The sequence below is a fragment of the Prunus avium genome, chromosome 2 (assembly GCF_965620075.1).
Source record: "Prunus avium chromosome 2, drPruAviu1.hap1.1, whole genome shotgun sequence".
Classification (NCBI taxonomy): Eukaryota; Viridiplantae; Streptophyta; class Magnoliopsida; order Rosales; family Rosaceae; genus Prunus; species Prunus avium.
The window spans coordinates 33,612,049-33,735,900 of NC_142285.1; the positions used below are offsets into that span (position 1 = coordinate 33,612,049).

The 123,852-nt window shown below is 39.5% G+C and overlaps 12 protein-coding genes, 4 long non-coding RNA genes and 1 pseudogene across 33 annotated transcripts; 10 read left to right on the plus strand and 7 right to left on the minus strand.

Moving 5' to 3' along the window:
* The first annotated feature begins 3,131 nt into the window (after nucleotides 1-3,131).
* Nucleotides 3,132-6,868, plus strand: CPFTSY (signal recognition particle receptor protein, chloroplast (FTSY)). Its single transcript, XM_021961393.2, has 12 exons — nucleotides 3,132-3,552; nucleotides 3,630-3,734; nucleotides 3,989-4,062; nucleotides 4,148-4,206; nucleotides 4,454-4,491; nucleotides 4,635-4,755; nucleotides 4,886-4,954; nucleotides 5,046-5,128; nucleotides 5,672-5,740; nucleotides 5,886-5,948; nucleotides 6,104-6,229; nucleotides 6,310-6,868. The coding sequence occupies exons 1-11, from the start codon at nucleotides 3,250-3,252 to the stop codon at nucleotides 6,215-6,217; spliced, it is 1,098 nt and encodes a 365-aa protein (XP_021817085.1). The 5' UTR covers nucleotides 3,132-3,249; the 3' UTR covers nucleotides 6,218-6,229; nucleotides 6,310-6,868.
* A 4,794-nt stretch (nucleotides 6,869-11,662) lies between these two features.
* LOC110759295 (uncharacterized) lies at nucleotides 11,663-40,442 on the plus strand. Of its 11 annotated transcripts, XM_088249605.1 has the most exons (11): nucleotides 11,663-12,187; nucleotides 13,088-13,151; nucleotides 14,077-14,141; nucleotides 14,566-19,251; nucleotides 20,152-20,215; nucleotides 21,360-21,424; nucleotides 24,023-25,936; nucleotides 26,045-26,394; nucleotides 26,474-26,542; nucleotides 26,689-27,709; nucleotides 27,812-28,078. In XM_088249605.1, the coding sequence occupies exon 7, from the start codon at nucleotides 24,049-24,051 to the stop codon at nucleotides 25,831-25,833; it is 1,785 nt and encodes a 594-aa protein (XP_088105731.1). In that variant the 5' UTR covers nucleotides 11,663-12,187; nucleotides 13,088-13,151; nucleotides 14,077-14,141; nucleotides 14,566-19,251; nucleotides 20,152-20,215; nucleotides 21,360-21,424; nucleotides 24,023-24,048; the 3' UTR covers nucleotides 25,834-25,936; nucleotides 26,045-26,394; nucleotides 26,474-26,542; nucleotides 26,689-27,709; nucleotides 27,812-28,078. The 11 variants fall into 10 exon arrangements, 9 of the variants coding, with proteins under 9 accessions (XP_088105731.1, XP_088105730.1, XP_088105732.1 ...); XM_088249604.1 differs by having other exon boundaries at nucleotides 26,689-28,078; XM_088249606.1 differs by lacking the exon at nucleotides 21,360-21,424 and having other exon boundaries at nucleotides 26,689-28,078.
* LOC110759296 (uncharacterized) lies at nucleotides 36,874-39,239 on the minus strand. Its single transcript, XM_021961351.2, has 3 exons — nucleotides 38,827-39,239; nucleotides 38,127-38,273; nucleotides 36,874-37,199 (listed from the first exon to the last, which is right to left on the minus strand). Exons 1-3 carry the CDS (start codon nucleotides 39,193-39,195, stop codon nucleotides 37,056-37,058), a joined length of 660 nt encoding a protein of 219 aa, XP_021817043.1. The 5' UTR covers nucleotides 39,196-39,239; the 3' UTR covers nucleotides 36,874-37,055.
* Nucleotides 40,443-40,662: 220 nt separating the features above from the next.
* Nucleotides 40,663-42,962, minus strand: LOC110759297 (uncharacterized). The gene is made up of 3 exons (XM_021961352.2): nucleotides 42,625-42,962; nucleotides 41,961-42,107; nucleotides 40,663-40,996 (listed from the first exon to the last, which is right to left on the minus strand). The coding sequence occupies exons 1-3, from the start codon at nucleotides 42,871-42,873 to the stop codon at nucleotides 40,853-40,855; spliced, it is 540 nt and encodes a 179-aa protein (XP_021817044.1). The 5' UTR covers nucleotides 42,874-42,962; the 3' UTR covers nucleotides 40,663-40,852.
* A 1,971-nt stretch (nucleotides 42,963-44,933) lies between these two features.
* LOC110759336 (uncharacterized) lies at nucleotides 44,934-49,152 on the minus strand (annotated as a pseudogene). Its single transcript, XR_015833933.1, has 8 exons — nucleotides 48,495-49,152; nucleotides 48,041-48,095; nucleotides 47,624-47,681; nucleotides 47,237-47,331; nucleotides 47,047-47,150; nucleotides 46,601-46,729; nucleotides 45,387-46,057; nucleotides 44,934-45,305 (listed from the first exon to the last, which is right to left on the minus strand). The product of XR_015833933.1 is annotated as an uncharacterized LOC110759336 (transcript).
* Nucleotides 49,153-50,866: 1,714 nt separating this feature from the next.
* Nucleotides 50,867-52,931, plus strand: LOC110759337 (elicitor-responsive protein 3). The gene is made up of 5 exons (XM_021961391.2): nucleotides 50,867-51,069; nucleotides 51,946-52,011; nucleotides 52,100-52,226; nucleotides 52,368-52,491; nucleotides 52,681-52,931. The coding sequence occupies exons 1-5, from the start codon at nucleotides 51,003-51,005 to the stop codon at nucleotides 52,750-52,752; spliced, it is 456 nt and encodes a 151-aa protein (XP_021817083.1). The 5' UTR covers nucleotides 50,867-51,002; the 3' UTR covers nucleotides 52,753-52,931.
* A 1,052-nt stretch (nucleotides 52,932-53,983) lies between these two features.
* On the plus strand, nucleotides 53,984-56,795 carry LOC110759323 (uncharacterized). Its single transcript, XM_021961370.2, has 5 exons — nucleotides 53,984-54,163; nucleotides 55,099-55,164; nucleotides 55,295-55,421; nucleotides 55,763-55,880; nucleotides 55,999-56,795. Exons 1-5 carry the CDS (start codon nucleotides 54,097-54,099, stop codon nucleotides 56,596-56,598), a joined length of 978 nt encoding a protein of 325 aa, XP_021817062.2. The 5' UTR covers nucleotides 53,984-54,096; the 3' UTR covers nucleotides 56,599-56,795.
* Nucleotides 56,796-57,598: 803 nt separating this feature from the next.
* On the plus strand, nucleotides 57,599-59,409 carry LOC110759329 (elicitor-responsive protein 3-like). Its single transcript, XM_021961379.2, has 5 exons — nucleotides 57,599-57,759; nucleotides 58,332-58,397; nucleotides 58,541-58,667; nucleotides 58,825-58,948; nucleotides 59,102-59,409. The coding sequence occupies exons 1-5, from the start codon at nucleotides 57,693-57,695 to the stop codon at nucleotides 59,183-59,185; spliced, it is 468 nt and encodes a 155-aa protein (XP_021817071.1). The 5' UTR covers nucleotides 57,599-57,692; the 3' UTR covers nucleotides 59,186-59,409.
* An 813-nt stretch (nucleotides 59,410-60,222) lies between these two features.
* On the plus strand, nucleotides 60,223-62,084 carry LOC110759328 (elicitor-responsive protein 3). Its single transcript, XM_021961378.2, has 5 exons — nucleotides 60,223-60,391; nucleotides 60,992-61,057; nucleotides 61,193-61,319; nucleotides 61,492-61,615; nucleotides 61,735-62,084. Exons 1-5 carry the CDS (start codon nucleotides 60,325-60,327, stop codon nucleotides 61,876-61,878), a joined length of 528 nt encoding a protein of 175 aa, XP_021817070.1. The 5' UTR covers nucleotides 60,223-60,324; the 3' UTR covers nucleotides 61,879-62,084.
* Nucleotides 62,085-62,435: 351 nt separating this feature from the next.
* LOC110759284 (uncharacterized) lies at nucleotides 62,436-66,662 on the minus strand. Its single transcript, XM_021961338.2, has 5 exons — nucleotides 66,455-66,662; nucleotides 64,821-65,102; nucleotides 63,547-63,648; nucleotides 63,114-63,234; nucleotides 62,436-62,723 (listed from the first exon to the last, which is right to left on the minus strand). Exons 2-5 carry the CDS (start codon nucleotides 64,902-64,904, stop codon nucleotides 62,596-62,598), a joined length of 435 nt encoding a protein of 144 aa, XP_021817030.2. The 5' UTR covers nucleotides 64,905-65,102; nucleotides 66,455-66,662; the 3' UTR covers nucleotides 62,436-62,595.
* A 3,152-nt stretch (nucleotides 66,663-69,814) lies between these two features.
* Nucleotides 69,815-72,924, plus strand: LOC110759288 (uncharacterized). The gene is made up of 4 exons (XR_002527084.2): nucleotides 69,815-70,047; nucleotides 70,517-70,691; nucleotides 71,327-71,563; nucleotides 71,708-72,924. It is a non-coding gene; the product is annotated as an uncharacterized LOC110759288 (long non-coding RNA).
* Nucleotides 72,925-75,760: 2,836 nt separating this feature from the next.
* Nucleotides 75,761-78,550, plus strand: LOC110759322 (protein FAR1-RELATED SEQUENCE 5-like). Its single transcript, XM_021961369.2, has 2 exons — nucleotides 75,761-77,890; nucleotides 77,981-78,550. The coding sequence occupies exons 1-2, from the start codon at nucleotides 75,777-75,779 to the stop codon at nucleotides 78,126-78,128; spliced, it is 2,262 nt and encodes a 753-aa protein (XP_021817061.2). The 5' UTR covers nucleotides 75,761-75,776; the 3' UTR covers nucleotides 78,129-78,550.
* A 574-nt stretch (nucleotides 78,551-79,124) lies between these two features.
* On the minus strand, nucleotides 79,125-81,035 carry LOC148296897 (uncharacterized). The gene is made up of 3 exons (XR_015833628.1): nucleotides 80,740-81,035; nucleotides 80,064-80,092; nucleotides 79,125-79,260 (listed from the first exon to the last, which is right to left on the minus strand). It is a non-coding gene; the product is annotated as an uncharacterized LOC148296897 (long non-coding RNA).
* Nucleotides 81,036-82,903: 1,868 nt separating this feature from the next.
* LOC148296898 (uncharacterized) lies at nucleotides 82,904-85,433 on the minus strand. The gene is made up of 3 exons (XR_015833993.1): nucleotides 84,945-85,433; nucleotides 83,363-83,493; nucleotides 82,904-83,232 (listed from the first exon to the last, which is right to left on the minus strand). It is a non-coding gene; the product is annotated as an uncharacterized LOC148296898 (long non-coding RNA).
* Nucleotides 85,434-87,478: 2,045 nt separating this feature from the next.
* Nucleotides 87,479-90,483, minus strand: LOC110759321 (receptor-like protein EIX2). Of its 6 annotated transcripts, none has more exons than XM_088249423.1 (2): nucleotides 89,569-90,483; nucleotides 87,479-89,496 (listed from the first exon to the last, which is right to left on the minus strand). In XM_088249423.1, exons 1-2 carry the CDS (start codon nucleotides 90,413-90,415, stop codon nucleotides 87,485-87,487), a joined length of 2,859 nt encoding a protein of 952 aa, XP_088105549.1. In that variant the 5' UTR covers nucleotides 90,416-90,483; the 3' UTR covers nucleotides 87,479-87,484. The 6 variants fall into 6 exon arrangements, with proteins under 6 accessions (XP_088105549.1, XP_088105552.1, XP_088105551.1 ...); XM_088249426.1 differs by having other exon boundaries at nucleotides 87,479-89,128; nucleotides 89,501-90,483; XM_088249425.1 differs by having other exon boundaries at nucleotides 87,479-89,210; nucleotides 89,334-90,483.
* A 10,500-nt stretch (nucleotides 90,484-100,983) lies between these two features.
* Nucleotides 100,984-102,198, plus strand: LOC110759318 (uncharacterized). Its single transcript, XM_021961367.1, has one exon. It carries the CDS (start codon nucleotides 100,984-100,986, stop codon nucleotides 102,196-102,198), a length of 1,215 nt encoding a protein of 404 aa, XP_021817059.1.
* Nucleotides 102,199-110,857: 8,659 nt separating this feature from the next.
* On the plus strand, nucleotides 110,858-112,013 carry LOC110759348 (uncharacterized). 2 transcript variants are annotated; one of them, XR_015833605.1, is made up of 3 exons: nucleotides 110,858-111,031; nucleotides 111,095-111,200; nucleotides 111,843-112,013. It is a non-coding gene; the product is annotated as an uncharacterized LOC110759348 (long non-coding RNA). The 2 variants fall into 2 exon arrangements; XR_002527087.2 differs by having other exon boundaries at nucleotides 110,859-111,031; nucleotides 111,111-111,200.
* The last annotated feature ends 11,839 nt before the right edge of the window (nucleotides 112,014-123,852 follow it).

A 123,852-nucleotide genomic window follows, 5' to 3' on the forward strand; every position in this document is an offset into this window, starting at 1 on the left:
ATGAAATTTTGGAAAAATGAAAGAAAAAATCATCATCAACAACGGCAAGCATTAGAAATAATTGTTTGGCTTAAAGTCTTAATCATGGCTGCACAAATGTTAAAAACAAAATCGAAGAGGCAGCGCTCATATGTGGTTAGTATTTGCTTATGTTAACTTCTTAGGTATATCACAAGTAAACTGAATTACTAGAGATAAATATAAACACAATGTAGAAACCATGACGTGAAACAGGCATGGACCCTTGCCTCTCTAATGGGGTTTTCTCAATATGTAATCCCTATTAGATTGGAAGTGAAACCATGACCTGCAAACCCAGCTTCAAACCTCTCGAGAATACATAAATAGCTGAAGAATGCCTGAACGTTTCAAATGCTAGATTCAAATTCGAGACATCCCATCTTTGAATCCCGGGTGAAAAATCAAAAATCAAAAATCAAAAATAAAAAATTTGACCCAAAAAAAGAAGATAAATTGAAGGGAATGAGGAAAGGGAAGCACCTTGTGGGCATAAGAGTGACGTGTTCCCGAAAGTTTCGATACAAGACTTGTGGAGAGTGGTTGGAGGAGAAAGAGGGACCATTTTGTCCTTTCCCTTTTTGCTGAGTTTGCCAATAAATAAATGGGCCTTTGTTGCGGTTGCCTCTTAAATTGTGCCTTTAGGAAATATTCACTCTGTAAAATTGTAAGTTTCTTGAGATTAACTATAGTTTATAATTCTTCAAAAACAAAACTATAGTCTATAATGACAATACCAAGAAACAAATAAATCATTCGACCACAAGAAAAAGAAAGTAACAAAGGAAAAACAAAATACCCTTTTTTTCTTTGTTGAGACAGAGACGAACTTTCATTAGATAAATATGGGGCATTTACAGAAAAATTGCACAGGAAAGACACCGATAAATAACTACAGGGAACTACAGGTTAATTTTTCTTCTTAAAATAAATTATAATATTCTAGTCATCCTGACACCGTCTATCCTACTTTTGCTGCTTAGAGTGGTAATAGTGTTGTTGGCCTCCTCACGCGGCGGCGGTGCCGGCGGCGAAACAGAGAAAGGAGTTGAGGCACAGGAGCCTCCAGTTTGGGGGCGAAAACCAGCAGGGTGAGCAGCAAGAAGCACAAAAGGAGAGGCAGCCAGGGCCAGGAGGAGGGTGGAGACAAGAGAAGGCTCAAGAGTGAAGCGAGTAAGAGCGAGCCAGACGCAATGGACCAATTGCGAGGCACTACGTAAGCAAGGGAAGTGACCCTGGGGAGCAGCTCGAGGCTGAAGGCCAAGGAATAAGCAATGACGCTGCACAACATAAGTAGCATGAGTATAGGGTTAGTTTGGAAGAGAAGTTGGCCTGGAAATAGCACCTGGACCAGCGAAATGGCTGTGGGAATGGTGAAGCCAAAAATGCAATGGTGGATCATAGGGTTGGTTTGTTGTGCTGGAAAGTAGTTGATCAACAACTGCTGATGATTCACGAACTGAAAATTAATCATCCTCACATAAGAAAAATGATTCATTGCCATGTTTAGCTTGGAGTGGGGCGGAGAAAGTTTTCTGGGCTGTATTTATAATAAAAAAAACAGCGACACGTTTTAGGACACGCTTTTAATATGAGTCCGGTTTTCCTATTGCCAATACAAAATTACGATTTTAACCAATGTCGCCAGCGGCCAATTTCGCCAATAGAAAGTTAACACAAATTGTCGCCGACGTTAACACAAAACATTCCTTCGACGAAAAAACCCATGTCGCCAGCGGCCAATGCCGCCAAAGTAGCCAATTCAAAATTACGATGTTAACTCATGTAATTCCTTTGACCAAAAAACCCATGTCACCAGCGGCCAATGTCGCCAAAGTCGCCAAAGTCGCCAATACAAAATTACGATGTTAACCCATGTCATTCCTTTGACCAAAAAACCCATGTCACCAGCGGCCAATGTCGCCAAAGTCGCCAATACAAAATTACGATGCTAACCCATGTCATTCCTCCGACCAAAAAACCCATGTCGCCAGCGCCAAAGTAGCCAATACAAAATTACGATGTTAACCCATGTCGCCAACGGCCAATGTTGCCAAAGTCGCCAATATAAAATTACGATGTTAACCCATGTATCTAACGCCAATGTCGCCAATACAAAATTACGATGTTAACACATGTAGTCAGCTCCAATGTCGCCAACGCACCGCAAATACAAAATTACATAGCAACATTGGTAGCATTTGAACCTTAGTTTTTATTTTAATTTTTAATTTTATGATTTTAGGCTCCAAAAATTACCCAACTTTGCCCCATATTACATAGTCAGGTAAATAAAACAAACTTGAGTGGAGGGTCCTGAATTTTTAAAAATTATATCGTCTACCACCATCACTATAACCTCCACCTTCATCACCACCGCCACCACTATCACCACCTCCATATTCATAATCACCACCACCACCACATGATTAGCGTACGTAACACTTTCAATAATATATCTATTTTAGTCATTATTCACAGTTACAACAATTTTATATTAAAATTTACTAAACGGTTTTGAAACTACGTTTATACTAACAACACTTGTTTACCAAACATGAAACTGCTTGATTTTACAATTGATTATTTTCAAAATACAGTAAAAGCTACTTTTTTTAAAAATAACATCAATCCCAAATTGGCCCTTAATACCCTATGCTTTGGTCAAACCAATATGAAGGCCTTTTTCCCACTAGTTTTGGCACCCAAGTCTTTTACTTTGTACTTGTACATGAAGGCTTGGAAGTTGGACAGCAACTTCGGCTTTGGTTTCACTAAAAAAAATGATCGGACCTCAGCTGCACGAGTTGACCGGAGGAAGTCCTGATATATCATGAGCGAAGCATTGCCCACAAGTTGAGTTGGGTTTTTGTGTTTTTTGGTAGAATTCACTGATCGTGATGGCTCGTAATGTGGTAGTTGGATTACAAGTCACAAGTGAGTATTTCAAATGGGTCAAAAATAAAAACGGGTGGGTATTTCAAACAGGTCTAATTTGTTAAAGATTTTGAGTTGTTGGATTTATCCTACGGCTGAGGTGAAGTTGGTCTTTACAGGTCCTCATCTTTGGTCTTTGGGTGAACGACACTATTTAATAAGAATGCCAAACATGCTGTAACTTTGTTTATGGTGAACTGAGAGTTGAATACGACGTCGTCGTCTAAGGCGCCAAGCCAACACACAAGAAGACCCGCTGCAAACCTTTCCGCATTATCTGATATCTGAAAAGGAATGGCTTCGCCTTTGCCTTCGTCTCTCCATCGGCTCTCACTCCTCTCCAAACCTTCACCACCTCAAAACCACCGCCTCCTTGTAACCCCGACCCGACCCGAACTTTCCCGGTTCGAATGCCGGGCGGGCCAGACCGGGTTCTTCACCCGGCTCGGAAGGCTTATCAAGGAGAAGGCCAAGAGCGACGTAGAGAAGCTCTTCTCGGGATTCTCCAAGACTCGCGATAATCTCGCTGTCATCGATGAGCTCTTGCTCTACTGGAATCTCGCTGACACTGATCGAGTCCTCGACGAACTCGAAGAGGTTTTTCTTCTCTCCCTGTTTGTTTCTCGAGAAAAAAGAAATGCTTTCGTGATTATTTCTGTTGTTTTCGGTTTCAGGCTCTGCTGGTATCGGATTTTGGTCCAAAAATCACAATTAAGATTGTGGAAAGTTTGAGGGAGGACATAGTTGCTGGGAAGCTGAAATCTGGAAGCGAAATAAAGGTAATGTTAACAATTGAAAAGCCTCTTATGTTCATAGCAACATTGGCAACATTTAAACCTTAGTTTTTTTTTAAAATTTTTATGATTTTAGGCTCCAAAATTACCCAACTTTGCCCCATATTACATAATTAGGTAAATAAAACAAACTTGAGTGGAGGGTCCTGAATTTTCTGATAAATCAAATTGAGTGCTCGTTAGTTGATTTGTATGTGCATGAAATTTAATGTGGCGGTACTGAATTGGGTTGTTTGTAGGAAGCATTGAAGAAGAGTGTGCTGGACTTGTTAACTACAAAAGGGAGCAAAACTGAACTTCAACTTGGTTACAGGTACCGATCTTTTCCGAGTTTTAGAATTGTTGTCAATTTCTTTTTGATATTATGTTCAATGTTGGAGTTTTTGTTGTGTTATCAGGAAACCAGCTGTGGTTATGATTGTTGGCGTTAATGGAGGTGGGAAGACAACATCTCTTGGTAAGAGACCTTTTGATATCCAACCCATTTAATCTGACAGCATGCATTCTTGGGGGAATTTTACTGGAAATGAACTCAACTTTAAGTTTAAGGCAATTTTAAGCAAAATTCATAGTGACGTTTCCATTATATAAATCCAGCATTACAGTATTTTCTTTTAATATACTTTTTAACTATTGTCATGCTGCGGTATAATGGTTAAGGACCCGTAAATCTGATGATGATCTGATAAACTATCCTCATGCAGGAAAGCTGGCTTACAGATTGAAGAAGGAAGGGGCCAAGGTGAGAATTTGTCATCTGTTCATTGTCAGTGCAGCACTGGATTGGTTTGAAGCATATGAGAAGGACTGGTTAGATCCAAGAAAAGCGTACCTATTTCATGGCTTTTCTGGTCTAAATTGCATTGTGGTTTGAAATTGTGCCAGGTGTTGATGGCAGCAGGGGATACATTTCGAGCAGCTGCCTGTGACCAGCTGGAGATATGGGCTGAGAGGACGGGGTGTGAGATTGTTGTGGCTGAAAAAGAGAAGGCTAAAGCAGCATCAGGTAGAGAACTTAAATGGAAGAGATGGATGAACTCATATTTGCTTTCCTTTTCTAGTTTTGTTTTGTCTATAAGAATTTAATTGACATGGTATAACTACTGACATATAGTCTTAAAGTGCTTTCTGAATAGTTATTTCTCAGGCTGTGAAGAGAGGGAAAGAACAAGGTTATGATATTGTCTTATGTGACACCTCTGGACGTAAGTTTGTTGGCAAACCTTCCAGGCTTAGCTGTTAACATTGTGAGCTTAGCTGATTAATTGCAGTTGGACCTTTTGTTTATAATTTTAGGTCTGCACACTAACTACAGCTTGATGGAAGAGTTGATTGCATGTAAGAAAGCTGTGAGCAAAGTCATTCCAGGCGCTCCTAATGTAAGCTGTTGGACACTTTTTGTGATCTTTCTATTATCAAATTCAACAATCTTGGCATGGGAATGCACACTTCCCATTGAACAGAATAATTCTGAGTAGACTATGTTCTCTAATAATGTCACGCTCTCAAGCCTTTTGGTTGGTGGTGATACTTGACTGTATACTTTATGAAAGGATCATATCTTTAGAGAGCATAAAGTTGGGAACTTATGTGCCTGGTACATGCCACATGCTTCACTGTTATCTTCTCATATATCTTCATTACTTCTATGCATTAAATCTAGACTTCCATATTTCAAATACTCCATTTTATGTTATTCGTGACATGATATATTTGTAAATCAGTCTATTCATGCCTGCCACTACCATATATTCATATTATCATTGAAGATTGCAAAGAGGAGCTTAAAATCTTTAGGTCTCTCTCTCTCTCTTTGATCATGTTAGTTGAGATATTTAGTAACTCTTCCAAATTCTTACATTTTGTCTTGTGAGACCATGTTTTGTATATGTGCCTAATATTTTTCTTTTAAAAATATGCAGGAGATCCTACAAGTTCTGGATGGGACAACGGGTTTAAACATGCTTCCGCAAGCAAGAGAATTCAATGAGGTAATGTTCTTATCCTTCACCTCCTGGATTATTCTACTTTTGTCAGAACATAGATTATTGATTGATTCTATTTCTTTGTGCAATTTGTTTCTCCACAATAAATTTGTTAGTGTGTTGATTCTTTACATTATAAATATTGTGACAGATTGTTGGGATAACTGGTTTGATATTGACAAAACTTGATGGCTCTGCTAGAGGTGGCTGCGTGGTAGGTTCAAGTCTTCTGTCCCATATAATTTTCAATTTATTCATGAATTGATATATTGGCATAGCTTCTGCTATTCCAAGACTTGATTCTCAAACCTTCTTCTTTTCTTTTCAAATAATTAACTAATCCTAAGATTGTATCTTATTTTATTTTAGGTCAGTGTGGTAAATGAACTTGGCATCCCTGTAAAGTTTGTGGGTGTTGGTGAAGGTGTAGAAGACCTCCAACCCTTTGATGCAGAGGCCTTTGTTAATGCCATATTTTCGTAACCCTAAAGGATGGTGAGTGTCACATCAATTGACTGTGTTCTTCTGATCCCAGATGTTAGTGGTTTTTATCAGATGCTTTTCTCTCCCTGCAGAGAATTACATAATCCCCTAAATCTGTGTATGCTGGCGGCGGGTCCTTGTCCAGCCATATAAGCAACTATTTAATTTGATTGGGGAAAATGAGGTCAGGATGAAACTTCACACGTCGAACCACACGTTTAGTCTTCAGATGATCGGGATATTACTGGCATACTGCTCATATCGCAATTTTACTTTCTGGTATCATATTGCTGTTGTTAGATGAAACTCGACTAGAATTTATGCAAAGTTATGAAGCCTTAAGCTGCAGGGCAGTTGCTGCTGTATAGGATTGAAGCTTGGTTCTAACCCTTCATACGGCACTGATAGAGAGACAATTTCAACTCCAATTGATTAATTGAACGGATTCTTCTTGTCCTCTTAATTTTTTTTCAGGGAAAAACTTATCGAAGTCTCCAACACATGCATTTGAGTGTAATATCCCTGTATCTTTGCTTCTCTCCAATGGCTTGATTTAGTGTAAGTTATTTCGCTGGCAACAAGTTTAGGGTTTCTACTTGGGTACCTCATTTCCTATATTCAATAATAATTGTGTTATAGAATAGTTCTTAATCTCCAGATTCATACTTTGGCAACGGGCATGTGATAGAAGGTTAGCACAAGCAGTGTAAGCCAACTTCCCAGTTTTCGTGAGTTTGAATTTGAACTCAATTGTTATCGCAGTGAGATTGCAAAGACGAGAAAAATAAAATAAAAAGATAAATAATGTGGCCAATTGTAATGTAAACTATATACAATAAAGTTTGTAAACCAAGCAGTAACAGAAATTATTCAGAATTTACAACCCAAACTTTTAAGGGCCAACAACATCCATCCTCTCAACTCTCTCCGCCTTAGTCTCGCTCATATCCTCTTCTCACTCTCAGATGATCAGATCTCACCGGGCTTTCATCAAAGGTAAGAAATCTATGATTGAATTGATGGCTTGCTCTGCACTTGAATTAAAAGTGTATCAACATTTCTCTCGTCTCATAGAGAACACAATGGAAATCATGTCACCACCGACAAGCGTGTGATATGTCGTTTCCCTTGCTAAATGCATGTTTGAGCAATGAGTTTGAAGTTGCCAGCCACAATTACTCCTCCATTATTTATTTTCATTAAAATTCCTACATTTATACTTAATTTGTTATGTTATGCTTTGTTTGTTGTCTAGATGTTAAAAAGGTCAAGGAACTTTTCTCTGATGACATGACGATGATGTTGTGGAAGTTGATGAGACGGGGATAGATGGGCCATGGCCTGAAAACAATGAGGTTTCGAAAGGCAACCGATCAACAACAATATTACCCAAAACTAGTTCGCAAACTATGATAAGCGAACTTCAAACTAGGACTGGTTTTGACTCATGCTAGTGGAGCGGGTTGGAATCCAACTTTAGGAACTATTACACTAGAAGATGATGCATGGAAAAGCCTTTCTAAGGTATGAATAACTTTACATTTTATATTGAAATACTCAAATTTTGATATATAATTTTAATTTTTTTATATTTGTTGTAATTTGTCCTAAAAGATTCAAAAAGAAAGGTTGCCCCCACTATCAGAAGTTGATTAAAATCTTTGGGGATACAACAACAACTGGAAAACATGCTCATCCCTCAACCAAACCTTCCTCAGATTCAGCAACTGGAAAACATGCGTTGTCTTCTATGATTCAAGTGTTTTCTGAGACATCAAAGAAGAGGAATGAAATACTTGAGAAAAGATTTGTTGGCTCTTCTAAATCGCATGGTAATGATGAGGTTCAATCAACTGTAAGGGATGCTGCGAAAAAAGAATTGATGGAATGTTTGGAAATTTTGAATAACATGGAGGATATTGATGGTGAAAGTGTTACTTGGAGAAGCATGTTTTTGCGTATGCCTGATAGGAGAAAGAAAGAGTTTATCTATAGCCTTTGATTTGGATGTTATTTTGTGCTTGCTTTGTTATTAGTAACATATTACAAAAATGCTATTTTTCGTAATATTTATATTTATCTTATTTCATAGCAGATGTTGTTATGGACTATCCTTTCTTGCCTTTTAAATTGTTCTTATGTTAAAAAATACAAAAATAACAACAAAAAAGCGAAAATGAAATAAAGAAAACTGAAGTCATTTACCAAACAACTTGAGTTCAATTTTTAGTATTCCAAAAAAGTTAAGTTTTCAGTTTTTAAAAAAATGAAAAATGGAAAATGAAAACTGAAATGGTTATCGAGCCTTTAAACTTTTCAAACCGCCGTCAATATGGAATGGAAGTAAAGCTCATCACCAATTAAGGGTATCCAACTATTCCATTTGAATGTATTACATATTCGTACGTGCAATTATTTTCTAATTAAGTCCCCAGTTTTCTTGAGCTTGAACTCTAGTGCTATCACACTCAGATTTCTTCCACTTCGCACAACAGATGCATCAACTATCACCTCTGCCTGTAAGCAAGTCCCATTGCAAAGTCAAAAAAACAATAAATGAATAATGTGAACCAAGCAAATTATATACAATCCAGGGTGTAAACTATGTACTACTCCAAATCATTCGGATTAAAACACTGGGAAAAGTATATATATTTCTTTTCTGATGTCATGGTCGATGCCGAATTGCCATTTAGCTTATCCCACCTTAATATGAAACTTCAGCCTGGACACTACATGAAAAATTCCTAACCGATATTTAATGACAAATTGAATATCTGTTTAATTTCTGGACATATTTGTCAAAGTCTGAAAGCATTGTAAAAAAGAGCTTTTGGGGTTCAAAACTACTACCAGCCTAATTCACTCGAGGATTATAAGGCTTCCAAAATATACTGCAACGTTCAGAAACTAAGCTCAGCCTGTATGTTACATATTTTGGCCAATTTCAGTTTGTATCAAATTCTGTGGTAAAGCAATTCCATACTGGCATCTTAAGAAAATGGTTTCAAAGAAAAGCGAACAATCTCTTTTTTGATTAGTAATAAAGTTTATTAACAAGAAGAGGAAATGACCCAAGTACATGAAGTATACATCTTGTGTGCAAGAGGCAAGAAAAGCAGACCTTTGCGCACAGAGAGGTACAAATCCCTCATAAGTGCCATCACCTAAAGCGGAAGATACAATCAGAGTCCACAAATTACAAATTTTAAGTGCCAACAAAATCCTAAATCCTAAGTTTTTTCTTTAGTCATTCAATATCGTTCAGAATGCCTTAGAATACTATTCAATGTCCAAAGAAGACATCTAAACAATCTTTAGTACAGTTTATGGGGATTGATATCATTTTATTCAATATATTTGTTTTCATTTGCATCAAACTTGATAAAACAACAATTAAAGGAGACAAGTCTAATTCTGAAGGACTCACATTCTTTTTTGCGCTGGCGAGGTAAGAGATGCTAGTTCCCCTAGAAAAATCTCCTTATCCTTAGCCGCGACTGTTCTAGCACAAGCTAGATTCAAATTCGAGACATCCCATCTTTGAATCCCTAAAGAAAAAATCAAAAATTTGACCCAAAAAAAGAAGATAAATTGAAGGGAATGAGGAAAGGGAAGCACCTTGTGGGCATAAGAGTGACCAGATTAGGTGACATGTTCCTGAAAGTTTTGATACAAGACTTGAGGAAAGTGGTTGGAGGAGAGAGAGGGACCATTTTGTCCTTTTCCTATTTGCTGAGTTTGACAATAAATTAATGGGCCTTTGTTGCGGCTACCGCCTCTAAATATTGATAGGTCGTTTGGGCTTGTTTAGGAGACAAAAACGAACTTTCATTACATAAATATAGGGAAATAGAAAATTGCCCAGGAAATACATTAACAATAAACGGTCTATCTTCTTTTTGTTCTCTATTTTTTTAATATATAGCGGGACCCACGATTGCTGCTTAGACTGGTACGCGGCGGTCGTGGAGGCGGCGAAACAGAGAAGGGAGTTGAGTCACAAGAGCCAACAGTTTGGGGGCGAAAACCAGCAGGGTGAGCAGCAAGAAGCACAAAAGGAGAGGCAGCCAGGTCCAGGAGGAGGGTGGAGACAAGACAAGGCTCAAGAGTGAAGCGAGTGAGAGTGAGCCAGACGCAATGGACCAATTGCGAGGGCGCAGTACGTCAGCATGGGGAGTGCCCCTGAGGAGCAGCTCGAGGCTGAAAGCCAAGGAATAGGTAATGACACTAGACAGCATGAGCAGCATGAGTATAGGGTTTGTCTGGAAGAGATCTTGGTCTGGAAATCGCACCTGTACCAGCGTCATGGCTGTGGGAATGGTGAAGCCAAAAATGCAATGGTGGATCATAGGGTTGGTTTGTTGTGCTGGAAAAATGGTATAAGAAAAATGGTATGTTGCCATGTTGAAGCGGAGAAATTTTCTTTGGGTGGGTGTGTCAAGATTCAAAGCAAAGGGCGCTATTTAATGGCTGATGTTGTGGACTTTTGCAGGGATGTGGGGCCGTGGACCAACGATTAGTGCAATGCAAAAGGAACGCTAGGAGACAAAGAACAAGAACGAAAGGAGACAGAGTACGCAATGCAACTTAGGAGGACAAGGTACATGGCTCTTAGGATGATGACATGGCTTTAGGAGGAGGTACTTTGATGACATGGCTCTTTGATGACATGGCTCCAAGCTCCATGGATTTACTTCGACACCGAGGCTTTCCATGCTTACTTTTGCTGTATCTGGTGAAGTCACTATTTAATTATGTGATTAAACTATTTAAGCATTGCAAATACGCTCGTCCCTCAACCAAACCACCCTCAGATTCAGCAACTGGAAAACATGTGTTGTCTTCTATGATTCAAGTGTTTTCTAAGACATCAAAGAAGAGGAATGAAATAGTTGAGAAAAGATTTGTTGGCTCTTCTAAATCGCATGGTAATGATGAGGTTCAATCAACTGTAAGGGATGTTGCGAAAGAAGAACTGTTGGAATGTTTTGAAATTTTGAATAACATGGAGGATATTGATGGTGAAAGTGTTACTTGGAGAAGCATGTTTTTGCGTATGCCTGATAGGAGAAAGAAAGAGTTTATCTGTAGCCTTTGATTTGGATGTTATTTTGTGCTTGCTTTGTTATTAGTAACATATTACAAAAATGCTATTTTTCGTAATATTTATATTTATCTTATTTCATAGCAGATGTTGTTATGGACTATCCTTTCTTGCCTTTTAGATTGTGTGGGGGTCCATTTGTTCCAGCAACCTAACGAATGGGCTTGGGCCGCTGGGAGAAGAAAGCGAACAAAAGATCCTCTCTAAAGCCTGAGTTCAAGAACCAGACTCCCGAAAGAATTTTTTAAAAGACTTACTGAAGCCTTTAGAAAAATACGTTCGGGTTCTTTTCACCAACACCCAAAGGAACGCATGAAATTTGTAACAACCCAAACCTTAATTATTATTTAACTATTAATTTAATGAAGGAAAAGACTAAACTACCCTCGGAATAATTTATTAGGTTTTAAGTTGACTTTTTGATCGAGAAAGAATTTGGAAAATCCACTTGTACCATTGCATAGAGCACGACAAAACGAGTCCGTAGACACGTAATGGGCTCAATTCCGAGTCGTATTGAAGATAATACGATCAAAATACGAAAAAGGGCAAAATTGAAATTTTGGAAAAAAAATCAGATTTTAAAATCAGACCCTCCCTTTCTCTCTCCTCACTCTCTCTTCTTCCTCGCGACATCTTCCCCCCTCTGGTTTTCCAGCCGACATCACCCCTCCTCCCAGCCACCACCAGCGACGCCGGCCAGCCCAGATCAGACTGGCGACTCCCCAGCCTCCTTGCTCGACGTCCTCCCCCGCCGCCTGCCGCCACGAATCGCTGGAGAGAACCAGAAAATCGCGGCAGATTTTCTCCGATTTTCAAATCCCTCAAACTCCCTCCTCCGGCCACCAAATCGGACGAATTAGGTATGGTTTTTCGACTGATTCTCATGCTCTAGCTGATGGTTGGGTAGGATTGGAGAGATTTTGAGGATTAAGAGGTTAATTTTCAAGTTAAGTTTCTGCCGAGCTTAGGATGCCGGAATCAGTCACTTCCGGTCACTTTTTGGCCTTAGTCCAAGAACAAAAGTGGTTGCAAATTTGGTGTTTTACCTAGACTAGGAGTTTGGGCCGGCGGTTTAGAGATTTTCCGGTCGCCGGAAATTGTTAGGCACACCCACGCGCGGCCGGCGCGAGGGCGGCGCGTGGGCCAGGTATCAGGGCCCATTCTTGGTCCCAGAACGATCCTCGTGTCCTCACGAGCGCGCAGGTTTTCGCGGATCTCAATTCGGATAACGTTTGAACCCCGAACGGATCTCGCATAGTGTGCGTTTTTCGGGTTCAATACGTTCGGACCGTTGGATCATAGCCAAACTGGAGGATGTTGATCTAGGTATTTTAATGATCGTGTAGGATTCGACGGATCGTCAATCGGAGTCCCGGATACTCCGAAAAAGCCAACCCTAGGACTAGGTTTACGGAAAATCATTCATTAGTCCGATCGTACAATTGTGAGCAATCCGACCATCCGATCGAGACCAAACTCTTGGGACATGTGTCCTAGGCCTATTGGAACCTCTAGGAACGATCGGATCGGAATTCTGAGGTCGTGGACCCCACGGGGTCCCGAGTTGACTTTTGGGGATTTTATCGCTTTTGAGTCCCTAGGTACTTTTAAATCGTGTCCACTGAGAGGAAAGTGAGTGTGGACATAGGAATGACCTTTAAAGTGATGCACGCATTTTTAGGAGCCGGGGGTCAGGGTTTTTAATTTAATATTATATTACTGAGCAGAGTTTTTAATAAAATATTATGATGGTTATACAGGCACCCGGGCACCAGGTGACCCGCAGGAGGGACCTTCAAAGGGTCCAGCTAGCTCAGAGTATCTGTGAGTGGACTGTTTGTTTTATAAACGTTTTATGCATTTTAATTTCATTATTTGATCTTGAATAAGTTTTACTGAATACAGCTTTCCTAGCATGACTTGATAGATTTAAATATTTCTGTTTATTTATGTGCTGCCTAGTGGAACATTTAAAAAGGGATTTGGAAAGTTAGAACTGAGGTATTATCAGATTAAATGGCAGCAGGATTTAAGGAATAGTTTTATAAGTAGTTTTATCAACTTTAATCTTTTTCAAGAATTATATATATATATATACATTTATTTTAAGCCACCATAGGTACCCAAGGTTGCCTTCAGTATAATAAATGTTGCCTCGGAAATAAAGTTGCCTTCGGAATAAAATTATGTTGCCTTTGGTTATATTGATGTCGACGGACATCCAGTTGCCTTCGGGTAAGTCAGCATGCTAGACACCGCCCCACGATTTTCGGGGACGCCCAAACCGTGGGTGTGAGGAATGCGGATCAGGCCGACCAAGTGTCCCCTGAATTCTGCTAGGATTGCGGATCAGGCCGACTAAGTGTCCCCTGAATTCTGCTAGGATTGCGGATCAGGTCGACCAAGTGTCCCCTGAATTCTGCTAGGATTGCGGCTTGGGTTGACTTTGTGTTTCCCGAGGTCTGCTAGGACGTGTCACTCCGGTGGCACGAGAAAGGAATTGACGGATTATATATATATACACGCTTGCATTGATTTCTGTACGTATATTTATATAAGACTTAATGTTTGATTAAGTGTATGATTGGCTCTTAGATATAAATAGAAATGCATTGATTTTAGTACGAGTATAAATAAGAAAATGATATAGTTTTATAACTGTTTTTACAGAGGGGTTAGTATGTTCTAATACTATTTTCTAACGCTTTGTTTTTGGTCCACTCACCCTTTTAATGTTTTGCGCCCCCAGGCAGTAAGCGTGCACAATGAGCCACCATCGGGCCGAGTTCATCTTCCGCCAGCTTCCTTGACAAAGTAGGGTTTTGTTTAATTATTTTATACTTGTAACCTAATCTGTGTAGAGCTCTGATATTGCCCTAGAACACTTGTCTAACTGTTAGTATGTAAATTTTTGTATGCTGGCAGTTGGTGTATATTATTTTATATGCATGTCTGATAGGTGTAAGTTTGGGATTGGTCTAATTGCAGGGGAGACTCTGCTAATTTTTCGGCAGAAGTCAAACCCCAGTTTTATGTTGAAAGTTGACTGGAAAGGGCAATTAGGTCACTTGTGCCCGGCACTTGCCAGGTGTCGGACACAAACAGGGTCCGGCTCGGATTCCAACGTGGAATTTGGGTCGGGTCCTGTCAACTTGGTATCAGAGCATTAGGTTAACTTCCTGTAGACTCCGTACTATAGGTGCATCTCGGTTTTAAGGAATGTCACTTCTTTTGACAGGATTATGGGCCCTAAGCGTGGTGGCACTAGGACAGGGGCTAGACAATTGTCCCGACTTCAGGAATAGAATCCCTCGCCCGAGCTAGAGGAATTTTCTATTTTTGCACCGGTACTCGAACCGGTAGAACAGTCATTTGTTGGAGTCGTTGACTCAGGCCCTATCCAGAACTGGGCCATCCGGAGATTCTTCTCCGAGCTACGTAAATCAAGTTAAAAGGTTAGGGGTCACTGATTTTGAGGGCGATGGTGACCCACCAGTAGCTGAGGAGTGGATATAGTGGATAGAGTGGATTATGGAGGTGTTGGCCGTTCCACAGGATCACAGGGTGACCCTGGCCACTTTCTTTTTGGCCAGAAATGTTAGATATTTGTGAGAATCAATCAGGAGGAGATATCTGAACCCAACAACCATTAAATGGTTGGATTTCAGAGCAGAGTTTGTTGTGTAGTTCTATCCACTCGCATATCAGAGTATGCAGATGGAAGAGTTTCTGCAGCTAAAACAGAGTGGGATGACGGTAATGGAGTACGAACAGAAGTTTCACGAGTTATCTAAGTATTGTACTCCATTGGTAGATATTGAAAGGAAGAAGTGTCAACTGTTTACAAAAAGGTTGAAGGCTTCCATTCGAGACATTAAGATTAACCAGTGGCTGACCAATTTTGGAGATTTGGTCTTGTCTGCCTCACTGATTGGAAGCAGCCAGATGATGGTCCGAGCACGGGGTGATTTCCGTAGGCGATAGTTTGAGATGGGTGGTCCCTGTCAGGGGTCATCCAAGGGGGGGCAGTTTTAGTTCTGGATCATCTAGTGGCCGCAGTTATGAAGGTTTTCGACCTGGAGTTGTTCTAATGGAGTATCAAACCAGAGTGGTAGTTCTGGGAACCGCTCTGGAAGTGGTGCAGCTAGAGGTGCTGAGAAACGTATTCCTGGAGGCAAATCTAATTTTCCCTGGAGATAGTGGACTTAGATGTCATTTTGGGGATGGATTGGTTAGCCAAACACTATGCCTCTGTAGGTTGTTTTCGGAAAGAGATCATGTTCCGTAGTCCCGGAAGACCTGAGGGGACGTTTAGGTGAACACTGAGTCCTTTCATCTTGCCTCATTTCAGCTATGATGGCAAGACAGTTGCTCAGGAAAGGATGTTCAGGATACTTGGTGCACATTATCGATACCCGGGATAATGGATTGAGGTTGGAGGATATTCCAGTGGTACAGGAATTGCCAGATGTGCTTTCAGAGGATCTCAAGGTTTACCACCTCACAGGGAGATTAAGTTCACTATTGAGCTCGTTCCGGGTACGAATCCCATTTCTCAGGCGCCGTACAGAATGGCACCAGCAGAGGAAAGGGAGTTAAAGACTTAGTTACAGGAGCTGGTGGATAAGGGTTTCATCCAACCCAGTTTCTCTCCATGGGGTGCTCCAGTTTTAGTGTTGGGTAGAAGGATGGCACCATGAGATTGTGTAGTGACTACAGGCAGTTGAATAAGGTCACAGTAAAGAATTGGTATCCGTTACCATGAATAGATGATTTGTTTGATCAGCTGAAGGGTGCCAAGGTAATTGCTAAGATTGATCTGATATCTAAATATCATTAGTTACCGATCAGAGAGGAAGTTGTGCCTAAGATAGCTTTTCGGACAAGGTTTGGGCACTATGAGTTCCTGGTGATGCTATTTGGATTTACCAAAGCGCTAGCTGCGTTTATGGATCTCATGAACAGAGTGTTCCGACGTTGCTTGGATCACTTTGTGATTGTGTTCATAGACCATATCTTGGTATACTCCACAAGTCAAAAAGCGCACATATAGCACTTGGAAGGTGTGGTGAAGACTTTGAGGCAGAAATAGTTGTGTGCCAAGTTCAGCAAGTGTCAGTTTTGGTTGGACAGAGTGAGCTTCTTGGGGCACGTGTTTTCTGCAGAAGGTATTTTTGTGGATCTCTAGAAAGTTGAGGCAGTAGTGTATTGGCCACGACCAACCAATGTTACTGAGATACGGAGTTTCCTGGGGTTAACAGGTTACTTTCGTCGCTTTGTGGAGGGTTTCTCTACTATAGCGACAACTCTCACTCGTTTGACAAGAAAATGCGTCAATTGGAATGGTCAGATGAGTGTGAAGAGAGTTTTAACGAACTCAAGAACAGGTTGACCACCGCTCCGGTATTAACACTTCCGGACGAGACAGGAAACTTCGTAAAATACAGTAACGTATCCCGACAAGGATTAAGTTGTGTGCTGATACAGCATGGTAGGGTAATCGCTTATGCTTCTAGGCAATTTAAGAAGCATGAGTTGAACTATCCTACTCCTGATTTGGAACTTGCCGCGGTAGTGTTTGCTCTGAAGTTTTGACGACACTATCTTTATGGGGAAACGTGCTAGACATTTAAGGATCTTAAGAGTTGAAGTATCTGTTCACCCAGAGGGAACTGAACTTGAGGCAAAGGAGATGGCTAGAGTTATGAAAGACTATGAGGGAATTATCGAGCATCACCCAGGGAGAGTAAATATGGTAGCTGATATCCTCAGCAGGAAGTTCTCGGGATCGGTACCTCATTTTCGAGGGAGGTGTCTGCCATAGTTGGTGGAAAGGAGGAAATTGAGAGTTGGGCTAGGTATGGATGATCAAGGAGCACTGTTAGCTACTCTCAATGTGAAACCAGTGCTAGTGGAGCGATTAAGTAAAGCTCAGTCTCAAGATCCACTAGTTCGTATACTGAGATTAGAGGTTGAGAATGGCACCAGGACATATTACTCAGTAAGGAATGATAGGACTTTGATGGTAGGAACAAGATTGTATGTTCCTGAGGATGAGACCTTAAAAAGGGAAATTCTTGAGAAGGCCCATTGCTCGGCCTTTGCCATGTACCTTGGCCACACCAAGATGTATCGTACTCTGAGAGCATTATTGGTGGCCTTTCTGGAAGAAACAGATTGCAGAGTACGTCGGTAGGTGTTTAATTTGTCGGCCAGTCAAGGCAGAGTGGCAGAAACCATTCGGATTGTTGCAACCACTTTCGATTCCCGAGTGGAAATGGGAGCACATTACTATGAATTTTGTGTTCAAACTTCCTCGGACAAAGGACAAGGATGATGGAATATGAGTAATTGTGGATCGACTCACTAAGTCAGCTCACTTTCTGCCGATGAGAGCAAACTATACCTTGAATAAGTTGGCCAAGATTTTTATTGATGAGATAGTGAGACTCCATGGAGCATCAGTATCCATTATTTCCGATAGAGGTCCTCGGTTCACGTCCCGTTTTTGGATGAAGTTACAGGAGGCATTTGAGACCCAGCTGCAGTTCGGAACTGCGTTCCACCCCCAGACAGATGGTCAGTCTAAAAGGATGATTCAGACTTTAGAAAATATGTTGAGAGCTTGTGCATTGCAGTTTCGGGGTAACTGGGATGAGAAATTGCCACTCATGGAGTTTGTCTATAATAACAGTTTTCAGGAGAGTATAGGAATGTCACCATTTGATGCCTTGTACGGGAAACATTGTAGAACGCCTTTGTATTGGGATGAAGTGGGCGAGCACAAGTTACGGGTATCTGGGGATGTTGAAAGGACAATGAAACATGTAGAAACAATTAGAGAAATGCTCAAGGTGGCCCAAGAAAGACAAAAGAGTCATGCAAATAACAGGAGGAAAGATCTTCAGTTTGAGGTTGGTGACTGGGTATTTTTTTGAAATTGTCGCCTTGGAAAGGCATAGTGAGATTTGGGAAACGAGGAAAACTAAGCCATCACTATGTTGGGCTATATGAGAATGTTTAGCGTGTGGGCCCAGTAGCTTACAGACTGGACTTCCAGCAGATCTTTCCCGTCTACATGACGTATTTCACGTATCCATGCTCCGAAAGTATATTTCAGACCCATCCCATGTCTTGGAAGAACAACCCATAAAGTGGAAGGATGATTTAAGTTATGTGGAGCAGCCTGTTCAGATTATGGATCGGAAGATGCAACTGCTTCGATCTAGAGAGATTCCACTAGTGAAGGTCTTGTGGAGGAGTCACGATGTGGAAGAGGCCACTTGGGGACCTGAAGAACAGGTGCTGGCTCAGTATACTTACCTCTTCGAGTGACAGGTACGTAAATTTCGAGGACGAAATTTTCATAAGGGGGGTAGATTGTAACAACCCAAACCTTAATTATTATTTAACTATTAATTTAATGAAGGAAAAGACTAAACTACCCTCGGAATAATTTATTAGGTTTTAAGTTGACTTTTTGATCGAGAAAGAATTTGGAAAATCCACTTGTACCATTGCATAGAGCACGACAAAACGAGTCCGTAGACACGTAATGGGCTCAATTCCGAGTCGTATTGAAGATAATACGATCAAAATACGAAAAAGGGCAAAATTGAAATTTTGGAAAAAAAATCAGATTTTAAAATCAGACCCTCCCTTTCTCTCTCCTCACTCTCTCTTCTTCCTCGCGACATCTTCCCCCCTCTGGTTTTCCAGCCGACATCACCCCTCCTCCCAGCCACCACCAGCGACGCCGGCCAGCCCAGATCAGACTGGCGACTCCCCAGCCTCCTTGCTCGACATCCTCCCCCGCCGCCTGCCGCCACGAATCGCTGGAGAGAACCAGAAAATCGCGGCAGATTTTCTCCGATTTTCAAATCCCTCAAACTCCCTCCTCCGGCCACCAAATCGGACGAATTAGGTATGGTTTTTCGACTGATTCTCATGCTCTAGCTGATGGTTGGGTAGGATTGGAGAGATTTTGAGGATTAAGAGGTTAATTTTCAAGTTAAGTTTCTGCCGAGCTTAGGATGCCGGAATCAGTCACTTCCGGTCACTTTTTGGCCTTAGTCCAAGAACAAAAGTGGTTGCAAATTTGGTGTTTTACCTAGACTAGGAGTTTGGGCCGGCGGTTTAGAGATTTTCCGGTCGCCGGAAATTGTTAGGCACACCCACGCGCGGCCGGCGCGAGGGCGGCGCGTGGGCCAGGTATCAGGGCCCATTCTTGGTCCCAGAACGATCCTCGTGTCCTCACGAGCGCGCAGGTTTTCGCGGATCTCAATTCGGATAACGTTTGAACCCCGAACGGATCTCGCATAGTGTGCATTTTTCGGGTTCAATACGTTCGGACCGTTGGATCATAGCCAAACTGGAGGATATTGATCTAGGTATTTTAATGATCGTGTAGGATTCGACGGATCGTCAATCGGAGTCCCGGATACTCCGAAAAAGCCAACCCTAGGACTAGGTTTACGGAAAATCATTCATTAGTCCGATCGTACAATTGTGAGCAATCCGACCATCCGATCGAGACCAAACTCTTGGGACATGTGTCCTAGGCCTATTGGAACCTCTAGGAACGATCGGATCGGAATTCTGAGGTCGTGGACCCCACGGGGTCCCGAGTTGACTTTTGGGGATTTTATCGCTTTTGAGTCCCTAGGTACTTTTAAATCGTGTCCACTGAGAGGAAAGTGAGTGTGGACATAGGAATGACCTTTAAAGTGATGCACGCATTTTTAGGAGCCGGGGGTCAGGGTTTTTAATTTAATATTATATTACTGAGCAGAGTTTTTAATAAAATATTATGATGGTTATACAGGCACCCGGGCACCAGGTGACCCGCAGGAGGGACCTTCAAAGGGTCCAGCTAGCTCAGAGTATCTGTGAGTGGACTGTTTGTTTTATAAACGTTTTATGCATTTTAATTTCATTATTTGATCTTGAATAAGTTTTACTGAATACAGCTTTCCTAGCATGACTTGATAGATTTAAATATTTCTGTTTATTTATGTGCTGCCTAGTGGAACATTTAAAAAGGGATTTGGAAAGTTAGAACTGAGGTATTATCAGATTAAATGGCAGCAGGATTTAAGGAATAGTTTTATAAGTAGTTTTATCAACTTTAATCTTTTTCAAGAATTATATATATATATATACATTTATTTTAAGCCACCATAGGTACCCAAGGTTGCCTTCAGTATAATAAATGTTGCCTCGGAAATAAAGTTGCCTTCGGAATAAAATTATGTTGCCTTCGGTTATATTGATGTCGACGGACATCCAGTTGCCTTCGGGTAAGTCAGCATGCTAGACACCGCCCCACGATTTTCGGGGACGCCCAAACCGTGGGTGTGAGGAATGCGGATCAGGCCGACCAAGTGTCCCCTGAATTCTGCTAGGATTGCGGATCAGGCCGACCAAGTGTCCCCTGAATTCTGCTAGGATTGCGGATCAGGCCGACTAAGTGTCCCCTGAATTCTGCTAGGATTGCGGATCAGGCCGACCAAGTGTCCCCTGAATTCTGCTAGGATTGCGGCTTGGGTTGACTTTGTGTTTCCCGAGGTCTGCTAGGACGTGTCACTCCGGTGGCACGAGAATGGAATTGACGGATTATAAAGGAATTGACGGAAATTAAAGGAATTGACGGATTACTAAATGGGTACACCTAGGTGGTAGATTTAAAAGTTGATTTCAATGCTTTCAAGGATTTAACGTTTTAATCAAGTGTGTGATTGTTTATATATATATATATATATATATATATATATATATATATATATATATATATATATATATATACACGCTTGCATTGATTTCTGTACGTATATTTATATAAGACTTAATGTTTGATTAAGTGTATGATTGGCTCTTAGATATAAATAGAAATGCATTGATTTTAGTACGAGTATAAATAAGAAAATGATATAGTTTTATAACTGTTTTTACAGAGGGGTTAGTATGTTTTAATACTATTTTCTAACGCTTTGTTTTTGGTCCACTCACCCTTTTAATGTTTTGCGCCCCCAGGCAGTAAGCGTGCACAATGAGCCACCATCGGGCCGAGTTCATCTTCCGCCAGCTTCCTTGACAAAGTAGGGTTTTGTTTAATTATTTTATACTTGTAACCTAATCTGTGTAGAGCTCTGATATTGCCCTAGAACACTTGTCTAACTGTTAGTATGTAAATTTTTGTATGCTGGCAGTTGGTGTATATTATTTTATATGCATGTCTGATAGGTGTAAGTTTGGGATTGGTCTAATTGCAGGGGAGACTCTGCTAATTTTTCGGCAGAAGTCAAACCCCAGTTTTATGTTGAAAGTTGATTGGAAAGGGCAATTAGGTCACTTGTGCCCGGCACTTGCCAGGTGTCGGACACAAACAGGGTCCGGCTCGGATTCCAACGTGGAATTTGGGTCGGGTCCTGTCAAAATTTGTTAATGACTTGGCATGAGGAGCATGTGGCATGGGAGCTGAACTTTCACAGGTTTAGTAATTTGAGAGAGGGAGAGAGAGAGAGAGAGAGAGAGAGAGAGAGAGAGAGAGAGCATGAATTTCTTGGAGAGAAACAGGTTTTAGAGTGGGAGAGGGGAGAATTAGGATGGCTTCTATCTTAGAACAGAGAGAAACATTGGGAGTAGAAGATGGAAAATTCCAGTTCGCTTGACAAAGCTTGATCTTGCTCTGGAATGGTGTGTGTTGCTGGGTAGAAGAAGCTCTGTTTTATAGGCGTTTGGAATCCTAATTTCGTCGATCATCCATTCCTACTTTTTCTTTCCCTTTCTCCAATTACTCCCTTTCTTGTGCAAAATCATTGACCAGAGCGCCTGAATCAATGGCTTCTTGTGGTTCCAAGGCTTCGTGCGGCTGAGCCTTTCCATGGGGGTAAGGCGCCACTTGCTTTCTCCCTTGGTTTTCAAATCAGAGCTTACAAAGGAAAACTGAGAACAGAGGAAGTTGTTTGTCCACTGGGTATTTCTCCTACACTTATGGATTTCCTATGGTCCTTGCTGTGATTTTGGGTTGACCACATGGGAGCTCTGGTATGGGTGGAGCTCGATGTTTGGATTTTCTAAGAGAGGCTGGGCTGGGCTTCGAGTACAGTTTTGAGGTTATTGGTATTTTCCCTTCCAGCGGCCCGCACGCTTTCGTCCAGCTGCTGGAAGTGGTTTTGCTCGTTCTTGGGCATTCTAACTATCATGGACTTCCCTAAATGCTACAGCAGCACATGGGATGTTCTCCTAAGGCTTTGGACCCCATTCTTCTCTCTCATGCTAACCCATGTATTTGGGCCCGAGGAATGGGCCTGAGCTTTAGTGCTCCCAAGTAGCCTAAAGCTTTCATCCCTCGTCCCCTCAATGGGCCCTGTGAGTGCCCGTACCCATCCATGCCACAACCTTCTCAGCAAGCCCCGGGTGATTACGTGGCTTGGGCCCACTTGAGCTTGTAGCATGGCGTGATGGCATTGCATGTTTATCCGTTGTGCTTGTGCTTGAGTTTAATTGTGCTATAATAAGCCGAGCTCAAATTAAATAACACCGGATAGATTCATGAGCGTGAACTTATATAGCCGTTGCGTTTTTGGCATGCTTGCTTGGCGTGATGTGTGACCCGTGGCTCGCGTAGGCGTCCTACAATTCCCTATTATGCCCCGATCGAGTTTCTTTTGTAATTAATTATTTGCACCGGGCTGACAATAAGCTTGGGCCTAACCCCCTGGATTTTTGGGCCTCAACATTAGCCCCCTTGATTATTGGGGCCATGAGCGGATCTTGAGATGGGCCTAATAATCAAACCCGGCCCAAAAGTCAAATCGATGTCAGACGATATGACCTTCTTGTTTCCCGCGTGAGTGTGCTGTTGTCATGATGGTCTTCCAGCAGCCTTTTACGTTTCCCAGGTACGCTTCGTTTAAGTCTGTTTTATTCCACCCGCCTTTTACTTCTTCTTCTTCCTCTCCCCTTTTCGTCTTCGGTTTCTCCTCTCCGTGCGTGCGCATCCCAACTCTTCACTCTCATTTCTGGATTTTGCTGGTTCTTCCTCAAACCCAGGCTTGGAGACTTTCTGGGACAGGAAATTGCTAAGGGGCGTCCTTCATAACCGCCAGTTGGTTAAGCGCAGAGAAACCGTTCGCAACTGCTGGGAGGGGCCACCGTTCCCTTTTAAAAACCCTAACCTTTCGATTTTCTTCTCCAATCCGCCGAAGGCTAGGCTCAGCGCGGTTATTTCTCAGAGCAAGAAGCGATTTGGAGAGAAAATTGCAAGGCACTTCCCCCTTCTTCTTCGTCTCCGTCAAGCCGCTGGAACAAACACCATAGAGGGCAGGGGTAAGTCTCACTCCTTTATTTCTTTCTTCAGTCGCTGTTGCTGTTTGCTTGCTCGATTCCCCTTCCCCTTTTTCTTAACCCAAGTCTGGATCTTGGGATATGCATCACCAATTAGCAAATTCAAGTGTCAATTTGTCTTCTATTTTTTTTTTTCTTTTCGAATAGCCCCCTTTTTGGGTGAAATCGTATAAACGCGTTGGCCTGATCCTTCTACAAGCGTGATATTGGCATGAAATTGTAGAAACAATGGAGCTGTGCATATGCGTGCTTGTGTTTCTTTTCTGTTCCCCTGTTTTGGCATAGTGAGAGTTTGGGTCTTCAGGCTTTTCGTGAAGGTGCTGGAACTTACGCTTTTTTTTTTGCAGATACCAGTGACTTAGTGGCCCTCGTCATGGCATCCACCGATCTTCCGCCAATCATGATGGACCACCTATATTCGATGGATGATGGTCTCAAAGCGGGAGGGCCGCTCTTGCCGCTTGAAAAAGCTTGTGAGAATCCTGTTGTTGGCGATGAGCCACTGCCTGAGACCGTCTCCGTGGTCGAGCCTGCTTCCGTATCTAGGTGCTGCATTGAGAAAGGCCTATTTCCAGCCGTCCCCTTATTCTTTCAGCATCCTTGCAGCATCAGTAAAAGCTGGTCAGAGTGGGTTGACCGTGAGCTGCTGGACCCATCTACTTGCGATATTTTACGCCGGGCGCAAGTTCTTGACGCCATCTTCCTATCCAAGCTGTGGGATATCCATATCGAAGCAAGGATGCTCCGTCATGTGGTCCGGAGGTGGAGCAAAGCTACTCACACCTTTGTATGCTCGTGGGGAGAGTTTACTCCGACTCTTGAAGACGTAGCAAACATATCTCGCCTCCCTGTATGCGGTGATCGGAGCCCTTTTGATATTGCTCTTACCCCGGCAGAGATAGACACCCTTGCAGTCCTGCGAAAGGGCGCTCCTACCTCTCCCAGCACTTCGCTTCGCTTCAGCAACTGGATACAGTACTTTGGTGATGTGGATAGGCGGGGATCTTGGCGGCTAGCTGCGTTTATATCACTGTGGCTCGGGCGATTCATGCTCTGTGACTTTTCCCAGGATTGCCTTCATGAGCGTGTATTTCCTTTGGCCTTGGCTATCGCCCGAGGTGACTCAATTCCTTTAGCCCCCGTGTTCCTAGGGCATTTATACAGGCTTCTTGATCAGTGTCAGATTTTGGAGAAGAATGCGGCGGGAACCATGGGCGTAGAGACCCTTCTAAATTCTGGCTTCTTGCAGGTATTTTTGTGGGAACACCTCAAGGGGCTGGACGTGTGCCCACTCCCCTATTCGTATGCTCTGCAGTCCGCTGATACGGGCAATGGTTCTTTCATGCCGGACAGCCTCCCTCTCGTCTGCAGGTGGTTTAAGCGAATGCAGAGAAAAGGCCAAAATGTTTTAAGGCTGCTGGATGATATTGAGCACTTCGTCTTTCGCCCGTACGGCACTTCAGCGGAAACCTTCACTTTTGTGCCCTTTTATGCTGACGTTGACGATATTGTTGAGGTTCCGGCAGTGATGCCTCAGGGCTGCAGTTTCAGAAGATACGCCTTGTTGAATGCCGCATGCCTCCCACTGCCCACTTTAGGCGACAACCGCTCGGAGGTCTCCGCGACTTACTCACCCCACCGGGTCAGACGGCAGCTTGGACTTGACCAGGGCGTGCCAAACGATCCTAGCCATGGTGACCCCTTCCTACTTCACAGGGCCTTCTGGAGCAACCGCAACATACCGGACAGCGTTAGGCCCCCTTTCCTAGCCGGCAGGAGAAGAATTGGTGGTTTCTCACTTGGATATCAAGCCTACTGGAACCGCTGCCTTGCTTCCATGCGCGAGTTCCAATCCTCCCCTTGTGACAGATTGCCTCCGACTACCGCTCGCCTTGCTGGTCTAGTATCGGAAGAGAAAGCAATCCCCTTAAGCGTGAAGCGCAACCTGCCATTTATTTCTAAAAGTGGTGACATAGTCGGGGAGTTCTCCAAGCCAAAGCAAAAACCGGGAGCACAGAGCCCCTGCAGTTCTGGAAAAAGGGCAACGCTGGCGTCAGGTAAACAGAAACGGGAGGAGAAGCCAAGCGCGAAGAAGGAGCAGACCGCAAGTAAACCTAAAAGGTTCATTCCAAAGGTGGCATCGAGCGGCCCCTCCTGAACTAAAGAAGTAACTCCCCCAGCACGTTCACAGCCTTCAAAGTCTGCTGCATCTGAGAGCCAGGGCCGCACTGACAAGGCGCCGGAGACCACCCCTCTTCGCAGTAAGTGCTGACCACTTTCTTTTGCATGCTCTGCCTTCTTTTTTTTATCTATTCATCTAACCTTCCCCTTTTTTTTTTTTCTTTTTTCTTTTTTTTTCTTTTTCCTAGAAAAAATGGGCACCACCCCGAAGAGGAAGAGAAGCGGTGCATCTCCTGTGGCTCCGAAACGTCGTAGCATGCGTATTCTGCAAACAAGGTTCAGTGGGGCTCGCACAAGTAACAGCGGAGCTTCTGGAGTTGGTACTGTTGTGTCTATTGATGATGATAGCGACGACAAGGATGCCGCTGAGACCGAGGCTAGTGTCCCAGAGCAAGAGGATACTTGCGAGGATCCTGGTGAGGGTGATTACCATGATCATGCTGAAGATGCATTTGTGCTTCCCAGCGGCTACCCGGAAGAGCAGGGCGGCTCAGATGCTTTCACAAACAGCAATGCACGTCGCATCAACATTGAATCGGTATCCATCTCATGCCCTGTTTTGCTTTTGTTTCTTCGTTCCATGAGCCGCTTATTTACCTTTTGCCTTCACTTTGCAGATTGTCGATGTTACTGATGACCAAAAACTTGCTGCTGCTGTTGCTGATTCTGTACAGAGTACCCAAGAGGTATCCATCGTTCGCTTTGCTTACATATTCTTTTCCTATTTTCCATTCTTCTTTAGTCGGGCAATCCTTCTCTTGCCTTCTAATGACGTAGCTCGCCAAACGCCTCATTCTTATCTTGCATACTCTCTCCCTTTTTCTTTTTTTAGGTTGGGCATGTTGCTCATGGTATGGCAATCGTGCCCTTGCCGAATCTTCTTCGACCATAGTACCAGCAAGCTCTCCAGACAAAGCATCCATGTCTCAGGTCGCGAGTCCATTGTCGCCCATCATCCGGCACTTCCTTCGAAGGGACCTGAAGCCCGACCTTTCACCCACTCTTCCAGCAGCTTTCCGGAGTAAGACCCTTACTTTTCATGGTACACTGCCCGCTTCATCCCACATTCAACCGCTCCTCCGGATACCAGGCTCGAGTTCCCCAGCGCCACCTCCATTGATTCCATCTGATAATGTCGTTACCAATGAGGAGGCCTCGGCTAATGATATTGTTACGGAGGTCATTCCCGCAAGGCACCCATCCCACACATCTTGGCTGGAGTGGGAACGGTCCTTTATTGCATTTAGGGCCTTCTTTGATAGTGGAGTCCAGGTCCTTCGATCCGCAGATGAGCTCCTGCCACTTTGTCACCGATTTAATGGCTACGCGATGTTTCGTGGAGCTCTTGTTTATCCCGAGACAGTTGCGGCTTTGGAGAAATTTATAGACAAATACGGAGACTTCATGGATAGTACTAGCATCACCTCTTCCTTCTCGCGGTGTGCTGCCTTCCGGACCCTTGGCCTAGTGCTCCATGGAATGGATACCGTGCAATTGCTGGATATTACGGACCACAGACTTCTTTGCTGGCGGGATGCGGTTTGCGAGGCCATGACCTTGAACTTTCGGGTAGATTTTCTTCTGAACTTGGTGCGAGATTTGGCACGTGCTGTCTTTGGGGCACGAGCTGTTCATAGCATGGAGTTGTCTTCCAGTCATGACAAAATAAGAGCAGCGGCGGAGGCCCTGAGTCTTAAGCAACGTGAGCTGGAAAATCAGCATGAGGAACTGCGCGCCCTTCTTCTCACCCAAGGTGTTTCCGCCGATGGTGCTGGCTGCGTGGCAGAGGCAATAACCAGCTCCTCCTGCAAGGCTTCTGCTATCCTTTTTTAGCTGTATCTGATGGTTTCGAGGTGCGTGGCCTTCCTACTCATGCTCCTTCCTTGTTTTTTTTTTATACAGTAATTTTCTAGCACCTGCCTATTTTCTTCTGACATTCACGCTTGCCTTGCAAGTTGCTCTTTTGCTTTACATGAAATTGACCAGCCCAACATGTTGAAGAACACATTAGCTCCAGCTTGTGTAACTTAGTTGTGTTTAGGCCGTATTTTCTTTTGATGTTCCAACACCTGTACTGTGAAATCCTTGTATTGTAACGCTGTTGTGATCAAGCTGCTAGAACCTACGTTTTATTTTCTTTTGGATGCTGGAGACACATTGTAACCTCTGCTTGGTATATATATATATATATATGTGCTGCCTGGTTGGTGGAATTTGTGCTTGCGAATTGCTTGAGGTCCTTTGAGATTTTCTGACGGGTTGGATATCTTTAAAAGCAGAGCATATGCTGTCAAAAATTTTTTTTTTTTTGGTAGCATTCCCAAACTTTATTTGCATGGCTTGCCTAACTACTAAGCTCGAAAAATACCTTCTCATCATGCTTTGAAGGGACCAGACACGATTTTCCCCGTGATCTTTATAAAATTCACAGATACTTCGCATATCCCGACTGCTTCCCAAAAGAGAATCATGATTTTGTCGTCCCAGCATTCCAAGAATGAATGCCTTAATAGCTTGGCCTCGCATACTGATGTTATTTTGCTTGGGCTTAATAGTTCGGGATCCCATCCACGTGGCTTTGCTTGGCATGTTTTACTGCTAAGTAGCATGTGTTTATCATTTTTTTTTTCGCGTACATATATATAGTGTTTGGTGCAAAGTAAGTTTGGGGTACGTAAAGTAATATTTCAGAGGCAAGTTTTCTTTTTCAAAATACTCCTTCATTTTCATTGCAAAGTTCATGCTACCATAGTGGTGCATCGTACAATAATTTTCCAAAATACCAAGTGAGATCATAGAAGGAGTTCATATTTGAAATGAAAAGAAATGCCATAACGAAAGTGCAGAATATAAAACTAACTTAGTAGTAGTACGGTTTGAGCCACTTCCCGTTGATGGGATCCGTTAGCATGCCTTCTTTGAGAGAGATCAAGCGATAATAGCCGCTGCTGTAAACTTCTTTGACTGCGAATGGCCCTTCCCATTGCGGAGCAAATTTGGAAGGCCCCGATACTTGTCTCCTCACATGCTCGACGACCTTTAGCACGAGGTCCCCTTGCTTGAAGGCTTGCAGCTTGACTGTTCTGTTGTAAGCTTGTGCAATGGTTTTGTGGTAAAGCGATGTTCTTCTTTCGGCTTCAGCTCTTTTTTCATCGACAGCTTCGAGGTCCAATAGGCGCCAATCTGAGCATGACTTCATATCCCATTCGAGATCATTGACAGCCGATACTCTGGCCGTGGGGATGGTGATTTCTACGGGTGAAATGGCATCAGACCCGTACACAAGAGAATAAGGCGAAAAACCTGTAGCGCTTCTTGGAGAGGTGCGGTAAGCCCACAGGGCATCCGGCAGGTGGACGCTCCAACCTCCTTCGTACTCGTGCACCATTTTGCTCAAAATCCTCAATATGGTCTTGTTTGTAGCCTCAGCTTGACCATTCCCCTGCGGGTAATAAGGCGTGGAGCGGCGATGCTTGATACCATAGCCGCTAAGCGTCGAGCTCACTTGTTTGTTGACAAAAGGGGTGCCATTGTCAGTGACCATTTTGTATGGAATTCCAAACCTACACACGATATATTCTCGAATAAAATTTGAAATAGCAGCTCCCGTGGCCTTTCGAAGAGGGATCGCTTCAACCCACTTTGTGAAATATTCTGTGGCAGTGAGAATCCATATGTAACCGTCGGAAGGAGGATGGATCGTTCCAATTAAATCGAGCCCCCAAGTATGAAAAGGCCAAGGAGTGCGCATGTCCTGTAGCAATGTGGGAGGCTTGTGACTTACGTTGGCATGAATTTGGCATGTGTGGCATCTTTTGACGAAGTCGTGCGCATCTTTCTTCATGGTAGGCCAATAATACCCAACACTCAGCAGCTGCCGGTGAAGCCTCTTCATTCCCTGGTGCTCTCCACACTCTCCAGCATGTATTTCTTGCATGACCTGACGTGCCTCTGACTCTCCTAAACATCTCAATGGTTCGCCATTAAACCCCTTACGGTAAAGTGTCGACCCGTCTATGAAATACCTTTTTACTGTCTTCTTGAGCTTGTAGGCAAGCTTGGGATTGGTTGGTAGAGTCCCTTCGACGAAAAATGCTAAGTAAGGAGCTCTCCAATCCTCTGCAAGTGAAATAGTGAAAGATTCTTCGGTGGAGGGTATTGTAGAACACCTGGGGCAATTAGATTGGATTTCAGCCGCTTGCTTCTTCATCTCCGGCCAGTAGTAGCCCTTGCGTTGCAGGCGCCTATACAAACTGACCACTGGCTCCAAGCTGCAGGTGGCGTCGTGAACTTCTTGCAACCTTCTTCGTGCTTCTGTTATTCCTATACACCGAGTCAAAATACCCCCCGGGAGGCGCCTGTATAGCTCTCCAAAGATGATCGTGTAATCTTTTAATTCTTTGATGTCGCTTCCCTTGCTCATCTTCTCCTTCACAGCTTTCCTCCAATCACCTTCTGCTTCCGGCAGCTCCCCCTGGGACATTGCTCCGACTACAGACACATCTTTCTTTATTACAGTGATGTTAGGTTGTTCCTTGACAAATGAGAGCTTCGATCCCAATGTAGCCAGTGCATCAGCATATCTATTGGTGACTCCGGGAATGTGCTCCATCACGACTTGCTTGAAAGAATTAATGATTTTTTCGGCCGTTGTACGATATGGTGTCAATGTCGCCTCCTTCACAGCAAAATTCCCTTGTAATTGACTTAACACCAGGTTTGAATCCCCAATAACCTTGATTTTTTCTACACCCATCTCTCTTGCTGTAGACATTCCCATAATAAAAGCTTCATATTCTGCCGTGTTGTTTGTGCATGGAAAATTTAGCTTGAACGAGAGGGCTGTAGCTTGTCCCTCCGGATTAATGAGCACCACACCTGCTCCTCCACCTTTTGACGTAGAAGACCCATCAAAGTAAAGGGTCCATGGCTCCTCTTCTGTAACTGCAGCAACTACTTCCGGCAGCTCCCCCAGAACCTCCTCAGAAAGGGTCGATTCTTCTACTTCAGGAAATAGAGCCAGCATGTCAATTACAGCCTGCCCCTTAATGGCCTTGGGAGCTGCGCATGTGATATCGAACTCGGATAGTTGTAGCAACCAGCGTGCAAGACGTCCAGATAGCACCGGCCTCGTGAGCAAGTATCTTACAGGGTCAGATTTCACCATGAGCTGCAGCTTGTGAGCAAGGAAGTAATGTCGCAGGCGTTGCGCAGCATAGACAAGGGCAAGGCACAAGAGCTCGGTTTTTGGGTATCTTGTTTCAGCACCTCTCAATTGTCTACTCACATAATAAATGGGACTTTCTTCGCCCTCATGATCATCCTGGGCAAGTAAGGCCCCTACCGCTGTGTTTGTTGCAGCTAGATAAAGCTTTAGGGGAAGTCCCGGAATAGGCGCTCTCATGGTGGGCAGCTTGGCGATTATTCGTTGTACCTTCAAGTAGGCTTCCTGGCACTCCTCGCCCCATACATACGGCTTTCCTTTCTTGAGCAAAGGAGTGAAGGTGCTCATTGTGGCAGCGAGGCCGGGGATGAAGCGTCGAATGTATGACAGTCTTCCCATGAAACTCTTTAATTCCTTTGGGCCTTTAGGCGGTGCGAGAGAGTTTATAGCTCTGGTCTTCTCGGGATCCACGTCTATGCCGCGTTGGTGCACCTGGAACCCTAAGAATTTCCCGGATGATACCCCAAACGCGCACTTCTTCGGATTCATCTTCAATCCGTAGAGTCGACACCTTTCCAGCACCTTCCTCAAAACTTCCCGATGGCCCTCTCTGGTTTTTGACTTTACCACGAGGTCATCCACATAATCTTCCACCTCCTTTCCCATCATGTCGTGAAACACAGCTGTCATGGCTCTTTGGTAAGTGGCCCCGGCATTTTTAAGACCAAATGGCATGACTGTGTAGTAGAAATTCCCATATGGTGTTCGAAAGGCTGTCTTCTCAGCATCTTTGGGTGACATTTTAATCTGATTGTAGCCGCTAAACCCATCCATGAATGACAGCAAACCTTGATCCGAAGTTGAATCAATTAGGATATCCATGTTGGGCAGCGGGAATTCATCCTTTGGGCAGGCTCGGTTGAGATCTCGGTAGTCCGTGCATACCCTGATTACACCAGTCTTCTTTTTCACGGGGACAATGTTTGCTAGCCATGTTGGATGCTTGATGGGTTTGATGAACCCAGCGGCCAGCAGCTTCTCGATCTCTACCTTGATTTGCATTTCAATTTCAGGATGAAAATTCCTTCTTGGCTGCACGACAGGCTTCGTACCAAGCTCGATATTCAGAGTGTGGCTGACCAGGTTTGGGTCTAGGCCGGGCATTTCCTCGTAGCTCCAAGCGAACACATCTCGGAATTCTTTTAATAACAACACCAAAGCTTCCTTTTCCTCTTCTGTCAAGCGAACACTGATGGAGATGGCCCTCTGGACAGAGGGATCATCACTTAAATTAATGGTTTCCAGCTGCTCAGCTACCGCAGTCGAGCCATCTTGCATATGCCTAGGTGCCATCATAGGTTCCTGAAAGGCACGAGGCGCGGGTACCTTGTCCTTATGGTCACTCGTCTGCCTCACTTCTTCTCCATACTCGGGGCTTTCCCACAAGACATGGTTAAGCCCCCAATCCCGTCATAAGCGATACACAGTACGCCCATCTGGCAGCGTCACTTTCGAGCATTGAGGACGGTCGTAAGCGTGGGTGTTGACTTCCGAGTGCCTCTTTCTTTCTCGATCAACGATGGTGATGAGTTCCTCATTGCTCAAATCACGAATTTCGGTCCATGATGGTAGGTAGGTCCCGAAATCCCTAGATGGGCCGCTTCCAGCACCTGTGCATTCCGTGTAAAATTCTGCCTCGGAGTAGTGAGCCTCATCTTTGTTGAACGGCGCTTGATTCCCGGGTATGCGAAGCGGTCTTAGCCCAATTCTTCCTTTCACGCATTGATGGTAAGTGGAGACTACGAGCTTATGCTTGTTGAGCCACGGCCTTCCGAGTAAAGCATGGTAAGCCACATCCACATCCACCACATAGAACTTGGTAAGTGACCTGATCGGCCCCACCTTCAGGTTTACTTGCATGTACCCGACTGTAACTTCACTCTTATTTCCGAAGCCGCTGATGCTCGTCTGGGATTGCACGATTTTAGATAACGGAATACCAGCTGCCGTAAGCACAGACAGAGGTAATATGTTGACAGAGGAGCCCGTGTCCACCAAAGCCCTTCTTATAAACACATCATTGATCTGTCCCTCCAAATAAAGTGGTCTTCTATGATCCGGATATGGAACTTCCATGTCTTCGTCTGTGAAAACGATAGCGTTGTCATTTCCCAAGAATGACCTTTGTGGTTGAGCAGCGAAACAATAAGGATCCGACTCCGCAGAGATGTTCATGAGAGCTACAGCAGCTGCTTCTCTTGCTTGAGGCCCAAAGCCAAGTTGGTCAAAGAGTGACTTGAATTTCGGATTCCTTTGGAGGACTTGTGAGGCTGTGGGTCCCTGCTTCAGACCTAGATAGCGCTCCATTACGCTCGCTTCGGCCTCCGTAAGATTGTGAAAGGTCACGGCGGCCGTTTCCTGCTGCGAAGCCCCCAAGTAGCATTCTTCCGGCACGTCCATCGGAAATACTTCATCACCTGTGCTATCATCCCATCCACCAGCGAGGGGCCATGGGGTATTATAGCTTGAAGGCCTCGAATATTTGCACCAATAAGCTTTCTCCATATTCCCGCCAGGCTCCCAAACAGCTTCAGGTGGCTTCGGGTCATTCCTCCATGGGTGGCATGCCTCATCATCGTCGAGCAAGTCGCCGGAACATGTGATAACAGCGGCTATTTCTTTTCCCCTTCGTTTTGGCAAGGGGTCTTCGTCAATAGTTTGCTTCCTAGAGGGAAGCTCGAGAACTCCCTCATGTATTTTGGCATGTAAGATCCTCCTTAGACTCTGACAAGCCGTGGTTGGGTGCCCCACAAATTGGTGGTAACGGCAGTACCTAGGATCATTTCTCTCTTCTCGGGTAGGAATTTTGTAAGGTCTGAGAGGCTTGATTGCACCATCAGCGATCATTGTGTCGAGGATAGCATGAAATTCTTCGTCTTTGCAAGGTAACGGCGGGTACGTCTCCCTATCCTTCCGCTTGCGTGAGTTGTAGTCACCCGATGACTTATCATCCACAGCCAACGTCTGATGCGTCTCCTTCTTCTCACTTCTCCAACTTCTCTGCCCAGCTGGTTTGACAGACATGCTCGTCTTTCTTACTGCTTCCAGCAGCCGAGAAAATTGACTGATGCCAATATTCTCCAAATAAACTCTATAATCTGCAATGATATTGCTGATGCAAATTTCGACCAGCGCCTCCTCGTCCTTCTCGTCATAACAGTCCAAGGCCAAGTCCCGGAACCTGCGCACGAAGTCCACAGGATCCTCCCCGTGTTTTTGGCGAGTGTTGTTGAGCTGAGTAGTAGTGACTCTTTCCTCGTGCTGGAAATATTTCTTGCAGAACCTGCTTGCCAAGTCTTCCCACGAGCGAATGGAGCCTGGTGCTAAAGTGGTGTACCATGTGTAAGCACGGTCAGTAAGGCTTTTTGAAAACTCCCGGAGCCGAAGATTATAATCGCCAGCATGTGGCCCCAGAGCGTCAATGAAGCGATTGACGTGCTCCTTTGGACTTCCTTTCCTTCCGTCAAAAAGAACAAAGCTAGGCGCCTCGTAGCCTTTAGGGTATGGCTGCTGGAGTAAGCTCGAGGGATATGGTGGCTGAGGGATGTACTTCCAATCTTCCTGACTTCGATTAAGCTCTCTTTCCAGCATGGCAACGACGTCCTCCTGAGTAACAAAAGATGGTCCTTTCCGTTCAGATCCTTTTCCAGCAGCGACAGCAGACTCCTCCTGTGGGTGTCCATTGTTTTCCTCGGTCGGCTTAGAGACAGAGCCCTTCAATTCCTTGATGGTGTCCATCATCTCCCTTTGGGTTTCTCCCATAGCCTGAATGGCTGTAATGAGGTCTGTGAGGGTGAAAGCTCCCTCACTTGCACGTTCTTGCTCTCTAGAAGAGGTGTTCTGTCGTGATTCAGAATCACCATGGTCGAGCCCATCTTGGGAAGCCACGGTATTACTTCTGGTCTTCTTCTTCGGAGGCATCAGTGGAAATGGCAGTCTGGTCCCCAGCAGAGTCGCCAATTTATGTGGGGGTCCTTTTGTTCCAACAACCTAACGAATGGGCTTGGGCCGCTGGGAGAAGAAAGCGAACAAAAGATCCTCTCTAAAGCCTGAGTTCAAGAACCAGACTCCCGAAAGAATTTTTTAAAAGACTTACTGAAGCCTTTAGAAAAATACGTTCGGGTTCTTTTCACCAACACCCAAAGGAACGCATGAAATTTGTTAATGACTTGGCATGAGGAGCATGTGGCATGGGAGCTGAACTTTCACAGGTTTAGCAATTTGAGAGAGGGAGAGAGAGAGAGAGCATGAATTTCTTGGAGAGAAACAGGTTTTAGAGTGGGAGAGGGGAGAATTAGGATGGCTTCTATCTTAGAACAGAGAGAAACATTGGGAGTAGAAGATGGAAAATTCCAGTTCGCTTGACAAAGCTTGATCTTGCTCTGGAATGGTGTGTGTTGCTGGGTAGAAGAAGCTCTGTTTTATAGGCGTTTGGAATCCTAATTTCGTCGATCATCCATTCCTACTTTTTCTTTCCCTTTCTCCAATTACTCCCTTTCTTGTGCAAAATCATTGACCAGAGCGCCTGAATCAATGGCTTCTTGTGGTTCCAAGGCTTCGTGCGGCTGAGCCTTTCCATGGGGGTAAGGCGCCACTTGCTTTCTCCCTTGGTTTTCAAATCAGAGCTTACAAAGGAAAACTGAGAACAGAGGAAGTTGTTTGTCCACTGGGTATTTCTCCTACACTTATGGATTTCCTATGGTCCTTGCTGTGATTTTGGGTTGACCACATGGGAGCTCTGGTATGGGTGGAGCTCGATGTTTGGATTTTCTAAGAGAGGCTGGGCTGGGCTTCGAGTACAGTTTTGAGGTTATTGGTATTTTCCCTTCCAGCGGCCCGCACGCTTTCGTCCAGCTGCTGGAAGTGGTTTTGCTCGTTCTTGGGCATTCTAACTATCATGGACTTCCCTAAATGCTACAGCAGCACATGGGATGTTCTCCTAAGGCTTTGGACCCCATTCTTCTCTCTCATGCTAACCCATGTATTTGGGCCCGAGGAATGGGCCTGAGCTTTAGTGCTCCCAAGTAGCCTAAAGCTTTCATCCCTCGTCCCCTCAATGGGCCCTGTGAGTGCCCGTACCCATCCATGCCACAACCTTCTCAGCAAGCCCCGGGTGATTACGTGGCTTGGGCCCACTTGAGCTTGTAGCATGGCGTGATGGCATTGCATGTTTATCCGTTGTGCTTGTGCTTGAGTTTAATTGTGCTATAATAAGCCGAGCTCAAATTAAATAACACCGGATAGATTCATGAGCGTGAACTTATATAGCCGTTGCGTTTTTGGCATGCTTGCTTGGCGTGATGTGTGACCCGTGGCTCGCGTAGGCGTCCTACAATTCCCTATTATGCCCCGATCGAGTTTCTTTTGTAATTAATTATTTGCACCGGGCTGACAATAAGCTTGGGCCTAACCCCCTGGATTTTTGGGCCTCAACAGATTGTTCTTATGTTAAAAAATACAAAAATAACAACAAAAAAGCGAAAACGAAATAAAGAAAACTGAAGTCATTTACCAAACAACTTGCGTTCAATTTTTAGTATTCCAAAAAAAAGTTAAGTTTTCAGTTTTTTTAAAAATGAAAAATGGAAAATGGAAAATGAAAACTGAAATGGTTATCGAGCCTTTAAACTTTTCAAACCGCCGTCAATATGGAATGGAAGTAAAGCTCATCACCAATTAAGGGTATCCAACTATTCCATTTGTATGTATTACATATTCGTACGTGCAATTATTTTCTAATAAGGTCATTGAATAAGGACCTGTGTTTCAGTTGTTAACCCAGACATGACGAGATGAGATGAGATGCACAATTCTTATTGAAGGATCTTATTTCAAAGTGACTATACATATTGTCATAATATATCGAGCCAGTGAGTGGCAGTCACAAAAAATGATAATAAGATGTGCCATAGAACGCAGCCGTACAGGTACGAATTTGGGGTGGACCTAAATACAGAAACATTTGAGGTCCAAATCTATAATTTCGCAGCAGGCATGTGATAGAAGGTGGCACGAGCTGTGTAAACCAAGTTTTCAGTTTTCTTGAGCTTGAACTCTAGTGCTATAACACTCAGATTTCTTCCACTTCGCACAACAGATGCATCAACTATCACCTCTGCCTGTAAGACCATTGCAAAGTGAAAAAAAAAAAGAAATGAATAATGTGAATCATGCAAATTATATACAGTCAAGTGTGTAAACTATGTAATACTCGAAATCATTCGGATTAAAACAATGGGAAAAGTATAAAGATTTCTCTTCTGATGTCATGGTCGATGCCGAGTTGCCATTTAGCTTATCCCTCCTTATTATGAAACTTCAGTCTGGACACTACATGAAAAATTCCTAACCGATATTTAATGACAAATTGAATATCTGTTTAATTTCTGGACATATTTGTCAAGCATTGTAACAAAGATGCAAGGGCCATTATTGTGTGAAAAAGAGCTTTTGGGGTTCAAAACTACTACCAGCCTAATTCACTCGAGGATAATAAGGCTTCAAATATACTGCAACGTTCAGAAACTTAGCTCAGCCTGTATGTTTACATATTTTGGCCAATTTCAGTTTGTATCAAATTCTGTGGTAAAGCAATTCCATACTGGCATCTTAAGAAAATGGTTTCAAAGAAAAGCAAGCAATCTCTTTTTTAATTAGTAATAAAGTTTATTAACAAAAAGAGGAAACGACCCAAGTACATGAAGTATACATCTTGTGTGCAAGAGGCAAGAAAAGCAGACCTTTGCGCACAGAGAGGTACAAATCCCTCATAAGTGCCATCATCTAAAGTGGAAGGTACAATCACAGTCCACAAATTACAATTTTTAAGTGCCTACAAAATCCTAAATCCTAAGTTTTTTCTTTAGTCATTCAATATCGTTCAGAATGCCTTAGAATACTATTCAATGTCCAAAGAAGACAGCTAAACAATCTTTAGTACAGTTTATGGGGATTGATATCATTTCATTCAATATCTTTGTTTCTATTTGCATCAAACTTGATAAAACAAGAGTTAAAGGAGACAAGTCTAATTCTGCAGGACTCACATTCTTTTTTGCGCTGGCGAGGTAAGAGATGCTTAGTTCCCCTAGAAAAATCTCCTTATCCTTAGCCACGACTGTTCTAGCACAAGCTATGGACACAGCCTCAGCAATAGCAGCAACAGCAGACCCATGAAATCCTCCAAAGAAATTCTGCAGATTCATGAACAAAACATCATTACATTTGTTAGATTTCCAAGACACCTGAAGTTCACCAGCCTTTTCTTTTGTCAGAAATAAAAGAACAATTGGAACATAGGTCAATTCACATACAAGTTGAACATCAGTGAGCAAATGGGTGGTAATTTGTTAACAAAGTTAATAACTTTTGAAATTGGGTATAAAAAGGCATCTTGCTTTGCCTTGCAGAAGATGAAAGTCTCAACCAGACAAACAAATACAATGGGTCTAAGCCAATTATAAATTTTGGATTGGTTATATAAAACCCCCTCAAATCAAGCAACTTTCTCAGCAACCAAGCAGGCATACAGCTCCGTTTAGTCAAACCCAGATTAAGAAACGATCAAAATTGAACTGAATTGAATTTGAAGCCAACCCAAAAAGGATCCTGTTTCTTTCATCCAATTTTCCCACTTCTGGGGTAGAAACAACCCATTTCTAATTTTTCTCAGCAACCAAACAGAAATGAAAAGCACAAATTGAGAAAACAAAGAGCTGAGAGAAGAAGCAGGGAAAGATAGATTACAAAAACAGCAGGTTTCACAGAGACGAGGCAGGTGACGTGGCCGCGTGAGATGTGTAGGGGCTTGAGGAGGTCACGAACGAGGTCAGAGTAGGAATCTTTTTTAGCATCGAATTGATCTGGGACATGGCCTGAGACCCCCACGATTTTGAGAAATCGCAGCACAGTGTTTACATCTTTCTGAGAAATGTCCCCTGAAATTTTAGCTGTAGAAGCGAAGCTCTCCGAGATATCAATGGAGGGTTTGGCCATCTTTGTCTTCTTCTTTAACGTCTCAAAATCAAAGGCGTCTATGCCGTATGTGTCACCCGCTAAATATCTCTGACACTCTTGTTCCTTTCTCTGTGGAACAAACTGAAAGTGTACCAACATTTCTCTCGTCTCATTGAGAACACAACGGAAATCATGTAACCACCGACAAGTGTCTGATATGTCGTTTTCCTTGGTAAATGCATGTTTGAGCAATGAGTTTTTAGTTGCCGGCCACAATTACTCCTCCATTATTTATTTTCATTAAAATTCCAACATATATAATTAATTTGTGATGTTATGCTTTGTTGTCTAGATGTTAAAAAGGTCAAGTAAGCCAATGGGTTCCCACCACAGTGGTGGTGGATTCCCCCTTCCCCCCATGGCACCCAGGATCGAACCCCAATGGGGTTTCTTTCCTCCAATGTAACCAAAAAAAAGGTCAAGTAACTTTTCTTCTGATGAAGATGATGTAGATGATGAGAAGGGGAAAGATGGGCCAAGACCTGGAAACAATGAGGTTATTTTTATTGATTTGATGGATGAGGATATTTCAAAGGGCAACCGATCAACAACAATATTTTCCAAAACTAGTTGGCAAACTATGATAAGCGAACTTCATACTAGGACTGGTTACCCTTATAGTGTTGCCCAGCTGAAAAATAAATACCATCTTTTGAGACGAACTTATAGAGACTTTAAGAAAATTTTGACTCATGCTAGTGAAGCTGGTTGGAATCCAACTTTAGGAACTATTACACTAGAAGATGATGCATGGAAAACCCTTTCTAAGGTATGAATAACTTTACATTTTATATTAAAATATTCAAAATTTTGATATATAATTCTTATTTTTTATATTTGATGTAATTTCCTATAGGTTGTTATGCGTCCACTATCAGAAGTTGATTAAAATATTTGGGGATACAACAACCGGAAAACATGCTCATCCCTCAACCAAACCTCCCTCAGATTCAGCAACTGGAAAACATGCGGTGTCTTTTATGATTCAAGTGTTTCTGAGACATCAAAGAAGAGGAATGAAATAGTTGAGAAAAGATTTGTTGGCTATTCTAAATCGTATGGTAATGATGAGGTTCAATCAACTATAAGGGATGTTGCGAAAGAAGAATTGATGGAATGTTTGGAAATTTTGAATAACATGGAGGATATTGATGGTGAAAGTTACTCAAAAGCCTTGAAGCTTTTGCATGGAGATGTTACTTGGACAAGCATGTTTTTGCGTATGCCTGATAGGAGAAAGAAAGAGTTTATCTATAGCCTTTGATTTGGATGTTATTTTGTGCTTGCTTTGTTATTAGTAACATAGTAGTTTGATGTTATTGTAGTGGATCTTATTTCAATTTCAGTTCATGTATGAGCAATACTACAAAAATGGAAAATGAAAACTGAAATGGTTATCGAGCCTTTAAACTTTTCGAACTGCCATCAATACGAAATGGAGTAATGCTCATCACCAATTAAGGGTATCCAACTATTCCATTTGAACGTATTACACATTCGTACGTGCAATTATTTTCTAATAAGGTCATTGAATAAGGACCTGTTTTTCAGTTGTTAAACCAGATATGACGAGATGAGATGAGATGCACAATTCTTATTGAAGGATCTTATTTCAAATTGACTATACATATTGTCATAATATATCGAGCCAGTGAGTGGCAGTCACAAAAAATGATAATAAGATATGCCATAGAACGGAGCCGTACAGGTACGAATTTGGGGTGGACCTAAATACAGAAACATTTAATGTCCAAATCTATAATTTCGCAGCAGGCATGTGATAGAAGGTGGCACGAGCTATGTAAATCAAGTTCCCAGTTTTCTTGAGCTTGAACTCTAGTGCTATCACACTCAGATTTCTTCCACTTCGCACAACAGATGCATCAACTATCACCTCGGCCTGTAAGCAAGTCCCATTGCAAAGTCAAAAAAACAAGAAATGAATAATGTGAACCAAGCAAATTATATACAATCCAGGGTGTAAACTATGTACTACTCGAAATCATTCGGATTAAAACACTGGGAAAAGTATATATATTTCTTTTCTGATGTCATGGTCAACGCCGAATTGCCATTTAGCTTATCCCACCTTAATATGAAACTTCAGTCTGGACACTACATGAAATGTTTTTTTGGTCAATGGACACTACATGAAAAATTCCTAACCGATATTTAATGACAAACTGAATAGCTGTTTAATTTATGGACATATTTGTCAAAGTCTGAAAGCATTGTATCAAAGATGGGAGGGCCTTATTGTGTAAAAAAGAGCTTTTGGGGTTCAAAACTACTACCAGCCTAATTCACTCGAGGATAATAAGGCTTCAAATATACTGCAACGTTCAGAAACTTAGCTCAGCCTGTATGTTACATATTTTGGCCAATTTCAGTTTGTATCAAATTCTGTGGTAAAGCAACTCCATACTGGCATCTTAAGAAAATGGTTTCAAAGAAAAGCGAGCAATCTCTTTTTTGATTAGTAATAAAGTTTATTAACAAAAAGAGCAAATGACCCAAGTACATGAAGTCTACATCTTATGTGCAAGAGGCAAGAAAAGCAGACCTTTGCACAGAGAGGTACAAATCCCTCATAAGTGCCATCACCTAAAGTGGAAGATACAATCAGAGTCCACAAATTACAAATTTTAAGTGCCAACAAAATCCTAAATCCTAAGTTTTTTCTTTAGTCATTCAATATCGTTCAGAATGCCTTAGAATACTATTCAATGTCCAAAGAAGACATCTAAACAATCTTTAGTACAGTTAATGGGGATTGATATCATTTCATTCAATATATTTGACATTTGCATCAAACTTGATAAAACAAAAGTTAAAGAAGACAAGTCTAATTCTGAAGGACTCACATTCTTTTTTGCGCTGGCGAGGTAAGAGATGCTTAGTTCCCCTAGAAAAATTTCCTTATCCTTAGCCACGACTGTTCTAGCACAAGCTACGGACACAGCCTCAGCAACAGCAGCAACAGCTCCCCCGTGAAATCCTGCAAAGTAATTCTGCAGATTCATGAACAAAACATCATTACATTTGTTAGATTTCCAAGTTAATGGAAAAAAACAAAAAGATATTAACCTGAAGTTCACCAGCATTTTCTTTTGTCAGAAATAAAAGAACAATTGGAACATAGGTCAATTCAAATACAAGTTGAACAACAGTGAGCAAATGGGTGGTAATTTGTTAACAAAGTTAATAACTTTTGAAATTGGGTCTAAAAAAGCATCTTGCTTTGCCTTGCACAAGATGAAAGTCTCAACCAGACAAACTAATACAATGGGACTAAGCCAAGCAGGCATACATACAGCTCCGTTTAGTCAAACCCAGATTAAGAAACGATCAAAATTGAATTCAATTGAAGCCAACCCAAAAAGGGTCCTATTCCCTTCCTCAAAATTTCCCACTTTTGGGGCAGAAACAACCCATTTCTAATTTTTCTCAGCAACCAAACAGAAGAAATGAAAAGCACAAATTGAGAAAACAAAGAGCTGAGAGAAGAAGCAGGGAAAGATAGATTACAATAACAGCAGGTTTCACAGAGACGAGGCAGGTGACATGGCCGCGTGAGATGTGTAGGGGCTTGAGGAGGTCACGAACGAGGTCAGAGTAGGAATCCTTTTTAGCATCGAATTGATCTGGGACATGGCCTGAGACCCCCACGCCTATGAGAAAAAGCAGCAAATTGTTTACTTCTTTCTGAGAAATGTCCCCTGAAATTTTAGCTGTGGAAGCGAAGCTCTCTGAGATATCAATGGAGGGTTTGGCCATCTTTGTCTTCTTCTTTAACGTCTCAAAATCAAAGGCGGCTATGCCGTATGTGTCACGCGCTAAATATCTCTAACACTCTTGTTCCTTTCTCTGTGGAACAAACTGTTTTAATATATTTATTTATTTATTTATTCGTTCTTATGTGGTCAAAGGGTTTTTTTTTTTTTTTTGTTGTTGTCTTTTTGGCTTCTTATTTTCATGACAGGAAGAATTGACGGTGATTATTGTAGGAGACAAAAGAATCTCAAACCAAATTTCTAATTAGAATCTGTAATTGATTTTTTTAAAAAATTTCTTGCCATTTTAATGGTAGAATACTCGTATCCGTACATACAGTTAAAGTTTGAGTCTTATATTTTTTCTTTCTTGAACAAGAATATAAAACTTTAGTTTTGGGTTGGGAGTTCAACAATGTTAGAATAAGCATATGTATTTATTTCAAACCCAATTTTGTTTTATTTTTTGTTATATTAGGAAAAATTTATCGATTCTAGTTGTAGCTTATTTTCCTACTCTCCCTCACTACTTGGGCAATTCCAAGACTTTTTCAGAATCAAATTTTGTATGAAGCAAAAGGCAACAAAAGCTTTAATTTAAGGATGGTGATTTTCCCACTCTCCTTTTGTTCACTTACACTCCATTTTGTTTTTTTAATAGTTTTTACTATAACAAAAAAGGGAGTGTAAGTAGACAAAAAAGGAGTGGGAACATACAATTTATAATAAAGGGAGTGTATGTGGATAAAAGAGGAGTGAGAAAATCAGCTCCCTAATTTAAACTTCGCTTATATGTTCTTGTAGATGTTGAGGTCTACAAATTTGCAAAAAGTGAAAGATATCAGGCTCAACTTCACTCTTTGCACACATGAACCAGCCAAGTCATAACATTAAGCCAAGTGCAACAATTACCAGAGTAAAACAAAAGAAAAATGCTTTATGTTGACATATAATAAAAATATCAGCATTTTTAATTGGGCTAATTAGCTTCACTGTTCCCCAAAACCTTGACCTAGTGGCCACTATGCACATATTTTTAACGTCAGTCATTAAAAGAGAATGTGGTATATTTATAATTCACGTCCTCCATTGTGGAAGGGGCACTTGTGCTGTCAAATAGTTGGCTGCAAAATGATGATTGATCTGCAAGACAGTGAAAATGAGGAAGTTAGGGCAGAAAGGAAAAGGATAAAGCTAATTTAAAGATCAAAGATAAAAATAGAGTTAAATAGTCTTGCAATTTCGATGCATAGAAGTTCATACAACTGCAAAGCAGCATGTGCAGATACTCAAATTCAATCACATTCGCAATTTATACCAATGAAAATCTATAGAAGGAAAAAGAACAAGGAGCCAGCAAAAGGGTTTTAAAGTCATCTCCTCATCTACCTCTCCTTCAAACCAAATGAAGCCAAAGATGAGTTAATTGCTGTCCTTAAAAGACAAATTGATACTGTGCAACTTCCTGGATCAACTGGCATGTTCCATATAGTATCGTAATCTACTTGTTACTGTTTTCTGTAACAATTAAGATCTAAGCAATGCCTCCTTACAAACACGAAAACTGAACCTACCTATCTAATTAACAGCATCGCTCTCTAGAAAACTGCATGCATATGCTAAACGACTGCTCTTTGCAATTTTACCCCATTTCGAATCCAACATGACATGTTCCTACACACCCAAGGAAACTAGCTTTAGTAGTGCTGAAAAATACAATTTCTTTTTATTTGTTTAAGACGTTTGAAAGCGTATACCATGTAAACAGTTGGCAGAAGTGATACTCACTGAACTTATATCATGAAGTTAAAGGCTGTCTGATGATGGAGCACAAAATATTCTGATAAGACACTCTTCATGGAGATAAGGTCCTAGATACGGTGCTAGCCGAATCCCATTCAACATCAAATGCATGTTCCAAGCGTTTTTCTACAGACTTCATGACAGCAGAATCCCCAAACTTCTGAGACTGTGGAGGAGAAATAAAATGTTGTTTGAGGTTTGAATGAACCATGCTACTGGAATTAGTTTTACCACATGGACTTAGACCTAGCAAGTGGGGGCTGTTTCTGAAGTTATTGCTAATTTCTTTTGAGCAAACACTGTCACCATGATTTACTGCATTGACACTTTTTCTGGAAACTGAATGCCGTCGTTTTCTTATGATAGATGGAGATTTCTCAAACGTCCTCGCTGCACTTCTCAATGTGGAATCTGGACTGTTACAATCAACAAAAATTCTTGTATCGTGGCTTGTTGGAGTGCAAAAGGAAACTGAACTACATTCTGTCTGGATGTAACTATCTGTACTTGGGAATTCACCGTTTTCCAAATAAAATTCCACATCCTCGAGTTGGAATGGCCTGTAGCACAAGCGACCATGGCTTGAATTCTTTGAATTCACAGGAGCTCCACCATCTTTCTTTTTCTCATAAGCTTCATTAACACAATCAAATTGTTAGATTGACCTTTAATCTTGAATACATCCTCCCATATAATTAATCTAACATACATTACCTTGTGGTCCACTAGAGGATTCATACAATCCCTGAGCAGTAACTGGGAGAACTGGTTTGTTGATAAAATAACCAGCTGTTTTCTTACAACCAGGAACACCTAAGCCAGCATTTAAAGAGGCTTGTGGTGGTCTAGGAAGTGGTCTGGAAGGCAACAAATAGATAGGATCACTGGGTTTATGGTTCCGCCTATGTGAAAATGGGAAACCCAGATAATCAGGAGCAGTATTGCAAATATTGTTGTAATGATTATTAGCAGTCAAATTATGAGAGTCCCTCAGTCTGCCACAGTTACTAGAAGTTTCTTGGCATTGTTCAATATTTAGACCACATGCAGCTGCAGCTCTGTCGTAAAATACGGTTCTAGGTGGTGTTTTCATCATTTTGTTTGTAGCTGCCCTTTTTGTAAGCCACCCACAACTTCCTTTGTCAGAAGATTGCATTTGGCTTTCCCTTCTATTTGCAGTTCCGAGAACGAGATTCAGGTCCAGTGAACAGGGTTCCACATTTCTTTCCATGTTAGCTTTCTGATCAAGACCTTGCTTTACCACCTCACGCTTTCTGCTTTCTGATTTTATATTTTGAGAGCCCATATCAGAAGTATGAGACGAACGGAGTTCTAACTTCTTCTTCACTGAGGAGTTCCAATGGTTTTTAATTGAATTTTCGCTCCTGCACATCAAAAGAAGTTCCTTCATAGCCCAAAAGGAGAAAAACTGAATTACTCTCTATTACTCTATCTACTTCAACTAGTTAACAGAAAGATATTCCAAACTGAATATAACGATGCCAGTTTCTTCTTAAAGTTATCAGGTCTGACATATCGTGTGTTTACCAAGTATGAGAATCTATACTTGACTGCATTCATCAACATGTCAACTCTCCATTAGATTTGCAAGCACATAATGAAACAAACAACTGTAAAAGTTCGTAAACTGCACGAGGACATGCTCTCTCCAAACAGTAAATACTGCATCTATGGAGGAACACCCTACAAAGCAATTAGTAATGATTCTCAGAAAATCGCAGGGCACGTGCACCAAACTTAACATGTATGTGATTGGCCAATTAGAATTACCAGGAAAATATCTATAAAAGAGAATATCAAAACACCTTGCCATCTAAGGGAATAATTTATCAGCTGTTTAATTTCTCATTTTGATAAAGAAAAGTGAAACTTTCCTTAGTTATAATCTGCTAAGTAAAATTTTCTACCTTCCATTAAGAAACTTTGCTATTTCAGCCCACTTGTTCCCATAAATCTTATGGGCCTCAATAAGAGTCAGTTCCTCTTCTTTGGTCCATGCAGTTCTTTTTATATCTGGATTTAAATGGTTGTGCCACCTGAACCAAAAATCAATCGCAAGCTTCAGTCTATACATGTAGTCTTTCTAAAGTTTGCAGAAGAAACGAAATGAAAAAGGGGTTTCCTACAAAGACACATCACATCAGTGAATTAACCTAAAAAGTAAATAAATGACAAATCAGAGATTAGTTAACCACAAAAAAAAAAATTATAAAAGAGAAAAGATAAGGGACTAGTTGTATTCACTGAAGTTCAATAAGTCTCTCTCAACATTGCTTGCCTATACAAATATAAATAAGAACAGAGAAGGGACTAGTAATATGTATTGACTGAATTTCAATAAGTCATCGAGTACCTCTCTCGACATTGCTTGCCTATGCGACCTGGCAAGGACTTTGCTATTTCAGACCATTTCTTGTTGCCCTGCTTCGCGACCAGCTCAATTATTAGATCATCTTCCTGGAAGTTCCAACAAAAATAAGTCACAACCATATATTACGAGCATCATTAGAAGTTTAAAGAGAACTAATGCAATATTAATTCACCTCCTTGGACCAAAATCCTTTAACAAGATCAGGATTGAGAACTTTCTGCCAGCGATGAAGGCACTGAACATCTGTTCTGTCAGGAACACATTCAGCTGCAAAGAATCTTCAAGTTTGTCAAACCAACGTTTGAAGAGAGATGGAGAGTGATATACACACACACAAGTAGAGGGAGAGTGAGGTCATTAGAAATTTAATATTGGTATCCTATACATCTTCCTCCAAAGCTCAAACAAAACCAACTTAAGAAAAAAGTGATGGAGCTTTGTTTCACAGTATCTAAGAAGTCTTTTAGTTCAAAAAATTTAATGAAAAGCAATTGAAGCTGAAAAACAAAACAAAACTCATAAAGATATGAAAAAGAATAAAGTCATATCAGATACACACCAATCTTTTTCCAGTTTCTGCCATTGAACTTTTGGACAGCATGGGCTAAAATTTTATCCTGTAAACAAGACATCAAGAGGCATACATTCATTATTTGATATAGAAACTTGAATGTCAAGCAATCAAAAATTAACTATACTAACATAACCTAAAGTTTCTCAAGCACAAACCAAAATAAGCGCCAAAATGTAACAATTATTAGAATACACGACATCTTCTTTCCCCAACACACACAAAGCTAGAAGTCCTACATGTACAAACTTTCTGTACTCAGCTTAAATCACTCAGAACTGAATGGTACAACTACCAATAAACACAAAAGGGCCATCTTTATATTTCCTATTCACTTATCTTTCTAAGAAGCTACAAATAGCACTCGTAACTATTCAAATAAACCATACAACATCCTCTACTGACCTCCTCCTCTGTCCAGCCGCCCTTTGTTGATCGTCTTATAGGACCAGCCATTCTCCTAAATACGCACACAAAGTTAATAACTTCTAGGTCATGCCATGTCATAACATAAATATTCAAAATTCATAAATTCTATAACAAAACAAATACGGTAATGCATAATTGTTTTCAGCAGCTTCTATGTTCCACAAGAAGATAGCAATAATAAAGGAACATACATCTATTCAGCTTGGACAGGCTGAGTTCCTCATCGTAACGAAAAACCAAAAATTAAAATCAACATCATTTTATTTCCCTCAAGAATTCTCGCAAACAGAAAGGCATACAATTTGCATCACTGAACTATGAGAATTCACAACCACACTATTATCTGTAAAAGGATAATTATAATACAATGTTTACAAACATAGCTAGAGTTCACTTATGCACAATGCAAAGACGAAAAGAAAGTACAAACCCTTGCAAAGAGGCTAGATTGAGAACTGCATTATCGCAAGTGCTACCAGATACTGAAGGGCTCAGAGAAACCAGACCCTCCTCTTTCAGATTACCATCAAATTCTTTGACTTGTACCATGATTTTTCTTCTCTCTCAAAACCCAAATTCTATTGGATACCAACTTCTTTAATGAAGCTTTCAATTCCAAGCACGAACTGCAAGTCCCACACATATAAAAAACCCAAACCCACCTGATAGAATTACAGGAAATAAATAAATACAATAAAGGATTTGAAAGACACTGACTTTTAGTATTTAAGGGTCAAGGCTCAAACATTAGGATACAGTGAAGAAAACAAAGGATCAAAAGCAAAATCAACGGAAACGTTAAGTTCTGAAAGAACCCAAAAAGAGTTTGTTTTTATGAAAACGCTTTCATGATTTGTGAAAGCACTGTAACGGCTAAAAGCAATGCTAAAAATGGGGGAAAAAACAATTAAATATGAGTTTGTGCTTTAATGGGAGAGAGTGGGATCAGAAGGGGTGATGGGTTTGGAGAAAGCCATTGATGGTTGACGTGAAAGCTTCGGTTTCTCAGAGAGAGAGAGACAGAGTTAGAGAGAGAAAATTCGCGGGAAAGTGAGAGAAAGTGAGAGGGTAGGATCACAGAGGGTAGAGTCCAATCCAAACAGCACTGTAATTTATGACATGTTTAAAAACTTTCCGTGGTTCTTCTATGAACTCTTTGTAAAAGGCCTTCAATTCAAGTGGTGGACTTTAAAGGAAACTCCTATAAGTCGGTTCTCAATTTTTTTTTTCTATTGGGCCAAAACCTGACGGTCCAAATTTTCACGGCTTCTTAACTCAAGCCCAAATGTGAATCTGAATCAACATGTTAATTAGTTTAGTAATAAAGCGCAAGTTATCTAATCAAGTGCAAAATCTAATTTACCGTACTTTTTTTATTCCTAAAATACCCCTAATTAAATCATTATTGCATTTTGTATATTAATATAGGAATTAATTTGAAATTTTTTATAAAATTTAACAATAAATTCGGATTTAACATACCTAATTGGTTTATTTAGTACAAAAATGTTTATTTATTTATTTATGAATTATAAGTGATTAATTATCTATTATATTATTATTTCATAAATATAATAGCGTACATACAATTTCATGTTGATAAAATAACGTATCTATTACTGCTTTTACAAAAAACAATGTACCTATTTTTTCTCTAAATAATGTACTTACTTTTTCTCTAAATAATGTACCTACTTTTTTCTTTTTTCTTTTTCTAAATAATGTACCTATATTTTCCATAAAGAAAATATTGATATTTATATTATTTTTATAGGTACATTATTTATTGGATATAGTAATTTAGGGGGGTTTTTTTTTTGTACAATTTTTTTTAAGAAATTGCCGATAGGTTAGAGGGAGTAGTGCCACCAAAATAAATGAGGTGGTTGATATACTATTAAAAATAAGGTGAATTAATTATAATTAAGGCAGTTATCGATATAATTGAAAAAAAAATGAAGGTAAATGACATGTATTGTAATTTAGTTAATAATACTAGGACAAATCTATCTTATCCTATTTTAAATTTGGATTTTAAGTAAAGATTTAAGAGTAGTTGGGTATGTGTCTAGGATATAGTAGTTGCAAGGGCCTATATTGGAACAACCCTTAATTAGTTTGGTAGCAAGTTTTGCTTGCTTCAAATATAAATAGGTTTTAATCACCAAGTAGCTGCTCGTTTTGCAGTACTTCTCTCCTACCCTATAAAAGGGTTTTCATTCATTAAAAAATAGTGATTTTTGTGTGTGGTAGTTCTATCGTTAAGTATTTAGATAGGTCACGCGACAATACCTTAATGTCACGTGACATGCTCAAAAATTCATTCAAATATAATAAGGTAAAATTCACACATAGATATCTTAAGATTCACACAATGATACTACAAGGTTCATATTTGACCTAAGTGTCTATGATCCTTTCTTTATTATGACGCAAAATGTTATATATATTAAAGCTTTTTACAGTGTATCTTATATGGCAGGATATGGAATAATTTGAGTTAGATACATGCCATGAATAACAAAAAGAAATAGATATATAGAGAGTAGGTGAACCCAAGTGATAATGATTCATGATCCATCAGTGTTGTCGCCACACATAAAGATTGATTTGTAATGCAGTTCCAATCCAACCAAATCATCGCCAACTCAAATTGACATAAAGGTAAGAAATGAAAGTGACATGTCGTATAGTAGAAATCTGCAATTACAAGCCCCGTCAACTTCAATTCAGCCGGGGGCTTTTGGTAAAAGTGGTAAGAAAATACTTACTATTTAATATAGCAAGTCAGAAATTGTCGTCCGATTGTCGCATCAACTTCTTACAAAACTGCACCAGTCGTGCACTGCTCTGGTTAGCTCACTCACTCCATCTTTTCCTCTTCTTCTGCCTCAGACTCTTCCTGTGAATTGAATTTCGTCCACATTCCAAACCAAACATGCCTCTGGGAACGCTTGAAGTCCTTCTCGTTGAAGCCAAAGGCCTCAAGAACACTGATTTTCTCGGTAACTTTTTCTCTCTTCCCCTGTATTTATATGTTATGAATCTTGAATTCGTCACATTAATTTCTGTTGGTAATTTTATGTGTGTCATGAAATATGAATTTTGGGTTGCTTGGTTGTTTTCTGATTTACCATCTGTAGATCTGAATTCTTTACTTCTTATATCAGCTGAGCTCAATGTTGTCAATTTCAAGGCTTGATGATGACCATGTTTTTTCGTTTCTGCATTTTGTGAGTGTAAAAATCAAGTTGAATCTTTGATGAGTACCCCCAAAAGTAAAGAATTGATGAATTTTGCATAAACCCTTTTCATTGATCCACAGTGAAATTATAAATGATGTAGAAAAGATCTAATTTTTCACTGGTGTTTTTCCTCAACCCATATGATCTTTGTGTCTAATTCATTTTTGTTTTTGTTTTTTGATATGTGGGTATTTTGGGTTTAATTAATATCCGGCCACTGTTGGTATCAATTTTCTTTTAAAAAAAAGACATGATCTTGATGGCGTATAGCAGTCCATCTGATCATCATTTCCTCATTATTAATTGTATTTTTCTTCCTTATAATGTTTACAAGTTCTGTTCTAGTAGTTTTTGACTATAGGGGCCGGTGAGTCAATTTTTCTGGGATCAATATAAAAAACGTATGTAGGTGTTTGGCAGACTCAGGAAGAGTATATACTTTTTTTTTCTTGTTGGGATGAATATAATACACTTTCAAAAAAGCCAGTTTAACTGTGATCAAGATTCTGTAAGCTGCGCTTCGTCTATTGATACAATTCACTATAAACACGATATTCACTTTTAAAATTTATCTGCATTAGATTTCTGAATATGCTCATGAGTCATGTATGTCATGGGTTGACTGCTTTGTGGCAGCTAAAATTGATCCCTATGTCGTTTTCACTGTGAAGACCCAGGAGAAGAAAAGCAATGTGGCTAAAGGTAACAGTGTTCTAGTCATGAACTATATGTGTTAAGTTGCGTGCGTGCAGTTTGAATGAACTTTGTTATAGAAACATTGTACATGCAGGGCAAGGAAATGAAGCAGAATGGAATGAAAGCTTTTTGTTCACAGTCTCGGAGGATGTTTCGGAGCTTCGTTTGAAAATAATGGACAAAGATACCTTTACTGCAGACGACTTTGTTGGGGAAGCAACGTGAGTACTAATTTGTCTTTGTGATTTCATCTGTATAAGGTCACTTAAAAGTTATTTCGACGTTGTTCTAGTGTTCTCTCTGGTTAAATTAAGTCAAATGTGTTCTAATTAGATGTGTGATTTATCTATGGTGGCGTGCAGCATTCCTTTAGAGCCATTGTTCGCTGAAGGAAGCCTTCCACCAACTATGTACAATGTTGTCAACAAGGACCGAGATTATCACGGAGGGATCAAAATTGGACTCACATTCACTCCCGAGCCTGAGGTATTTTATATTTTACCTATCAAACTTTAACAGAACTTTTATTCTTGATTGGATTAGAGTGTTTGTAGTCAGGAGTCAGCATTCTATTGTGTGGTTGTTGGTGGCTGTGTTGAACATCACAATTGACACAATGTTACACTACATTTTTAGTGCCTGTGAATCAATCGATCTATTAATCTGTTGTTGCAGAGAAACAGCTTTCGTTCCAGAGACTATGCTGCTGAGGAGAACTATGGTGGATGGAAAGAATCATCTTTCTAGGAATGGCCTTGTGATTTGCAATGAAATGTATGATGCTCATTTAGCTGCTTGGCGTTGGAATAAAGAGCATCAGTCCTGTTTGAGTTTCCCTTTCTGTGTAATCCAGTTATTAGACTGATATTTTTGTGCCTCAACATATTTAGTGGACTCAAATACAGTTAAATTTACTTGTTTTCGTACGGGAGATGTTATTTGCACTCTAAAATTCATGCGTATATGCATGCGACCTTATTTCAGGCTCTCCCAACAATGATTTTTTAAAAATCAAGTTGCTTGCCCCACCAAATGCACTTTCAAACTAAGATTACGTGATGAAAAAGATTAGTGAGGAAGGATGAAAATAGTTGGATATTAGTTGGTGAGAGAGCGCAAATCAAATTTGATGGTTTTAATTTCAGTTAGTCCTCCTTTCCTTAGCTGTCTTTTCAATATCAGGGTAACACATGTATTGAAACTTTCATTTAACAAGGGGTTAACTTAATCAGCATAAACTTGTTAAAGAAAGTTCTAAATTCAAATCTGATGGCAAGATATAAAAATGAGTTCAGAAAAGAAATTTGATCATCAGTGTTAGTTAAAGATTTTGTATTCAAAGACCTGTTTTAGTTGTTTGTGTGTTGGGCCTCATCGCGCCCCACATACAAGTCCAAAGTGAAGAGCCCACTTACGCCAAATTTATGTTATTACGGTCTTAATTATTATCGATTAAATTTCGGCATCAACATTGTAAATGACATATTTTTCATTCTTTTATAAGAGAGATTTTTCACACTTTTCTTTGATTTGTTTTTTTAGTACAAGCGATAGTCTAAAGTACAATGGAGGGGGATTTCTTACACTCACACAACTATGATGCCGTAGAGATTCTAAAGTCTATAAGTCAATGCCCTTTTTCATTGGATTAGACCCGTTGGCACTTTTCTTTGATTATAGATTAAACCAAAGATGTGCCAAAATGGAACAAATCTGCAATTAGCAACAAATTATCTGGCATTTGCAAAAATAGTAAAAAGTACAAACTTATAGCAACGCGTTAGCAATTAGTTGTTTTCCTAAATTAACAGATTTTGATCGTGCTCTGTACATGCCAGAATAATAAATGAGAAACGAATACGCGTCTTCTCACCACGTTTTATGGCGGGACTAAGAGTTGAAAACGACGACATGTCGTATTATGGAACCCAACATCATGAACCTGTCGTATCGTAATTAGTCTTTATATGCAATAAAAAACGTCCTAGACTTTGTACCTTCTCCTTCTTCTATCATTCTCTCTCTCTCTCTCTCTCTCTCTCCCTCTCTCTTTATGTCTGTGTTGTGTTCATAGTTTCTTCCAATCCAAACATGCCTCACGGAACGCTCGAAGTCCTTCTTGTCAGTGCCAAAGGCCTCGACAACAATGATTTTCTCGGTAACTCTATATATACATCTCTCTCTCTCTCTCCATGTGTGTGTTTTATATGAACATTATTGGATCAATAATATTATTAATTTAATCTATGAAGGCCAATATTGTTCTTATATTAATTGATACATGAGAAATGATTTCTGGGTTGCATTGCATTGTTGCTTTCTGCTCGATCTCAAATCTGAATTCTTAATTTGCTTTGTGTATATATATCTTAATGCCTAGTTAGCTGTTACATGATTATTATTTTTTCTGGGTTTTCATGAACATGTTTTCTCATGCCATACATATGTTTCTGATTGTAAAATGTTGGATCTTTGATTGATCAGTACCAGCAAAACAATCCCTCTTCATTGATCGTCAGTAATTTCAAGTGATGTATAAAGTATCTATCTATTTTTTCCCCGGTCCTGTTTTTCGTCATCACTATTGTTTATGTCATCAAATTGGTTTTATTTTATTTTTTGATATATATATATATATATATATATATATATGTTGGTATTTGGCTTCAATTATCTTGTAATTAATCCAGGCTGGGGCGGAGCTATTCGCAAGCCTGGATTAGCGATGACGCCCTTTGAAACATGTATAAAACATAACCATGGATTTCAGAACAAATCCCCATAATTTGAAGTTTGTGTGAATAACAAAGGACATGATCATCTACTGACATCATCAGTTGTTTTTACTTCCTTATGATTGTTTTTAGTACTCTTCTTCTAGTTAGCTGATTTCCTTTTTTTATTTTTCTCAATTTTCAATTACAGCTAGGCCTTTTTCTGTCACTGTCACATTTTGTAAGCAGTGTAAACAATCATATATTATATATGTGTTTGGTGGGGTTAGGCATTGTCTGTAAATAGTTTGATATAATATGATGTTTGATTATATATATGTCTGCATCATGGGTTGAATTGAATGCTTTTCATGGGCAGCTGACATGGATCCCTATGTCATTTTAACTGTAAGGACCCAAGACAAGAAAAGCACTATCGTCTCAGGTACAGTTTCTTTTCAGCTAGCCATGTCTTTCTTATTTATAATTCCATGCATTTGTTTCTACTTAATTTTGGGTTAAATTGGTTTTCAAACAATTGTGTTGTAATTGAAAATGTTGTACATGCAATGCAGGGCAAGGATCTGAACCAGAATGGAATGAAACCTTTTCATTCAACGTCTCCGACGATGTTGATGAACTTCGTTTGAAAATAATGGACAAAGATAGCTTCAGTTCAGATGATTTTGTTGGGGAAGCAACGTGAGTTCTTTTCTTTTTGTCCTTTAATTTGTATAAGGTTTCTCAAAAGAGTCTGCAGCAAGGCGAGCCCTGTTTGGTTATTCAAAACTCAAGCTATTAGAAGAAGTGACCCAACTGAACTGGGCTATATGGTTTTATATATCAAACAACCTAGATTAGTGCTAAAAAAATTCCTAGTAACAAATGTGTATTTACGCGTTACGAAATTTGGGTACGGGTTATTGACAGATGACACATTCAATCACGGACCTCCCAACTTATTGATGGTTGATTTTGATTTGGGTGCTCACATTCTAATACTTAATAGCTACTCTAACTTATCTATATATGGTCGCATGCAGCGTTCCTTTAGAGGCTGTTTTCATTGAAGGCAACCTTCCACCAACTCCATACAATGTTGTCAATCAAGAAAAGGAATATCACGGAGAGATTAAAGTTGGCCTCACTTTCACTCCTGAGGTAGATATTGTTACTCATCAATCAAAAGTTCACTGCTCCTTTGCTCCACTTTTTGGTCATTTGCTTTCAATCTTTTCATAGCTTTAACATTTTCATAAATGTGTTTTGTTTATTGCAGGGAGGCAGCCATGGTTCTGGAGACTACGGCGGTGGCTCGGAGAGCTGTGGTGGAAGGAAGGGATCATCACATAAAGGAGAGGAAAGCTATGGTGGTGGTGGCGGCGCCGCCTATGGTGGTGGCGGTGGCGGCAGCGGATATGGTGGTGGTGGTGGCGATGGTTATGGTGGTGGTGGCAGTGGTGGTTATGGTGGTGGACGTGGGAGCGGCTATGGTGGCGGCGACGACTATGGTGGCGGTGGCGTCTATGGTGGTGGACGGGGTGGCGGCTATGGTGGTGGTGGTTGTGATGGTGGCTATGGTGGTGGCGGCAGCGGTGGCTATGGTGGTGGCAGTGGCAGTTATGGTGGTGGACGTGGGAGCGGCTATGGTGGTGGCGGCGGCAATGACGACAACTATGGTGGCGGTGGCGTCTATGGTGGTGGACGGGGTGGCGGCAGTGGCTATGGTGGTGGTGGCGGTGACGGCTATGGTGATGGTGGCGGCAGCGGCTATGGTAGTGGACGTGGCAGGGGCTATGGTGGTGGTGGTGGACGGAAAGAATCATCGGAAGCGGAGGAAAGCTATGGCGGATGGAATGAATCTTCTCACCGAGGATGATTAAGAGTGTAATAATGTATTATTGATTACTTAATTAGCTGCATGGTATTAACTTGGGTAAAAAGAATAAAGAGCTTTGCTAGCCATGTTGAAGGGTTCCTTTTCAGTTCTACTTTTTGTGGCTCTACTTGTTTTTTATTAGACTGAAATAACCAGTCAACTTTACTTAATAGTGATTGCTTTCATCTTCGCTTTTACCCTCTCTCCTCATTATACCTAATTTCCATGATTAAGAGCATCTAATCACACTAATTTCGGTTTGTTGCTACCCAAATTCGATTCAATGTAAACACCTGGCATGCGCTTTTGAGTGTTTTTTCTTTACTCAACACAATTCTTAACAAATAAGTTTTCAGCACCCATTTAGTCATCCATAATATAATAACTTGTTATGCATGTTACCATTGGGTCAAAATGGCCTGCCTATTTCCTTCAACTTCAGTTTAACAATCAAAGCCAACATTAAAATTCAATTGAAGAAACTCCTCTAGTTTTGGAATCGATCTCTACTTCTTCATCTTTTTTTTTTTTTTGGGTTGTAATTATTTAACAGTCAAATTTCTGTATGGTCTTTTTATTCAAAGAATCGTGAATACAATAGTTGAATTCTTATCGTAAGTGTAAGTACTCTTACTGCATAAACTATAAGGCACCGCTCAAAAATTACATTGAGTTACATATTTTTCTTTTTTTAATAGAATTTGAACTCGAAATATTTTTCAACTAAGTGGTGACTACGTGTTGGTTTACTTGCCACATAAGATGTGATAGATAGAGATTACAAAATGTTGTGAGTGTAATTAAGATCTAAACAGCGGAAATTAATTTAACGTTGAGGGGATTAAAAGTTGAAAATAACATGCCACATTACGGAAACAGAATTGAACAAGTCAACTGGTAACTGTAACTTGGAAAGAAAAAAAACTGGTAACTGTAACTAGTAACTAGTAACTGCTAAGAAAGCTATTTAAATAGTTGACAGGCAAATGAATTCATAAGTCGTTTCCAGCTCAGAAAACTGCAACTTAACTTGTAGACTGCTCCCTCTTCCCTCTCTCTCCTGCTTTGGATTTCAATTTTCAACCGATCCAAACATGCCTCTGGGAACGCTTGAAGTTATTCTTGTTGATGCCAAAGGCCTTGACAACAATGATTTTCTGGGTAACTATCTCTCTCCCTCTGTGTCTGTGTTAAGGATCTTCGACCTGCCAGCTGATCATTTTCTGTATTATTTGTAGAAACACATATGCAAGAGAAATAATTTTTGGGTTGCTTATGGATCTCAATTCTTTGCTAGCTTCGTCTTATCTGAACGAATGCTTTTGCCTGACTTTTATAAGCTTGATGACCCTGTTTTCTCATGTATGTGTGTATATATATATGTGTGTGTGTGTGTGTGTGTGTATTTGTGTGGGTAAAAAGTTGAATCTTTGATGCACTAACCAAAAACAAAAGAATCAATGAAAGTTCTCATTCACTTTTGCATAGATCCATAGCAAATTTAAGTCAAGGAGAAAAGATCTATCTACTTTTGACATGTGGGTGCTTGGGTTTACTTATCTATAACCATGCTAAGCTAAATCAGGATTTTTATTGATACTTTTTTTGGGTCAACATATTTGGATCCACAAAGAATTTGATATAAATCTGTTATACTTTTTGATCTTTCTGCTTTAAGTTTCTGAATTTGCTAATTATGTATGTGTGACATGGGTTGAATGCTTTATGAGCAGCTGACATGGATCCCTATGTCCTTTTGACTCTAAGGACCCAAGAGAAGAAAAGCAATGTGGTCTCAGGTACATTTCTACTTCTAGCCATCTTCATCTTTTGTGCACATCCATCCTGCAGTAGAAATTGTTTAACTTTTGGAAGAACAATGGCTTAAATTGGTGCCTGCAGTTTTCAATGAATTGTGTTAAGAACAAAATTGTACATGCAGGGCAAGGATCTGCACCAGAATGGAATGAAACCTTTGTATTTACAGTCTCTGACGATGTCTCCGAACTTCATTTGAAAATAATGGATAAGGATAATTTCAGCGCAGATGATTTTGTTGGAGAAGCAACGTGAGTATTTTTTTCGTTTTTTCGGTCACTGGAAAGCAATTTGCAGCCCTCAGAAAATAGGTTTTGGGTTTTGGCAGTTCAATAATCTGTGATACATTCTCCGGTGAAAAGAGTTAATTTGTAGTTTCATGTCTAACTTATCCATGGCTGCATGCAGTATTTCATTAGAGCCAGTGTTCACTGAAGGTGGCATCCCACCAACTCCATACAATGTTGTCAATCAGGACAAGGAATACCGTGGAGAGATTAAAGTTGGACTCAGATTCACTCCTGAGCCTGAGGTGCTTTCAATTTTATTTTTTTTTCCTTTTTCAAAACTTTAAGTTTTTAGTCAATGTTCTATTTTATGATTGTTGTGTTGAACATCACTGCTAAAGCAATTTTTTGCACCTACATTGTTAGTGTCTTTACTCTGACTGCATTCGTTATTGCAGCAAAACGACGGTCCATCTGGGGAATATGGTGGTTCCGAGGAGGGCTACGGTGGATGGAAACAATCATCTTACGCAGAGGAGTAGGGCTAGTTTGGATTGGAAGAACCATCTTACCAGGAATAACCTTGTGATTTACAGTGTAATGTATGATGTTCATTTAGCTGCCTGGTGTTGGCTTGAGAAAAGAGAAGGAGCTTCAGTCATGTGGGAGGTTTCCTTTTGGTGTGCTTTTGTGGCTCAACTTGTTTTTTATATTAATTAGACTGAAATAACCAGTCAATTTTTTATATTAATGGTGATTGCTTTCATCTCTGCTTTTACCCTCCCTAATCATTACACTTAATCTCCATGATTAGGAGCATAATCACAATAATGTCGGTTTGTTGCTACCCAAATTCGATCCAATGTAAACACCTGGCATGTGCTTTTGAGTGTTTTTTGTTCACTCAACACAATTCTTAACAAGCAAGTTTTTAATTAGCATACACCAAAATCATCCATAATATAATTTTTTTTTTTTTGGGACGAAAATCCATAATATAATAACTTGTTATGCATGTTACCATTGGGTCAAAATGGCCTGCCTATTTCCTTCAACTTCAGTTCAACAATCAAAGCCAACAATAAAATTCGATTGAAAAAAGTTTCCATCAAACCCAGGGAAACCTCATTACTCCATAAAGCTCCTCTAGTTGTGGGATCAATCTTTTCATTTTTTTCAAGTATTCAACGATCACATTTTTATATGTTCTTTTTGTTCGAATAAGCGTAAAGACGGTAGTTGAATTCTTGTCAAGAGTGTAATTGTAAATACTCTTTACTGCATGGCCCCGTTCGAAGATTACATCTTTTAAGTTCCATATTTGATCTCAGAATCTTTTCCAACACAGTGGTGACTAGGTCTTGGTTGAGTAGGCTCATATAAGATGTGATTAGCAATGTTGTGAGTGTAATTAAGAACTAAACAGCAGAAATTATTTTAACGTTGAAGAGTTGAAATAACATGCCACATTATGGAAACCGACTGAACAAGTCAACCCGTGTTCAGCTTCGGAATGTTGGTAACTGGTAACTAGTAACTGCTATGCTAAGAAAGCTATTTAAATAGTTGACAGGCAAATGAATTCTTCTTCATAAGTCGTTTCAGCTCAGAAAACTGCAACTTAAACTTGTAGACTGTTCTCTCTCTTTTCTGTGGATTTCAATTTTCATCCGATCCAAACATGCCTCTGGGAACGCTTGAAGTTCTTCTTGTTGATGCCAAAGGCCTCGACAACAATGATTTTCTGGGTAACTCTCTCTCTCTCTCTCTCTCTCTCTCTCTCTCTCTCTCTCTCTCTCTCTGTGTGTGTCTGTTGAGGATCTTCGATCTGCCAGCTGATCGTTTTCTATACTAACTGTAAAAACACATGCACATGAGAAATAATTTCTGGGTTGCTTTCTGCTTCACACTTTTGTGGATCTAGACTCTTTGCTAGCTTTGTGTTATCTGTATCAATGCTTTTGCCTGATTTTTCTAGGCTTGATGAACCTGGTTTCTCATGTGTCTATAAATATGTATATACTTGCGTGGGTCAAAAGTTGAATCTTTGATGCACTAACTAACCGAAAACAAGGAATCAATGAAAGTTCTGAGTCACTTTTGCATAGATCCATAGTAAGTTTAAGTTAAGGACAAAGGATCTATCTACTTTTCACATGGGGGGTGCTTGGATTTACTTATAACCATGCTAAGTTGGATCAGGAAATTGTTTTTTGGGTCAACAGAATTGATATTTGGATCCACAAAAAATTTGATATAAATCTGTTCTACTTTTTAATCTTTCTGCTTTAAGTTTCTGAATTTGCTAATTATGTATGTGTGACATGGGTTGAATGCTTTATGAGCAGCTGACATGGATCCCTATGTCCTTTTGACTCTAAGGACCCAAGAGAAGAAAAGCAATGTGGTCTCAGGTACATTTCTACTTCTAGCCATCTTCATCTTATCTCCCCTGCAATAGAAATTGTTCAACTTTTGGAAGAACAATGGCTTAAATTGGTGCCTGCAGTTGTCAATGAATTGTGTTAAGAACAAAATTGTACATGCAGGGCAAGGATCTGCACCAGAATGGAATGAAACCTTTGTATTTACAGTCTCTGATGATGTCTCCGAACTTCATTTGAAAATAATGGAAAAGGATAATTTCAGTGCAGACGATTTTGTTGGAGAAGCAACGTGAGTATTTTTCTTTTTTTGGATCCTTTAATTTGTATACGGTCACTCGAAAGTAATTTGCAGCCCTCAGAAACTAGGTTTTGAGTTCTAACAGTTCAACCTGTGATATATTCTCTGGTGAAAAGAGTGTAATTTATACTTTCATGCCTAACTTATCCATGGATGTTTGCAGCATTTCATTAGAGCCCATTTTCACTGAAGGTAGCATTCCACCAACTGCATATAATGTTGTCAATCAGGACAAAGAATACCGTGGAGAGATTAAAGTTGGACTCAGATTCACTCCTGAGCGTGAGGTGCTTTCATTTTTTTTTTCCTCTTTTGGAACTATAAATTTGTAGTCAATGTTCGATTTTATGTTCTATTTGCACCTACATTGTTAGTGTCTTTACTCTGACTGCCTTCGTTGTTGCAGCAAAACGACGGTGCATCTGGGGAATATGGAAGAAACGACCGTCCATCAGGGGAATATGGAAGAAACGACGGTCCATCTGGGGAATATGGTGGTTCCGAGGAGGGCTACGGTGGATGGAAACAATCATCTTACACAGAGGAGTAGGGCTAATTTGGATCGGAAGAATTATCTTACCCGGAATGACCTTGTGATTTACAGTGTAATGTATGATGTTCATTTAGCTGCCTTGGTGTTGGCTTGAGAAAAGAGGAGCTTCAGTCGTGAGAGGTTTCTTTCTGGTGTGCTTTTGTGTGCCTCAACTTGTTTGATGGATTGAAATAATCTAAAAATAAAAAATAGATTGCTTTTCATTGCTTTTGTATTTGCTTTACCTCATACTGGATAATGATTTTTTAATGATTTTTTTGTTTTTCTATCCAGTATTCATACTCAACCTAGAATTCTTAATAAATAAGTTTCAAAATCACACATGATTTAATCATTAAAAAATATTTTATTCTACGTATTATCATTGGATCAGTTCAGTTCGATTTTGAAGAACCGAAAACTGTACTACTCAATTGAATTGCTGTGACACATTTAAAATCTAATCCAAACACGTGGATTGGATTGGATTGAAAAATGACCTCTCTTTTGGTTTCAATGAAAAAAAAAAGTTAAAATAATCAAACCAAACCAAACCAAAAAAAAATACTCGGGAATTAACAAAACTGGAAAATGCATTAAGAAACCAGAGCAAATAGCATTACAGTGCCAAAGGAGTCTTCCAAAAAAAAAAAATACGGTGCCAAAAGAGTTATACTAGAAAGTTAAAACCCATGAAAAATGAACAACAGAGTTTTGAATCAGAAAGAGAAACAGTTATTCAGTGAAGGCTTCTTGCCTAAACGGGTCTTCCGATGCTTCAAGGAGGCCAGCTTCGATGTTCTTGCCTGTTTCAGTGCTCTCTACTGGGTCGGTGCTTCCCTCCAAGCTACCACTATCCTCACCTGGAGGAGACGATGCAATTGATAGAACACAAGTAAGAACCAACACAATCACTACCAAGGGAACCAACGGTTCAAAAACAACGCATTTTAACTGAAAGAGTTTTGTTTCTTCTGCAGCAATCAAAAGGCACCATTATAAGGCGAGTTACAGAAAAGTGAAAACCAACATTTTTTTTTTCTTAATGTATCACTCGATATTTAACTCAGATATCTTCAAGTTTGATTGCAAGTCAATTTTTACGATATATGCAAAACCTTCAGAACAAATTAAAGGGTCCTTGCCCAACTACAAACAGCAGTGTATGATTTATGCTATTCAAAATAAACCATTTCGTAAAAACTTAAAGTGAGAGACAAAGGTTTCAAACATTTTCCAGTTCAGATATTTACCCTGATCCAAAGGCAGTGGCCTAGAGCTCTGACCCAAAAGCTTTCTTCTAGCTCCAGAGCTAGGTCGGGTCCTCCTTGGTATGAAGCCAGCTTTCTTCCGAGTCTTATTGCTATTAAAATCCTACAAGAGGATGTATGATTAAATCAATGTCTGATAGTACAGCAGGGCCTTCTACATATAAAAGGGATTATGTAATTCAATTGAAGGAAGGTATCCATAAATAACAAAAGAAGAGCAAGCCAGCAAGTCTCTTTTCCAGATGTATTATGAGTGGTAATATGAAGGAGGTTCCCTTTCCTAATATATTTTAACAGTAAATTGAACTTTTCAAGGTAGCAATGTATATGTAAAATATATGAGAGACATGAAAAATTGCAGAAGACAACGAATCTAAATAAATTAGAGAAGGAAAGCAAGAAAGATCAAACTCACTGGGGCATATATTGAAAGCTTGGCCTCCTTGGCATAGTTCACATATCGCATAAGATCTTCGTAAGTGAAAAAGTGCTGTCCAGTTGCTGGACACCAGTAGCACTGTAACAGCCAAACATTAAATCAGGAAATCACTCAGTTCCCAAACCAGTTGAAACATCAGGATGAATAAAAAAATTTAAGACTCATCATTTTAGTTTTCACAAAAATAGTATTTCTTTCCAAGTAGAATTAGTTTTCTTCTTTTAAGCCAAATAACGGGCAAATTGTATACTGCCGTTTGATCTCAGGTAAACATGCCATAGTCAAAAGTACTGATTAGGCTAAACATGCCATATCAAATATTCAATCCATAAACTGGTAAGGAAAACCAAAATAACTTGACAAACAATATTTAATCTTTTACCATCAAAGTTAAGAACTGGGGTACATAGCACTCACGCATTAGCAAGCACATGAGCAGAAGATGACATACATTTATGCATACTTATGGAAAATGCCTTACTAAAGATTCCTTTAACATGGATAAAAAGATCTTCCTATATTTATTACAAAACAATAAGGGAAAGCTTCTGTTCATTAACTGTCAACAATTGGTGACTTGGAAGCCTAGCCTCCTGTGACTACAGGATACATTACTTAAAACTCCACTTAAGGCTACCTTGAAGAGTGATATTAATTTATGAAAAAAAAAAACAGAAAATACAAGGCTAAAGCTACACTATTCCTTTTCAATCCAGAAAGGCAAGTTTACATTCAATAAGAATACAATCAAACACAGTGCCACCGAACATTCAAGAAGCAATCCAACATGCATGTTTCAATTAGAAGGATAAATTATTGCACAATAGATTTAAAACCAAATCAACTAAGTCAATCTAACACCAAAGATAATATCCACTTCCCAATTGATTAAGCTTATGCAGGTGAAAACTTTGATTCTAATACATGAGATTACATCAATTTTCCGACAATAAAACACAATAAGATCATTATTAGAGAAATTAATGAGATTTGTGTTAAGTAATGAAATAAATGAGATTTCGGTTAAATATAAAATAAATGAGATTTCAACTACTAAGAGTTTATATGAATAATGTGCAAAATGAGAACTACATCAGCTAAGGCAATCTACCACCAAAACTGAAACCTATAACAGCAGTAATGCAAATCATGCATGTGTAGAGAATATTGATTAAAGCACTTCAGAACTAGAACAGAACAAGAAAATCAATAGATAAAGAACAGAGCTTGGGAATCATGTGTGTATTTACCGAGGATGTGGATCCGTCCTTTCCGACCTCACTCTTGAACTTCCACCCATCAGGAATTGGAGTATCGGAAGGCTTATCTCCCATGGTTGAGAATGATTATCTCCTTCAACAATGGTCTAAAAAATCTCTCCCTTCTACCTCCACCCTGCTTGAGGGTTCTTTTAACCCTAAACCTTCGATGCAAACGAGGCATTAAAGGGATAATTCTAGAAAAGGAAAAGATGCCTCCGAGTCCACGTGTTCCCATCCACCAGTGTGTTCTGTTCAGGAGCCAAAACGTAACTGCAAACAAAGAGAATTAATTCTTCCCTACGAATATAAAAGAACAACTGGAAATGACAAACCGGACAGTGCACATTCATGTATCAAGAAAACAAGAAAACAGCGCACCATTAACACGAAAATAGAAACACTCAATGGCAGGATGAATGCCAGATAAGAGCAAAGTATTAACAAAAACAAATTGCCTTAGCATTTCAGAGTGAATCTTCAATTTTAATTTTTAACTTTTGGGATAAGATTAGAGATCAAGATCATCTTGATTAGATCCTCAATGTTCCCTTTTATAATCAAGAACAAGGAAATTAGTTCCAGGGAATCTGAATTCTTAATCTCTATTTTCCTACTCTCCCTCAAGGTAAACCAATAATTATAACTTTGAAACTGTCACGTGTTTTGCCTTTTTGACATTTGATTTTAAAATTTCAAGAACTATGTGCTGCAACACCAAACAAGCATATAATGAAAACAAGTTAAATTGGTTGTCAACCATGCAAAGAATAAAAAAGAAACACTTTAAACCCAAAATTATAAGATTTTTTTTGGTAAAAAAGAATTTTGGGATAAGATATGAGTAGCTTAATGATACACAACAACAATAGCATCCATCAATGTCAGAACACATTTGAGTTCTTACACACACTAGTTTAATAGCATTCCTTACACACATCTGAATTCAGACCTTCCCATCTCTCTGCTTTCAAGCTAGCTAGTAACCTATTGAATGAGATACAAAATCCTTTAACATTTACGAAGTTCTGAATAGTAATTACTGTCACTCTTAACAGCCCAATATTATATAAAACCAATCCAAAAAGATAAAATCACTTTCATAATTGCTGTATTGATTTGAATTTCCACAACATACAAACACAAAATAAAATTCCTTGTCCCAAGAAATAACAATGAGTTGAACAAGGCATCATAAAGAAGATAAGAATTAAGAACTAAAGACTGGATGTTAAAAAGCCTAAGATCAATTCATTTTTCCCCCAATTGGAGTAATATAACTCTACCATAAGTGGCAACAAATAGGCCCAACTCGACAAAAAATAAACAATCATACAATCAAACAGAATGAAAACCCAATGCAATATCTTACAATAACCACCAAACTTGAAACTAATATTCTTCCAAAAAAATTTACATTTTGGAGCCACAAGCAGAGAATGTTTAAAAATTTAAACTATTTCCTTTATTGGACTAAAAACTCTATTTTTTTTTCCTTTCTCAAACAATTAGGAACCGTCGTTCACCATTTCTCAGCAACCAAACAGAAACAAGCAACAACAATAAAAGTAAATAGGTTCATATTCTGACTCTGCCTGATATTAAAGCAAAGCGTTCATTTCTACCTTCGAATTTCTTCTTCTGCTTCTTCATCATCATCATGTACTGCGAGCTCAGAGAGATAGCTCCGTAGCTTTGCTGTGATGCCAGTTCCGCGACGTCGTTTTATGAAACCGAGTAAAAGATTTTCCAGCCGAAGACAATTTTCCAGGAAAATCAAGAGAAGGGCTATTTCCTGTTTGGCTCGGTGGAAAATTCAAGCCAGGAAACTACGGTGTCTGCTGCGTTGGCATTTAAATAGAACGATCGTCGTAGAAAACAAAATGTCGTATACGCTCGTATTTGGGGCACAACTCCCGCAACAGTGGCAAATTTGTTTTTAAAAAAATTATTTATAATGTTTTTTTAATAGGTAAATTAGTTTATTTTTCAAAAAAAATACATCTTCAAGTTATTGAACTTAATTTTTATTGATTACTTTCTTTTTATCTCTATTTCTTTCATTTAAAATTTTTGTAATGTTCTAAAGTTAACGGATAACTAGTGGAAGGTTAAAATTGGAAGATTTGGAAATTTTAGTGTGTACATTGCAATATTTTCATCACTCTTTATTATCAGAATTACTAATCAACGATGATTAAAACACAATCCAAACTCAAATTGACAAGGTAAAGGTTACAATCATACACACCAACTAGTTATTAGTCTAGGGGTACTTCTCTTCTCAATATTGGAAAATATTCAAAGTTCAAATTTCACGTCCTCTTTGAAAAAGTTTCCCACCCGTAAAAGTACAAGACACATAAAACATGTAACATAAGCTAAACAAGCTTATTATAGCAGAAGCTAGTACGAGCTACATGGATTTGGGGGATTCTCGGAATTTTTAAAAACACAATCTAAGCCAGGATGAATGCCAGATATATAAGAGAGAAAGCATTACCAAAAACAAACCTACTTAGCATTTCAGAGCTCATGTGTTCAAAATTATTAGACATGATGAGTAGCCTAACTGGTACACAAAAACAACAGAATCCATAATATTTTTTGAATAAGAATTTCTTTTTTAGAGCGTGCAACTAACTACTAACTTTCATCAACACAAACTGGATTGACCAACAAGAAGTTACTGTAATATACAAGTACTACTAAAAAACTGTAGTTCGAGTTCGAGGGTTTAAAACTCTGTAAATTTTATATGCATCTCACGGCAAGTTCCTGCTGTTTCACTTCACAGCAGATGCCTGTTCTCCAAATCGACAAAGTACTGATGATCTAATGCCAGCTCGACAGTGATCCTTTCGCTGGGGTCGTACACGAGCATGCTTTGTAGTAAGTCGAGGCCCAGATAGGGGAGACATACATCGTTGAAATACCTTCGTATATTGTCATTGTGTGCCTGAATGTCCTTTTGCACAAACTCCTGCCAAAATGGCCACTCAGGTAGCAGTTCTACCCCCTCCCATGACTCAGGACTATTCCGACTAGTCGCGACTGCCCTTGAGAGAGAGACACTCTGTTAGTCCTGAGTCATGGGAGGGGGTAGAACTGCTACCCGAGTGGCCATTTTGGCAGGAGTTTGTGCAAAAGGACATTCAGGCACACAATGACAATATACGAAGGTATTTCAACGATGTACGTCTCCCGTATCTGGGCCTCGACTTACTACAGAGCATGCTCGTGTACGACCCCAGCGACTGCACTTGAGAGAGAGACACTCTGTTTTCTCTATAGTGAGTAGAGGGTCTTGGTTTTCTTGGTGTGAGCAGAGAGTTTGGACAGGAGAGCAGAGCGTTTCCTTTATAGTTGTATTTCATTAAATAGTGTATTGTGTGAGACTTTTGAGTGTGTGATATACATACCAAATCACATAACAAATCACACCCTCCTATGCATGATTCTCATATATGCAATCATACTTTTTTTCCCCACTATTTTTTCATGCTTTTTACTTTTAAAAAAAAATTGGTGTATTGTGTGAGACTTTTGAGTGTGTGATATACATACCAAATCACATAACAAATCACACCCTCCTATGCATGATTCTCATATATGCAATCATACTTTTTTTTCCCACTATTTTTTCATGCTTTTTACTTTAAAAAAAAATTGACGATAAAGGGCCCACATCACAACATACTCCCCCTTTTCCCTCCTTTCCCTCTTCCTTTTTTTTTTAAAAAAAAATCCTTTCTTTCCTCCCTCCCATGACCCCTCTTTCTCCTCTTTTGCCCACTATTTTTGTATTTTTTCGACTTTACATTAAAAAAAAACTTTTCATAATAGCTCTTCTTTCCTTGTAGACAAGCTTATTTGGAGCAAAATTATATTTTTGATACTTTAAAAATAAAAAAATAAAAAATATCCTGCTCATTATAGACATTTCCTCGCAAGGAGTTGCAGCCCTCCACAACTCTGCCAGTGTGCCCACAAGTTGCTTGATCTAATGCCAAAGAGGTTTTTTTTTATATTTTTTTTATTTCTAATGTGTAGCTGCTGTCCATACAGTGCACATGGCTAAATTATTTTATTTTATTTTATTCTAATTCCCTGTCCCAAAACGTTTGAGACCAGGACAAAACAAAAAAAGAAAGAAGAAGCCTTACCCACAATCTGGAAGAAACGTTGATAACGTGCAAGGTGTTTTTTTCAATCCACAGTTTTGGTCCAAGCTTTGACAAAAACTAGGAGTAGTCATGGGGTTGGGCTAGGAGTTTTCAGTATGTTTCTTTATTTTGTATTTCTGGTGCTATCTATTTTGCATTAGGTGTTGGTGGTTTTGGATGTAGCTTCTAGCCTCAGCTTATGCTTTTGAATTTCTATTGTTGGTTTCTCAGTTGTGTTGTGTTGTGTTGTGTTTCTTTAACGTATTCATTCTGGCCATGTGTGGCTATGTTGGGAGTTACATTGTTGATGTTGGTGTACTCTCCCTGGACTAACCTTTGATGGTTACTGTGCCTCCATCTTTGTATTAACCCTAAAAATTGGGTATATTCCTTCAGGTTATGTATATAGGTGAATTATGATGGGTGATAGAGTTCAAGCTTGTATAGAAGTATAAGTAAAATCATGTAATTGCAATTTATTAAAATCATAAGTAAAATCCTAAGTGAATTAAAATCATAAGTAAAATCATGTAATTGCAATCTATTAAAATCATGAGTAAAATCATATAATTACAAATCCGGTTGAAATCCATTACATTAAAATCATGTAATTACAATCTATTAAAATCTCAATTGAATACACCCCTTAGTTTCTTGGTGCGAGCAGAGTTTGGACAGGAGAGCAGAGAGTTTCCGTTATATTTGTTGTATAAAGGGTACAAGCAAGCAAGGAGCTTCATTGAACAGAAAAAAAAAAAAAAAAAAAAAAAAAAAAAGGAGCTCTGTTAGTGAAAGTAACGGGTATTGAGAGTAACTGGACAGTGTGGGCCTTGGGGCTTGGACAGTGTGGGCCTCTTCGTCTCTCTATGGCAACCCATTGATCCCGTTGCCTTCCACACACCACCGCCATTTCGATCCCTTCGAGCGAGCTTCGACCTCCAAACTCCAATGCACCGCCGGCTCCGAAGACCCGATTCATAGGATCCGACCCCATCTAAATCCCAGCTGCAAACAAGGACCCCGATTCCTCGCCTGTGTCTCCAGACAAGGAAGTAAGTTCAGTTCATTCATCTTATTGCCTCTGTCTCCAGAGTCAGAAGAAGAAACATATTTTACCTTTTTACGTTATAATCTTCAGTTGATTTGCATATTTATAGTAGGGTGGTTCGGAGGTTTTGGGCTTTGCCTAAAATCTACTGGTTTCTATTGTAATTTTATAGCGATTCATGTTGGATGTACATTTTCTGTTTGTTGCTGTTGAAACTTTTCGGGTTCAGCATAAAGCTTTTTTTGGGTTAACCAATGGAGTAAAGGAAAAAAGAAAGAACAGAAACTGATTAAGTTCTTTTGCCTTTTCGATGTTTAATAACTCTGACTCTCCAGGAGCACTGTTTTCTTCTTCTTTTGGGGAAATTGGTGATTGATTAATTTGATACATCCGTAAATCCTCTTCTTCTGTGTGCTATACCATCGAAAGCTATTTCTCATATATCTTGTCCTTGTGCTGATTCTTTTCTGCAGCTCAGCTGCTTTGAGCTGCAATTAAAGGGATGATGAGGTACCAACCACCACCACAGCTGTTGTATTTTCAATGAGTAATTCGTAGTCCCTGTCTCGAAGAACCAGGTTGTTAAAAGGTGACAATTTGGTATTCAAGGAGATGGATCATATAGGACAGGTTCTATTGATGGAGAGGGTAAGATTAAAAAATTATCTGTAACAGCTTGAAGCGGCTACTATCTTTATTGGTGCATTCTGGGTTTTCAGTCAACCCTACATTTGATTTATTTATCACATTATCCTCATTTGAAAATTATATTACATGGTAATTTGTGGATTTCTTTTTGTTCATACTCTTCTCTAGAATCAACGGATGTTCCGAATGTCTCAAATTCTTACTTGACAGTTTTTCTCTAGCTGACTTATTTTATGTAGTTAAAATTTCTTTCTCAATACCCTCCTGGAAGCGGGTATATTGAGTAGGACAATAGTATTTGTCTTCAGATGTGGTGAAGATTCCCCACAAGGTTAATTTGTTGGAAATAAAACTTTTTATTGGCTACTTAATACTTGTTTAAACTAGTGTTTGGAAAGAAGTTAAAAAGAGGGTTACTATGGACGGTTTCTCAATCCTAACAAGCGGCCAGTTCTTTTTGTGTGTAGGCTTTTCATGATAGCCTTCGCAACATTCTTTTCCATATGTTCGATTGAAGGTCTAAATCTAATATGCATGAATTCTGTTTATAATTAGAAGATTGAATTTGTAATATTATTATATTTTGCTTTTCATTTTGTAAACTTATATTAAATATTTCTGAATGTTTTGTTCAGTTCGTCTTTTGATGGCCCTGATGAGGAGAAGGGCACTCTGGAACTAAATGACGAAGCTACACCTCAGATGGGCATAGGGTCAACGGTGATCTGATTTTGGGAAGCATTATCGTTCGTTCTTATGGGTCCAGCTGCATACCGGCCCAGAGCACATGCTGCTGCCTCTTATACTCCATCAATTGAGAAGGTCGACCTGTCTTACAGGGACTGCTGGCAATAGATTATGCAGCAAAAGAGGCAAGTTTTAGCTTTTTTTGAGAGAATTCTTGTACTTTATAGTGTCTCTCTACTCCACTTTAGACGATTTTTTTTAAACATCATGCTGAAGTTATTTTACATTTATGGATGAATAATCATCTCCTTTGAAATCATTTACCCTAGGTGCTTGGCTGGTGACTTTGTGAAGTATGTGCAAACTTTCCTTGAGTGAACCTATGAAAAATGCAGGAGCCCATACATTGGAGGCAAGGATGTTTCCCTTTTCACTTTCCTACTGACTTGCCGCAGCAATATTATTTTTAGATATGTTATTCTCTGCATCTTTTGTTGGTCGAATTCTCTGCTTCTTTTCCATTGATTATTTTGTGCTTGCTTGTTGTTTTTCTTTATGTTAATGTTTAGAGTATTTAATGTTCTTCTGGATTGGTTGTTTCAGCTGTTGTAGTTGTAGACAAGTGTTATCTCTTCCTTTTCTAAGGGAGGAGATGTGGAGTTTGACGGACAAACACTACAGTCTACGTTGACATTGTTTTATATAATATATAGTTGCGGTACACTAAGACAAATATAAATATCAACAATGTTAGTGTGATTTTCACATTGTTATTTATAAGTTCTTGATTTCTGAATGAGATTGGTAAGTATCTAGTTTTAAATGTTGATTAGTCCTGAGAGAGAAACCGCTCCCCAACTTCTGTTTTCTCCATCTCTCCGCCGCATCGCATCCTCTTCCCCTACCCATCGCTTTCCCTGTCCAACCCTCTCTCTCTCCTTGTCCGCTCCCTTCCTCTCTGTATGTTTTGCGTTTTCCAAAATTTCCTCTATTTTAACAACCACCATTTCTATAGATTGTTTTGTTGGGTTTCATCTTTTTTGGCGAAACTGGTGGGGGAAATTTCTACAGGAAGTGGTGTGGTTCTTGCACAGAAGCATGATCGATTAGAGCAGTTATTACCAGTTTTATTGTGCAAGGTTACAATTTGTTGGGTGGCAGTTGCCTAGTAAAGGAGTGAAAAATCTTTTTGAATGAACTTTTGATTGTTGTTTTGTTTCTGATGACTGCCCTTAATGGGTTTATTATCGTTCTTGTTTGGATTTGTTTTGTTGGAAGAGACAATTGCTCCATCTCGTTGTGCTGCTACGCAGTTTTTGGTCTGTCACAGTTTAACGTATTGAATGATGATGATGGTCTTTTCCTTTTAAATAGTATAGCCTCGACTGTACTTTTAGTATTTATTTTTAAATAGTATAGCCGACCGGCTATTCTCGATTATTTTTTACTATACTTTTTCAAAAAGTTTTTTGACAGTTAGGGGGGCGCCCTTTTTGTACATGTATAAATAGTATAACTGTGCGGCTATACTCTGTTTTTTATTAAATAGTATTAGCCGCTCGGCTATACTCGATTTTAATTTTTGTTAAAAATAGTATCGCCGCGCGGCTGTACTTATTTTGACACGTGGACCCCTAATCGCAAGAGGGTCCTCTTTTTTTATATATAAATAGTATAGGTGCCCGGATATACGGGATTTTTTATATTTTTTTAAATATTATAGCCGCGCGGCTATACTGATTTTGACACGTGGATACCTAAATGCTAGTGGTCCTTTTTTATGTGTAAATAGTATAGCCGCCCGGCTATACTCGGTTTTTTGTTTTTTAAAATAGTATAGCCGCGCGGCTCTAAGTGATTTTCTTAATTTTGTAAAAAAGAGTATAGCCGCCCGGCTGTACGTTTTTTGACCCGAATTGCAAGGGGGGTCTTTTTTTCACATGTATAAATTGGCTATACCAGGTCTTGTCTAGTTTTGTTTTTAAAATAGTATAGCCAATCGGCTATACGCGATTTTTTCCTAATTTTATTGTTTCATTCGATTTTTGCTATTCTTCAGGCAGTTCTGGAGAAGAGAGCTACAAACATAAACTGATTTTGGGGGCATGGGTTCCTTCCCATCCTTGATATTGATTGTATCCTCAATTATTATGTTTCATAGAATATCGATGGTTTTTCTATTCAACCTAATACGTCCTTCATCATCATATATTTTCTATTGATGTGCGTGTGATTAATACCAAGGTTGCAAGTTTGTTTTTGTTAATGTTCTTAGAGACACACGATATCAGATTTCAAGTTCTTTTATCGATCTTTCTCAGTCAAGGTGTGAGTAGCATGGTAATCACTAAATAATTGTTCAAGTCATCTCATGGTTCAAAGAATTAAAGTATCCTAAAATTTTAGGTAAGCTACTAAATCCAACTTTTTAAACTCGAAAACAAAATTTGAGTCCAAAACAAAGAAAACCTGTTTGGTAGCCCTATTTTTAAAAACTCAAACTCAAGAACAATTAAAAAAACATCCCAATTATTAAAAACAAAAAATATATGTTTTTTCAGTTTTTTTCTAATAACCCACAAGTTCTCAAATTTTTAAGATTTGAAAACAGTTTTCAAGTTGCATACCAAACAAGTTTTTGAATCTTAAAAATAGATTTATGAACTCCTTGTTTTTAAGAAAAATCAAAGTTTTTGAGTTCCCTATTTGAATAGGATATCAAACGCCACCTGAGTTTTCTAGGGTTTTTTCATCTTCCGGAGGTGGAGCTGGGGTTTAACGTTTTGACTTTTTCTGGCTATTTTTCCTTTTCTTTTTCTTGTTATGAAACAATATTGACCACATGTGTTGATAAATAAGTTGATGCCCGTAGCGTTAGTCTAATAGAAGCACTAAAAGAGACACAACCCATATGCACGAGCAGTATGCATCAAATTTTATTGCACGAGAAACCTATAAAATCAAAGAAAGGGGATTAAGTGAATACGATTTTGTACTGGGCGATTCTCCAACCCCATAATGAGTTCAAACTCTTCTCAAACCATAAACTCAAAACTACGCTAAATTTTATAAAGGAAAAAAAAATTCAGTTTTGCTGCCTGATTGATATCATCATATTCATACACTTCATATTCATACACTAAATAATTGTCCAAGTCATCTCGTGTGCCTGATTATGTTTAGTTGCAAGTCTTTAATTTTTTTGCTGAAGAAAATTTGAGAATTTAAATAATTTTTGGGCCGTTTGTTTGGGTAGGAGTGAATTTGAATTTGGGCTCCTAACTCCAAATCCATTTGTTTGGGTCTGTATTAATAGCCCAGATTTGAATTTGGGCCAAACTCCAGAGCCCAAATTTAAGGACGGGCCCACCATCCAATCAATGAGATTGATGTTATGGGTCGTTCTCTAGCAAGTATCTTTAAGTGAGGACCTAATATGAGAACACCGTTGGATATATCCAACGGCTTCCTGAAAAAGCAATTGTAATTGAAAAAATTGCACTGGAACTTGCCCTCAACTTGCGCGTGTTCTCTCCTCCCTCCCTCCAAAACATCTGTCTCTTTCTTGAAGACCACAGTATATGTTTTTTTTTTCTTTCTGGATATTCTCTTTCAAGAAGACCACAATATCTCCTCTTCCTTGTCCTCCCTCCCTGTTATTCGTTTTTTTTGTCATTTCATTTTTCTGGTTTGGTTATTCAGACCATACAAAACAAGCTATTATCTTGAAGAGCACATTTAATCCTATAATTCGTTTTTCTCTTTTCATATTTCTGGTTTGGTGATTATGGTGTGAGCATTCGTCAAGCCTTGAGGACCCATCTGGTGACCGCAAAACTGTTGAGCGCGACACATCTTGTTCTATACTCGTGGTGTTGACATCCTTGAGCACGCTCGAAAGTGGCCTTGAGTTCGATTACTTGAGGATTTGAGACTACAAAGCGAGCACTCGCCTCTGGTTCTATACTCTTGGTTTTAAAATCTTTGATCAAATGTGAAACTGGCATTGAGTTCGAATCCTTGAGGAGAGGAAGGTCGAAAACTTTTGGCGTTGGCGTCGAGGTCTAAATCTGCGACATTCTCATATTTGTACAAATTTGGAAGCTCGAAATTATGAGGTAAGTGATATTCTGTATTAGTGAATTTGAGTATTGGTGGAAAATGTTTGACCAAGTATATGGGCATGAGTTACGCTAGTTTGGATGTAGGTTTTGTAATGTTTCACTAGAGGCTGACAATGGCTTCCTATGTGGAGAATAATGTTTCAGAGTCTATTTCGTTTAAATATCTTGTTTCTTATATATATATATATATATATTTGAATGCTCATTAAAAGCATGTTCCAATATTATTATGATAGTGATGTGATATTCAGGATTAAATTGCAAGAATTGTGAAATGGAGTCTGAAACCGAGGTGACACCGGAAGTAAGTGCGAAGTTCAAACCACAAGTGGGACTTGAATTTGATTCTCTTGAGGATGTGTTCAAAATGTATAATTTATATGCACAAAAAGCAGGATTTGGAGTTCGGTGTTATACAACCAAAACTTCCAGAGTGACAGGGGAGGTAGTAAGGAAAGAATTTGTCTGTTGCAAACAAGGGCATATGGAGATCAAGGTTAGTTGTAAGAAAAGAAGGCGAGGATGTGCTCGAACTGGTTGCATGGCTAAACTTGTGGTTTTGAAGCCATATGAAAAGAATAAATACATTGTTCAAACCTTCAGGGAGGAACACAACCATGAAATGACAACACAAGATAAAGTCCATTTGTTGAGATCTCACCGTAAAGTTACAGAGTCTACAAAGGTGTATAATGCACATCTTTCCAAAGTTAATATCCCTGTACATCAACAAGTAAGCCTTCTTGAGGTGCTAGCAGGGGGATTGGAAAATATTGGGTTTTTAAGGAAAGATATGTATAATTACCAAAGGGACATGCGAGAGGAGGTGACTGGCCATGATGCAGAGCTGCTTAAGGAGCTTTTTTTGCTTGAGCAAGAAAAAAATGAATCATTTTATTTCAAGATGGAGGTAGATTCGGAAGGAAGGATGGGTAATGTTTTCTGGGCAGATGGAAGGTCAAGACGTGCTTATGGGTTTTTTGGAGACGTGGTGGTATTTGATACGACATTCAACACCAACCGCTATGGCATGGTCTTTGCCCCTTTGTTAGGTGTTAATAACCATCGACAGACAATATTGTTTGCTTGTGCATTCCTAACCAGTGAAACCACAGAATCATTTGTTTGGTTGTTTGAGCAATTTAAGAAAGCCATGCCATGTGGTGCACCGAAAATAATCATTACTGATCAAGATGCAGCCATGGCAAAGGCGATTGCGGCAAGTCTCCCGACAACGTTCCATAGATATTGCATATGGCATATAATGAATAAGTTCACCGAGAAACCCGGCATTAGAAAAAGCTTTTCGGAACTGTGCAATTGCATATGGGATATGGACAGCAAAGAAGAATTTGATGCGAAATGGGAAGAAGTTATCACAAAGAATGGTCTGAAAGACCATCTATGGCTTAGCTCAATTCATGCCTTGCGGGAGAATTGGGTTCCATCATATGTAAAACATGTGTTTTCAGCTGGGATGTCAAGTAGTCAACGAGCTGAAAGCTGTCATTCATTTTTCAAAAAATATATTAACAGGAAAAACACATTGATGGAATTTATAGTACGTTTTGAAAGAGCTCTTGCATCACAGAGGCACAAGGAGTTATTGGCTGATCATGTTGATCAACATGAAAAACCTCCAACTCCATTTCTCACACCAATGCAACATCAAATGGCAGACATTTACACAAAGGGAATTTTTGAAATGTTTGAGCGCGAGGATTTCCAAAGCCTTTTATGCTTCTTAGAACTTGTAAAGGAAGATGATACTCACTGCAGGTACAAAGTAAATGAGAGGGTAGAGCCGGGAGTTACACGTATAAAGGAGCTTGTGCATGATAAAGATGCTGATCAAGCTTACTGCAGTTGCCAAGGATTCGAATTTCGTGGTATTCCATGCCGACACATCATATCATTTTTAAGAATGAAGCAGGTTCAATATTTGCCAGAGAAGTACATATTGAAAAGATGGATGAAAAGTGCGAAGTCCGGTGTAGTTTTTGAGAATGATGGCAAAGAAGTTAAAGATTGCGTTGATGGTTGTATTTTGGTTAAGAGATCGACCATGTGCAAAGTTGCAGCCAATTTGATTGATTCTGCGTTGTTGTCCGCTGAAGGTTCTGAGCTGCTCCAAAAAACATTTGATGGAATTCGTGGTAAGCTGATTAGGTTGGCATCTTCAGGAGCTCATGTTGAAGAATCCAATGAAGAAGGGGGAACTAGTTCACCCCAAGTAAGAATCAAAGATCCACACCAAGTAAAATCAAAAGGTTGTTCAAAAAGAGTTAAAGGACGGCATGAGAAGGAAGCAGAACGACGTAAACGTCGGTGCACTGTGTTTATGAAGATTGATCATGATAGATGGAGATGTCCAAGACTTGCAAGCCCGTAAGCAAATATATCGTATATTATAGTTGAAGATGTACGCCTTTAACAAGTTTTCGATATTGTTTTATGGATTTTTTGGCTTTCTTGCAGCTCTTCATCTTCTGATGTAGACGTTTCTGCTCCAGTTCCTGAGAATATGCAGCATACTCAGAGCACACAGAATGATGAAGGTGCTCAACCAAGTATGATAGAGTCATTTATGAAAGAGTTTGATTTAATGCACCGACCAAGCGTTTGAGTAGTTGTTGTTACCTATTTGCGCCATTTCGGAATGTTTTGGGAATCATTTGTGACACCTAAGCAATTGGTTCATGTATGATATTTGTTGAAAGTTAAACCAAGCCAAAGGAATCCAAAGCTACTTTATCCATTTTTGTAAAAGCATGACAGCATGCTATTGGGTGGTATACTTTGTTCATTGGCTCAAGGAGATACTTTTGTATTACTATAGGAGACATGCTTTCCGTAGAGTGCTCTCTTGTCTATAGGATGTTTTATTGTTTCTGCTGAAATGTCTCTCTCTAAAAGAGGCGTGGCCTCTACTTGTATTTTGGGGCTGTTGCTGTTTTAACTATTGAACGAAGCTTTTAGCTTCAGTCTTCTTCCTTCTATTTTTCCTCTGTGTCTGTGTAAGAATATTTTGCTGCTTGAGCATTGAGAATCTGCATGCTTGCTGTGTTGTTTGGCTTGTTTGTCTATGAATTTGCTGGTGTTGGTTTCTAGTTCTCTACAATATTGAAGGGTTCCTTACTCTAAAATCGACATAAACATAAGTTGATGCCATAGTGAATCAAAGTGAAAACAAAAACCAGTCTTTGTGAAATAATAATAATATTTATGAAGCTTTAATGAATAGTAAATCATGCGACGTTGAAGCTCTAGTGAATGCTTTTGAAACATTTACGAAACATATTTTGGCAACACACAAATGATGTTGTAGCATTGGGATTCCGACTTGAGTCATTTCTCTAATATACAAAAAAATTACAAGTTCCTTGCAACGACTTGAGGTGTCAACCAGTGCTTGTAAATGCAAGCCATAAAAAAAAAGGGCTTGGATACCTTTTAGGATGCTTATCAATGCTATCAATAATATATCAAGAACCTGTCAATAATTTGTCAATAACCGGTGCATAAATTGTCAATAATCTCTCAATTCTTTTTTCAATTGAGTAAATGTTCACTAGGATGTTGCGGCTCTTGAATATAAAAACAAGAATTAACCACCCAAGCTAAGAATTTGAAATGAAACCCAATTATTGGACAACAAACTTCAACAATATGAACATGAGAGTTCAATCAAAGACCCAAAACAAGAATATCAAAATGAACCCATAGCAAATCCAAGCAGCACTAAACCTTTCCTCTTCCTGAAAAAAAAACTTCAAGTGATCATTCAACATAGAATTGTTGTTAGTATAGAAACAAACTTGACTTTGAGAAAAAGAGCAGAAAATACATACAAAAGTTTCTACAGACTTCTTGTAACACTTTCTACATCTAAGACTTCTTAGTCAACAAATATTATAATATTTATGAAGCTTTAGTGAAAAGTAAATCATGCAATGTTGAAGCTCTAGTGAATCCTTTTGAAGCATTTACGAAACATATTTTGGTGATAGTTACAATAAATTTCAACTTTGAATGGAATATCCTGATAGAAGACATAATGATTCCCAGACATAATGATTCTCTAGATGCCACTAGTTAACATATAATAGTCAACTAAAGTTGCTAACATTCTTTCCTCCAAATCAGGCTTGAAAACATCCGCCCACAATTTGAATATTCTATTACTAGCTAGAGCATCCAATGTAACTTTCTATATTTGCTGTGTCTACATATCCCATGCGGATGCATCATTGTAAATCAACAAGTTCCATAACAACTATTCATTATAATATCAAGTTCTGTCATATCCTCCAGGCCAACTTCGAATGGAATTTCCAACCTTTACTACCATGTCGTATACTTATTTACAAGCAAAAAGAATTAGTTACAAAGCAAGCTTTCTGATTCTACCAAAGAGAAGGAAATTGCATTGAAAAGGAAAAACTTCAAACTTTTAAGGCAAGGAAATATGCTGAAAGAGTTGTGAGCATTGAAACAGATGATGTAACATAAACATTGGTCATCTCTGCCAAACCAAAAGGCAAGCTAAAAACCTATGTACCTGACCATCATACCATCCAGCATCTTCATCTGCAAACAGAAAGAAGAGCAGAAAATTAATGGCATGTATATGATAACCATTACTTTGTTCTAACAAATTAACAATTACCCTTTGTCCTATATGACATGTATCTTAGAAAATTAGTCTAGGATTGGGAAACAAGATGAGAGGCAGTACCTTTACTTCAGTGTATCCAAGAAAGCAAATATGATGAGAGTTAAACAACAGAAATATGAAAAAACAAAGCCAAATTTTAGCTAGCAACATATCACAAGCAAATGAAACAATGAGTTGGAATAAAATTGAACAATTAAATTATATTAATTTCTGAAAGTGGTTACTAAGCTCAGATGTCCCAACATCAACAAAAAACACCCAATAATTGGTGAGAACTCCTTACCATCAGTGTGAACCCGAAAAGGCCAAAATAAAGTTTGGGAATTTACAGAACTTACAAAATAGAAACACCCATAAACTACTTAAAATTCAATAATTAATAAAGAGCAAGTACTCATTCTATTCTCTGCCATTATCACCATCACTTGAGTAAAAATCTAATAAGCCAGAAAAAAATCACAAATTCAGAACCAAAACACACCAAGATCCAAACTTTTGAACCCAAAACTCGAAACCCAAATACGAAATAAGAGATTGAGTTCTTAAAATGGATACTTACAAAGCAATAATACTTCTTCTTGGAGACCATGTAGCCATATCGAGAGAGAGAGAGAGAGAGAGAGAGAGAGAGAGAGAGAGAGAGATGAGGAAATGGAGAGGTAGATCAGAGAGAGAGACAGACAGACAAAGCTGATGAGATTGCTGGCTAATCTTCTAGTGAAGGATGAAGAGAGGCCGAAAGAGATAGAACAAGAGAGAGCTAAAGTGAGAGAGAGGCAGATGGAGAGTGGGTGTGGGAGTTTTAGGGTTTGGTTCTGAAAGAGGAAAAGGGAGTGTTGTTTCGATTTGGGGCTGAGAGAGAAGCGCGAAACTTTTGTTAAGACGAGAGCGCGAGATGGTTCTACTAGAGGGAATAAAGCACGAAATTAGAATTTCCGTGAAAAAGAAGCGCGGGGAAAACATTGGGAGAAATCACTATCTATGATATCTTTTTTTAATTTCTCAAAATCAATATCTATGATGCACATTTATGACATATATATATAAATCTTTATACAAAAACAAACTATACTATGTGAAATTGATATCTATATATAAAGTAATGTTATATTTTCATGTTGTGACATATTATATGACCTTATATAACACAAACTAACTCTTTGTTGTTGAATCTCCACTGTTAAAACAGAGCCAAACTTTGAAACCCTTTGTTAATAAAAAGACATATAACACTTTTAATGACTTTTAATGTGTTTAAAAGTCTGAAGGTATTCAATTGTGACTTTTAAATAGTCTTTAAAAGTTTAGTTATATTCAATTGGGAGTTTTAAAGAGTATTTAAAAGTTTTGAGGTATCCAAAATGTTAATGACTTTTAAAACTATAATTGTACTTTGTGTTGTAAAACTAGGAAATTTGTAGGGAGAAATAAGAGGAAGAAAGAGACAGTATAATTTGCTCAAATCAACTTGTTATTCATTCATATTTGGTGCCACTATTTATAGGGGTAGAGAGACCTGAATCACCTACCACCCATAATTGATAGGTTACAAATACATTGGTAGGTTACACATATATAATGATGGATATTATTGTGGGTATCCATAACCTATAAACCCATAATGTGTGAAAATGCCATAATGAAAATGCAATGCTATTTATGTCAAGTTGTGGTATAGTGATTAACTTGTGTTTTTGTCTGTACATCAATTAATTTGAGTTTTTGTTGTCACTTTGAATATTTATAACTCAAAATAAGATTCCATAAAAAAAAAAACTCAAAATAAGATTGTTTGAAGCTTTATGTTGAAGAGAATTTCACAAAGAGTTCGTATGAATTTTCGGCATATTTTTAGGAATTTGTAATGTATTTATTATGAATTTTAGAATTTAAATCATAGAAAAAATGTATTAAATTGAAGAGATGGACAATATGACAACTGTTGTGGGGGGCGCCCACTGCATTACTTCAACTCTTTAAGCTTTAAAATATAATTTTGACATATAAAAAATTCAAAGAATTTGTCAAAGTCCAAGTTTGCTTCTATACTAACAATAATTTGTCACAGTAAATCAAGCGATGTTGAATCTCTAGTGAATCCTTTTGAAGCGTTTACAAAACATATTTGAAGTTTATCTGAAAAAATTCATAAAAATACTAACGAGAGTTGGAGAGAAGAGACAGGCAGCAAGCGTTTGTGTGTCCACATGTCTAGCAAGTAATGGGATTGTAAAGAACATTCCTCTATTGAGGAATTTAGGTACTAAATAATTACTTGGGATGGGTATGTTTTTATGCTATCAACAAATAATAACTTGGGATGGGTACTAAATAATATTATGCATGTGCCGTCTTCAAAAACCAAGTTAATGCTAATACTATATGTGGTTAAACCAAAGCAACAAGAGGACAAAACTAGTCAAACAGCAAGGACAAGAAAATAAACCAAAGCAACAAGAAGATATGTTGAAATCAACCATGTCGTCTTGAGTCTCACGATTAAAGGATAAAGAAACTGAAACCAAGGACAAAGAAACCGAAACCAACCCCAAACCCACCACTGGGATACATGGGGAATCACTTTCAATATTCTATTTGTAAACTGATCAAGAAACCGAAACCAAGGACAAAGAAACCGAAACCAACCCCAAACCCACCACTGGGATACATGGGGAATCACTTTCAATATTCTGTTTGTAAACTGATCAACTGAATTGCTAATATATTCACATCACCGTAATCAAAACAAAACAGTGTTGCATGTGTGTTCACACGATTGGTAATACCTCTCAAGTTCAAAACTGAGGCAGTTAAACATTCAGCCATAATCATACATCTATATATTGTAGCATTGATGTAAACACATTATGATACAAAACCACATTACAATAAACAGATTATGATACTCATATAGATATGTGTTTATTGTATCATAATGTGATGTAACTCTCGACAAATAGCCACAAGACACCAATTAAAGCACTCAAGCACTCATTCCATCTTTGGCTCTGATTTGACCAGAAAATTCCTAGCTTCATCATCCCTAACTTCACTGCATTGGGAACATATAGGAACAAAAATTCAAATAAATGACTGCTGAAAGAAATGAGAAAGATACAAAAACTGTAATTGACTTGAAAACAAGCACTTGAATAACCGGAAAGAGCATAAGAGCACGAAACCTGTCTATAGCTTCTGTCTTTGAATTCAAGGTGAGCTCTTTGGATGCAAGAAATTCACAGAAACTGCTGAGGGCTTTCTCCTGGCAGAATATACATAGAGTGCGCAGAAAATCATTGAACTTTTTCGATTCCTGCAAAGGACAAATTTTCTGAGGTTAATATGCAATTGTCAGGTAAGCCACAGCTGTCAAAGCACACCAGTACAACTAAACTAAAATGACACTAAGTACGATATCCACCTCATTATGAAGCTTTAGTGAATAGTAAATCAAGCGATGTTGAAGCTCTATTGAATCGTTTAGGAAACATACTTTGAGTTTATCTAAAAAAATTCATAAAAATACTAATGAAGACTTCTCAGTCAAAAAATAAAAATAATATTTGCGAAGCTTTAGTGAATAGCAAATCAAGTGATGTTGAAGCCCTAGTGAATCATTTTGATGCGTTTATGAGAAACACATTTAAGCAAGACAAAAAAAAAGGGTGAAGTTTATGAACTCAAAACACATAATCAACTGTTAAATCTTTGTGAGCACATGCATCAAAGGCAGCTGAACTAAATGGAATGTTTGAAATTGGATAACTTGCCTGCATAAAAAAGATAAAGCAAAGAAAAGTACAACATATTAATCAAACTTCCAAATAAGTATAACAACATGAAAGACAAGAGTAACAATAAAGACATACAAATTTAGCAATGCAGAATATGCAGAACAAAGCTACGATCCATGGTCTTATTTAGGCACTATTTAAAACTAAAGTATGAACTCCTGATATCCATCAGATGCTTGGAGAAAGACTTGCAAGAGAAACGTCCTGAAGGTTCCAATCTCCAACTCCTGATATCCCTTCTATTTGGACTCAAAACAATAGCTTCCAACCTTGAAGATCATCTATTTAACTTTTCAATTAACAACAAAGTGGTAACCATTTAGGTTGTAACATGAATTATTTCTGTTTTTCCTTTTCAATTTTAGGAATTCTGTACCCGCTTAACAAAGAACCTAATCTGGAGAATACAATTCCTTCACATCTCTGCTTGAAACAAAAGGGAAAAACATATGCCCACAGAGTCGACACAAAATATTCCCAAAGTCGAAATCATGAAATCTTAACAGCAAATAAAAAGGAAACTGGACATTTAATGAAAACAACGGGGAAATAGAAATTTTCTTCACTCGCTTCATCGGCTCGAAGACCAAACAACAGGCAATACTGTCACTCTTCAATGATTCCACAAACTATAACATTAAAGGAAATAAATCAAATAATAATCACAAGTTTCCTCAGTTCATACTAGAAATCATTTCTCTAGGAAACCCAATATAATTTTTTTATTTTCTTTACAAATAAACCAAATATGACGTTGCCTTGCCTTTGGAGCTAGTAACCAGGAGAGGTAAGACCCAGAAAGAGCAGTTTCTTGAACTTTTGGGTTTCAGAGAAACATCAATTTTAAAAAATTCAACCCCAAGCAGAATCATAATGCCTACCCACCAACAAATTAAACCAGAAAATTAAGCAATTGAAGCCAATTTATATTTTTGCAAACACAACTAGTACGGAGAAAGAGTAATCTTACCTACACAGAGAGGGAGGAGGAGCCCATATGTGTAAACCCAGAAAATCAAAGCCCTAAAATCCTAAACAGAAATTAAACATTAAGGAATGCAATAGAAAATGCAAAACATAATATCAAAGTTTGAAAATATAGACTCTCAAATAGATCTCGATTTTTGAATTGTGATATGGAGAGAGAGAGAGAGAGAGAGAGAGAGAGAGAGAGAGGACGACGGTGAGGGAGATTGAGGCAGAGAAACTGAGAGAGCAAGACAGAGATGGAGAGAGAGAGAGAGAGAGAGGAGGAGGGAAACAGAGGGGGCAGGGAAAGAGAGAGGGAGTTCCAGAGAAAGGTATCGATTCTGACCAAAGAAACTAGGAGATGGTACTAAGAGGAGAATATGTTTGAGATGAACAAGAGGGAGTCTGAAAAAAATGAAATCAATAAAAAAACAAAAGGCGGGACTGGAAAAGGCGCGCCAGGGCATGTGGGGCTAAGGGGAACTGCAGCGTACCCAATTCTATTGTAAGCTTGTTTCTTTCTCTCTAGCCGTTCAGATCAGATCGGTGGCTGAGATTAATTCCTCACATAAAGTTCTCACTTAGTGGTATCAATAGAGCCCAGCGCTTGATGTTATTATTGGTCGGGTTGGATTCAATCCCAAAACATAACCCAAATTCTCTCTCTTAAAAAGAGAAACAAGTTTCCAACAGACATGTTTTTCATGTCAATGCTTATTCATACTTTACATCGGAGATACCTTTTTTGTTATAAATTTTAATCAACAAATAGAAAGTAATTATGGAGCACAAAATTATACTTAGGCCATCTCCAGCAGTTGATGGCTAAACATAGCCCACCCATAAAATTTAACCCACAATTTATAGTTTTTTTTAAAAATAAAAAAATAGTGTTGGATTATAGTTTTACCGTCTCCATTAATCATAGCTCTCTTAATATTTTATTAATTTTTAGTATATTCTTTAAATATATTGGTTACTTCAATTAAAATACTACTTAGACCCTAATATTTTCAGACAGCATTTGTGACATCCACATGTCATGTCAGCATGTGAAAGGAAGGATGAAAAGAATGTAGGAAATTTGATAGTATGTAAAAGGAAGGATGAAAAGGAAAGATAAAAGGAATGTGAACAACCCCAAACCTTCATAGGTTAAAATGTCGTTAGCCCTTGAATATAATTACCCATTTGATGGATTTTATTTTAATTTTTCAAAAATAAATGAGAGGATAACATTGATAAATTATTATTACCAATCCCTTGCGTGTGCCGATTGGTTTTATTTTTTATATTTTATATTTTAGAATTAAAAAAGATAATGGGTCGTTGTGTTCCATAAAAATAGGACTCGTTATCTTATTTAATTTTAAAAATTTTAATATAAAAAAGTGTGAATTATTATATTATCCTCATTTAATTAATAATTTCAGTTATAAACATAAATAACTATTGTAAATTCTTTGAAGAAGTTCAACTTGTCTTTTTTGACAACAAAAAAGAAAAAGAAAAAAGAAGTTGAACGTGTCTTTTTTTGGCCTTATTCTCCCGCGTGAAATATGTGATGAGATTTGAGTTGACCCAAAAAAGGAATATAAAAAAATCCTTCATATGTGCTGAGAATATGTGGATTTTATTATTAATTCTTGGCATGCATTTCTCATGCTCTCCGGCTATAAAAATCCATTTGCATTATAACTATATTACTGTGCTTGATTTGGGCAATCATTTTTGGAACAATTTGTTTATTAAACCTAACAAAAATGGTTTCACTGTTTTTGTTTTCTAAAACTATTTCTAATTAAGCTATTAGACGCATCCTCAAATTTTGAAAATACAAATTGGTTTTCTGCTTTTTTTTAGTACAAGCGATATTAAGAAAACTGGATTTTCACTAAACTGGATTCCGTTGGCAATGGAGCAAATTCTTGACCAATAAGTTTCATATTAATAAGGCGAAGGCCGCTAACAGGCCAAGTAATGCTCTGGGAGCTTCAGTTTTCTACTCAAAACAAAGAGGGCACCCATATATTACAAAAGAAAGGAAACGACAACATCCAAACAAAACAGGCAATAATTACGACAACAAACCAAAACAAACAGTTCCGGGCCAACCCACCCACTAATCTTCTTATTAAGGAGTTAAGACACTCCAACTGTCCATGGCAACTTTGCACCATTTTGGTTGAAGGGTACGAGTTACCCTTGGGCCTTCATATCTATGAGTCTGCTCCTGTCTCCCTCTCAAGCTTGTTGCTGGATGATGATCTAGGAAGAGCCCAAAGTAGGGCTGTGCCTTGTTAGCTTTTTTCTTTTCTGGCTTCGGCCTGCCTTGTAACCAAAAAAAAAAAAGAAGACATGTCTCTGAAGATGCTGGATAAAAAGATAAAATGCAAAAAAAAAAAAAAAAGGACTAGTTAGTTTGCATGAATATAAAAAATTAGAAAAACCAAATTAATCATGCATGTTGATTAAGTCAATAAAATAATAATAAACAATGAGAGAGAGAAAGAGAGATTACTTACCGTTGATCTTTAGTAATTAAGCACCCTTCAATTGCCGCTTCAACAAAGCTATCCTCACAAAAAGCCAATCATTTAAACCATTCAAGAATTTCAAGTATGCGTATCTCCATGACCTTGAAAATATCAAGGTGCCGCAAACTCCCCAAAATCCGGCAGCAAATCCAAGCCCCATACTAATGTAGAATCCCAGTGTTATTAGCTCATCCTTGTCCCCTTGGTTGATGAAGTCAGTTTGCCCACTTGGACCTTTTTCCACTTCATCAACACACATCTTTTTAAGTGGAGGTCCACAGAGTTGAAGATTCCCAGCATAAAAAGAGGGATCAAAGCCTTGGAGCTGAGTCCCGACTGGAATTTTGCCAAACAAGTTGTTATATGACAAGTCCAAGAAACCAAGACGATCTATCCTAGCAAGGCTTGTTGGAATTCTTCCATCTATATGGTTTTGTGACAAATCAAGAGAATCCAATGATTGCAAGTTTCCAATCTCTGGAGTTATTTGACCTGTTAATTGGTTTCTCGATAGGTTTAAAGACACCAATCCAACAAGATGAGTGATTTCACTTGGAATATCCCCTGTTAATTTATTGCTTGACATATCAATTCTCTTCACGAGCCCCAAAGTACTTTTGTATGTCTGCATTCCTCCTTTCCACATGAAGGTTGCATCATCATCATAATCATCTCCCCAATTAATATTAGAAATTATATAAGAATGTGAGATGTTCAGACTTGGATTTCCTTTCTGAGCCAGAGTAGTTAAATTGGTGAGGCATTTGGGTATGCTTCCAGAGATGATGTTCATGGAGAAATCCAAAATTTGAATGTGTGTTAGATGGCATAATTGTGAGGGCAGGCTTCCATTGAAGTGATTAGACGAAAGCATTAGGATAACCAATTTCTTTAAGCTAACCCCTAACCATTCAGGTATTGGTCCGGATAATTTATTATCCCCAACATCAATGACTACTAAACTTGTGCAATTCTTCAACGACGAAGGCAATTGTCCCACAAATCTATTGCTTCTTAATTTGAGTGTTTCAATCCGAAACATAGAGCCTATTGTTGTAGGAATTTTCCCGGACAAAGCATTGTTACTCAAATCAAGCATGACTAGACTCTCCAAATGTGTCAAGCAATCTGGAACTTGTCCAGAAACATTGTTGTTTGAGAGGTCAAGAAAGCCTAAATTAATAGCTGCACTTGAACACAAGAACGAAATTGACCCTGAAAGTTTATTATAAGAGAGATCCAGATGTTTGGTTGTTGATAGAAATGAGGGGATTGGACCTTCCAACTTGTTTGAACTCAATAGTAGGGTAGGGAAATCTGAAAATTCCAATGTCAAATTTGCAAATGTACCTCTAATTTGGTTGCTTGTGAGATTCATAAATGTCACATTGCGACATAAACTCCAAAACCAACTTGGAAAGCTGTCAGAAATTCCAGCATCAGAAATATCAAGGTGTGAGAATTCTTTTTGAGTTTGAAGCCACTTTGGGAAATCCGGACCCATCTTGCAAGACCTCAAATGTATTGACCCCAATTGGAAAGGAGGAATCCAATCAGCATGGATGTCTAAAACTAGCTTGTTAGAAGATAAACCCAAATACCGTAATTTGGAGAGTTTTGAGAAATGAGTTTTTGAAATCACTCCTTCCAAAGAATTCATGCTAAAATCAATATATACGAGCTTAGACATTAGCCCTATACTTTCAGGTATTCCTTCCAAAGAATTCATTCTAAAATCAATATATTCAAGCTTAGACATTAGCCCTATACTTTCAGGTATTCCTCCGCTTAATTGATTGTAACTAATAGTTAAGCTTTCCAAAGATGAAAGGTTTGTAAGATCAGGTAATGACCCAGCAAGTTGGTTATTACCGAGATCCAACATCTCCAATGAGTTTTGAGCACATGTAGATAATAATATTTGAACAAACTTAGAAAGTTGTCCACTCAGATTATTGCTTGAGAGACCCAAATATTGCAAACTACATAACCTGGCAAAAGAATGCGGGACCCCTCCTTCAAATTGGTTAGATTGGAGATCAAGATGTGTCAGAGAGCTCATGTTTCCAAGAACATCAGGAATTGAACCGACTAGTTGGTTAGCAGAGAGGTCAAGATAGACAAGGCTGGCATTATAGTTGGACAACCATAGAAATATTGAAGAAGTACTCAAATCGTTGCCAGAAAGGTCAGCGCTAGCAAGAGATTGAGAAAAGTTTATGTAAGAAAGAGTGGAAAGAATTGGAGGAGGAAGATCACAGTAGCGTAGTGTCAAGTTTGTTAGTTCAGGAAGCTTATTAACGGCTTCTAGCCAATCGAAAGCATTGCTGAGATTCACGGAACTCAAGTCCAAATATCTTAATGACAAAAGAGGAGGAAGCCAGTTGAGATTTTCTACATTTGTAAAGGAATTAACACTCAAGTCCAGATACACCAAGTTCGTAAGATTTCCGACCTGACTTGGAAACTTGCCTCCAAAATTTGTCCAAGACAGATCGAGGTATCTTAAATTGGTTAGAGAACCAATGAAATTTGGAAATTGGCTCCCATTGAAATTAATCGCAGTAAGGTCCAAATGTTGTAAATGCTGCAACTCAAACAGTTTAGGACTAATCATCGTACCTTGTAAATTATCGAATACAACTTCGAATGAAAGATCAAGTCCAATAACATGACCTGTTTGGTAGCTGCAATAGACTCCTATCCATCTGCAACAATCTTGTTTCTGGGCTTCTGAACCCCACGAAGAGAGGCTATTGTCCTCATCCACCAGGCCATGTTTGAATGCAAGGAGTGCTTGCCTTTCCTTCTCTATGCACCTCCTGGGCACGTTAGTATCCCTCTGACTGTGGTCCACCTCTCCTCCTTGGGCGTACTGTAGCAAAAGCAGCGCAAATGCAAGAAAGAGTTTCAAGCACCTTCCGTGACCCTGCATGTTAAAAGATTGAAATGCAAGATCAACAGGAACCAATTGTTTAGGGTTTAATTATTGATATATGGTTATCTCCGAGCTTGTATCACAATATATAGGGGAAATCTTTACGAGCTTGAATAGCATGCATAAAACTCCAAACGACATACAGGGCCTAGGGACATAATTATTGACTTAGACTTTTCTTTTTCTTTTTTCTTATTTGTTGGGTCTGAGCCACAACAAATAATGAAGCCACATATTTATACAAGATAAACACACAAAACAGGATCTGCGTCTGCTAGTAATTGAATGAACCATGGAATTATTAATTTGGAACAAAGAATATACCTATTGAATTATAGTCTTTGCATAAAGTTAATTAATTAGGTAGTCTTTCCATATGTATTTCAATGAATTGGGGAAATTACTGGATGATAAGACTTGTGGAAATTTGGTATTGGTTGGTAGAATGAATGCGTGTGTGTGGCTCCACGTAAGACTTTAACTTCACAGACTTGAGAATCCTGAGTTCCAACCAAAAATTATTGTAGGTATTGACTTGACTTGAGATGGTTTCATACAACTCCTGTGGGTCATGTTTGTAATTTGCCTCCCATGATCAAATCCAAGGCACAAGCTATAATTAATTAGAGATTTTCGATTTAAACCCCACTTCTCTTAGTTCACCCCATGTTCTAAGTTCACCCCATCTTTTAATTTAAATTTTCACAATTTCTAAGAAAACCCCACTATCTTCCCAAACTACCCTTAAATACACCTCAAACTGAAAAAATAAAAAATAAAAGGGATTTTCTATTTAAACCCCACAATTTTCTTTGTTCCCAGCAAAAAAAACACAAACAAATAGAATCCTAAACCTGAAATTTAATACTTTCTAGAGAAAGAGAACAACTTTACCTCTCTCCAAGAATTGTAACTGGAATTCCAACACTTGGGTATTGTTGAGTTGATAATCAACAAGCCTTTCCATCAACTCCCACACATATTTAAAGAGGTAGGCTCATCAATTTTCTATGTCTTTAAAAGAGAAGAGTAATCTGGCAATAGGATGTAGAGGAGTTTGTATATAAGAAAGTATAAATCTTTCACGAATTATGCATAAATCATTGTACTCGTTTGAGTTTCGGTCTACACAAATAAATTATCTCAATCCCTATGATTAGATAAATTATCCAAATTGATTGAAACTTGGTTTCCAGTCCATTTATTATTATTTTTTTAGAAAATACTTGCCTCTTTCTCTCGGAAATAGGAACTTCTACAGTCCTACTAATCACAGTTTGACATGTGTGCTGAGATTCTTTTATTTTTATTTTTATGTTTTTGATGAATTATTTTTACATATGTGTCAAACTTTGATTTGTAGAAATATCTCCTTCTCGGTAAGTAGCGAAGCAGTGTGCCTGTTTTTTAAATTATTTTAATTATTTTAATTATTTTTTATACTTGTATTTTCGGTTCACACACATCCAAATTCAAACAACACAAAGAGATTATCTCAATCAATTCCAATAATTGGTTCGTGCTCGGCTGGGTTTGGATCTATTGTTTGTATCTTGATTTATGATTCCTCCTCAAATCAATATGGTTTCTTCATGAAAGGTTACTCCAAATAATTCTCTCCTTGATAGGATATCTAAAGGTCATCAAAATCAAAACCCCTATATTTCAATATCATTTCTATTTTATATTGGAGAGAAGCTTTGAAGGTGCGGCAAATGGAACCCAACTTTTATTTTTATGTTTTATTTTTTATGCATTGGAGCAAATTCTTGACAAATAAATTTCAAATTATTAGATAGTACCTACTAGAATGCTTGCCAATTCTTAACAAACAAGTTTGCTATTTTTCTCCCCACGCAACTATTGACTTACATTTTTAATAACTCGAACTGACTTTTAAGTATTGACTTGGCTTTGCTTCACTAAGATGATCAGGATAGAGATGTGGTGGAAAAATCCAACCAATCCCGTTGCCATCCTCAATTAACTTGACTCAGTAATTGAATGGATCTTGGAATTATTTAATCTGGCAGTTGGCCACCATATTAATTTACTTAGTTTAGCATAAAGATAGAATCCTAGCTAGCTTATTCATGGTTTCTTGTTGGTATTAATAATAAATGTGGTTGCCATTGGTTGTGCTTAGTTAGGCTTTAGTTCGCACGTCTCTGTCTGATTATAATGTATACATGGATATAAAAATATTTTATTACTTTGATAAGAAAATGTTTAAGATAGTTTGACAGGATTTGCATAAGGCTAGCAAAACTATGAGAATGAGAATGGAGAAGAGAAAAGAAAGAAATTTAATTGCTTTCGGCAAATGTAATGATTCGTCCTCTCAGTTTCAGTCCACAAAACTCTGATTTAAAGCTAAAATCAATATGGTTTCTTCATGGAAGTTACTCCAAATAATTCTCTCCTTGATAGGAAATCTCAAGGTCAACAAAATCAAACCATTGTAAATCTCTGAAATTTGGTATGAATTGATGATATGATATGATCAGCTACTAGAATTGGATTATGCTTACCTAAAATGTTAATTAATTAGTTTACTAATCTATAATGTTATTTGCTTTGCACTTTTGCACTGATTGATGTTCGATTGTCTGTCTGTCTTAGCCTAGCTTCTGCTCAGCTACTAGAATTGGATTCCGCTTTCCTCAGGTACAGGTAATTAATTATATATGTATATATATATATACTATTCTGAGCAAATGATCCTAACTAAATTCATTTTAGTTGAAATTACAGTGAGAAAATACCACGTTATGGAGCGATAATATTTTGATCTTACTAATATTTCCCCCGTACCGTGGTTGACAAAAGAGTAAAATTGTAGAATTATGGCTAATCAAGAAGTTAATAGAGTCTTGCAGGCCCGTGTGAATGGGTGCATCAAAATAACAAATTAGGTCATGCCATTAGCAAATTGAAAATGGGTAAGTCCATGGCCCAATCTCACTAATGGGACCTTAAAATGACCCGCACTGTTAAAATAGACGATAGACTATGGTCTATATAGTGGTAGAGTAGGTAGGTATTTTGAAGAAAAGAAAAGATACATCAATGAAAATACAACCTACGATCGCACAAACAAGACTCCTAGTTTGCCAATAAATATGGGGGCTATCAGCTCCTATCTCTCTCCATGTTTTTAAAAAAGTTGAGAGTGATCAATATGTCTCCTATGCTTTTTAATTTTCAGACTCACAATAGATTAACAAAGTATTCACGCATATGTATGATCGATTGAGTTTGTCTATATGAGGAAACACGGAAGGAGCAAGGGTACGGGGATGATGCAATGCCACACATTTTGCTTTGGGATTTATGTACTTAGGGACGTGGAGGCCCCGTATACAAGAACCTCATCCAGAGGTGACATTGTTGGCTGGCCTCTCCGACACATTGATTAAGTCCTTCTTGGACAATGGTGAGGAAATTTGCCCGCGCCATCTCATGGAAGCAGCCATTTCTGACAAAGAGTATCAAAATCTTTGTGTGGTCGACTGAACTTAAAGCGAGATCAGTGAATAAGATATTCGACCAGATGATTCATCATCTCGTAGGTAGAATAATCTTAATTAGTTAGTTCAGTAAGATTTAGTTTAATTTGGTTTGCACTTTCAATTTGGTTGCACCTGTTTTCAATTTTTATTTTTATTTTTGTCTTTTTTCTTGTTTCTATGTTACAAATTCATTAGTTCTGAATTCATAATTGAGACTGTTGCTCTCAGCAAAATCTATGTCTGAGGCGTTGCTCTATGTGGTGGTAACTATGCTTCGAAGATCGACTAGAAATTTTAGTTTTAAAACGATTGTCTTCCTACTTACAAAAAGAATGAATTATATTTGTCACATAAAAGCTTAAGACAATGTTGCATGCAAATTAAACGAGCACAGAGAATTAATTCCTTGACATCTGTTTTCTTTTCTTGCAAGCCTTCTCTTGATACTTGTCTTCTTTTATTTCAATCAATTAATTTTGATTGCAATCTACTCTTAATGGCCACCAAATCTCTCTCTGGCATGCAATCAATTTTATTTAATTATTTTTCTTTTTTGTGTGTGAAAATTTAACGCCAAACACAGAGAGAGTGTTGAATTTGAACCAGAGCAATTAAGAGATGAAGAAACAAGTGCCTTTGCAAGTATGTTCAACTTTCACCAGTCTTCTCAAAGTATTGGCTCCTCCTACTCCTGCACTTCAAACTTCAACAGCTCGAAGATTAATGGCTTCCAACTCCAACGCTGACATGGCCATGGCCAAGAACATCTCCTCCATCTCCTTCTCTTCCTACGGTGATCCCTGCCATGATCTGTATTTCCATGTGACGTCGCCAGACTGGTGCAGCACGGATTGGCTTTTCCACGTGACACCACCAGAGCCAACCTATGAAGAAACCATGCAAAAGCTGCAGAAGAAGCAGGCCTCCATTAACTATCTGAAGCAATTGCTGCCTGTGGCCTGGTCCCACAATCCCCTAGCCACCCTCAAACTCATCTTCAATCTTGTAAAATTGTAATCAACTGAAGAATATTTGATTGCTCGATAAAATCTCTTTACAGTATCAAAGGTATCTATACACAAGTTTCCTAGACTAATAAAGGAAAGTAAATCAATTACATATAATTTGGCTAATCAATCCCTAATGTATTGGGATTTAGTTGACTTCTCAACACTCCCCCTCAAGTTGGAGAGTGAATATTGTGAACTCCCAACTTGCACACCATAGCCGAAAAATCTTCTTTTCCCAAGGCCTTTGTAAACACGTCTGCTACTTGTTGTTGAGATGAGATATATCTTGTAATCACTGTTCCATCCAGAATCTTATCCCTGATAAAATGGCAGTCTATTTCAATATGTCTAGTTCTGTCATGGAACACTGGATTGGCGGATATGTGCAGCGCAGCTTGGTTGTCGCAATGTAAAGTAGTTGGTCCTGGGTCTGGGAGTTGCAGGTCTTGCAGTAGATAACGCAGCCAAGTAATTTCACAGCAAGCACCTGTCATTGCACGATATTCAGCCTCTGCTGAAGAAAGAGATATGGTTTTTTGTCTCTTTGTTCTCCATGAGATCAAAGAATTTCCAAGAAACACGCAATAGCCACTTGTAGACCTTCGTGTTGTTGGACATCTCGCCCAATCTGAATCACAATATGTCGTTAACTTCATCTCATTTCCAGTGGGAAAGAAGAGTCCTTGTCCTGGTGTACCTTTCAGATACCTCATGGCGGCATCTAAGTGTGGCTTGAGAGGCTCATGCATGAATCTACTGAGTATATGTACTGAATACATAATATCAGGTCTTGTTATGGTGAGATAAATTAGACGTCCCACCAACCTTCTATACTTTGCTGGATCATGAAGTATCTCACCTGTATTAGAAGAAATTTTGGAATTTTGTTCCATGGGAAAGCTTACTGGACGTGCCCCCAAAGCTCCTCCATCTTTAATAATGTCCAGTGCATATTTTCTTTGACAAATAGAAATACCTTTCCTAGAACGTGAGACTTCAATGTCTAAAAAATATTTAAGATCACCAAGGTCTTTGATCTTAAAACGAGTATTAAGAAATCGCTTGAGAGCATTAATGGTAGGCAAATTATTTCCTGTAATCATGATGTCATCGACGTAAATCAAAAGAACGGTGAATGACTTGCCATTTTTGCAAGTGTTGGGGTCTTTTTCCGTCGGAAGGCTCGTCTGGGCTTGTTGATTCTCGAACCGCCATAGAGTGGTGGATTAAGCCTTCGTTGCCCCTTTTTCTGAGTTAGCGAGGACTAGGCCCAAAGCATCCCGAGGGAAAAGCATGTCCCAGGGGGTACTCTGTTCTTCTTCCAGCGGCTGCGTGTTTGATGTTGACGTTTCCAGCAGCTTGAAGAAAAGTTGAAGATGACTTGCTGATGTAGATCTGAGATTATATTAGCTTGGCATGAGAGCTTGGAGTGTGGGAGCTAAAGATCCGCGAGTTTAGCAAATGAGAATGCATGTGCTTGGCTTGGTGTTGGATATGCTTGAGTTTGGGCGTTGATAATTTGTTGTTTGTGGCTATGGTGTTTATAGCTTGGAAGGAAGGGAAAGCTTGGAGTTATGCTTGGTGAGGCTTTATGGATTTAAGAGTTTCAAGAGAAGGATAATGGGAGGAAAAGCTTGAGGTTTGAAGGCTATGGTGTTTATAGCTTGGAAGGAAGGAACATAGTTTGATGGTTGCTGGGGTGCTTGAGCAACCAGGAGGTGTTGGTCGATGGCTGCTGGGATGCTTGCAGCAGCCAAAGGATGAAGGTTGATGGCTGGGATGGCCGCTGGAACGCTTGCAGCGGCTGAAATGAGGAAGGAAGATGAGTTCTCATGGTTGCTGAGAAGCTTGCAGCCACCAAGAGAAAACTCATTTTGCTCAGCAAATGCCTCTTAATTTATAGATGGTGGGGGTTTTCCTTTATTTCCAATAGGCAAAGAGAGGCGCTGGAACCAGCCTATTTACAATGGGTAAAAGGGAGCGCTGGGGCATGCTATTTTCCAGCATGCGAAGCTAGGTACCATAAACTGATTATTTCCTATGGGTAAAAGGAAGCGCTGGAAATGGCCTGTTTCCAGCGGGTAATAGGGAGTGCTGGAAAAGGCTTGTTTCCAATGGGTAAAGCTAGGTATTTGGAAAATGACTATTTCCTATGGATAAAAGGAAATGCTTGGAAAATATCTCATTTGCTTACCCACATTGGAGAACTCTTAGTAATGGGCTTGGACTTTGGTGCTCCCAAGTAGCTAGCCCAAAGTCTCCATTATCCAAGGGCTTCCGTGGGCCTTGTGGACCTCCGTAACCTTCCACACCACAATCCCTCATGCAAGCCCCGTAAACCACATGACTTGGGTTCATGTGAGCTTGATAAGTGATTGATATATGAAAAATGTATTATTGGCTTCGCATGGCATGGACACTATTATTTATTTAATGAATTAATTCCCAAAATACAGCTTAGATTAATGCATGACCAACATTATATTTTATATCGGGCCTTAAATGTCTTTGGGCTTCTCGTGACTTTTTTGGGCCTCAACAGCAGGTAAAGAGCGAATAATCGGCTTTGGACTGAGTGAAACCAGCAGCTTGTATGGCTTCAGTGAACTTAGAAAACCATTGGCGAGATGCTTGCTTTAATCCATACAGGGATTTGTGAAGGCAACATACCAAATGCTCCCCCTGTCGCCGAAGACCAGGAGGAGGTGACATATAGATTTCCTCATGTAAATCGCCATAGAGGAAGGCATTGTGGACATCAAGTTGATGCAAAGACCAGTTGTGGGTAGCGGCAAGAGCAAGAACACACCGAACAGAAACCATCTTGGCAGTAGGAGAAAATGTGTCATGGTAGCCACGAGACGAGCCTTATAGTGCTCAATGGTGCCATCAGAGCGATGCTTGATTTTATAGACCCATTTGCATCCAATGGGTTGCTTCCCGGGAGGAAGAGAAGTGAGGGACCAAGTCCAATTGGATTCCAAAGTTGCAAGTTCAGATTGCATGGCCTCTTGCCAGTGTGGATTAGAAACAGCCACTGCAAAAGTGTTAGGTTCCACTGGCCGACTAATATTGGCAATGAAAGTAAAATGTGAGGGTGAGTAACGATGATAAGAAAGAAAGTTAGAAAGGGGATAACGAGTACCTTTGGTGTGACATGGCAAGGAGTCCAACGATTGGTCAAGCATGGGTAAAGTGACCTGTGAGCAAACATAATCTTGGAGACGGGTTGGTTTAACCCTTTGGCGAAGAGAGTGGCGGAGGGGGGCTGGTGGTACAGAGGGAGAAAGATGTGATAGAGGTGATGCAGCAACGGTATCGGAGGGAAAAACGGGGACAGCGGTGTCTAAAGGAGTCGTGAGATCGAGTGGAGCGGAAGGAGATGGAGGACGTGGTGAATGTTGGTCTGGAGAGATAAGTGGAGAAGATGACAAATCAGATAAAGGAAGAGGTAAAACAGGAGGTGGAGGTTCCGTGTGAGAGGAAGAGGGCAGACTTTTGAAAGGAAAATGACTCTCATGAAAAACAACATTGCGACTGGTAAATTTTTTTCGAGTGGTAAGATCAAATAATTTGTAGGCCTTTTGACCAAAAGGGTAACCGAGAAAAACACAACGCTTGGCTCGAGGGTCAAATTTATGGGAAGGTTGGACAATGGTGGCATAGGCTAAACAACCAAAAACGCGGAGGTGAGTATAAGAAGGAGGTTTGTGGTACAACTTCTCATAGGGGGATTGATTGGATAAAAGGGCAGTGGGTAGACGATTGATCAAGTAGATGGCAGTGAGAACACACTCCCCCCAAAAGGAAATAGGGAGATTTGCTTGAAAACGTAAAGCCCTAGCCATCTCTATGATATGTCGATGCTTGCGCTCTACAACACCATTTTGTTGGGGTGTGTAGACGCAAGTATGTTGATAGATGACCCCATGTTCATGGAAGAAATGACGCATGGAAGAAAATTCACCTCCATTATCAACACGTACTTGTTGTATTTTAGAATTGAATTGTGTCTGGACAAAAGCAAAAAAAGATTTAAGCAGGTTCTGTGTTTCAAATTTATGGTGCATGAGAAATAACCATGTGAACCTAGTAAAGTCATCCACAATAGTTAGAAAATAACGAGCCCCTGAAAAAGATGCAGTTTTATGAGGCCCCCAAATGTCACAATGAATAAGAGAGAATGGTTTGGAAGAGGAAATTGAACTTAAATTAAAAGGTAATTGAGTTTGCTTTGCCAAGGGACAAACCTCGCAAGCATTATTTGAAAAATGGAAATTCAAAACATTCTTAGCTAAAAATTGTAAACGAGAAGATGATGGATGGCCTAAACGGCTGTGCCAAAGGTGAGAGGCATGAGCATGGTTGCAAGATGGTTGGAGAAGAGAAGGCTTGTCTGACGCCAAAGAAACCAGATAGTAAAGGCCTCCTTGCTGTTTACCCAGACCAATCGTCTTCCTCGTAGCCAAGTCCTGCAAAATGCACCCATTAGGAAAAAAAGAGGTGGAACAATGAAGTTCTTGTGTAAGTTTGCTTACTGACATCAAATTAACTTTGAAGCTGGGCACATACAAGACATTTTTTAAAGAAAGAGATGAGTTAAGAGAGGCATTCCCAACGGAAATAATAGAAGACTTTTCACCGCTAGGCAATACAACTGGTGGAATGGAAGGGTTGGCTTGTATGGATGTAAAAGAATGTGAAGTGGATGTAATATGATCTGTTGCGCCACTATCAATCAGCCAGCGATGTAAAGGTAAAGGGGAACATGACAAACCTGCGGAGTTTGCTTGTGGCTCTTTCTTATCATTCATCATGGTAAGAATCTGCTGATACTCACTGTCAGAGAGGTTTGGCATGGCAGACTTCAACTCTTGCGTAGTGGGATTGTTCTGCACGTGATTGGCAGAGGAACTTGAGTCTTTCTTGTTTATGTTGGATTTGTGCAGTCGATGCCCGGGAGGATAGCCATGAAGTTTGTAATAGGTATCAATTGTGTGATGGTCCCGATCGCAGTGAGTGCAATGAAGAGGCTTGCGATTGGAATTTGAAGGTCTCTGGTGTTGACGAACAGCCATTGCAGCAAGTTCCAAGGCAGCCTGAGGAGTCCCCAGTTGTCGTTGCTTCTCCTCCTGGGAAATTAAGGAATAGATGTTGCGTATGGAAGGTAGTGGCTGCATAAGGAGAATCTGTCCACGAGCAGCAGCATATGAATCATTTAAACCCATAAGAAATTGCATCACCTGATTCCTCTCATCGCGTTCAGCGTGGTCTTTCATGGCACCACAGGTACAAGTCGGCACATCACTATATGACACCAATTCATCCCATAGCCCCTTAAGTCTTGTGTAATAAGCAACAACCGACATCTGATCCTGAGTGAGGGAGGCGATGTCACGTTGTATCTGAAAAATTCGAGGAACGTTGCTTTGAGAGAAGCGCTCCTTCAAATCTTCCCAGATCTCATGAGCAGTGTCTGAGTAGATGACACTATCAGCTATGTCTTGATCAAGGGAATTCAAGATCCAAGATAGGATCATATCATTGCAACGTTGCCAAAGAGAGAACTCGTCAGGATTGGTTTTCTTTGAGGGCTTCTTGACGGTGCCATCAACAAAACCAAGTTTGTTTTTGGCACTCAAGGAGATTCGCATGGAGCGACACCATGTCCCATAGTTGTCTCCATTCAGCGGCTTGGATACAAGAACCATGCCAGGGTGGTCTGAGTGATGAATAAAAAAAGGGTTGGAAACATCAGACTTGTTTCCATCCTTAGAAGAAGTTTCAATTTCTTTGTCGTTAGCCATGGCAAAGAACTAATGAAAAACAAAGAAGGAGGAAGCTGAGATTTTGACGGCAAAGAGAAAAAAAACAAGAGCTAGGGTTTCTCCTGCTCTGATACCATGTAAAATTGTAATCAACTGAAGAATATTTGATTACTCGATAAAATCTCTTTACAGTATCAAAGGTATCTATACACAAGTTTCCTAGACTAATAAAGAAAAGTAAATCAATTACATATAATTTGGCTAATCAATCCCTAATGTATTGGGATTTAGTTGACTACTCAACAAATCTCAATTCTGCCTCTGTTCAAACCGGAAAACATTATCCAGAGGCCTTCTACACGGCCGCATTTTGGCTCCATCACAATCACCCCAAGATGCTATTATGCAATGTTCCCTCTTTTGCCAGCTCCAGCTCGTTAGCTCGTTTGTGGGACCTTATCGAGATTCTCTACAGCCTTCTTCTACAACAAGGCCAAGACACTGCGGCGCAGAGGCTCCACCGTGACCCGGGCTATAAGTTATTACACGACCGCATTATGGATCTCTTGGCGGAGCAGTTGAAGTCTGATATTGACAAATTGAAGCAGCACGGGCTAAGGATGGAATTGGAATTGAAGCCGCCATCCGAAGATGATGATAAAGAAGATTGTACTACTCTTTTTGCTACCTGGGCTGCAGTCTGTTGCACTCCCAACAACAGCGAAGACAACCACACCAGACGCGCCGTTTTGCTGTTTGAAAGCCTTGGGAGTAGACTTTTCCCACCAGAGTCCGATCAATCAGAAGAGTGGGAACTCCTTAGAACGGAGTTTTTAAAGCCCTTGGACGAGCATCATCGACGCATGTATTTCATTCGGAAGCCCTGTGTGGTTAAGAAGTATTTGGAGGTGGTGAAAGCAGGTGGCAGCAGCATCATAAAGCCGAATGCATTGCTTCCAAATGATATCATAAGATATGTAAAAGATAAGGATGTCGGTGAAGCAGCTGAGCTTCAGTGGAAGGCAATGGTGGAGGACATGTACCTAAAGCAAAAGCAAGGGAAGGAGGGTTCGGGCAAATTTAAAAACTGCTTGGCAGTTTGTAACATCACTGATTTCATGGGCGTACCAATAATAGAATTGGCGGCGAGCTTGGGAATTTTGGTGTCTGAACTGACTGAAGAGTCGGCATGGAAACAAAAGGTGATCAGTCTTGGTCCATTACCCGATGAGCTGCCACTGCTGCATTCCTTACAAGGCGGTGATCTCAAGTCCAAGTACGAGTTCATGATGAGGACATGCATCAGCAAGCACAACCAGGGTGTTGATTTTCAGAAGGTGTGTGATTTGATTCTGGAAGTGGCTGTGAATGAGAAATTGAAGGCAGAGCAGATGATCAAGAAGGTGTTTGTGTTCACAGACCACATAAGATTTGGCTGCTGCAGCACATCCTGGAAGACTCTGTATGTGTGGCTCCACATAAGACTTTAACTTCACAGACTTGAGAATCCCGAGTTCCACGCTAAAAATTATTGTAGGTATTGACTTGACTTGAGATGGTTTCATACAACTGCATCCTGTGGGTCATGTTTGTAATTTGCCTCCCATGACTTGACTTAAGTATTAGCTTGACCTTGAAAGCTTGGACTGTTTAATTCCACAAAAAACACATATTTGATAATTCGGATTTCTTTTAACGTGCCATGACATGTGTGTGATTTTTCAAACTTTTACCAAAAGCAGATATTTCAAAAGTGAACGAGTGTGGGATATTGCAAAAGATGATCCATATAATCAAAATAGAGCCATATATTTATACAAGATAGACATGACATAAAAAAGACCACGAATCATCTGCCCCTACTAGAAATTAAAATTTAGACTCTAATTTCCACAATACAATTACGTGGGTGGGTATTGACTTGAATCAAGTAATTGAATAAATTTTAGAATTCTCGATTAGTTTGGATCACACTATATTGATTGACTTGATATATAGATGAAAGCAAGATGCACGCTGAAGAGTATCCAAATCAAATAATCATTTTTTTCTTTTTTCTTAATTGGGTCTGAATAAGAAGTTGATTGAGTTGGGGACTAATGGATGAGCTTGGTTAGGCTTTAGTTCGCACGTCTCTGTCTGATTATAATGTATACATGGATATAAAAATATTTTATTACTTTGATAAGAAAATGTTTAAGATAGTTTGACAGGATTTGCATAAGGGCTGCAAAACTATGAGAATGAGATGGTGGAGAACAGAAAAGAAAGAAATCTAATTGCTTTCTGCAAATGTTATGATTCAAAATACTCTGCAGAAATGTTTTTAAAATACTCTTAAAACTCCACTTAAGGCTACCTTGAAGAGTGATTAATTTTTTTTCAAAAAAAACAGAAAATACAAGGCTAAAGCTACACTATTCCTTTTCAATCCAGAAAGGCAAGTTTACATTCAATAAGAATACAATCAAACACAATGCCACCGAACATTCAAGAAGCAATCCAACATGCATGTTTCAATTAGAAGGATAAATTATTGCACGATAGATTTAAAACCAAATCAACTAAGTCAATCTAACACCAAAGATAATATCTACTTCCCAATTGATTAAGTTTATGCAGGTGAAAACTTTGATTCTAATACATGAGATTACATCAATTTTCCGACAATAAAACACAATAAGATCATTATTAGAGAAATTAATGAGATTTGTGTTAAGTAACGAAATAAATGAGATTTCAGTTAAATATAAAATAAATGAGATTTCAACTACTAAGAGTTGATATGAATAATGTGCAAAATGAGAATTACATCAGCTAAGGCAATCTACCACCAAGACTGAAACCTATTACAGCAGTAATGCAAATCATGCATGTGTAGAGAATATTGATTAAAGCACTTCAGAACTAGAACAGAACAAGAAAATCAATAGATAAAGAACAGAGCCTGGGAATCATGTGTGTATTTACCGAGGATGTGGATCCATCCTTTCGGACCTCACTCTTGAACTTCCACCCATCAGGAATTGGAGTGTCGGAAGGCTTATCTCCCATGGTTGAGAATGATTATCTCCTTCAACAATGGTCTAAAAAATCTCTCCCTTCTACCTCCACCCTGCTTGAGGGTCCTTTTAACCCTAAACCTTCGATGCAAACGAGGCATTAAAGGGATAATTCTAGAAAAGGAAAAGATGCCTCCGAGTCCACGTGTTCCCATCCACCAGTGTGTTCTGTCGAGGAGCCAAAACGTAACTGCAAACAAAGAGAAGAAGAACAACTGGAAATGACAAACCGGACAGTGCACATTCATGTATCAAGAAAACAAGAAAACAGCGCACCATTAACACAACAATAGAAACGCTCAAAGGCAGGATGAATGCCAGATAAGAGCAAAGTATTAACAAAAACAAATTGCCTTAGCATTTCAGAGCTAATCTTCAATTTTAATTTTTAACTTTTGGGATAAGATCAGAGATCAAGATCATCTTGATTAGATCCTCCATGTTCCCCTTTATAATCAAGAACAAGGAAATTAGTTCCAGGGAATCTGAAGTTCTTAATCTCTATTTTCCTATTCTCCCTCAAGGTAAACCAATAATTATAACTTTGAAACTGTCAAGTGTTTTGCCTTTTTGACATTTGATTTTAAAATTTCAAGAACTATGTGCTGCAACACCAAACATGCATATAATGAAAACAAGTTAAATTGGTTTTCAACCATGCAAAGAATCAAAAGGAAACACTTTAAACCCAAAATTATAAGATTTTTTTTGGCAAAAAAGAATTTTGGGATAAGATATGAGTAGCTTAATGATACACAACAACAATAGAATCCATCAATGTCATAACACATTTGAGTTCTTACACACACTTGTTTAATAGCATTCCTTACACACACTTGAATTCAGACCTTCCCATCTCTCTGCTTTCAAGCTAGCTAGTAACCTATTGAATGAGATACAAAATCCTTTAACATTTATGAAGTTCTGGTAATTACTGTCACTCTTAACAGCCCAATATTATATAAAACCAATCCAAAAAAATATAATCACTTTCATAATTGCTGTATTGATTTGAATTTCCACAACATACACACACAAAATAAAATTCCTTGTTCAAAGAAATAACAATGAGTTGAACATGGCATCATAAAGAAGATAAGAATTAAGAACTAAAGACTGGATTTTAAAAAGCCTAAGATCAATACCATTTTCCCCCAATTGGAGTAATATAACTCTACCATAAGTGGCAACAAATAGACCCGACTAGACAAAAAATATACAATCATACAATCAAACAGAATGAAAACCCAATGCAATATCTTGCAATAAACACCAAACTAGAAACTAATATTCTTCCCAAAAATTTTACATTTTAGAGCCACAAGCAGAGAATGTTTAAAAATTTAAACTATTTCCTTTATTGAACTAAAAACTCAATTTTTTTTCTTTTCTCAAACAATTAGGAACCGTCGTTCACCATTTCTCAGCAACCAAACAGAAACAAGCAACAACAAAAAAAGGTAAATAAGTTCATATTCTGACTCTGCCTGATATTAAAGCAAAGCGTTCAGTTCTACCTTCGAATTTCTTCTTCTGCTTCTTCATCATCATCATGTACTGCGAGCTCAGAGAGATTGCTCCGTAGCTTTGCTGTGATGCCAGTTCCGCGAAGTCGTTTTATGAAACCGAGTAAAAGATTTTCCAGCCGAAGACGATTTTCCCGGAAAATAAAGTAAAGGGCTATTTCCTGTTTGGCTCGGTGGAAATTAAAGCCAGGAAACTACGGTGTCTGCTGCGTTGGCATTTAAATAGAACGATCGTCGTAGAAAGAAAAGTGTCGTATACGCTCGTATTTGGGGCATAACTCCCGCAACAATGGCAAATTTGTTTTTATTATTATTTATAATGTTTTTTTAATAGGTAAATTAGTTTATTTTTCAAAAAATACATCTTCAAGTTATTGAACTTAATTTTTATTGATTAATTTCTTTTTATCTCTATTTCTTTCATTTAAATTTTTTGTAATGTTCCAAAGTTAACGGATAACTAGCGGAAGGTTAAAATTGGAAGATTTGCAAATATTAATGTGTACATTGCAATATTTTCATCACTCTTTATTATCAGAATTACTAATCAACTAAGATTAAAACACAATCCAAACTCAAATTGAAAAGGTAAAGGTTACAATCATACACACCAACTAATTATTAGTCTAGAAGTACTTCTCTTCTCAATGTTAGAAAAGATTCAAAGTTCAAATTTCACGTCCCCAAAAAATTCACATCCCCATAAGAGTACAAGACACATAAAACACATAACATAAGCTAAATACAAGCTTATTATAGCAGAAGCTAGTACGAACTACATGGATTTTTTTGTGTGTGTGGGGTGGGGGGAGGGGGGAGGATTCTCGGAATTTTTAAAAACACAATGCAAGCCAGGATGAATGCCAGATATATAAGAGAGAAAGCATTACCAAAAACAAACTACTTAGCATTTCAGAGCTCATGTGTTCAAAATTATTAGACATGATGAGTAGCCTAACTGGTACACAAAAACAACAGAATTCATCAATTTTTTTAACAAGATTTTTTTTTTTTTGATGAAACAGGGGGTAAACAACCCCAAAACCCAAACCAACAACTACACAACTTGAACCAAACGAGGGTGACCAACTCCTGAAGAGTCATCAATCAAAATGGAACCAAGACAACTAGGAGCCTTATCTAAAAACCAAACACCCAACCCCATATTATAGCTCAAATTAGCAAGGCAATCAGCAACAAAATTCTTCTCTCGAAAAATATGATGCACCTCCACACAATCCAGTTGAGTCAGCATCTCTCTACAAGAATCCAGTAACCCAGCAAGGGGATGAAACTCAAGACTTTCCTTGCACTGAATAAGTCTAACAATAGTGGCTGAATCTATTTCAACCAAAAGCTTCTTTACACCTTTCCCAATTGCTAGTTTAAGGCCAAAGAACAATCCCCAAAGCTGAGCTTCTAAAATCTGGCCCTGCCCCAGATTAACTACAAAACCACCATGCCAAATCCCAACAGAGTCTCGGATCAAACCCCCAGCCCCAATAGCACTAGACATACCCCTTCTAGAGCCATCCACATTCAATTTCAACCAGTTAGAGACAGGAGGTTCCCAGGACAGAACTTGGTGCTCCTTAAATTCCTGGTTTTTAGTCCCACCAAAAGCTTTAAACCACTCAAAAACTGCAGCAACAACAATTTGAACGGGCTGCAAAGGTAGGCTATCCTCCCCACTAAAAATAAATTGATTTCTCCATTTCCATAGGTACCAGCAAGTAAAAACAAACACATCAATCCAGGGGAAGCAACCATACCATTTCACTGAAGAACATAGGTTGCTCATAAGCCAAGGCTTAAAATCAGCCTAAAAAAACTTACTAAACTGACTAGGAAGGAGAAATTGACTCCAGAGCTCCTTAGCTTTCGAACAATCCCTCAGAATATGTAAAGCATCTTCATTGTACCATCCACAATAACTACAAGAAGAATCAGAAGAAAGCCTCCTTTTAACACGCTGAGCATTAGACATGATTTTCTCATGATAGAACAGCCATAAAAAAAACTGCAGTTTTGGAGGAATTTTAAGTTTCCAAAGAATCTTCCAAAAAGGGTCCAACCACTGCTCACCTTGCACCAACAACTCATAAGCAGTCTTGACAGTAAACACTCAATTAGGATTACACTTCCATATCTTAGCATCAGCCCTACCACCACCAAAACCAGCAGGAAAATTAATAATTTGCTGGACCATTTCCTCAAACAAAACTTCTCTGAGCCTCTCTATATCCCACCAACCATCTTTGAAAAATTGAGACACAGTACAGTCAGGATTAGCCATATTGACAACTCCCTCATATGAGATAGAGGAGAGCCCAAAATCCAATTATCCTTCCAAAATTTCACAACATCCCCTTTACCAATTCTCCAAATTAAACCCTTGGCAAGGAGTTCAGGACCATATAAAACCCATCTCCAGGTTGAGGAACAATCTTGCCTAGTTTTCAAATCAACATCCACAATACTCTGCCCTTTTAAATATTTATCTTCAAAAATTTTAACCCATAACCCCTTATCTTTGGCATGCATCCTCCAACCAATCTTAGCCAAAAGAGCTTGGTTCATATTCTAAGTTTTGTTTTGAAACCCAGGCCTCCTCTACATTTAGGTCTGCACGCTAACTCCCATTGACACAAGTGAATCTTATGATTATTCTCTGTGCCTCCCCAGAAAAAATTACAATTGATCCGATCCAAAGTATTATACACACTCACTGGTAACTTAGCAGTTTGCATTGTATACACAGGAATTCTACCAGCTAAAGACAAATGCTTACTTTTCCAAGAAGAAAGACGATTCTGCACTTTGTTAACCAACCCACCATAGATATCTTTACAGACTTTATTATGCAGAATTGGCATTCCCAAATAATTGCCAAGATTTTCCGTCAAAGGGGAACCACATATACGACTAAGTTCCTGAGCTAGTACACTCCCAGTGTTAGGAGAACAAAAAATAGCTGATTTGTAAAAATTCACAGCCTGCCTAGAGACACTGCAAAACTTCTCTAAACACTCCCTCATAATCTGAGCTTGTTTAGTACTAGCCTCCGCAAATAACACCAAATCATCAGCAAAAAATAAATGAGAAACACAAAGCCCAGACTGAGAAGATTTAACACCTTTCCATCTTCTTTTGCCCACTTCATCAAAAATAATATGAGATAACTTCTCAATGCATAACACAAATAGGTAGGGGGAAAGAGGATCTCCCTGTCTGATACCACTCTGAGGACGAAAAGCATAAGTCAATTCCCCATTAACACATATTTTGTATTGAACTGAAGAGCTACAACTCATAACTAGCTGAATGAAGGCTCTAGGCAGCTTTAAGTCCAAAAGAACAGACTCAATGAAATGCCAATTAAGTCTGTCATAAGCTTTAGACAAGTTAATCTTCCAAGCCATGAACCCTTTTTTCCCTTTAGAAATCTTAAACTTGTGCATTAACTCTTGAGCTATGATGATATTATCAACAATTTGTCTACCAGGGACAAAACTAACTTGATTGGGACTGATCAGATTAGGAAGAATAACCCTCAATCTAGCAACAAGAATCTTCGAAATCACTTTATAAAGAGTACAACATAAACTTATTGGTCTAAATTGCACCATAGAACTAGGATTGGGCACTTTAGGAACCAAAGTAACCAAGGTAGTATTAAGCTTCTCAGGAATTATGCAAGTAGAGAAAGCAGTACTGACCAAATCAAAGATATCCCCAGCACGAAGACTCCATTGATTTTGATAAAAACAAATAGGGTAGCCATCAACACCTGGAGCTTTAAGCCCACCAATCCCAAATAAGCTGTCCTTAACTTCCTGTAAGTCAACAGGCTTAACTAACCCAACCACATCAGCATAGTCAATACAAGGAAAAAGTTGAGGAATGTCCACATTACTTTGCAAACACTGCCCCGGATTAAAGAGATCTGAAAAATACTTCACAGCAACACTCTTAATAGCCTCAAACTCTTCCACCCAAACACCATTCTCATCCTTAAATCTTTCAATTTTATTTCTCCTCCTTCTAACAATAGTGGTGAGGTGAAAGAACTTGGTGTTCCTATCCCCCTTTTGAAGCCATTTCACGCGAGACTTCTGCTGCCAAAATAAAGCCTCTTGCTCAAGAAGTAGATTGAACTCCTCCACAAGAGTGACCTCCAAATTATTGAGAAACCTATTTGGCCCTCTACTTAAAGACCTTTGAATACCAGCCAATCTAGCGAGCAAACGAGCCTTTGTCTGTCTCAAATGACCAAAAACATGAATATTCCAATGTTTCAAAGGTTGAACCAAGGCTAAAGATTTTTCCCAAGCAGAGCCCTCAAAATTCCCCCGTTGCCGAGAAACAAAATCCTTGAACTTGTCATTCTTCAACCACATCGCTTCAAATCTAAAAGGCCTCAGATGAGGAGAAGAAGAAAATCTTGATTGCAGACAAATTTTAATAGGACAATGGTCAGACTTTGTTCTAGGCAAATGAATAACATTAGCATCAGCAAACAAACTCCGCCATTTTTCATTACAAATCACCCTATCAATCCTTTCAAAAACCCTTCTATTAGTCAAAGTAAACCTAGGACCAGAGAACCCAAGATCAATCATATTGTTTGCATTAAACCACGTTTTCATACCAGTCAATTCGCATAAAGAAACTCCTCCAACTTTATCCTCAGCTTGGAGAATATCATTAAAATCACCAGCCAATAGCCATGGCATTTGGTGGCAACTGGTAACAAAATTCAAATACTCCCACAACTTCTCTTTCTTAACATTACAAGGCCTTGCATAAATAGCAGAGAAAAGCCAAGGCTTCTGACCTTGCCAAGAAAGACAAGCAAAGATAGATTGATCCGAAGTACCAATAATATCCAGTTTAACTTTAGCATCATTCCATAAAAGCCAGAGACCCCCAGAAAATTTCTCTGGATCAATTACTTCAAAACAAGAAAACCCCAACGATTTTATCACAGCCAAAGCCTTCGAACCACTAATTCTTGGCTCACACACAAACAGAACATCAAAATGATGAGAACGGACCAAATCCATTACAGTAGATCGAAATTTAGTGCAAGCTGCACCTCTAGAATTCCAACAAAGGATATTCATGAGAAAAAGACAAAAGAAAATAGTCACCTAAGGGCGAAACCCTTAAAAATCAACGGCCATGCCTCCCTTAGGAGCGAAGGCATTATTAACCAACTTCTCATTAGGATCACTCACTTGTTCCTCAGACAAATCCATATTCGTAGGGGTGGGCATAAAAACCGATGAACCGAATGAACCGACCGAACCAAACCAAACCGGACCGAAAAATAAGGTTTTTTGACCAAACCGAAAAAGTCAACGTTGGACCTGACCCGAACCGAAGTCAACGGTTCGGCCCTCGGTTCCAAATTCTTTTGAACCGGTGGACCTGAACCGAACCGCCTATTATTTAATTATATATAAATTTGACACATGGCATGATATTATTGCCTAAAATGTGCTTGTACCGTGCGCTTGCTTGCACTAGATTACTCTAACCTAATATAAACATCTCCTCTTGACCTAACTAGCAGCCAGCCTCCATCTCAATTAATTTTTTTCGCCGCTCTCCATCTCTCAAAGAACAAAACAAGCAGATCTATCGTCTCCCTAGCTCTATCGTCTCCCTAACCTAATATAAACATCTCTCAAGCAGATCTGGAAGAACAAAACAAGAACTTGACTACCATGGTAGGTCTATTATTTATGTAGTTTTATGTTTCTTTCTTAGTTTGCATCTTATGAGACTTTTAGTTATGGTCTGATGTAGGAGCGTGGGGCATGAATATTGTGAGCTCTGTGGGAATTATCATGGCCAACAAGCAGCTCATGTCCCCCCATGGCTTTGGCTTTGGCTTTGGTAAGTTCCTCTTTCTTCTTCTTCTTTTAACTATACTGTGTTTTCTTTTAATTTCAGATCTGAAGTAGACATCTTTTTTTCTTAATTCATATTCACTTCTTCTCACCATTGATTTTTTTTTTTGAAAAGAAACTTTATCATTCAAAAAGGAAAGAACGAACACAGAACACAATGGCCAAGGGGGCCACCAAAAAAAGAAAGAACAAAAAACAAAAAAACCTCTACCCTACAACACAGCTGCTTTCCAGTCAGCTCCTCTCTAATTTCCTGAGTTCATTTTCGTCTGTTTTGTCTAATTTTATGAACTTAGTTTTGGATTGTATATTAAATATACATGCACTGTAGTGATGTTCATGGTCTTCAGATTGTTCATATTTGTCATCACAGTGGAGAGGCCATTAGTTAAAGATAGATGATAATTTTCTTCTGGTGCCTATGTTTGCTTTTATAAAGCTCTAATATGAGGTTATATAATTTTGTTGTTTATCTGTTTCTTGTTCAGGAGTAGTTCATGATTTTTGGCATATTCATTTGTTAAACTTTGAATGGTTTTGAAGATAAGCAAAAAATTTATTTCTATTTTTACTGAAATTATATGTTTGGTGATTGATTGTTGACTGATACAAGTGTATTTTTGGACAGATGAATGCAGCTTGCTTTGTCAAAACTTTTGGATGGATGGATGCTGATGTTTTGAAGGGATATTTGTTATTTTTTTTTGTCATGGGTTGTAATCGTTATAATTTGGATTTCTTGCTTTATTATTTGTGTGGGTGTATTATTTATAATTTGAATGAGTTCAGCATTTGAAAATTGAAAGAGTAGAAAAATATATTCACAAAAAAAAAAAAAAAGAGTAGAAAAAAATGATTTGGGCCAGTTAATACTGAACTAAAGATTATTTGGGCTTAAAAATAACTAGTAGTGGGCTAAAGCCCAAAACCGACCAAAAAGCCTGAACCGAACCTGAGCCTATCGGGTTAGCTGGTTCGGCCCATTTTCGGCTTTTGATTTGGATCCGATCCAACCCGAGAACCGATATTTTACTCGGTTCGGCCCACGGGTCACTCAAAATTCAACCCGACCCGAACCGTGCCCAGGCCTACATATTCGTAATTGGACACTCTTCTTCAGTAACGGAAGGAGCCAATGAATCTTCATCAACACCAGAATCACTGCCCTCAGTCCCATCACAAGGATAAATAATACTAGGGGGTTGATGGCCAAAAATATAGACACTTTTATCTTTTTGCAGATGTTGTCCAGACTCCCAATTAGCCATATGCTCATCAACTGAACTAGAAGTACCTCCCTGCTTGACAGAGAAAGCAAATTTCTCTTTAGAGCTAAGAACACTTGGAACTTCCTTGCTAGGCCTAACCACACCTTGATTCTTCCTCATAGAAGGAGGGGCCATAACTCGAGACTGATTAGAAATGTCCTTCAAAGCAGACTTATTACCAACTTTGTGCCCCTTAGATTTAGTCCACACCTTTGGACCAAGCAAAGAGTCAAAAACTTGCCCCAATGGAGGTTGCCTCTCTAACACACTAGTTTTCACATTATCACTGCCAAAATTTTCCCCAACTTGCCTGAAAGTAGCAAAACGAGACCCTTTGTTCCTATTTCCAAAACCATGGCCATTGTCCTCATTACCACCAAACTTAGGCCTTCTCCTAGGAGGCCCATTCATCCAAGGCCCACGTAAACCTTCATTATTGATAAAATTGTCCTCCTTACTCATAGAAGCATCATCCCCCAAAACCTCATCAGCTTGAGAACTCCTTGCCTTATCAGGATTAGATTTAGCATTCAATAAACAGTTTTCCCTTTTGTGACCATAGAGACCACAATTATAACAAATCTCAGGAAGCCCCTCATACTCAATATTATACCAAACTTGGTTAATTTGCACAAAAGCTTCAAGGGGTTTAGTCAAATCCAACTCAATACAAAGTCTGGCAAACTTACCTCTATTTTGTGAAATGGTATGAGCATCAATCTTCAACAGCTTGCCTAAGATATTTCCAATTCTCTTTAAAGCCCAACGGCAACGATCGGCCACAGTCGTCGCCCTGGAGGTTGGGGTCGCGGTCGAAGTCACGACCGTTTCTCTGGCCGAAGGAGGGGCTGTCGCTCTGGACACGGCCGCAACTGGGGCACTCGGCCGCGAAGGCACGGCTGTGGCCTTCTTCCCCTTGCCAGTCTTAGGAGGGAGGGGGTCCCAGTCTGCATTCTTCAGCGCCCCCCTCACGGCCTCTTCAACAGGCTGAATAAATCTAGCCGAGACGCACTCCTCGTACCAGACCCTTTCATCCTCATCATACGCATTACGACGCAACCAAGGCGTCAGAGTGAGGAAGGTCATCCCCTTTTGAAGTTGGAAGGAAATGCCAGCCATGCCGTGCTGCTGGGCGACATCGGCCCTCCAAGACGAGAGCCGGTTGGTTGACAACGGGAGAAGCGGGGCTGTCTGGATCAGGTCGAATTGCCGCACCACGAAGTTTGGCAGATAAACCTCGGCCCCGGCCTTGGATAGACCGCAGTGAAGGTCGCGCGCAACTAGGAAGGAGCCCCAGATCTCCTTCAGGTCGTTCTCCATCTCGCCGTCAGGAATGACGGAGAGGTCGTGCGCCAGGAACAAAGGGAATGGCCGAGTAAGGCAGACTGCGTGCCAGTTATCTCGACCAGGCCGTAGAAAAATTTGTAGCAGAAGGCCGAGGTGTTGTGCTTCCTGGGGGCTCAGGCAAATGTGTTGGCCAACGGCTCGGTGTTGGTGATATTGGCCACCGTCCTCAGCTCCGGAAAGTAGGCTTGCAGCCAGAACTGGAAGGCCTAAAGTGGACCGCCGTGCTTCGGCTTCATCCCGTCGGTGACAACATCGTGAAGCGTGCGGTAAATATGGCCGAGCAGGAATGGACCGAGAGCTAGCCTGCCGCCCTGTGCAAGATAGTCGGCCAAGTGGGCAAACTCCAAGGTAACCTTGTTCGCCTGGGTGCAGAACACAAACTTGCACAACCAATACAGCAAAACGCGGCATGCTCAACTTCGCCGAGTGGGGCGATGGCATCGTCTTCGGCGCTGTCCTCCACACCAAAGTTACTATAAAAACTGGAGTAGTTGAGCATGTTCTTCGCCTTGCTCCCGGCGAGTCTCATAAGAGTGGGCCACGCGGCTTTAAAACTCCCTTCGGTCTCGGGAGCAACAAGTGTGGCGTTCACTTCTACCCCGAGAGGAGAGAGGCCGAACAGGGCGGCCATGTCTAGAACGGTCGGCGTCATCATACCAAACTGAAGGTTCATGGTATTTGTGGCCGACGACCAGAAGCATAGGGCCGCGGCCAAGAGCGACCGATCCATAACGAGCGGCCGATCGAATAGCTTGATCAAGTGGTAGATACCTTGATCCTTCCATTGCTGGCCGAAGAAGTGCTCCATCCTCGGCAGCCATTTTTCCCAGTCCGGGGTCGAGGTTGGCCATTGGGGCTGCGGCCTGGCGACATTCCAATCTTGGAAGTCCCCCCCGTCGAAGGCCGAGAGGTCCACCAGATTGTTTTTCAAATGGGCCACTAGCCTCTCTGGCATTCCGCCATCAACAGAGGGGCCGAGGACGCAGGAATCGGTAGCAACGCCGTCATCATCAGTCTAGGTCATGATGATGTTAGGAAGGACCGAGCCCTGGATTTCTCGGAAAATGTCTTCAAACTCAGTTTGAAAGGCTTGGGATTGAGCTTCAACATATGTGGAGGTGCTGGAGGCCATTAAGACAGATTAAAGTGGGGTATATCGAAAAAGTCGAAAGGAGGGTGATGAACACGAAGAACACCAGGGAACCAAAAAGCTCGAAAAAGGGGCGAAGAGTTCGTGAGCTTTCTGAAAGATGCAGAAGAGACGACTGGAGTCGTTGGTTACTAGCGAGGAAGTGACTCGTCAAAAGGAGACGGAATGCTAGGATTCGGAGATCAAAGAGGATTGAAGGGTTGAGAAAACAGTTTGGCAGAGGTTGGGTGTCTGAGAATTCTGAAAGCGTAAAGGAAAATGAAGAAGTGTGGGTTTTTATATTGGCGCTAGAATTCGAAACGAAAGGGCGTGGCTCTCTCGAGAGACACAACGATCTGACAGCGTGCTCAAAAAGCGCGATGACGTGTCGGAAGCCCAGAGGCCGTCGTTTCATTTGACGAGACGAAGCGACGCCTCGCGTAAGTCTGGGCAATGATGGCCTGCACGACGTGCTTGGGCATTAAATGCGCTTGGGCATTAAATACGCCGGCTGTCCTGCGCATTTAATGCACCAGTTGTCAATCACCTCAGAAGGAATGCAAAGGGTGGAATCCATTCGGCCTCCGCCCATGCCGAGACCGAAGAATCCGGGGATGTGGGGGCAATGTTTGTACCTAATAAATCACGGTCGTACACTAATCAAAGGAGTTTTCCCCCTCGGCCTTGGCACCTATTCGCGATCCAAAACGCGACGTTTTTACCTTCCTCAAAACATAGGAAAAGTTGCGAAGGCATAGTCATCTCGGCCTTGCAACCACGATATCATCAGGCCGAGGCCGAAGGACGAAGGGGACACGGCCGAAGGTATTAGACCCAAATCGTCACATGGCAGCAGGGTCCCACGCTTCATTTAATGAAGTAACGCCTCTGACTAGCAAACCCACTAGCGGCAAAAAAAAAAGGGCATTTAATGCACGAGGGAAGAAGGGAAGTGACTAAAGTTAGGATTTGGTGACAGAAATCAGAGTGGTTAGGCGCAAACATACTTACCAATATTCTTACAAATTGAGGTCAGATCACCAACCACCAAACAGGGGCATTAAATGCGTCCCCACGGCCAGAAGCGCAGAACCCACGATCAGGGCGGCGGCCGAGATTTACCAGGATTCATGGGGTCACACCACCATGCTTCACGATCCCAAATGTCGATTGGACTACCCACTTGCTCTGATTAGGCTCCACCATGCAGATTTTCAGCCTCGATTACTCCTCCAAGAGCTCATCCTATAAATACCAAGTTCAAGCTACATTCAAAGGGTTCAAACACCAAACCAAAAGCCTCCCACTGAGCAAATTATATTTTCCTGTAATGCACTTTCAATATCTTTACTTGCTTTCCTGGGAGTAGTGTTAGATTGTAAGGAAAATCCGTTCATCAATATATCATACGACCCTTTATTTTCAAGGCGCCGGAGCACCACCTCTGTTACTCTTTCATTCATCCCATATATCATATGACCGTCGCTCCCTGAGCAACGCGCCGGAGCAACACCCAAAATCCACCATCAACACCACCACTAAACGGATTTGTAGCTTAGGCCGTGAACCTGACGGCCGAGATCAGTTCCTCTCTCGGCCACAGTCGTTTGATTAGAAGTCGAACCCAAACAGGCGCACCACTTAACCATTTTATCTACATCACCATCTCGACGCACGGTAAACCGTGCTGGCACGCCCGCGCACAACCGCACCGTACCCAAAAGAAGGAAGCCACGTGTTAACGCATATCCCCTCGGCCCGGAGCTCCAGGCCGTGAGATTTGAGCAGCCAACAGCAACCCAGAATCAAGAATCGAAAAAGGAACACCATCATCCTCCATAGCACACTCCAGCTCGCCATCATTAACAATTCTAGACCTCTTAAACTGGCTCAAGTGCTTAGGAAGCACTCCAGGGGACCCTTCCTCCATGAATCCCAACGAATCACAAGAACCCACTCAGAAGAATACACAAAATCCAGCCAGAAACCACCAAAAATGGTAGTTTTTGATGAAGAAGAGGCAAAAACCCCAAAAACGGCTCCCTCTCTATTTTCGTTTCCTTAGGGCGACCTTTTCACCCCATCCTTGTTTCAATGTTGTCTTTTAATTCTTCCAAGAATTTCTTTTTTGGAGCATGCAACTAACTACTAACTTTCATCAACACAAACTGGATTGACCAGCAAGCAGTTACTGTAATATACAAGTACCACTCAAACTATAGTTTGAGTTCGAGGGTTTAAAACTCTGTACATTTTATATGTATCTCACGTCAAGTTCCTGTTGTTTCACTTCACAGCAGATGCCTGTTCTCCAAATCGGCAAAGTACTGATGCTCTAATGCCAGCTTGGCAGTGATCCTTTCGCTGAGGTCGTACACGAGCATGCTCAGTAGTAAGTCGAGGCCCAGATTGGGGAGACATACATCGTTGAAATACCTTCGTATATTGTCTGCCTGAATGTTCTTTTGCACAAACGTATGCCAAAATGGTCACTCGGGTAGCAATTCTACCCCCTCCCATGACTCAGGACTAATAGGACCCAGAAGCCTTTTTTCAAAACCAAAAAGTAATAATTAGAACAATAATTAAAGAAATCAAAAAAATATAAAACATAAAAATAAAAATAAAACATTACTTACCTAATCACAGACTTGATATAACAGCCTTGGGATCGGTCACTATAAAGAAATGTTGCAAGTATTAGAAAAATTAATTTGACCAAAATTTTTTTAAAAAACAAAAAAAAAAAAACCTAATGCCAGACTTAAGAGACCTGTCTTCCTCTTCTGACCCGTCCCTGAAGAGCTCCTCCCCTAAAGCCAGCTTACCTACGAAACAAAATCAGACCAAATTCAGACTAGGAACATTTCTCCTCCACTTACACAAAAAAACCACAGACAAACAAGATAAGCCCACCCGTAATAAAGCCCAAACCTAATGGGATACATGCAAAGCCCAAAAATTTCAGTAAGCAAGAAAACTAATCCACTGACCCAGAGCATAACTCCAATCTAAGAACTAAGAAAGCCAAAAAAAAAAAAAAAAGACCAAGAAAACTAACCCACCAAACACACATCCAACGTTCCAAATGTCCACAGCCGTAGTGTATTTTTCCTCCCCTAAGAACACTTCGGGAGATGTATAGTTCAGGGTGAGGCAGTTTGAATTGGCTGTGCTCATGAAACTCAATTGATCACTCTTTGAGAAATGGGTGATTTTGACAAGAATATCATCGAAATATATATTTATGGGTGTCAATGCCCTGTGAATGACACCCTTGCTGTGTATATGCACTACTCCCTTCAGGAGTTAGTAAATAATTCTTTTAATGTTCACAGGAGATAACGGGGCTGGAGGGGGCTAGGGGACTGGAGAGAACAGAGAAAAGACTTCTTTCTTTTAAAGGAATTTATTTCTATTCAGGCTAGTCGCGACTGCATTTGAGAGAGAGACACTCTGTTTTCTTTGGAGGGAGCAGAGAGTCTTGGTTTTCTTGGTGCGAGCAGAGAGTTTCCGTTATAGTTGTTATATAAAGGGTGCAAGCAAAAGGAAAAAAAACAAAAAAAAAACAAAAAACACGGAGCTCGTTAGTGAAAGTAACGGAGCTTCGTTAGTGAAAGTAACGGGTATTGAGAGTAACTGGACAGTCTGGGCCTCTTCGTCCCTCTACGGCAACCCATTGATCACGTCGCCCTTCACACACCACCGTCATGTCAATCCCTTCGAGCGAGCTTCGACCTCCAAACTCCAATGCATCGCCGACTCCGAAAACCCGATCCATTGGACCCGACCCCATCTATATCCCAGCTGCAAACAAGGACTCTGATTCCTTGACTGTGTCTCCAGACAAGGAAGTAAGTTCAGTTCATTCATCTTATTGCCTGTGTCTCTAGAGTCAGAAGAAGAAACATAGTTTACATTTTTACGTTATAATCACCTCGTGAACTCCACGCTCGTTAACCTTGTAATCCAACAAATTGACTATGTATCTTGAGCCGTGGACATTTCTTAAAGAAGAAACTTCCATGGCGACCTGCCTTGTAGTGGCAGGTTTTCCCTTGTTTTCGTCATAAATTTTGATCACCACTCTTTCTTTGGATACGTTGTGGAAGCCACTGTAGACGATTCCATAAAAAGAATGTCCAATTGCCTCATCTCTCTGGAATTGGTCATTTGGCTTCTTTGCCTTTGTCAAGGAGCGGCGTTTGAATTCGGGCACATTCCTCCTATGGAAACCCATGTTTCTTGGTTTTCGGCTTTCTTGGGCCGGTGATAGCTCAATGTGTTTCTTTGGCATTGTTTCGAAAATGGATTGGAGAGGGCTAGGGGACTGGAGAGAACAGAGAGAGGCCTTCTTTCTTTTACCGGAATTTCTTTCTATTCTGGCTAGTCGCGACTGCACTTGAGAGAGAGACACTCTGTTTTCTTTGGAGTGAGTAGAGAGTTGGTTTTCTTGGTGTGAGCAGAGAGTTTGGACAGGAGAGCAGAGCGTTTCAGTTATAATTGTTATATAAAGGGTACAACAACTATAACATGGCTGGAAAGGGCTAGGGGATTGGAGATAACAGAGAAAGGCCCTTTTTCTTTTACCAGAATTTATTTCTATTCAGGCTAGTCGCGACTGCATTTGAGAGAGAGACACTCCGTTTTCTTTGGAGGGAGAAGAGAGTCTTGGTTTTCCTAGTGCGAGCAGAGAGTTTGGATAGGAGAGCAAAGAGTTTCCATTATAGTTGTTATATAAAGGGTGCAAGCAAAAGGAGCTTCGTTGAACAAAAAAAAACACGGAGCTCCGTTAGTGAAAGTAACGGGTATTGAGAGTAACTGGACAGTCTGGGCCTCGGGGCTTGGACAGTCTGGGCCTCTTCGTCCCTCTATTGCAACCCATTGATCTCGTTGCCCTCCACACACCACCGCCATTTCAATCCCTTCGAGTGAGCTTCGACCTCCAAACTCCAATGCACCACCAGCTCCGAAAACCCGATCCATAGGACCCAACCCCATCTATATCCCAGCTGCAAACAAGGACTCCGATTCCTTGACTGTGTCTCCAGACAAGGAAGTAAGTTCAGTTCATTCATCTTATTGCCTGTGTCTCTAGAGTCTGAAGAAGAAACATACTTTACATTTTTATGTTATCACCACCTCGTGAACTCCACGCTCGCTAACCTTGTAATCCAACAAATTGACTATGTATCTTGAGCCGTGGACATTTCTTAAAGAAGAAACTTTCATGGCGACCTGCCTTGTAGTGGCAGGGTTTCCCTTATTTTCGTCATAAATTTTGATCACCACTCTTTCTTTGGATACGTTGTGGAAGCCACCATAGACAATTCCATAAGAGGAATGTCCAATTACCTCATCTCTCTGGAATTGGTCATTTGGCTTCTTTGCCTTTGTCAAGGAGCGACGTTTGAATTCAGGCACATTTCTCCTCTGGAAACCCATGTTTCTTGGTTTTCAGCTTTCTTGGGCCGGTGATAGCTCAATGCGTTTCTTCGGCATTGTTTCGGAAAGGGACTGGAAAGGGCTATGGGACTGGAGAGAACAGAGAAAGGCCTTCTTTCTTTTACCGGAATTTCTTTCTATTCTGGCTAGTCGTGACTGCACTTGAGAGAGAGAAACACTCTGTTTTCTTTGGAGTAAGTAGAGAGTTGGTTTTCTTGGTGTGAGCAGAGAGTTTGGAGAGGAGAGCAGAGCATTTTAGTTATAATTGTTATATAAAGGGTACAACAACTATAATGGGGCTGGAGAGGGATAGGGGACTGGAGAGAACAAAGAAAGGCCCTCTTTCTTTTACCGAAATTTATTTATATTCAGGCTAGTCGCGACTGCATTTGAGAGAGAAACACTCTGTTTTCTTTGGAGGGAGCAGAGAGTCTTGGTTTTCTTGGTGCGAGTAGAGAGTTTGGATGGGAGAGCAGAGAGTTTCCGTTATAGTTGTTATATAAAGGGTGCAAGCAAAAGGAGCTTCGTTGAACAAAAACAAAAAACAAAAAACAAAAAAAAAAAACACGGAGCTCCGTTAGTGAAAGTAACGGGTATTGAGAGTAACAGCTTGAAGCGGCTACTATCTTTATTGGTGCATGGGTTTTCATTCTACTCTATATTTGATTTATTTATCACATTATCCTCATTTGGAAATTATATTACATGGTAATTTGTGGATTTCTTTTTGTTCATACTCTCCTCTAGAATCAACGGATGTTCCAATGTCTCAAATTCTTACTTGATAGTTTTTCTCTAGCTGACTTATTTTGTGTAGTTAATTTCTTTCTCAATACCCTCCTGGAAGCGGGTATATTGAGTAGGACAATAGTATTTGTCTTCAGATGTGGGGAAGTTTCCCCACAAGGTTAATTTGTTGGAAATAAAACTTTTTAGAGAGATTCACTATTATAACCCGAGCTGTCTCTCCTCTCTCTCGCTCAGACATAACCCGCGACCTATCTTCTTCTTCAATCCTCATCTCTCTCTCTCTCTCTCTCTCTCTCTCTCTCTCTCTCTCTCTCTCTCTCTCTCTCTCTCTCTCTCTCACAGCATCATCATCATCTCATTTTTCTGAGTCAGACTCAGACACGCCCAAGCCGCCTAGGCGGGCTAGGTGCCGTCTAGGCCGATTTTTGGAACACTAACTGGTTAAATGAGCAGGCAGTCTGAAACAAAATGCCTTGATAACAATGTTGAAGCCGTAGCTTAACATGTGAATCTAAAATCATCAAAACTGGAGAAATAAATGAGCCACCATAAAAACCCCATGGGCGGCCGCCTAGGCCCATCTTTTCAAACACTGGCTGCTTAAATGAGCAGGCACTCTGAAACAAAATGCCTTGATAACAATGTTGAAGCCATAGCTTAACATGTGAATCTAAAATCATAAAAATAGGAGAAATAAAAGAGCCACCATAAAAACCCTCTGGGCGGCCGCCTAGCGCTTAGGAGCTGCCTAGCGCCTAGGAGCCGCCTAGGCTGATTTTTCAAACTTCGGTTGGTTAAATGAGCAGGCAATCAGAAACAAAATGCCTTGAGAACAATGTTGAAGCCGTAGCTTAACATGTTTGGTCAGCAGTGTCCTTCCGCCTAGGCCGATTTTTCGAACACTGCCTGAATTACATCAATGCTTGAACAGTTTATTAGCATACCTACTTATGCTATGTTTCTGAGACAGCATGGTGTTCAGTGGTAGAAAGACTCCCCTCGCCGGAAAATCTTTTGCAGCTGCAACTGAGGCTGCCTGAGGTGCAGTTCTTGTGAAGAAGATGACCACTGTGCCCTAGTTTTCTTTTTGATAACTCCAAAATGAAACGACGCCGTTTTGAATTTGGGGAATGAAATCCTTTTAATGAAACGGTGTGTTTTGTGACTTGAAAACAAACAATACTATTTCATTTTAAACTCTTATGTCCTCGTGAATTCATGCCCAAATTGGACCTGCTGAGCTATCAAATTCCCACCTTTAGTTTAAGCCACGTGCATCGTTAACTCTAGTTTTCTTTGGCACTCTGAATATGGCTACATTAGCTTGAATATTGTATGTCTAATATAATATATATGTGGGAATGCTTGATTGAGAACTAATACTTCTTATTAATTATTATAATGTTCTTTAATTAAATTAATTTATGGTCGAAAGGCTTATGCCTCACATTACAAGACCAAAAATACCTCTCTACCATGCCTGCTTTTTAAAACCTCGGTTGATGCCCATCATGTGCTTGAGTAAATTCCTAAAAAAGGCTTTGTCGTTTTGTTTGTTGCGCTCACTTATTATTATGTTCTTTTTCAAAATGGCGTTATTTTTCCCATTAATTATGAATGACATTATTATTGTTTAAATTTAAGGGTATTTGGCCATTAGACCTTCCCACACTTGATAAACACCGTCTCATCAAGTGGATTTTCCTTTCGACATATGAAGTTATGCTCTACATAAAGCACTGGCTTCATATGCTCACAGATTGCGTCCAACAATCGTTTGTTCATAGTTTGAAGCACTGGCACCTACATCAAATCAAATAATAAGTTCAGAAAAGCCTAGGCCTACCAAAATATCATCTCATCATCATCATGTACAAGACTTCTTGATAAACTTAAACAAGAATTATAGGTAGGGACAAATTCAACAAGTGTCACGTTGTTGAGTGGACCTAAGCAAAGATGTCGCTTTGTATCCCTCCTGGGAAGATTGTGCAAAAAATTATCCGCATCTAATGCCTCTGGTTTCTTGCCATTTGTATTTCTCATATTGCCGTATCCGCTTTTTAATCTCATTTCCTCCAATCTTGCAGTTTTTTACAACAAAGGGAACTGAGAACTCTGAAATAAACATATTTCCAATAAGAGATGCAAAATATACCAAGCAATAAACATATTTCACATGATTCTGTTATTCATCTACTTAAAATGTTTCTTTTGGAGTCTGTCAACTAGGTGCCTGCATTTTGTTACTTTTTCAGTTTCTTCTACTCTTGAGAAAGAAACAGAAAGAAATTCCACCATAGAAATTAGGTGAAAGGTTTACGTGTAAATGCATGCTAATCTCAAGGCCTCCTACAGTTGATACAATCCAATATGATTAGCATCCAGAATACCAGGTCAATCAGCTAGAGGAATGCCACGAATTTAGACAGGTAGCATAATAAATCTTATGCTTGCCATATAAATCATTTTCTGAAAGTGGATAAAAGAACTACAAACTAATCAATTTAGAAAGTGGCGATGAAGCAAGTTGAAGAGAAACAAGGACCAATAAGAAGGAAAACAGAAGGAACGCAAGCCTCTGCAATGGATTTTAAACAAACAGTCATTCCTGGTCATTTATACCAGTCATGGCTTCAAAATTCTTCACATACGTAAAAACTTTGATTTTTGACTTTGAATTATGTTATAATTAATGG

What these genes read in the sequence shown, in the direction of transcription:
- CPFTSY (XM_021961393.2), top strand. Translation starts at nt 3,250, where the DNA reads ATGGCTTCGCCTTTGCCTTCGTCTCTCCATCGGCTCTCACTCCTCTCC. An exon ending in TGAAGAAGGAAGGGGCCAAG is followed by an intron (nt 4,492 to 4,634) that starts GTGAGAATTTGT and finishes AAATTGTGCCAG; the next exon opens with GTGTTGATGGCAGCAGGGGA. An exon ending in GAAGGCTAAAGCAGCATCAG is followed by an intron (nt 4,756 to 4,885) that starts GTAGAGAACTTA and finishes CTTTCTGAATAG; the next exon opens with TTATTTCTCAGGCTGTGAAG.
- LOC110759295 (XM_088249604.1), top strand. Translation starts at nt 24,049, where the DNA reads ATGGCATCCACCGATCTTCCGCCAATCATGATGGACCACCTATATTCG.
- LOC110759296 (XM_021961351.2), bottom strand. Translation starts at nt 39,195, where the DNA reads ATGTTGGTACACTTTCAGTTTGTTCCACAGAGAAAGGAACAAGAGTGT. An exon ending in CTGTGAAACCTGCTGTTTTT is followed by an intron (nt 38,274 to 38,826) that starts GTAATCTATCTT and finishes ATGAATCTGCAG; the next exon opens with AATTTCTTTGGAGGATTTCA. An exon ending in TCGCCAGCGCAAAAAAGAAT is followed by an intron (nt 37,200 to 38,126) that starts GTGAGTCCTGCA and finishes ATGGTCTTACAG; the next exon opens with GCAGAGGTGATAGTTGATGC.
- LOC110759297 (XM_021961352.2), bottom strand. Translation starts at nt 42,873, where the DNA reads ATGGCCAAACCCTCCATTGATATCTCAGAGAGCTTCGCTTCCACAGCT. An exon ending in CTGTGAAACCTGCTGTTATT is followed by an intron (nt 42,108 to 42,624) that starts GTAATCTATCTT and finishes ATGAATCTGCAG; the next exon opens with AATTACTTTGCAGGATTTCA. An exon ending in TCGCCAGCGCAAAAAAGAAT is followed by an intron (nt 40,997 to 41,960) that starts GTGAGTCCTTCA and finishes ACTTGCTTACAG; the next exon opens with GCCGAGGTGATAGTTGATGC.
- LOC110759337 (XM_021961391.2), top strand. Translation starts at nt 51,003, where the DNA reads ATGCCTCTGGGAACGCTTGAAGTCCTTCTCGTTGAAGCCAAAGGCCTC. An exon ending in GAAAAGCAATGTGGCTAAAG is followed by an intron (nt 52,012 to 52,099) that starts GTAACAGTGTTC and finishes TTGTACATGCAG; the next exon opens with GGCAAGGAAATGAAGCAGAA. An exon ending in GACTTTGTTGGGGAAGCAAC is followed by an intron (nt 52,227 to 52,367) that starts GTGAGTACTAAT and finishes GGTGGCGTGCAG; the next exon opens with CATTCCTTTAGAGCCATTGT.
- LOC110759323 (XM_021961370.2), top strand. Translation starts at nt 54,097, where the DNA reads ATGCCTCACGGAACGCTCGAAGTCCTTCTTGTCAGTGCCAAAGGCCTC. An exon ending in GAAAAGCACTATCGTCTCAG is followed by an intron (nt 55,165 to 55,294) that starts GTACAGTTTCTT and finishes CATGCAATGCAG; the next exon opens with GGCAAGGATCTGAACCAGAA. An exon ending in GATTTTGTTGGGGAAGCAAC is followed by an intron (nt 55,422 to 55,762) that starts GTGAGTTCTTTT and finishes GGTCGCATGCAG; the next exon opens with CGTTCCTTTAGAGGCTGTTT.
- LOC110759329 (XM_021961379.2), top strand. Translation starts at nt 57,693, where the DNA reads ATGCCTCTGGGAACGCTTGAAGTTATTCTTGTTGATGCCAAAGGCCTT. An exon ending in TGACAACAATGATTTTCTGG is followed by an intron (nt 57,760 to 58,331) that starts GTAACTATCTCT and finishes CTTTATGAGCAG; the next exon opens with CTGACATGGATCCCTATGTC. An exon ending in GATTCACTCCTGAGCCTGAG is followed by an intron (nt 58,949 to 59,101) that starts GTGCTTTCAATT and finishes TCGTTATTGCAG; the next exon opens with CAAAACGACGGTCCATCTGG.
- LOC110759328 (XM_021961378.2), top strand. Translation starts at nt 60,325, where the DNA reads ATGCCTCTGGGAACGCTTGAAGTTCTTCTTGTTGATGCCAAAGGCCTC. An exon ending in CGACAACAATGATTTTCTGG is followed by an intron (nt 60,392 to 60,991) that starts GTAACTCTCTCT and finishes CTTTATGAGCAG; the next exon opens with CTGACATGGATCCCTATGTC. An exon ending in GAAAAGCAATGTGGTCTCAG is followed by an intron (nt 61,058 to 61,192) that starts GTACATTTCTAC and finishes TTGTACATGCAG; the next exon opens with GGCAAGGATCTGCACCAGAA.
- LOC110759284 (XM_021961338.2), bottom strand. Translation starts at nt 64,904, where the DNA reads ATGGGAGATAAGCCTTCCGATACTCCAATTCCTGATGGGTGGAAGTTC. An exon ending in AGGACGGATCCACATCCTCG is followed by an intron (nt 63,649 to 64,820) that starts GTAAATACACAC and finishes TGGCTGTTACAG; the next exon opens with TGCTACTGGTGTCCAGCAAC. An exon ending in GCCACTGCCTTTGGATCAGG is followed by an intron (nt 62,724 to 63,113) that starts GTAAATATCTGA and finishes CGTCTCCTCCAG; the next exon opens with GTGAGGATAGTGGTAGCTTG.
- LOC110759322 (XM_021961369.2), top strand. Translation starts at nt 75,777, where the DNA reads ATGGAGTCTGAAACCGAGGTGACACCGGAAGTAAGTGCGAAGTTCAAA. An exon ending in TGTCCAAGACTTGCAAGCCC is followed by an intron (nt 77,891 to 77,980) that starts GTAAGCAAATAT and finishes GCTTTCTTGCAG; the next exon opens with CTCTTCATCTTCTGATGTAG.
- LOC110759321 (XM_088249420.1), bottom strand. Translation starts at nt 90,415, where the DNA reads ATGCAGGGTCACGGAAGGTGCTTGAAACTCTTTCTTGCATTTGCGCTG. An exon ending in AAGCGGAGGAATACCTGAAA is followed by an intron (nt 89,194 to 89,250) that starts GTATAGGGCTAA and finishes ATTCTTTGGAAG; the next exon opens with GAATACCTGAAAGTATAGGG.
- LOC110759318 (XM_021961367.1), top strand. Translation starts at nt 100,984, where the DNA reads ATGTATTGGGATTTAGTTGACTACTCAACAAATCTCAATTCTGCCTCT.